The sequence below is a fragment of the Rana temporaria genome, chromosome 4 (genome assembly GCF_905171775.1).
Source record: "Rana temporaria chromosome 4, aRanTem1.1, whole genome shotgun sequence".
In the NCBI taxonomy this organism is placed as follows: domain Eukaryota; kingdom Metazoa; phylum Chordata; class Amphibia; order Anura; family Ranidae; genus Rana; species Rana temporaria.
The window spans coordinates 214,602,946-214,747,124 of NC_053492.1; the positions used below are offsets into that span (position 1 = coordinate 214,602,946).

Genomic DNA, 144,179 nt, shown 5'->3' on the forward strand with positions numbered 1-144,179 from the left:
ATGGAAAAATAATAAAAACTTTCCACAGCCCCCTGCATATAACACGCAGGCAAAAGTTTACCCTCTATTTTTAGGGTAAAAAAGTGAGTGTTATACGCCAATAAATACAGTACTTTTCCAATTACTTTGTTGCAAGATATTGAACAGTTTTGGAGCAAAAACTGCTGATTCCTGCTTTTCATGTTTTATTTATATTTAGGGCATATAGCTAGAATGGATATTTATACTGCCAGCATTTGGATGTACTTTTTAGCCATTCCAGTATGAAATAAACTGCAGAATACCACCTGATTTGGTTCAATATACTCAAACTGTTGAATAAAAGGACCAATACCATGACATTAGCATTTTATGTTTTTAATATATTAACAGACATTACTGTATAAATGACTTTGCCAGTGGTGGACGTTAGGCAACTAAAGGAGATAAAACATACAAACATGTTCATACAACTTCCTTGGCATCATTATTACTAACTTGCTCACTGCAGGGAATATCACAACAAATGGGTTGGCATCCCTTATTGCATTGAATTAAAAGAGAAACAATAAAACAGGATTTAAAGACACTGCCACTATAAAAAGACAAACCATCAATGGTAATTCAGCAGCAGACCATATGGGAATTACAAGTGCACCTGTCACGTACACAGGGGAGGTCTAGCCATTTTCTAAGTGGAACCAGCCTTTTTAAGGACATAAACTAAGCCTTTGCAGCACTAAAAAATGATGTTATGTGCTGGTGTTTGTCATGTCCGTTTAATGTAGTTCTCTCATGGTAGAGTTCCACAAAATGTCTACCACTTGTATGTGCAGGACACAAATACTCTACAAGCAAACTGAGCAGAACATAAGATATTATGCAGTGCCTTCAAAAGCCTACAGGAGGCAGCAGTGCTATGGATTCAATTGCTTTACATTAGGCCAAAGTCAGGCAGCAATCTTCTGTATTTTATTTTTAAACAAGTCCGTCCATGTACATGTCAATTTTAACAACTCTAGTTTAGGTACCTATTCCACTGTGGCCCGAATTATTCGAGCACCTCAGTTTTAGGCCATAGGCTTCCCTTAAGTGCAATATCGTTACACAAGTTACAAACAAGTAACTTAAAAAAAAATTAAACACCACACAACCATGTGATAGAATAAAAAAAAAGGCATAAAGCTTTTTCTTCAGGGACGTTGACACACTCCACAGATGGATTTAAATAACAGAAAACTAAAGTTTACTTTACTTTGCAGTCATCTTTCATTTATTAAAGTGTACCTGTCACTAACTAATATGGAGGCAGCCATTTTGATTGCCAAACCAATTTTAAAAGGAACTTGCTGTGTTTTAGACAACATTTGTTCACACTACAAAATGGCTGCTTCCAATGTGCGTGTGAGGAGAGGGTTACATTTTAAATAATTGTAAAATACACTGTCTAAAAAAAAAACAACAAAAAAAAAAAAATGCTAAAATTATGCATGTGTATATCTAAACTGTAGGAAGCTAAAGGCCCTGTTAACTAAATGCTGTTTTGTTAAGGCATGTTTATTCAAACTACACAATACAAATGACACCTACAAATACAAGGGTATCCTGTCATAGAAAATGAATTTGAATTCTTGGTAACTGAATATTGCTAGTCAGCACCTATTATATGAAACTAGTAAGGCAACAGCAGTGGTATATTCTAAAGTAATACTTTGTGTATCCATGGTCTCTAACAAGGTCACATGAGATAACTGAATCTCTGCCCTCCTTTGCTTTCAGAGCACTGAAGAGGCACTACAGCAGTTACTGTTCAGGGCTCTCTCTGCAAACAACATACATAAAGACATTAGGAAGTAAATGATATGGAGGATTTCCAATGTATTTCTCTATGAACAGTGTGTACACACACTTGTGTTGATCATAGATGGCAATTATCTCTATGGTAAACATGTGGGTATAGGAGCTGGGAAATTCAGCCACACTCAGATGAAGGAGATTGCATCATAAGAGTTATGAGTAGGAGCCCTTACTGATGCCTTGTTCCATTACATAAAAAGCATTTTCACACATATTCACAAATCTGTAATATTCTACCTAGAAAATGGGAGTCACAATATCATCTATGGCCTGAAAAGTGTACTAAAATTGTGAAATAACTACAAGGGTGCTTTGGGACAAATATACAGCTCTGATATCTAAGGCAAAGTAGCCAATATTTGTGAGTGCACCAACACATTAGAGAAATAAACCCTTTGGGTAATCGAATGGAGACCGAGCAGTGGCTGCAGCTTACAGGTCTGTGATTAAGATAAATATTAATATATGGGACTTTGGATACGTGTGGTACATGTGCAGAGGAGCCTATTCCAGCACACTGTTACACTTAGGCCCACCAGCTGTTCTGAGAAAAATATAGCTGCCAGATTTCTAATCAGGGTCGGGCTCTATTGCTATTGGTAAAGCTACCTATCTAAACTGGAAGAACATTGTTCAAGCCATTTAGTCTAGAGTGAACAGAATGTGCCTATAGTTCTCCAGCAGCCCATTCTCACTATCAAAGTTGTCTGAAGTTAAAACTGTTCCCATTAACTAAAGCTGCCAATCAAGGACTATGTCCAATGTCCCCAAATGCTCCATACGGGGAAAGAATCTGGTTGGAATAGGCAGACATTTCAGATAAGAATACCCAGTATTACCTACCAGAGGTTTGCAGAAACAGCTGGGAAGTCAATGCTCACAGAGGAACATCTACAACATAAACAGCTGGTTGGGTGTGAATGAAAACCGCAGGAAAATCACTAGCTGTAGAAAGCTAAGAGGGCAGGACTAAACATTAACTGCTGCTAGTTTTGTGAGCGATTTCCATGTCTTCTACAGCATAGTTAAGATGGCTGAAATTTGTTAAGACCTACGTTAATCACATTATATTGACTAGGAATCGTTACAGTAGCTGTAAGGGTGTCACTGCACAGAATCTGCTGTGCTTTCAATCTGATGTTGTATCTTCTGGCATATCGAAATGGCCGTTGGGTTTACTGTTCAATCCCTTCTTTGTTTACGCTGCTTGACATTGTCCTCCAGCGATGAAAAGCCATTTGTGTGACCATTTACTGCACTCACAGATCCGTTCTGGTAATCTTTCCTCTTAGAAGAGGCTTTCTTGCTGTAAGTCTGGGAAGAAAACAACAAAACTTTATTTCACTTATCTTGGTGGTTTTCCGGTCTGTTAATAAATAGACCGTGTTATTCGGAAAAATACAAAATAATGAAAACACACATTTACCCAAGCACTTTAAAGAATGTACATTTAATAGGTGAGATCTACTTGTATCTATTTATTTTACAAAAGTATACTTTGAATTGCAATAAAACTGTATTCTTAGAATACTGTATTTAAAATGTGGGACAAATTATAAAATCCCCAGCCAAAAGAATACAGGAACATGTATATAATATTGCTTTAAGTTTCAGGAAACATAATCTCTCCAAGCACTAGGGAACTGAAAATGTAGCAGCCCCACTAAAAATCGCAGATCACCGCCATTACTAGTAAAAAAAAAAAAAAAAAAAAAAAAATGAATCTAGAGGAAAAAATATTTCATCTCCAAATACAGAAAGGTTTCTACAGTAAGAGCTGTGAAAATGTGGAACAGACTCCCTCCAGAGGTTGGTTCTGGCAAGCTCAGTAGATTGCTTTAAAAAAGGCCTGGATTCTTTATAATATAACTGGGTACTAACATTTATTATAGGTAAAGTTGTTTCAGGGAAAATCCGTTTGCCTCTCGGGGGATCAGGAAGGAATTTTTTCCCCTGCTGTAGCAAATTGGATCATGCTTTACTGTTTTTTTTTTTGCCTTCCTCTGGATCATCTGTGGGTATAGGTTTGTGTATATGGGATTGTATTTTTTTTTTCTAAGTTGAACTTGATGGATAATTTTTTGCGCAAACCATTCAATATACATCTATTGCAGTTTTTTTTTTTTACCAAAAATATGTAGAAGAATATATATTGGCCTAAACTGATGAATAAATGTGTTTTTTTATATATTTTTTTGGATGTGTATTATAGCAGGGGTACCCAACCAGTGGCCCGGGGGCCACATATGGCCCGCGGAGCCTTCTGATGTGGCCCTCGACCTCCTGCTTTGGGATAGCAGGTTCTCAAGCCATCCCAGAGCATCAGTGTTTTGAATGAAGCCAGCGGCTGCGGAGGGAGCAGAAAAAAAAAATATGCTGATGCTTCCTGTATAGCGCCGGCTCCTGTCACAAGCGGAGTGATATCAAATGCATTCTGCCTGGGACAGTAACAGCCGGCGATACCTGAATAGAAGACTGTTATTAAAGGAATGTTTATTACTAAAAGCAGTGTATATATGAGCATATCTGTTCTGCAGTGGTTACTGGGCTGCTTTTAAACTGATCCGCAGGTGCAGCGCAGTGCACCTTCGGGTTATCTGCACTGATTCATAGACTTCTGTTATTATTTGCGGGTTTGGTGCGCTTTCAGAACGTGCGCCACACCTGCAGGATATAATAGACATCGATGGCAAAGTGCAGCTAACCTGCAGGAAAGCCACAGGTGCAATGCGCTGCACCCGCAGTGCAGGTAAACTGCTGCACATCAGTGTCAAAGCAGCCTTAGGCCCCTTTTACATGATCGGTTCAACCCACACGGACCCTCTATTTACCTCTATGGATTGGCAGATGTAAACGAACTTATGTCCATTTGCACCCACCTACCTCCAATCCGATCCACAAAAAAAAAAAAAAAAACAGAGCGGACACGGATCTGTTTTCCCAGCCGCTCCTCTTATTGTGGCCCACGACCAGTTACCAAGTCGCTTAAGTGGCCCTCGCTCTTCAAAAGGTTGGGCATCCCTGTACCCCTGAGCTATGACTAAGCACCAGTTTCTGTGCAAAACGCGTCAGCAGCCAGGTTATTTTCATTTTTGCTGTGACTTATAGTGTCCTTCTTTTAACCACTTAAGGACCCCTTCACGCCGATTTACGTCGGCAGAATAGCACGAGTATATGTAAGTTGCCCTTTAAGCCCAGCGGTGGGGTCGCGGGCGCGCGACCCCGTCTGAAGCTCCGTGACCATGGCCGTGGGACTCGCGGACCCGATCGCCGCTGGAGTCCCACGATCGGTCCCCAGAGCTGAAGAACGGGGAGAGCTGTGTGTAAACACAGCTTCCCCGTTCTTCACTGTGGCGCCGTGATCGATCGTGTGTTCCCTTATATAGGGAATCACAATCGATGACATCACACCTACAGCCACACCCCCCTACAAGTAGAAACAGACATGAGGTCACACATAACCCCATCAGCGCCCCCTTGTGGTTAACTCCCAAACTGCAATTGTAATTTTCACAGTAAACAATGCATCTTAAATGCATTTTTTGCTGTGAAAATGACAATGGTCCCAAAAATGTGTCAAAATTGTCTGAAGTGTCCGCCATAATGTCGCAGTCACGAATTTTTTTTTTTAACAAAAATAGGTAGAAGAATACGTATCGGCCTAAACTGAGGATTTTTTTTTTTATATAGATTTTTGGGGGATATTTATTATAGCAAAAAGCAAAAAATATTGCACTTTTTTCAAAATTGGCCAAAAACTTGTCTGACACATAGAAAAACAGATTCTTTCAGTCATAGATACTTAGGCCTCTTACACACGATCCAATTGTAGGCCAACCGAGCGCCCGATTCTTGCCCAAAGGGCGTGTGCCTGGATCTTGTCTTGCATACTAACGGTACACATTTGTCAGCCAACAAACACGAACATAGTGACATACTACAATAAATGTTAGCGCTTGAACGCCACCGTTTGAGCCCCTTCTGCTAATTTCGTGTTTGGTGAGCATTGATTTCGAGCATGCGTGTTTGTACTTTTGTGTGACGGACTTGTGTACTGACGATATGAAAAACAGACCGTTGTCCGCCAAGAATTTACAAGCTGGCCATCCAGCCATCCAGCCGAAAGTAGGAAAACAATTGTCAGAAGGAGCGTGCTAAAGGACAGAATTTAGGACAACAGTCTGTCAACAGACAATCCCCTGCCAACAATCGGATCGTGTGTACGAGGCTTTAATCTCACCACTCAGAAGAATCTGCTCCCCAGTCCTATGCAGGAATCTGGTTCCAGGGTGGAGCACCTTGTAGAAGCAACCTGGGAGTTTTATAGAGCCCTGAGGGCTTTATCTGGTACTCTTGAGCTTGTTAACCCTCATTGAACCCCAAACAGGCTTACTACCCAGCATAAACCCAAAAGCAATCAGTGTACAGCATAAACCTAGGACAAATATATCTCCCATCTTGGACATCCTGCCTGTCACAATATTTATATAATATTTTTATAGCATTGTTTATGGACATGTTGGGGTTGAAGGGGTAAATATCACTGTATGTAAATGCGGGTCCATCTCAAGATTTGTCAGCCAAATTCTGTAAAGATCTCAGACAATATGACCCTTGGTAACTTACTGTAACGTTGAGGCTACAAAAAAAGTGACTCAATGGCCATCCCCTGATGAAGTCATGTGGTTAGTGATGTCAACCTGCTGGACTGGAGGTTTGCGAGGTGCCATTTTGTGAGTGACCAAGGAGTATATGTATGGATTATTCTTTCCAGAAACATCTCTGCACCGGTTCACACATTTGAGCAGCATACGGTAATTTTTAGCAGCCACTGTTTATTTACTGTGCTACCCCCACCTCCAGAACTGCCTGATACATCCTAGGATTGGGGGTGCATCTGACAGTTCCCTTCCTTCCCACAATTTAGTTGCATGTGTAACCAATCTCCAGGTCCAAGCATTGTCATATGGCAGAAAGGAATTACGCAATTTTTGATTTTCACAAACTTGAAACTGGCACAGGAATTCAAGGACGCTCTGGCAGACGTATTATTGGGAACAAGGCAAGTGTAGGTACCTGCTTGCTAATAATACTGCTGCTTACATAGTAAAGTCTACAGCACATGATTATGGGTATGAGATTAGTGCTAGCAGCTGGTCCGTAATACTTTTGATTAGTTTTACTAATTGGTGAACACACTAATAGCTCGCAAGATTTCTCTTAGGAATACCTTAATATATTTTTGTTTGCAAACTGACCATTTTAAAAATAAAAGTGTAATTCTAAGGTAGAATACAAAACAGAGTTAGAAATGGCTTAACAGTGAAATGACTTTACTGTCATATAATAGCTCTGTACATTATTGCAGCACTAGGTTTACCTGAATGTAGAAGTTGCCGAAGAGGATGATCAGAGAGATCATATAACAGTTCTGGAAATATAGCCAACCCATTGGGAAATCACAGCGCCAAATCATCGCACAACTGGTCTGAGTCATTGTCAGGACAAATTGAGTCTGCAGAAAAATGACAAAATTGCAGGGGGTCACATATAAAAAAAACACTGGTCTTCCATGGGACTGTGGGCAAAGAAGAACTAAAAATAATAATAATATCAAAGGTGTATGCAACCTATATTTCCAAACCGGAACTCTGTACCTTATTGCAAAGTGAATGCTGGTGAACACGGTAAAACTGTGTTCACAATAAATACCCAATCATGAGCAAGGGATTAACAAAATACATGTTTTTGCTAGCACATGTTTGGGTATGGAAACACAGCTTTATCTTATTTACCAAAATCAACTTTGCCAGTTGGACAGCCCACCATAGTAAATCAACCCCACAACCTAAACCTATTAGTGATTTGTATCTTGTCTGTGAAGCAAAACTTTTTTTTCCCATTTTAGATACAGGTTATAACACATGTCAATTTTTTTTCTATCTGTGCCCCATATAGGAGATTTCCCTTCATTTCCTGTCCCACAGCCAAACAGGAAGTCAGAAGAAATCCCTCCAAAGTGAGGGAATCTTGGTGTATCACCAGAACTAGTGTTCCCATTAGAAGATTCCTCCTCTAATACTGTTCTGGTATCAACCCAAATGTTTGGATTTCCTTTTACTTTCAATGATAATGGTAAACTAGACAAAAAAAGAGGGTACATTTCCAAAATGGGGGCATAGACAGCAATAAAAACTGACAGGTGTTCTAATCCCTCTCCATTCTAGCCAAAACTAAAAGAAAAACATTTTTTTTTTAACTTTTAGTTGCACTTAAGTTATATAAATTATTGCCAATACAGAAAAATTAAATGCTGTGAGAATTACTAAAAACAAATTTTTCAAAATGTCAACTGATGATAATTCTATGTAGGGGTAGAATTTGTGATGTTAATAAGATGATATAGGACTATGAAAATGTAATTTGTCAGTGGAGAGACACAGGTAGGTGGTGTTTTCCCAGACAGCCAGGACACGGGAAGAAAAACACAGAAGACAAGTAACAGCTTACCAACTGGCACTGAGTAATGTACTTCTTCCACCACAGATATGGGCGCATGGCTGGAATAGCAGACAGTCCATAGTAGGAATACATGAGAACATGAATAAAGCTGTTAAGCGTAGCACCAAAGTAAGCTGTAAAAGAGAAATATAGCTGTGAGTGATATAAATGTAAGACTATCCACAGTATAAGCCTTTCATTTTTACCCCAAAATTCTGAATTTTGTCATTGCTCGCAACTCAAAATGCATATGGTTGGGTATTCTTCTCAAGTTCGAAATTTTTAAATTTTAACCACTTCAATACTGGGCATTTTCACCCCCTTCCTGCCCAGACCAATTTTTAGTTTTCAGCGCTGCCGCACTTTGAATGACAATTGCGCGGTCATGCATGTACCCAAATGAAATCTATGTTTTTTTCCCCCCAAAAATAGAGCTTTCGTTTGGTGGTATTTGATCACCTCTGCGGTTTTTATTTTTTGCGCTATAAACAAAAGAAGAGCGATGATTTTGAAAAAAAAAACACAATATTTTTTACTGTTTGATTTAATAAATATCACATTTTTCCTCAGTCTATGTATTCTTATACATATATTTGGTTAAAAAAAATAAAATCGCAATAAGCGTGTATTAATTGGTTTGTGCAAAAGTTATAGCATCTACAAAATAGGGGATAGATTTATAGCATTTTTTTTTTTTTTTTTTACTAGTAATGACGGTGATCTTTTTATTGTGACCGTGACATTGCAACGGACATATCGGCCATCTTTGACACGTTTTTGGGACCATTCACATTTATACAGCGATTAGTGCTATAAAACTGCACTGATTACTGTGTAAATGTGACTGGCAGGGAAGGGGTTAACCCTAAGGGGCGATCAAGGGGTTAACTATGTTCCCTAGGGAGTGATTCTAACTGTAGGTGGAGGGGACTCACAAGGGGAGGAGACCGATCTGTGTTCCTCTGTACTGGGAACACACATCGGTCTCCTCTCCTCTGACAGGACGTGGATCTGTGTCTTTACACACACAGATCCACGATCCTGCTGTGATCGCGGGTGCCCGGCGGTCATCAAGGCCGCCGGGCACACGCACCGGGTCCTGTGTGATGCAGTGGGCGCGCCCCCTAGATGGCCGGAAAACCCAGGAAGTCATATGACGTCCACCTGGAGGGAGAGAGGGTTCCTGCCGACATCATTTTACAATGACTCAGTAAGGAAGTGGTTAAATAAACTATGATTAAATAGACTATGATGAGTAAGTATGATATTAATGGCAGTAACACGTCTCAAAAAAAGAGGTGACAGGGCAACAAAAAGCTAGCAGAGTAAGTTGTACTAACAAGGAAGAGCTGGAAGAACATCTTGCAACTAATCAGGTTAATGTGCAACAGGTCAGTAACATGATTGGGTATTAAAAGAGCATCTTAGGGAGTCAGAGTGTCTCAGAAGCAAGATGGACAGAGGTTCACCAATCTGTGAAAAGCTGCATCTAAAAATTGGCCAAAATTTCAGAATAATGTTTCTCAACGTAAACTTGAAAAGACTGTAAATATATCATCTATCATAAAATTCCAAGAATCAGGAGACTCTCAGGTTGCTGTGGGGGCACTCTGAGAACATAAGGAGCCAAGATCGCCAGCAGGGGACCCCATAAGAGGAGGTTCAGTGTCATTCTGTGCAAAACCATTGCACAGAGCAAGTAGGTATAGCATGTTTATTATTTTCAGAAAAAAGTAAGCTTTACAACTGCTTTAAAGAGTTAGTTAACCTTTACTTACTTTTTCCAGAAACCTCCCTATACATTACAGGGTCCTTAATACATTAACATGCTGTGCTCTGTTTTACAAATAAATGCTTAATTGCTCATAAAATTGTCCTCTCCTCTCCCTCCTGCAGATGGCAGGACATATCCAGAATGTGCAGTCCTGGAAACTGATGAACAAGCACTGTTGGCACTCCCAAACGAATGCCTTAAGGCTAATGACTATTTGTAATGCTTGAGTCCATTTAATATCTTAAGCGAAGCGGTTAGAGCACTATTTCTCAACCAGTGTTCTGTGGAACCCTATGGCTCCTCCTGAGGTTGCTAGGGCTTCCTTGAGTTTTGCTGGATTGATCTCCCACCTTCACTGATCACCAATGCAAGGAGGTAATTTTACGCTACTTCTAAATTGACTAGAGTGGACATTAAGTACACCACATTACTTATTCTTATAGTTAAAGTGGTAGTAAACTAGTTTACAGGTAAGCTTTAACCACTTCCCGACGGCCGTACAACTATTGACGGCCGCAGGGTGGTTCTACTTCTCTGAGGCGCCGTCAATTGACGTCTGCCCCTTTCCGCGTTCCCCGCACGCTCTCCCGAGCGCGCAGCGGGGAACTTCTGTGCTGGCCGTGTCCCTTGGACACAGCCAATCACAGATCGCCGTGAACGGCCAATCGGAGTGGCCGTTTGCTAGGCGATCTGTGCGGCCAATGAGAGATTATCTCATATGTTTACATATGAGATAATTTCTCATTGCCGGCTCTCGCAGACAGCGGTGCTGTCAGGGGAGAGAGGAGACCGATCTGTGTCTCTTGTACATAGGGACACAGATCGGTCACCTCCCCCAGTCACCCCCCTTCCCCCACAGTTAGAACACTATATAGGGAATACATTTAACCCCTTCCTCACCCCTAGTGTTAACCCCTTCCCTGCCAGTCACATTTATACAGTAATTAGTGCATATTTATAGCACTGATTGCAGTATAAATGTGAATGGTGCCAAAAATGTGTCAAAAGTGTCCGATGTGTCCGCCATAATGTCGCAGTCGCAATAAAAATCGCAGATCGCCGCCATTACTAGTAAAAAAAATAAAAATTGCAGTAAAAAGTAAAACATAATAATTCTGTCCCTTATTTTGTAGGCGCTATTACTTTTGCGCAAACCAGTCGCTTATTGCGATTTTTTTTTTTTTACTAAAAATATGTAGAATACGTATCGGCCTAGACTGAGGATAAAAAAAAACAAAAAAAAATTGAGCTATTTATTATAGCAACAAGTAACATTTTTTTTTTTTTTTTTCAAAATTGTCGCTCTATTTTTGTTTATAGCGCAAAAAATAAAAACCGCAGAGGTGATCAAATACCACCAAAAGAAAGCTCTATTTGTGGGGAAAAAAAGGACGTCAATTTTGTTTGGGAGCCACGTCGCACGACCGCGCAATTGTCAGTTAAAGCGACGCAGTGCCGAATCGCAAAAAGTCCTCTGGGCAGGAAGGGGGTTTAAGTGCCCAGTAAGGAAGTGGTTAAAGGGGTTGTAAAGGTAATTTATTTTTTTCCTAAATAGCTTCCTTTACCTTAGTGCAGTCCTCCTTCAATTACCTCATCCTTCCATTTTGCTTTTAAATGTCCTTACTACTTCAGAGAAATCCTCACTTCCTGTTCTTCTGTCTGTAACTACACACAGTAATGCAAGGCTTTCTCCCTGGTGTGGAGTGTCGTGCTTGCCCCCTCCCTTGGACTACAGAAGTGTCAGGACACTCTTTAACACACAGCTCCTTTCTCTATCTGCAATGTAGAGAGCGTCCTGACTCTCCTGTAGTCCAAGGGAAGGGGGGAGCATGACACTCCACACCAGGGAGAAAGCCTTGAATTACTGTGTGGAGTTACAGACAGAAGAACAGGAAGTGAGCATTTCTCAGAAGAAATTAGGACATTTTAAAGCAAAATGGATGGATGAGGTAAGTGAAGGAGGACTGCACTAAGGTAAAGGAAGCTATTTAGGATTTTTTTTTTTACCTTTACAACCCCTTTAATATAAGCTTAAAATGAATAACCCCTAAATCATGCAATGTTTAGAAGATACAGTGCCTTGAAAAAGTATTCATATCTTTTGAAACTTTTAACATTTATTCATGTTATAACCAAAAATGTAAATGTATTTTATTGGGATTTTACGTGACAGACCAACACAAAGTGGCACATAACTGTGAATTAGAAGGAAAATGATAAAACGGTTTTCAAAATCTTTCATAAAATAAATAAGTGAAAAGTGTGGCATGCATTTGTATTCAACCCCCCTGATTCAATACTTTCTACCATCTTTCTCTACAATTACAGCTGCAATATTTTTGGGGATGTCTCTACCAGCTTTGCACATCTAGACAGTGACATTTTTACCCCATTCTTCTTTGCAAAATAGATCAAGCTCTGTTATATTGAATGGAGAGCGTTTGTGAACGGCAGGTCTTGCCACAGATTCTGAATTGGATTGAAGTCTGGACTTGACTGGGCCATTCTAACACACAAATGTGCTTTGATGTAAACCATTACATTGTAACTCTGGCTGTATGTTTAGGGTTGCTTTTGTCCCGCTGGAAGGTGAACCTCTGCCCCAGTCTCAAGTCTTTTGCAGACTCTAAGGCCCCGTACAGACGAGCGGACAGTCCGATGAAAACGGTCCGCCGGACCGTTTTCATCGGACATGTCCGCTGGGAGATTTCGGTCTGATGGCTGTACACACCATCAAACCGAAATCCGTGCGGACAGAGAACGCGGTGACGTAGACGACACCGACGTTCTCTATCGTGCGAGTTCAATGCTTCCACGCATGCGTCGAATCAATTTGACGCATGCGCGGGATTTCTGTCCGCTGGTTAGACGTACTAACCAGCGGACATGTCCGCCGGACAGCTTCCCAGAGGACATGTTTCTTAGCATGCTAAGAAACATTTGTCCGCTGGAAATCTGTCCGCTAGCCTGTACACACGATCGAATCTGTCCGCTGACACTGGTCGGCGGACCAGTTTCAGCGGACATGTCCGGTCTTGTGTACGAGGCCTAACAGGTTTTCTTCTAAGACTGCCCTGAATTTGGCTCCATCCATCTTCTCATTGACTGACCAGCTTCACTGTCCCTGCTGAAGAAAACCATCCCCACAACATGATGCTGCCACCACTATGTTTCACAGTGGGAATGGTGTGTTCAAAGTGATGTGCAGTGTTAGTTTTCCACCACACATAGAGCTTTGGTTTTAGGCCAAAAAGTTAAATTTGTGTCTCATCTGACCAGAGCACCTTCTTCCATGTTTGTAACAAGTGAAATATTTGCGCTGTAAAGTGTTATACAAATTAATGTGTGTGTGCATATAACCACATACATATACAAGTACAAAAAATGGGTGGGGAAAGTCCAAAAAAGGGGGAGTGACACTAATATACCAGTAAACAATATTGTTGAATAGTCATTAATCGAGGGCACAGTGCTGAAGAGGTCCAGGTACAACAAAATCCAACCATGTAGGGGTGCAGTTCATCAATACTTTATCCAATCAATAACGTTGTGAAGTGAAAAATGTTGAAAAACACAACAATAAAAATAAAATATAAAAATAGAAATAAAAATAAATATAAAAATAAAAATAAAAATAAGAATAAGGGTCAAAGTATTTCAGAAGAAGGAGGCCTTGTATCCAAAAAGGGTGAAAGATAGAGAGTGAGCCGTAACCAAGATCTCATATATGCACCTCTAGTGATCCCAGCAGCTCACCTCTAATCTGGCAAGCTGGATTAAAACAGCCTGATCCTGATGGGTGTGGTCCGTTGTTGAATATCACATATGGGTCTCCATAAAGTGTATTACATGAAAAAGTAAAAGGGGTAGAAACCAAATGGTGTGATAACGTCACAGAGAGGGATAGCAATGTCTTCTGATTTAAACCAGTGGAGATGCACTCACATGTGGGTGAAAAAACTGGGGCTCTTATCCACGAACGCCGAGCTCGTCAGTCCCTCCTTCCTCTCCCTTACTGATTCTCCAGGGTTAGGAGTCCCGTGTCCCCAATGGTTCACGAGTCGGCTCTTGTTATGTATGAGGATCTCGGTGGTGTATGTGGGGTAAGAGAGAAGGACAAGCCTGATCGTGTGATATCATCAACAATAAACAAAAAACCCCCCAGGAATGCCCAGGTAGTAATGCACTCACATGAACAATATAACATAAAAGACCTTCCTCCACGAGTGCGGACTCGCAATAAATCTGTGCCTCCAACACTTCCCCTCTATCTGTGGCTCAGTCCGGACACTCAGATGTGGCAGTCATACATGGGGGGAAGTGGAATAAACAACCACAGCGTAGCCCAGTCAGACGTGAAAAGTTTATTTTAAAAGCACTTAAAAACTCACATTTAAAATCGAAATTGCTGCATCAATCCGACGAGTGGCGGGGGCTTGACACACTCCAGCATCCGACCACTGGATATACGAGTTCGCCACTCGTCGGATTGATGCAGCAATTTCGTGTGAGTTTTTAAGTGCTTTTAAAATAAACTTTTCACGTCTGACTGGGCTACGCTGTGGTTGTTTATTCCACTTCCCCCCATGTATGACTGCCACATCTGAGTGTCCGGACTGAGCCACAGATAGAGGGGAAGTGTTGGAGGCACAGATTTATTGCGAGTCCGCACTCGTGGAGGAAGGTCTTTTATGTTATATTGTTCATGTGAGTGCATTACTACCTGGGCATTCCTGGGGGTTTTTTTGTTTATTGTTGATGATATCACACGATCAGGCTTGTCCTTCTCTCTTACCCCCACATACACCACCGAGATCCTCATACATAACAAGAGCCGATTCGTGAACCATTGGGGACACGGGACTCCTAACCCTGGAGAATCAGTAAGGGAGAGGAAGGAGGGACTGACGAGCTCGGCGTTCGTGGATAAGAGCCCCAGTTTTTTCACCCACATGTGAGTGCATCTCCACTGGTTTAAATCAGAAGACATTGCTATCCCTCTCTGTGACGTTATCACACCATTTGGTTTCTACTCCTTTTACTTTTTCATGTAATACACTCTATGGAGACCCATATGTGATATTCAACAACGGACCACACCCATCAGGATCAGGCTGTTTTAATCCAGCTTGCCAGATTAGAGGTGAGCTGCTGGGATCACTAGAGGTGCATATATGAGATCTTGGTTACGGCTCACTCTCTATCTTTCACCCTTTTTGGATACAAGGCCTCCTTCTTCTGAAATACTTTGACCCTTATTCTTATTTTTATATTTATTTTTATTTCTATTTTTATATTTTATTTTTATTGTTGTGTTTTTCAACATTTTTCACTTCACAACGTTATTGATTGGATAAAGTATTGATGAACTGCACCCCTACATGGTTGGATTTTGTTGTACCTGGACCTCTTCAGCACTGTGCCCTCGATTAGTGACTATTCAACAATATTGTTTACTGGTATATTAGTGTCACTCCCCCTTTTTTGGACTTTCCCCACCCATTTTTTGTACTTGTATATGTATGTGGTTATATGCACACACACATTAATTTGTATAACACTTTACAGCGCAAATATTTCACTTGTTACAATTATCACTTTTTGTCTATCGAGGTAGACCTCTTTTTTATTTGCAGCAGTATCCCCACTTTTCACTTGTCCCCTCACTCTAGACAGCGCAGGAGTTCACTTCACTTATTATTCTTCCATGTTTGCTGTGTCTCTCACATGGCTTATTGCAAACTGCAAACTGTACGTCTTATGGCTTTCCTTTAACTGCTCCACACAAATCGTCATACCTGTACGCCGGTACTTTGACGCTAAATAATGTTGTTATGGCAGCAGCTAGCTGCCATAACCCCCGGTATTTTCGGGAACGTTGCGCGTTTCTCTTTAAGATAGAAGTGGTCTCTGCTGCGGATTTGCCACCAGATCACTTTTATCGTGGCGGGAGAGGTGCCTACCCCCTTCCCGCAGCGCTCCGGTCGTTACCAAAGCCGTCGGTAACGGCAGAGAAAATTGCGTCCTGTCACCTCACTGCCTGGATGCCGATTAAAAAGGGAAGATGGCCCCCGCTCTGCTTCATAGCATTGGAGGGCGAAAGAGACGTCAAACATCACTTCCGCCCAATGCATTTAAGTGTAAATATGAGATCTGAGGTCTTTTTGAGAGGTTCTGCCATGCTTTTTTTTCTATTACAAGGGATGTTTACATTCTTTGTAATAGGAATAAACGTGACCAAATTTTTTTTTTAAAAGGCAGTGTCAAAATCAAAAAATAAAAAGTAAAATAAATAAGAATATATATATATATATATATATTTAAAGTGCCCCGTCCCAATAAGCTCACGTGCAGAAGCACCCGCATATGAAAATGGTGTTCAAACCACACATGCAAGGTATCGCTGCGATCGTTAGAGCAAGAGCAATCATTCTAACCCTAGGCCTTCCCTGTAACTCAAAACTGGTAACTTGTCGAAATTTTTAAACGTGGCCTATGGAGATTTTTAAGGGTGAGAGTTTGTTGCCATTCCATGAGCAGGCGCAATTTTGAAGCGTACCATGTTGGGTATAAATTTACCCAATTTTTCCCAAAAAAAATGCACTTGCAAGAGCGCTGCACAAATACGGTGTGACAGAGAGTATTGCAATGACCGCCATTTTATTTTCTAGGATGTTAGAAATATATATATATATATATATATATATATATATATATATATATATATATATATATATATAATGTTTGGGGGTTCTAAGTAATTTTCTAGCAAAAAAATTAATAAATGATTTTAACACCAAGTCTGAAAAAGAGGCTCAGTCCTTAGGTTGTTAACAAAGGTCTGTGGACAGATTCTCCCACCTGAGCTGTGGATGGATCACTGCAGCTCCTCCAGAGTTACCATGGGCCTCTTGGCTGCTTCTCTGATTAATGCTCTCCTTGCCCGGCCTGTCAGTTTAGGTGGACGGCCATGTCTTGGTTGATTTGCAGTTGTGTCATACTCTTTCCATTTTTGGATGATGGATTGAACAGTGCTCAGTGAGATGTTTAAAGCTTGGGATATTTTTTAGACCCCCAACCCTGCTTTAAACTTCTCCAAAACTTTATCCCTGACCTGTCTGGTGTGTTCCTTGCCTTTATAGTGCTGTTTGTTCAATAAGGTTCTCTAACAAACCTCCTGAGGGCTTCACAGAACAGCTGTATTTATACTGAGACTAAATTACACACAGGTGGACTCTATTTACTAATTAGGTGACTTCTGAAGGCAACTGGTTCCACTAGATCAGGGATCCCCAAACTACGGCCCTCCAGCTGTTGTAGAACTACACATCTAATGAGGCATTGTAACACACTGACATTCACAGACATTACTAGGCATGATGGGAATTGTAGTTCCTGAACAACTGGAGGGCTGTAGTTTGAAGACCCCTGCACTAGATGTTAGGGATATCAGAGTAAAGGGGGCCGAATAACAAATGCACACCACATTTTATAGACATTTATAGATATTTATAAAATTGAAAACCATTTATCATTTTCCTTTCACTTCACAATGTCATAACATGAAAAAAGGTGGAAAATTTCAAGGGGTGTGAATACTTTTTAAAGGCACTGTATTTTAGCTGTGTGGTTATTGATTTGTCTGAAGCTCAGCTTTACACGTCTATAACTTTCTAGTGTGATCTAAACAAGTCTAGAAAAGACCAGAATCATATCAGGTTATTAAACAAGTCTAGAAAAGACCAGAATCATATCAGGTTATTAAGGCATATTTTATGACTAACAGCAGCTAATCTTTTATTGTAAGTAGCTAGATGATAATGTAGAACGATGTATTTTAGAAATGTTTTTAAAAGCAAATGAGATGGCTTTTATGATGTAGGTGGTGTTTCCAGTTTAGCTAGTGGCCATGTTCCTCCTACAAGAGATTATTTTTATGATAAGGGAAATTTGTAGAAAATCAAGAAAGAGTATTTTTGTAAAAAGTAAAGCCTACACTTTAACATTGCACATTAGCTTTATAATCCTGTAAAAAACTGAAGTAGTAGAGGGTCACCACGATAGACTATAATATTCAGCAGATAAAACGTAGAGCTATACTTTAATATTAAAATACTGCGAGCAGGCAGACACATTATTACAGAAGAGACATGCCACATCTTCTCTGCAATAAAATAAAACTACCTACTCACAGTCTTCTGTAGAATGTACACTGAGCTGTGCATGTGCAGCTCAGTGTACATTTCAGCATAGTGCCCCTGTGCACCGAGATGACTGCACTCCTGCGTATGTGTGGGAGTGATGTCATCCTGCACTGGCCAATCATTATGGCTGAAGACAGGCAACCAGAAGAAGTATCACTGGGGTAGATTCAGGTAGCAATTGTGTCTGCGTAACCATAGTTACGCAGCGCAATTGCTTACTTGCGCCGGCGTAACGACTTCTCCTGATTCAGAGAGCTCGTTACGCTGACTGCAGCCTAAGATATGCGTGGCATAAGGCTCTTATGCCCTCATATCTTAGGCTGCATTCTTACGCAGGCCGCTAGGTGGCGTTACCGTAGTGGTCAGCGTAGTGTATGCAAATTGCATACTAACGCCGATTCACTACCGTACGCGCGCCCTGCGTACGCAGTTTACGTTGTTTGCGTACGTCGTGTTTAGCGTAAGGCTGCTCCTGCTAATAGCAGGCGCAGCCAATGCTAAGGATACCAGTCGTTCCCGCGTCGCGAGGTTTACATTTTACGTAGTTCGCGTAAGTAAATCGTGAATGGCGCTGGACGCCATTCACGTTCACTTTGAAGCAAATGACGTCCTTGCGACGTCATTTACCGCAATGCACGTCGGGAAAGTTTCCCCTCTGCGTGGGAACGCGCCTAATTTAAATGATTCCCGCCCCCTACGGGATCATTTACATTAGGCGCCCTTACGCAGGGCATTTTTGAGGAGCGTCCACGCAAATTACGTGGCTACTGCTTCATGAATGAAGCGTAGCGCAAATAATTTGCGTAGGCGCAGGGTAAAAAGGGTACACTGCGCCTCCATAAGGAGCGCGCAGCTGTACCTGAATCTACCCCAGTGAGTTTAGTTCCGCTTTAATACTATTGCTAATGCAGCATGTGCAGTTTATCTCAGAGAAATGGGAAACCTGCTGGATTTTCTTTCGAATGAACATAGGTAGTACGATGGCATGTCAGTTGGCATAGTTACCTTCTGCAATATACCATTACTGTGTATTTATGTTTAGGCAAACCTTTTTTTATAATTTTGTTGGGATAGAGCAGTGTAGGGTTAAAACCCCACGTTTTTATTCTCTACCGTGTACAGTAGGGGAGATTTTCTTCCACTTCCTGTTCCAGACGCAAATGGAAGTGAAAGGAAATCTCTAGAAAATTAGGAGAACAGTTGTCAGGCAGGAGATCCATCTCAGATGCCATGGGACTAAGCTTGGTTAAAGTGGTTATAAACCTCAGACATGAAATATGAACAAAGCATCTTCCTCTGTACAACTGTTTATTCATAAAAAAGACATGCATCAAGGGCTTGTGCTCACTATTATTTTAGAAGATAGTATTTGCCATCTCAATGACAATGCCTGGAGCTGAAAACTGAAGCAAAGAAAACAAGGATAGACCTTAGTCTTTACTGCCACCTCCTGACAACTTTGCTTCCTTTTCTCAGTTATAAAACAAAAATACCTAACCAAGTTTCTTACCAGAAAAAAAGCACATTTAGGTTGAAACTTTTTTATATAGGACAGCGCTGATCTTGCACTGTCATATTTTGTGGAGAAAGGATCTATTTGTACTACAATCACGTTGGGCCAACACTGGATGTGCATAAATTGATACGGCAAAGCTTTTAGTACATATTAATTATGAGGAAACTTGAGGCAAATAGTTGGACGACATAAAGCAAGTAGTGTACAGTACTGCAACACTAATGTCAAGGTACTTACAGTGTCCGCAAGGTACCCAGTTCATGACAAACCACCAAATGCTCAGCATAGAGGCGTGATGGTAAACATGCAGGACGGTAATTTGGTGGTTATTTTTGCGGAGGATAAAGAAAAAAGTATCCATAAATTCAATGAGTTTGGAGAAGTAGTACCACCACAGGACTCGGATTATCTGTGAAAAAAACAAGTGTATTGGTGTTTATATAATAATTAAATTACAGTAGAATGTGACAACATAGCAAATAAATACATGAAACCTACAGAGCTAAGCAAGAGTAAAAGGGTGTGCTTAAAGAGGAACTACAGTCTGCTCACATAATTTGTAATAAAAACATATTTGCCATTCTGAAGCTTCCCTCCAACCACATTGCATATTATTTTATATATACTGCGTTTCTGTACTTTCCAAATATGCGGCAGAAATCTCCCTCCACTAAGTCTTGCTGCAGTCATTGTAACTGTGGGCAGCTGAAGCTGCTGCCTGTTCACTTCCTGGATTTACACAGACACACACCTCCAGCTCTGCAGCTCTCATTGACCCTCCTATGACGCATCCCCCTCCCTTCCTGGCAAACTCTCAAGAGTAAGAGAGAGCTCTGCATGATGTCATAAGCCTAGGCGTTTTACAAGACAAGAAACAGGAAGTGGGCTGTAGAAGGTATTTAAATAAGTGGGTGATAACTATAACAATTATATAAGATTATATAAGATGGTCCATCTGAACCAACAATAGCATAAAAATAAACATAAAAAAATAGCAAAAATGACACAATATAAAGTGAATGCGTAAATAAATAAATACATGAATAAATATAGTCCGGGAAGCTGGTGTGCGTTCCAAGCCGGAGAACCAGCGGGACCAGAAGTGCGTCATTTGTACATACGTAACCAGGCGCCTCGACGTACGTTTCGTAATTGACACGCTTCCTGGCGACGTGTCAATCACGTTGAGGCGCCTGGTTATGTACGTACAAACGACGCACTTCTGGTCCCGCTGGTTCTCCGGCTTGGAACGCACGCCAGCTCCCCAGCGAGGAACTCTCTCCACAACTCTATCTGCTACGCTGACTAGCCTCAGTGCCAGGTCTAAGGCACCACCCAAGTAAGAGGCCATTTGGCGATGCTGTATTTATGTTATATTTTATTAAATAGTACTTCACTATGGTGGTTTCCCTCTCTCTCGGTTTAACATTATGAGAGTGTTTGGACTAAGGAAACGTAGAGCCGCACAGTTGAATCCTGGACACTCGTTTAGTGACTAATGCTTTATTTGACCTTTTCTAACAAATTAGGTCAACACCTTGTGGTAAGAAGCCATCCATTAGTGCACTTTTGGGGGATCTTCTTGGTGGAGGTGGACATCTCTTACATGGAATTTCCAGCACTGTACTATTCAGTTTCAATTTAACACGGACACTTATGAATGGACTATATTTATTCATTTATTTATTTATTTTATGCATTCACTTTATATTGTGTCATTTTTGCTTGTTTTTTTATGTTTATTTTTATGCTATTGTTGGTTCAGATGGACCATCTTATATAATCTTATATAATTGTTATAGTTATCACCCACTTATTTATTATGCAGTTTTAGCGCCCCCTTTATACACTATCACCAATTAAATTTTTGACTTAGGTCTTAATTTCAGGGGAGCTGCTTATCATTTATTATTTATGTGTTGTTTATCACATTAATACATAATAGGAATCTTTGGCGCAAGATATTACATTCCTCATTGTAGAAGGTATTTACTGGCAGAAAAAAAATACACTATTCACATTTAAAACAACAAGGGCAGGGGATTTAATAGATGGAAAGATGAAAAAATGACTGAAGTTCCGCTTTAAATTTTCATGCTCAGGTTGACAATACAGCTTTATTGTCACTTTATTTTCACCTACATTGCTGTTTAAAGAGCAATTTGAGGTGGATCGCTTTTCACAGAGCCATGCAGGCATGGCAGACAAGCGATATTGCCACCTCATGTTCTTTTTTTGACAAAGGGCTTTTTAAATGGGAATACTGGGGGTTATTTACTAAAGGTAGATTCACTTTGCACTACAAGTGAAAAGTACACTTGGAAGTGCAGTCTCTGTAGATCTGAGGGGGACATGCAAGGAAAATAAAAAACAGCATTTTAGCTTGCACACGATTGGATAATAAAATCAGCAGAGCTTCCCCTCATTTCAGATCTATCCCTCAGATCTACAGCGACTGCACTTCCAAGTGCACTTTCAGTGCAATTTCAAGTGAACTTTGCACTTGTAGTGCAAAGTGGATTTACCTTTCGTAAATAACCCCAACTGTTTCACAACTGCCAGACTAGCATTTGGCTCGAGGCTGTGCATTGGCATTATTCACTTGAATGGGTTGCATCTGGTGGCCGTACTGCTTGCTGAATGTGATGGGGGGGGGGCGGGGTTCATTTTTGTCTCTGCAGCTTAGGGGACAGTACAAACACAGCTTAACCACCTATTTTGAACCGCAAGTGTAGAATCAGGGCCGGTCCTATGATGGGACCGGGTGGTACCATGGGTACCAGGCAGCACTTTTAGGGGGGCAGCATACTGATGCCCGCCAGCCTGTTCCGCCAGCTCCGCTACCCAAATAAAATTGATGTCCTTTTTTCCCCACAAATAAAGCTTTCTTTTGGTGATATTTGATCACCTCTGCGGTTTTTATTTTTTGTGCTATAAATATATATATTTAACTTTTTGCTATAATAAATATCCCCAAAATTTAGAAAAATTAACTATTTTCTTCAGTTTAGGCCAATTTGTATTCTTCTACATATTTTTGGTACCAAAATAAAAACACAATTAGCGTACATTGATTAGTTTGCGCAAAAGACATTATGGCCGCCGGCAATTCACAGGTCCCTTTATACTCCTGGATAAATGTATAGAGCCATGGCAGGTCCTTTTATATGCCTATATGCATGTATAGAGCCATGACAGGCCCTCTTTATACATGTATAGAGCCATGACAGGCCCTCGTTATACTTCTTTATACATGTATAGAGCCATGACAGGCCCTCATTATACTCCTATATACATTTATAGAGCCATGACAGGTCCTCTTTATACTTCTTTATACATGTATAGAGCCATGACAGGTTCTCTTTATACATGTATAGAGCCACGACAGGCCCTCGTTATACTCCTTTATATGTGTATAGAGCCATGTCAAATACTCTTTATAGTCCTATATACATTTATAGAGCCATGACGGGTCCTCTTGATATCCCTTTACATGTAAAGAGTAATGACAGGTCCTCTATCTATATACATGTATAGAGCAATGACAGGTCCTCTTTATACTCCTTTATACATGTATAGAGCCATGATGGGTCCCCTTTAGTTATCATGATATAACATAATGAAGCATTTCATTCTTGGTCCCAGGCAGCACAATGTCTTGGGCCGGCACTGTGTAGAATCAAATTCGCACATATGTATTACCACAATTTCTGCATACAATCTCATGGGCCTGTACATATCTGTACACAGTAGAGGCCGGATCCAGGTTAAACCTGTCATTTTGACATGTGGTTTTCATGCATGCATTTTTCATCATATGCTCAGTTTAAACTACCCAAGTTTGTGATGGTTCACAAAGTGCTGCTCAACTAAGGCCCGAAAATCAAGGGTACTTTAACTACATGCCGACCAGCCGCCGCAGTTCTACGGAGGCAGGTCGGCTCTCCTGCGCGAGAGCCCGTAGCTCTACGTCGGCTCTCGAAGCGGCCACTAGGGGCGTGCCCCCGCTCGCTCCTGACTCCCGCGCGTGTGCCCGGTGGTCGCGATCACCGCCGGGCACCCGCGATCGCTCGTTACACACACAGCTCCCGGTCCTGTCAGGGGAGAAATGCCTGACCATCTGTTAATACAATGTATGAACAGCGATCAGTCTTTTCCCCTAGTGAGTCCACCCCCCCCCTTCAGTTAGAACACACCCAGGGAACATACTTAACCCCTTCCCCGTCCCTTAGTGTTAACCCCTTCCCTGCCAGTGGCATTTTTATAGCAATCAATGCATTTTTATAGCACTGATCGCTATAAAAATGCCAATGGTCCCAAAAATGTGTCAAAAGTGTCCGAAGTGTCCGCCTTAATGTCGCAGTACCGATAAGAAAATCGCTGATCGCCGCCATTACTAGTAAAAAAAAAAATATTAATAAAAATGCCATAAAACTATCCCCTATTTTGTAAACGCTATAACTTTTGCGCAAACCAATCAATAAACGCTTATTGCGAATTTTTTTTTACAAAAAATATGTAGAAGAATACGTATCGGCCTAAACTGAGGAACATTTTTTTTTAATATATATTTTTGGGGGATATTTATTATAGTAAAAAGTAAAAAATATAATTTTTTTTCAAAATTGTCGCTCTATTTTTGTTTATAGCGCAAAAACTAAAAACCGCAGAGGTGATCAATTACCACCAAAAGAAAGCTCTATTTGTGGGAAAAAAAGGACGCCAATTTTGTTTGGGAGCCACCTCGCACGACCGCACAATTGTCAGTAAAAGCGACGCAGTGCCGAATCGCAAAAAGTGGCCTGGTCTTTGACCAGCAATATGGTCCGGGGCTTAAGTGGTTAAACCCTAGCTTGTAAATGATATGAGGAACTTTAGAATTAGTAAGCATTTACCAAAGTAAAACTAAATGCAAATCTTGTTTTCATTTTGAGTAAGGGAGGGTTATAACCCCTTTCAGTTTTTGGGGGGGATTTCTCATCACTTCCTGTTCCATAGCTAAAGCAGGAAATGAGAGGAATCCCTTGAAGTCCCCTGGTCATCAGAACTAGTGTGTCAATTGGAAGATTACCCTTCTATTACTGCACAGGGGTTCTAATCCCTCTCCACTCAATCCAAAACGAAAAAAATATATTTTACCTTTAGTTATACGTAAAGTAGTGTTTCGGCCAAAAAATAAATAAAAGCCAGCAGCTACACATAATGCAGCTGCTGGCTTTTAATAATAGGACACTTACCTGTCCTGGAGTCCAGCTATGTCGGCACTGCAGCTGATGTTTCCATCAGCTGTCGAGTGCTGCCAATACCATATCGGGTAAGGCTTCACGCCGGGAACCCTATTGCGCATGTGCTGTGCGAGGCCCCACTCCTCTCTCCTATTGGCCCGGCAGACAGGGGAAGAGGAGGGAGGCCCGCGGTGATGTCACGGACCGCTGCCCGGACTCCCGGGAATGGGAAAGGATACCTCTCAGAGACTGCAACCCCCCCTCCCCCCCAAGAGGTGCCAATTGTGGCACCAGAGGGGAAAGAATCAGACGAGTGGAAGTTCCACTTTAGGGTGGAACTCCACTTTAAACTTTAACCACTTGAGAGCCACGCTATAGACGAAAGATGTCCACATCGCGGCTCTCAAGTGCCGGGTGGACGTCCCTGGACGTCCTTTTATGTGCATTACCCGCGCGCGCCGCTTGGGGCGCGCAGCGGGTAAACACTGTGCCTGGCGGCCGCGATGTCCGTCAACTAGCCACGATCAGCGGTGACAGCAGGGACGTGGAGCTCTGTGTGTAAACACAGAGCTCCACGTCCTGTCAGGGAGAGAGGAGACCGATCTGTGTCCCTTGTACATAGGGACACAGCATCGGTCACCTCCCCCAGTCAGTCCCCTCCCCCCACACACCAAGGGAATACATTTAACCCCTTCCTCACCCCCTAGTGTTAACCCCTTCCTTGCCAGTCCCATTTATACAGTAAGTAGTGCAAATTTTTAGCACTGATCGCTGTATAAATATGAATGGTCCCAAAATTGTGTCAAAAGTGTCCGATATGTCCGTCGCAATATCGCAGGCTTGACAAAAAAAAACTCAGATCGCCGCCATTACTAGTAAAAAATAAATCATAAATCTATCCCCTATTTTGTAGGCGCTATAACTTTTGCGCAAACCAATCAATATACGCTTATTGCGATTTTTTTTAACAAAAATATGTAGAAGAATACGTATCGGCCTAAACCGAGGAAAAAAATATAAAAAAAAAAAATTTGGGGAATTATTATAACAAAAAGTAAAACATATTGTGTTTTTTTTTTCAAAATTTTCTGTCTTTTTTTGTTTATAGCGCAAAAAATAAAAATCGATCAGGGATGATCAAATACCACCAAAATTAAGCTCTCTTTGTGGGAAAAAAATGATAAAAATATAATTTGAGTACAGTGTTGCATGACCGCGCAATTGTCATTCAAAATGCGTCAGCGCTGAAAGCTGAAAATTGGTCTGGGCACGAAGGGGGTTTAAGTGCCCAGTAATGAAGTGGTTAAAGAAACTCTGTCACTCTAAATAAAATAAAGCTGATAGAAAGTATAACGTGAAGGCACATAGAGGTAGATACTTGCAGCAGCTTCACTGTCCTCTCTACACCACCCGAATGCCAGGACAGTCCCAATGAGCAAGCATTACCCATTTACAATTGCCTGCTATTCTGGTGTGATGTAAGTTGCAAAAGGTATTAGCCTGTCGGTGTCTGCACTTTATACCTTCCAGTAGCCCTTTTTTTTATAGTAACCAATCAGCTTATGACTTCAGCTTGTTCAATTAAGCTTTTCCAATAAAATCTAGAAGCTGATTGGTTACTATGCACAGATGTACTAGATTCTGTGTACACCAGTTTTAGTAAATCACCCCCTTAGTATCCTCTCTTTGTAGACTTTTTAATGTCATTATTCAGCATGTGGTGCTTAAACATACTGATCTCTCTGTTTACTAGATATCTTAAAAAATAACGGATTTCCCCAGAGACCCTTTCTACACTGCGGACAACCCTGATGGAGTACTTTTCCATCAACTGCGAGTCGGTGGACAATCCGTTGGTAGTATGGGAGGCACACAAGCTGGTTGTGCGGGATGCACTAACCAGGATCGGTGGTCGCATCAAACGGGAACGCACCCATCGCACGGAGGAACTTTTTGCAGAGTTGCGCAGATTGGAATGTTCCCACAAATCAACTCTTGCACGCACCACTTACCAGGATCTTAAAGTGCGCAAGGAGTTGCGTTCTCTTCTATACTATAAGACGAAGCAAAAACCAGCTTGGGCGCATCGTACCATGTATGAATTTTCCAATAAGCCAGGTACGTTACTAGCTAGGGCCCTACATGGTCCACGCACCAAAACCTTTATTCCATACATTCAGGACCCCTTTGGACAGAAACTGGCCACCTCTAGGGCAATGGCGTACGCCTTTAAAACTTTTTATCAAAACTTGTATAATCTTGGTTGTTGTTCCCGATCGGCTTCCCCCTCGGTGAAGCCTCCAGGATACAGTCCTACCTGAGGAATTCGGGAGGAATTGGAGGAGCCAATCACAATGGAAGAGTTGGGGATTGCTTTGGCTCACTCTAAACCCAAGAAAGAACCAGGTCCGGATGGCCTTACTCCAGCGTATTACAAAGCTCTCTTTGAGGTACTGTCCCCCCATCTGCGCTCAACTCTATAACAGATGGGAAGCGCATGCCCCTGGACAGCCTGTGAGCTTACATCACATTGATCCCTAAGGAGGGTAAAAACCTCTCCCGTTGTGAGAATTACCACCTGATCGCCCTTCTAAATTCAGATCTGAAATTGTTTCGCCAAAATCCTGGCCAATCGGTTACTCCATGTCCCACTTCTTATCCACAGGGACCAGGCGGGCTTTGTACCTCTCCACAAACCCAGGGATAACACAATCCGAGTTCTTAATTTGATCCACGCTGCCAGGACCTTCCGTCATTCCCTTCTTTTGCTGTCTACAGACGCGGAGAAGGCTTTTGACAGGGTTCCTGGGTTTTATCTGATTCTGGCCCTGGGCGGGCGACCCTGCTACTTTATCTCTCTGACCATACGTCTTTTTCATTGGACACTGGTTAAAAAAAAAGACAAAAAGTCCTTTCTCAAGCATAACCCCTCCCCTGTGGGAAAGGCTTCAGTTTTGTAGCAAGCCATAAATGACAACACAGAGGGGAGGGATCTCTGTGTCCTGTGATGTGCTCCAAGAAATGGATTTTCCAATTTTTCTTTTTATACAGAGCAGCTTTATTAGTCCTTTTGAACAGGGATGTCCTAATGCACTGCTGGCTTGGGGGTCCAGGACTTCTTATGGAACTGGGACTGTGGTTTTGGCCTAGAAGTTGAGGCCTGAGAGCAACAAAATAAATGTATTGAGGAAGAAGTGATGGAATAAACACCTTGTCTGGTCCGCATACCAATCATCCTAAGCTGAGGATGTATAGGAAACGATTGAAGATCTTGTGATTGACAACCATCTCCCTGGGAGAAAAGACCTGCTGGCTGGAGGAGCCCGGCAATAGAGCGAGGCAAAGCAGTGAACACAAGAAAACAAACTAGAACCCACAGTATAGACTGCTACAGTACAGCTGTTCCCAACTATAAAGTAAACAACTCTAATGCCTCGTACACACGGCCGAGGAACTCGACGTGCCAAACACATCGAGTTCCTCGGCCAGTTCAGCCCTGAAGCCGCCGAGGAGCTCGGCGGGACGAGAGCTCCCATAGAACAACGAGGAAATAGAGAACATGTTCTCTATTTCCTCGCCGAGCTCCTCGTCGGCTTCCTCGGCCGAAAGTGTACACACGGCCGGGTTTCTCGGCAGAATTCAGCCAGAAACTCGGTCGGAAGCTGAATTCTGCCGAGGAAACTGGTCGTGTGTACGGGGCCTGACAGAGTAATTTTCCCTAATCAAACTGCCCAAGTGAGGGGGGGCGGTTGGGGGCAAGAGGTGAGCCTGATACTCTCTGTCCAGTGTGGGGTCCAAATACCATTCTTATCAGCGATGACAGCTGAAGAATTAAATCCAGATAGAATCTGTTTCCTGAATCCTGATGGAGCCGTTGAGAATCTGGTAGAGAATCTGGTAAAGTTGATCATCACTTTCAAATGCTACAAGAAAAGTAAGGTGCCGATGGGGGTGCAGCCCATTTTCCTAAAGCTATCAGGTGGAGAAGGCATACTTCGTTAAGTTTTGACTACTTTATTGTAACTCAAAACCAAGAGTATTTTGCCAGTAGTCATTTTTCCCATAAAGCCAACAACTTATACCCCCTGATTTTTATTGCCCATTGTGCCAACATGCATTCTGGCAGAAAATCTGTTCTTATACTCGCCTAGCAAACCCTCTAGGTTCCTTCTGATTGAAAATTCTGGCTCTTTGCCGAACCAACCTACGCAGTGACTCCTCCTGTCAGGAATTGTGACAGCAGACACATGAACCTCATAGACCTGATACCTGCAGCTTGAGGGAGTTATGAGATTTAGGTTTGCTTTAACAGACTTCATTTCATTATTCTCAGCCTAAGCAGCTAATAGCATGTCTCTGCCTGAGCTGAAACATGCAGAAGGAAGGAGCCTTGAGCAGTTAGGTGAGGATACAAAATGTTTTATTGTAAAAATGCAGGTTAATACGGCAAGGTGGATGCAAAACATCAAAGCTGTTTTTTTCTTATGCTTTAACAGATCTATCAATTCCATCTCCTACTTTGCCGTTTCTTGATCACTGCATATATTTTTCTTGCAATCTTATCTGATGATTAAAAGAATGGCAGTTGCTAAACAACAAGGTACCGGTAATTTGATTTTGGCAGGGTTTCTGCTTCATCTGTCCTGAAGGAAGCTGCATGCTGACAGATGATTAATTGAATTCAGTTGGCTCAATTTGCCTTTTACCGTAATATGCGGTCTGTAAATATATACAGTCAGTCCCTTAGTTACAAACATCCGACTTACAAACAGGAGACAACAGGAAGTGAGAGCAAATCTACCCGTAGGGAGGGAAATTCACTCCTGTGAGGCCCCGTACACACGGCCGAGGAACTCGACGTGCCAAACACATCGAGTTCCTCGGCCAGTTCAGCCCTGAAGCCGCCGAGGAGCTCGGCGGGCCGAAAGCTCCCATAGAACAACGAGGAAATAGAGAACATGTTCTCTATTTCCTCGCCGAGGTCCTCGTCGGCTTCCTCGGCGAAATTGTACACACGGCCGGGTTTCTCGGCAGAATTCAGCCAGAAACTCGGTCGGAAGCTGAATTCTGCCGAGGAAACTGGTCGTGTGTACGGGGCCTAAGAGTTATCATGGGAAAAAGGTTTCTCCACCGAGGCTTTATCGCCAATCCTTGTTTCCACACAAAATTTTCAAAATACAATTGTTACAGGTACAGAAAGTGAGGTGAAATCTTCTGAACAGGGGCACAGACAGCAAAACAAATGTTACAGGGGTGCTAACCCTTCCCTATGCTATCCAAAAAACATAAGAATGGCCAGATTCACTCTAAAACTCTAAAAATTTACCTGTTCCGACTTACAAACACATTCAACTGAAAGCGGAGCTCCACCCAAAGGGGAAGCTCCACTTTTCTGTCCCCCCCCTTCCGGTGCCACATTTGGCACCTTTTTAATTTTTTCTGAAGGAGCCTGGACCACTTTAAGAACAAACCTACAGAATCTATGTTGTTTGTAACCCGGGTAATGCCTGTATTCCTGAATGACTCCATGGCAGCATACATTTGGGTAGACCCTTGTCTTGCTCCTACCCTATAGCACCCCATTCCCATACATTTTTAGGCGGATCCAGTACATTTTTGTACTCCTCCGTGAGCCTATCAGATTAATTCTGTGAGATAATTTCCTTAGAGTGCTTTCACACTCACAGCGCCTGGGCGGTAAAACGCTCCTTGTTTTAGCTAGCAGCTGAAAAAGGCTAGCGACCAAAAAAAACACCCGCAAAGAGCCGCTGCAGCAGCGTTTTTTTAGGAGCAGTGTATTTACACTGGAGTGAATGGAGCCGCTTTTTCAGGGCGCTTTGCAGGCGCTATTTTTAGCGCTATAGCGCCTGCAAAGCACCTCACAGTGAAAGGGGTCTTACATGCATTGGTTTACTAATGAAGTGGAGACAGGTTACCCCCAGCTATCAATGGGTCTATTCCCAGAGGTCTATTACAATATTTCCAGCTATAACATGTGAGCTCTGAATCTACTTTTCACTGGCTAATACTTCTATGGATCTTTTGTGGTAATTAACCCTTTAGGGTTTCTCATCAAACAAACTAAATTCCTATTGCACTGATTTTTTCTTTTTTACAGCTTAGAAAACTTAAAGTGGATGTAAACCCGATTCATGGAATTTGAGCTGGCCACATATATCTGCAGTATCTTGTTATCTCTTTTCAATGAGCTAAGTCTGAGGTCTCGTACACACGACCGGGTTTCTCGGCAAAAACCAGCAAGAAAACTGATTCTTGCCGAGATTCCCGTTCGTGTGTACGAGGCATTCAGGTTTCTCGTCTGGAAATCTGGCCAGAATCTCAACGAAAAAAAAAAAAGAACCTGCTCTCTTTTTTCTCATCGAGATTCTTGTCGGCCTGTTTCCTGACGAGAAACCCGAGAGTGTGTATACTTACCTGGCGCCGTGGAAACCCACGCATGCTCGAAATGACTTTGACGCATTCGCTGTAGCTTCCACGGCATAGGTAGGGTGAAGCAAGATGGCGGCGACGGCATCGAATGTGGCGAGCGCATGCTCGTCATACGCAATGACGTCACTGCGTTCTTTCCTTTCAAGAGAACTGCGGTTCTTTTGAAATGAAAGTCTCTACACTCCAGCGGCAAGAGTTTCTTGCCAAGAATCTCGTCAGGGAAAACAGTTTTTTCCTGACGAGATTCTCGGACGTGTGTACGAGGCCTTATAGCTCTCTTCTGAACGGTTCCTCTGTTATCAGCCTGAGATCTCCTGACATATTTTTTTACTTTTTAGACAAAAGCAGCCAGAATCTTTTGTCAAAGGAGGTTGCTAAAATAGATTAGCAGAGAGCAGCTCCTATTACAAAACAGATCTGAGAGTCTCTGCCTATGGTGGGGGGGTTGTGTGCCTTTCCTCCAATCAGCAGCTTTAGCCATCTTGGCTGTATGCCCAAACATCACACTCTGTTTACCAGGAAGAGAAAATCTCCTGGGGGGCGTGTCCGGATGGCAGAGGGAACAGACGTGTGAGACTTCAGCTCTGTCTTCCGAGTGGCATCCTACAGGCATCCTATATGCGGTTTGTACCAGACCAACTTCTAAATACTCCCCACGGTAGTGGGAACATTCCGGGCTTGCATCCATGGTGAAATACGGGCCACCTGCGGCAGCATTCGCGGCGGGAACAGCAGGCCCGATTCAGATGGCAAGATGGCTCCAGGACACAGGCAGAGCAGCATGGCATGATGCTGCAGCCACCCATCTCCACTCCTCACAAGAAATCACAGGCTCTGATGAGTGAATCTGCCCCTGCTCCCCACTGTGCACAGCCAGACCCCTGCAGGCTCAGGACTTCCCCATAGGCAGTGAGGATGGCTCAGGCCCTGATTCCCCTCCTGCTGAGCCCACCCTGGCCACCATCATGCATGCTATACAGGACTGCAAGGCCTCGCTCACTGCACAGATTGCATCAGTTCGCATGGACTTTTCTCTCCTGAAGCAAGATGTGCAAAATGTAAGGGACAGAGCTGGGGAGGCTGAAGAACGTATCTGCTCCCTTGAGGATGTTGTCCACCCCTTAGCTGTTACAGTGAGGGACCTAACAGGGAAAATGGCAGCCCTCCGCGCCAAAATCTACAATTTGGAAAACCGCTTGAGGAGGAACAACCTCCGCTTTGTTGGTTTCCCTGAAAGGGCGGAGGGCTCCCACCCAGAAAAATTCTTATATAATTGGCTGAGGGACATTTTTGGGACTGACGCACCATCCTTTTCACATGTCATTGAGCGTGCCCACCGCACCCCCCACCTTCTGGAGCACCCCCACGATCCATTATAGCAAGGATCCTCAACTTCCAAGACAAAGTTGCTATTCTGCGCCTGGCCCGGGAGAATGGTCCACTTAAATACAATGGCAACACCATCTCAGTGGAATAAAGTGTTGTCATTAGTTAAAGTGAAACTTCAGTAATTTTTCATCCTTCAATCTATTAAATCCTCTGCCCTTGCTGTTTTAACTGTGGATAGTAAAACATTTTTCTTCTTCCAGTAAATACCTTATACAGCCCACTTCATGTTTCTTGTCTGGTAAAAATCCTTATGACACCATGCACCTCTCTCTTACTGACTCTCGTGAGTTTGCCAGGAAGGGAGGGGATGAGTCATAAGAGGGCTAATGAGAGCTGCAGAGCTGGAGGTGTGTTTATGTAAATCCAAGTGAACAGGCAGCAGCTTCAGCCAGACTCAGTGGAGGGAGATTTCTGCAGCATATTTGACAAGTACAGAATCACAGTATATATAAAATAATATGCAAAGTGGTTAGAGGGAAGCTCAGAATGGCAAAGATGTTCTTATTACAAACTATGTGAGCATAATGCAGCTCCTCTTTAACCTCCCTGGCGGTATGATTCTGTCTGGAATTACATACCAAAAGCGGTACATTTATTTTGCAAGGAAATTGGCGTTTTATACTGTAGGCCTGTAATTTTTAGAAATAACTCACTTAAATCTGACCAAGCAAGAGTCTTGTAGGCATCCCGGGTATGATTTTTTTTAAAACAAAATTATAAATTATAATATAATAAATAATTATAACAAATAATAATATAATTATAATAAAAAATATTCAATAATGTAATCAACTCAAAATCACTGAAATTTGCAGTTGCAGAATTGTCGCTGTCATTACTATTTTTTTTTTTATGACGAATTTCCCCGCAAATCGCTATCGCACAATTCTGCAAGTGATTATAATTTATTATCGCTGTTTTCTAGCTGATCTAAAACCATTTTTGACATAAAGGGACACTTTTGGACAATATACAGTTTTTAGGCAGAAATTACATTTTTTATTATATAAAAGTACATGCAGGGCACTGGGCAGACCACTAGGGACAAGGGGGGGGGGTGTATTTTTTACATACAGTACTGTAATCTATAAGATTACAGTATACTGTATGTAAAGTGTTTGTTTACTTTTTTGAATTTGGCGCCGTTCTCCGCCCCCGTGCGTCGTAACGTCGCAGGGAACGGAGATCGGCGGCACACGGGGACTGTGAATCGAGCGAGGAGGTCCCGCTCGCTCACACAGCGGGGTGGCATCGCTGGATCCAGGGACAAGGTGAGTAACTTGCCTGTGGATCCAGCGAAAGGTAAGCCGCGCCGCTGCACGTCCACCCCGAGCGTGACTCGGGGTTACCGATCTTAGCATTGAAAACCAACCCCGAGTCACGCTCGGGTTTACCGTCAGGGGGGTTAAAGTAATTAATCATCCAACATATGGTAACTGGAAATTAAGACTTTTCTAAAATCTCCTGCATGGGTAGCTATAATAAACCTGAGTGAAACCTAGTAGGACAAGTGAGCATGCATGCAAACCGCACATGTATGTCGGGTAAGTGGCTCCAAATGAACTGTTCTGTGCTGTAAAATGGGATACAGTTGCTAAAGCCCACCTCCAGGATTTTAACCACCCCCTCCTACAACCCTCTAACTAACCACACGTATGGAGAGAAAATAAAAACCTCTCCAAATACCCATTTTATGTAACTGAAGCCACCATCATACAATGACCTATGAAGATCTTTCTTCTTGTTTACTTCCTGGGCTCCTTCTTCAGGTATTCACATCGCTGCCTGAATGATTTGACACCTCCTATTGGTGGAGGTGACACTTCTGTGGCAAGGCCCTCTCTCATAGGCTCCAGAGGCAGGAGAACTCACGGGGGCAGTGAGGGGACCAGTAACCAAGAAAATAACCCGTTGGAGAAAATGTCTGGTTACCAGGGAAGGACATTAGCTTTGCTCATACAGGAAACTATGAATGTGATCCATTACACTGCAGGATGGCTTAAAGTACATAGGGCCAGATTCTGATACATTTACGTTGCTCCACGGCAGCGTAACGTATCCCATTTACGTTACACCGCCGCAGGTTTACAGCGCAAGTGCCTGATTCACAAAGCTCTTACCTGTAAACTTGCGGCGGTGTAACGTAAATCCGCTCGGCGCAAGCCCGCCTAATTCAAATGGGGCGGGCACCATTTAAATTAGGCGCATTCCCGCACCGAACGTACTGCGCATGCTCCGTCGGGAAAATTACCCGACGTGCATTGCGCTAAATGACGTCGCATGGACGTCATTTGTTTAGACGTTAACGTAAATGGCGTCCAGCGCCATTCACGGACGACTTACACAAACGACGTGATTTTTTAAATTTCGACGCGGGAACGACGGCCATACTTAACATGGCTTAGAACACCTAGGGCTCAGCCCTAATTTTACGACGCGTATCTCGACGGAAACAACGTAAAGTTAGAGCGATGAGTAACGTGGGCGTTCGTGGATCGCCGTAACTAGTCATTTGCATATTCTACGCCGACCGCAATGGCCTCGCCACCTAACGGCCGGCATAGAATTGCATCCTAAGATCCGACAGTGTAAGTCAATTACACCTGTCGGATCTTAGGGCTAGCTATGCGTAACTGATTCTATGAATCAGCCGCATAGTTAGGACGGGCGGATCACAGAGATACGACGGTGTATCAGGAGATACGCCATCGTATCTCTTTTGTGAATCTGGCCCATAGTTCTTAGGCTTCATACACTGGCAGCTCCTAAACTTGAGTTTAGAGGCTTTTGGTGTTTTTTTCCAAAGCTACTAAACTCAACTTCATAAAAGCCTTTGTTTCAATGTACACATAGGCTATTAGCAGAGTTTAGGAGCTGTGGCGTTTAGGTGAGCTTCAACCTCCCTCTCCTGAACACAGAAGAATCACTGTGCCGCAATTTTGCAGCGTTATGAGTTTTCCTGCGGCCACGGTAAATGTAGGAGAGTGTACATGAAGCCTCACACATGGTAGTCAGCACAGATGTTAGGAGAAGGAAGGGAGAATTTTATGGACTAGTTAGGTTTGGCCTGGAATTCTACTTTAGAAAAAGGTGCTTTGGAATCAACACTGAGATGCACGGTAATTGATGCACAATGCACTTTAAATTTAAATTTAAATTATTTTTTTTTCCTTGAGTTGGGTTTTAATGTATTGCTTTTAGTGATTTTAACTGCTCCTCATTTTAATATACTTAATCAGCCCGGCCTCCTTTTAGTCTTCTGAAAAATGATAAACCTGATCCTACCTTCATGTCTGCTTCTCCTCCACTCCGAGTGTCTTGACAGAAGAAGTTGTATCCTCCTTGCCATACTCCCGTTACAAGCTACAAAAGAAAAGCACATTTCAATTAGAAGAATACAGACATATACTGTATGTAGTGCCCTTAGGAAACACTGTATATCTTCTACATAAAGATTCATAAAGATTCCCATTTATTGCATCGATAGAAGATAATAAATAGTATGTATCGAATATGAGAAAGGTATATTAAAGGAGAGCAGCATCAGTCCCAGCAAGTAATTATCACCTTTATTATACAGAATTATGGAAATGAGTATGTGATTGCTAGCAACTTTATAGGCAACGCATACTGTATAATTGACTGTTACAAGGAAGTTTCAAAAACAGCCACGATTTCACAATATGCGTGTGGCTTAATACAACAATGTCTATATAAGTGCAACAGAGATGTATGTAATGGCATATGACCTGGAATTATGCAATATGTACATTAAGATCACTAGTATATGTAAAAAGAAAAAAAAAATCTGACCACAAGAACAATTCTTTAGTTACTAACAATTCACTCAATTTTGTGTAATCTCCTGTATCCAGGCCGTGGTAAAGCTACTCCCAGAGTAAGTACAAGGCAGCAGGATTGTACTTTCTGTAGCGTGCGCTGAATGAACCTCTCTTTCATCAATAACATTTACATTTACAAGGCTGGTTTGGATTTGATTGGTGGCTGTTAGAAACATCTTAGCACTGACATTTTTTTACATGAGACAAGGAACCTCCAGTGTTTGTTCCCACACCACTTGCAAGCAAGAAAACCTAAAAAATGGTGAGTGAGGTGGATTTGTGCAATACCACTACGCCTGGATAAATAAGCTAGGCCATGCCCTGACAACCTTACTGCATATAAGTTCTAAATAGCAGACCTTCGTTTTTAAATATTAGGTCCACCTGTACTGAGCCATGCAACATTTACTTTTCTTTCAGAATATGAAAAGTTATACTGCCAGCCTTCTGCACACAAATTTACTTCCACCGACAAACTGCTATACCGCACTTAATGGCTGGGTGCTTCTGCTAACTCAACACAATGAGATTCAGAGGTCAGCTAGCTTTTGTGCCAAGTAGGCTAAAGTACTACATTCATTTAAGATCAACTTCACCTGTTTTTTACACTTGTAGGGTCAGTTTATCTAATAAAATCCATAACTGACCTGCAAAGTGTAAATGTTCTCTTGATAAAGAGGAGAATACCAATCACATACAAATCCCAAACCTTACCATATCACTGCAAGAGATGGCTTGTCATCATAAAAGTAATTCCAGTATTAAAAACAAAGTGTACTGGCCCTGTCAGCTTGGATTCCGATCTCAAGTACAACTTTAATGTTGATGCTGGAAGCTATTAGTATTACATCTGATGGATGCCTTTTCTTTAATTACAAATCCATAAGGGGAGATTTACTAAAACGAATGCATTCCGAATCTGGTGCAGCTCTGCATGGTGACCAATCAACTTCTAACCTCAGCTTGTTCAATTAAGCTTTGACAATAAATCCTGGAAGCTGATTGGTTGCTATGCAGAGCTGAGCCAAATTCTGTGTGCACCAGTTTTACCCCCCATAGCGTGCTAATCTCAAACCACAAAAAAAAAAAAAAAAAGTCTTCTACAGTTCTAAGATGTAATAACAATGCCCGAAGCATGGTACTTGTCACAAGAAAAAACATCTAATCATGAGTATATTGTGCAGAACAGGTAACACATTTAGTTACATGTTTAACCACTTAAAGCGGAGCTCCGCTGAAAAAAAAATATTAAAAGCCAGCAGCTGCAAATACAGCAGCTGCTGACTTTTAATATTAGGACACTTACCTGTCCTGGAGTCCAGCGGCGTCCGCAGCAGAGGACGAGCGATCGATCATCACTCTGCTGCCCCCTGCCATCCTCGGTGAGGAAACCAGGAAGTGAAGCACTCCGTCTTCACTGCCCGGTTCCCTACGGCGCATGCGCGAGTCGCGCTACGCCTGCTGATTGGCTCCCGCTGTGTACTGGGAGCCGAGTGTTCCCAGAACACAACGGGGGACGGGACGGGAGGTGACGTCATGCCCGCAGTCTGCCCGAGACTGTGTGGCTGGAAGTGGGTGCAAATACCTGTCTTTAGACAGGTATCTGCACCCCCCTCCCCCTAAAAGGTGTCAAATGTGACACCGGAGGGGGGAGGGTTCCAATCAGCGGGAGTTCCACCTTAGGGTGGAGCTCCGCTTTAAGCTCTTGCTTAACAATGGATTGCCAGCTCCTGTGAATAATTATTTGTAAAAAACTGAGACTGGTATGATTTTTTTTCTCCAAAAAGGTTACTGTGGAATGTAAGTATAGGTGGGTTGGCGAATAGACTAGTAACATGGTCACTGTGCCCTGAATGGAGTTTAAACAACAAGCAGTGAGTGGCTTATGTGCTTGTACCCCCATCTGCCACCTGCATACCACCAACTACCCTCTCCCATACTAACCAAATGCAGCCTGTACCTGTGTACTGGGTTATTTAATGATGGAAGTGCCATGAACTTTACATTTGCTGACTGGATATTGCAGGTGTTGGCCAAGCTGTTTACTGGGTCAAATTGGGTGCTGTAGTTCCATGTAGGAACCTTAGTGCAGAGCAGAAGGGCTAGATTCTAAATTAAGTCAATCGAGAAGGAGCCATGCTAAAAAAATCAAAAAGTTTTTATTCTCAGACTAACTAGACTGAGGGCAGTAGGGCTAAAACTAACTATCCCAGAACTTGTATGGAGTCAAAGTCACTAAATTCCAGCTTCTGTCTGAGGCTTCTCACACTGGCAGTTTGCTTGATAAAAGATTCCCTTTAATTTGATTGCGTATAGTTTTGTAAATTAATAATTGGCAACTTACCGGTACAAAGGATAAAGCAAGATATATGGAATTAGGTATGGAATGAGTTTAAAGGTTATTATATAGCAGAGTTCTTTTCTGGACAAAGAAACTAAAGAGATGAAAGTGTTATAAGCTTAATCTAATGCCAAATCTACTCTGAAAGCCTGCATTGAGTTCTACCCTGCACAACTGATTCATCCTAACAAGTGCAATTTGTATAATTTCTATTTCTAAAAGGGAAATCTATTCTGTCAAAGTCCCTTAAAGATAAAAATGACTTGACTCCTAAGGGAAAAACCACACAGCATACAAAATTCACAGAAAATGATGATCTGAGCAGACCAAATACATTTTTTTTATTCTGTACCGTAAGAGGATAGGTACAAGGAACATTCCATTATACATTAGTCTTGGAATGCATAGCTTACATTTGCTGTAGGCGTTGGCAGCATGGATTAATTGCCTTTGGATACAAGCATACTATACTGTATGTAGCTCAAGCATATTAACTTTTTACATTAGCTTTGAGGCAGTATTTAAAAACCTGCAGGACCAGATATCACAGCTTCCCTCATTCTTGTCCAAATATTAAAAATAAAATTAATAATAAAAACTGGTGTTTTAAACTAACTCTAAATATGTATCCTTCTAGTATAATTTTATTTTTCAGTACCGGTAGTTGTATATGTTTGTATCAATAATTATGCAGAAATCATTGCAAAAAATCTTGTTAGATGCAAAAACAAAACCCAAGACTAATGAACCAAAGTGAGAAGAGTGGTGGCTCATCAGTGTGCTGCTGCTGCTGCTCTTGCATTGCCCAATGAACAGGCTTCAAGTGTGTTCTTTAACCACTTCAGCCCGGACCATTTCATTGGTCAAAGACCAGGCCACTTTTTGCAATTCGGCACTGCGTCGTTTTAACTGACAATTGCGCTGTGGTGCGACGTGGCTCTCAAACAAAATTGACGTCCTTTTTTTCCACAAATAGAGCTTTCTTTTGGTGGTATTTGATCACCTCTGCGGTTGTAATTTTTTGCGCTATAAACAAAAATAGAGCGTCAATTTAAAAAAAAATCTATATTTTTTACTTTTTGCTATAATAAATATACCCAAAAATATATATATAAAAAAACATGTTTTCCCTTAGTTTAGGCCGGTACGTATTCTTCTACCTATTTTTAGTAAAAAAAAAACGCAATAAGCGTTTATTGATTGGTTTGCGCAAAAGTTATAGCGTCTACAAAACAGGGGATAGTTTTATGGCATTTTTATTTTAATGCTCGGCAGGAGCGATTCCCCAATCGATACTGTCTGTGTTGATGGGGGAATTGTGCATATTTATTGCCTGCCAGGAGAGAAATTCGCACTGCCTATGATCAGCCTTAAAACAAACCACACTGGCCTCGGTAGCGGCAGGCTACATGGAGCAAAATGTAAATTCAGTTTCCTTTTAGTAACTTGGCTCCTTCTGCTACCCTTGCCCTCCAGTAGTGACATGACAGCCTGCCAGGCATTTAATCCCACATGTAAACACAGCAGGTACATCAGAAGAAAGGAGAACATGAAATACCAAGAACTGACGTGAACAAACTAAGACCCCAATTACACAGGTACTGAGGCTCATACAGCATAAATGAGGTGTTTGTTTACAAGTTTGGAGAAGCCTAGAACTGTGTCCAGGCAGTCTATACTATTGAATAGAGATGCAGCGGCTGTACAGACACATCCAAGTTAGTGCAGGGATGGGTACGGTGTCCAGAACACAGACAGTGTGTGTTCAGGGCTGGGCAACCTCCCTTAGGCCCCATGCACACGAGACGCAGATGCAAACTCATCTACACACGTTTTCAAAAGCAAAAAACGGCGTTTAAAACGCCCGTTTTGTCACGAATTTCACGGCGTTTGCGTTTATAAGCGTTTAGTTAAGAAACATCATAAGACCCCCCCTAAGCTCAAAAAACAGTATTATTTAACCATTTCAGCCATTTTGTGAGACCAGAGTAAGTAGCAACTGAAAGAGCAGCAGTGTACTTGTATTTAGCGTGTCACTTGCCACATCACCTGCCACAAGCTGCGGATTGTCCACTTGCCACGTCACCTGCCACAAGTTGTGAATTGTCCACTTGCCATGTCATCTGGCCACGCCACCTGCCACAAGTTGTGGATTGTCCACGGGCCACGTCACCTGGCAACGTCACCTGCCACAAGTTGTGGATTGTCCACTGTCCACGTCACCTGCCACGTCAACTGGCCACGTCACCTGCCACAAGTTGTGGATTGTCCACTTGCCACGTCACCTGACCACGACACCTGCCACAAGTTGTGGATTGTCCACTTGCCACGTCACCTGCCACAAGTGGATTATCCACTTGCCAAATCACCTGGCCACGTCACCTGTCACAAGTTGTGGATTGTCCACTGGCCACGTCACCTGGCCACGTCACCTGCCACAAGTTGTGGATTCTCCATTAGCCACATCACCTGGCCACGTCACCTGCCACAAGTTGTGGATTGTCCACTGGCCACGTCACCTGCCACGTCAACTGGCCACGTGACCTGCCACAAGTTGTGGATTGTCCACTTGCCACGTCACCTGCCACAAGTTGTGGATTGTCCACTTGCCACGTCACCTGCCACAAGTGGATTATCCACTTGCCAAATCAACTGGCCACGTCACCTGCCACAAGTTGTGGATTGTCCACTTGCCACGTCACCTGACCACGACACCTGCCACAAGTTGTGGATTGTCCACTTGCCACATCACCTGGCCATGTCACCTGCCACAAGTTGTGGATTGTCCACTGGCCACCTCACCTGGCCACATCACCTGCCACAAGTTGTGGATTGTCCACAATGCAATGCAAGCAATTACAGTTTTTTTATGTTTTTTTAATGGTTTTTCACCATTTGTCATCATTTTTTAGATTTCTAAGATGTAAGATGTTTTAGATGTAAAAAAATAGGTCACCTTTAAAAACGCCTATAAATGAAATCGCGGCAAAACGCGGTACCGGCTTTTTGCCGCGTTTAGCGTCTGAAACGCGAAAACTTTTGCGTCTGAACCCATTTTTTTGCTTCTGAAAAAACGAGCATAAACGCAACTGCCGAAAAACGCAGAAAAACTTGACTGTGTGCATGGACACATAGGATAACATTGAATGTGTTCAGGGGCAGTTGAAAAAGCTGTCCAAATGCCTCTGAACACGCGTTTACCAGCGTCTCGTGTGCATGGGGCCTTAAATGCACGTCAAACTCAGATGTATGGCTTTGTCCGTCTATACAGCTGCTGTATCTCCAATACCTGAGGCCAGCCATAGACTGAGCGATTGATTCACCCATCAGCACAGTTAGTGTTGATAGGGGAATGCATCCCGCAAAGCTATTGTGTTCTCCTGGCAGGGGCGGGGAAAGCCGTCACTGCCAGAACACAGTGATTACTGTTAGCGGCTATAGCAATAATCGCATCTGCAACAGTGTCTGCAGGTACAGGGGTCAGTGAGGACTTGAGAACTACTGTAAAGTCACAATACTTACCTCTCTCCAGTGGTCTAACAACCATGAGGGGTCCCTTCTCCCTTGTCTTTTTAGGTGCTGCTTTTTGGTTGTCTTGAATGGCTGGTTCTGGATGATGTAACTCATATGCATATGCAGGAGTCTGTCAGTGACCACGCTGGCAATGTATACTGACCTACACATGGGCAGCTCAGTTTACATGCCATAGAAGACTGCAAGCAAGTATGTCTCTTCTGTGATAACAGGCAGCCCGCATGTTTGTAAATTTTGTCATGTTGCGTTTAAAGATTATTTAGTCCTGATTCACCCCAATGCAATTTGTTATGCAATTTGACATTTCAAAACTGCGGCAATAAAAACATTCAAATTGTCGTCGCTGTGACTTTGAAAAAGATCTCAGAGATCCAAATCGTACTGATCGGGCAGCTTTGAAATCATGCTGAAGTAGCACAATTTTAAAGCCACAGTGGTTGTGAACCAAAGCTTAGTGCTTGCTAAGAATATATAAATATTAATTGTAAGTACCATCCTAGTGCTGATGTAAAAGAGAAAATCACTAAAAATAGTAAAATCATGTACAATCTGGTAAAATGTAATATAAATTTCATTATGCATTTTCTTTTGCTTCTTCGATGTATGTAGGGTTGCTTCCACTTCCTTATTCCCTGATGAAGACTTTATATAAGTTGAAACGCGTTGGATTAACTTGGTGGATAGGCAATTTATTTTAAAAAAAATCACGTATCCCTGCAGTATATGTATATTGTAGGAATGGTATATGATTTTAAATCAATTTTAAATCTGTTGTTCAATAAAAGTTTTTTTTCACTTTTTATACACCAATTTGTAATTGTGTGATTTCTATTGCTGCAACAAAGTCCCATGGGAGATATATTTTGTCTATTAGTGTATTAGGTTGATGGTGCAGCCTTCTTCCCATGATATAATTGCTACTCTCTGCTTTTAAAGTGGTTGTTAAGCCACTTTCACATCTTCATACTATCCGCGCATTGTCCTAATCCTGTGTCCCTGAGTGAGTGATTAATAAAGAAAGAGCCGATTATACCTCATTTCAGAGCACCTCTCAGCGAACACGTGACCGGCTCTAGCTCTCTTATTTCCCCGTCTGACAGCTGCAGGGGGCGGGGCTGAGATTCCCCACTGACCTCACCCGGGAGGGGAAAAGGAGAGGAGAGGAGAGAGAGAGAGAGAGAGAGAGAGAGAGAGACGGCCGGTCACATGATCGCTGAGAGGCACTGTGAAATTAAGTATAATCAGCTTTTTTTAATATATAAACAACTCACACAGGATTAGGACACAGTGCTGATAGTATGACAATATAAGTGTTATCTGAGCAGCAGAAGTTGTGGGGGCGGGCACTGTCACAAGCTGACAGACAGGGAGGGGGGAGAAAACAGAGGAGGACAGGGGAGAGCAGAGCTGCGGATGACGGAGGCATGTAAACTGACCACAGTGTCAGGGCTCAGCAGTCATGAACTGTGGTCAGTTTACAAAGGGGAGGGCAGAAACTGGCAGGATCAGCCAGGTATTTCAGGTGTTACATGGGGCCAAATGACACAGCACAAGCATTGTACTGTATAACATGCTTTAAAAGAAACAGGATCTTTTTATTTATGGGCTAACAAACGCTTTAAGCTTTAACCACTTGCCGACCAGCCACAGTACATATCCTGCGGCAGGTTGGCTCTATTGTGCAAAACGACATACCTGTATGTCGTTTCATCTAATATATACTGTGGGCGCGCCACCCGCAATCGCTCCACAGAGAGGCAGAACGGGGATCTGCCTATGTAAACAAGGCGGATCCCCATTCTGACAGGGGACAACATGGAGATCTGCTGTTCCTAGTGATCAGGAACAGCGATCTCTGTGTTTTCTTACTGAGCCTCTTTGATCGTCCCTTAGGCCTTGTACACACGACCGAACATGTCTGCTGAAACTGGTCCGCCATTACCAGTAAAAACATAGAAAACAAAATAAAAGTCCATAAATCTATCCTCTATTTTGTAGACGCTTTAACTTTTGTGCAAACCAATTAACATACGTTTAAATATGTAGAAGAATACATATTGGCCTAAACTGATGAATTAATTTGTTTTTATATATTTTTTTTTGGATATGTATTATAGCAGATGTATTTTTAGTTTATAGCGCAAAAAATAAAAACCGCAGAGGTGATCAAATACCACCAATAGAAAGCTCTAATTGTGGGGGGAAAAAATACATAAATTTTGTTTGGGTACAACGTTGCACGACCGCGCAATTGTCAGTTAAAGCGACGCAGTGCCGTATTGCAAAAAATTACCTGCTAATTAAGGGGGTAAATTATTCCAGGGGTGAAGTGGTTAAAGTCTATTTCAGCCTGTTTAAAAATGTAATCTCGTGATTTTAATCAACAAGAGGATAATTGGAGCATTTCCTGGCTTAAGTGTTAAGTGTTCAACTACTTGAACTTGTAGCACTCTTCTAGAAACATAAATGCCAGAGCCAGATAAAAATGTATAAAGATATTCCTTTGTGTAAATGTGCTAAATGGAGGGGGCTGGTTAGACAGCAGCTATAATACAACATAAATATGACCACCCTAGCAATAAAAAAACTATTTAAAGGTATACAGTTGAAACTTGAAAAATTTGAATATTGCGCAAAAGTTCATTTATTTCACTATTGCAACTTAAAAGGTGAAACTAGTATATGAGATAGACTCATTACATGCAAAGCAAGATAGTTCAAGCCGTGATTTGTCATAATTGTGATGATTATGGCTTACAGCTCATGAAAACCCCAAATCCACAATCTCAGAAAATTAGAATATTACATGCAATCAATAAAACAAGGATTGTACATAGAACAATATCGGACCTCTGAAAAGTATAAGCATGCATATGTACTCAGTACTTGGTTTGGACCCCTTTTGCAGCAATTACTGCCTCAATGCCATGTGGCATGGAAGCTATCAGCCTGTGGCATTGCTCCCTGCCCATAGATGTTTACAGAAAACACAACTTAGGCCCCATGTACACAGGACGCTGCTAAGGCCCCATGTACACGGGACGCTGCTAAGGCCCCATGTACATGGGACGCTGCTAAACATATGTTCAGAGGCAGTTGGATGCTTTTTTCAACTGCTCCTGAACTCATTCAATGTTATCCTATGTGACCATGAACACAGTCTCGTTTATTGCCGTTTTTAGGCAGTTGCATTTAACAGCGTTTCTTTAAAAGCACAAAAATGGGTTCAGACGCAGAAGATTTCCAAGTTTCAGACACCAAACGCAGCTAAACGTTGCTAAACGCGGTAACCCGCATTTAGCAGCATTTCATTTATAGGCGTTTTTCGTTTTTGGCCATTTAAATATATATATTTTTTTAAACGCTTCTAAGCGCGGCATGTAAATCCGACAAAATGGACGTTTTAAACGTGGGTTACTATCTGTCAAGTTTAATCATTTAGGAGCAGTACATGAAGCCTAGGAGATATTTACACTACCTATAGGTCAGCCTTATTAAAGGCTTGCCTATAGGTAAAATTCAGTGATGGAAGTTTACTTCCACTTTAACATGTATTACATCTACACAAACATTTGTGAGTTTGCCCATTTAGGAACATAAATGAATGCAGACAACTGCTTTACAACCTTACAGATATTAAATACTATGGGCCAGATTCAGATACATTTACGTTGCTCCACGGCAGCGTAACGTATCCCATTTACGTTACACCCCCGCAGGTTTACAGCGTAAGTGCCTGATTCACAAAGCTCTTACCTGCGGCGGTGTAACGTAAATCCGCTCGGCGCAAGCCCGCCTAATTCAAATGGGGCGGGCACCATTTAAATTAGGCGCGTTCCCGCGCCGAACGTACTGCACATGCTCCGTCGGGAAAATTACCCGACGTGCATTGCGCTAAATGACGTCGCACGGACGTCATTTGTTTAGAAGTTAACGTAAATGGCGTCCAGCGCCATTCACGGACGACTTACGCAAACGACGTGATGTTTTAAATTTCGACGCGGGAACGACGGCCATACTTAACATTGCTTAGAATACCTAGGAGGTAGCCCTAATTTTACGACGCGTATCTCGACGGAAACAACGTAAATTTAGATCGACGGGCATCGCGGACGTTCGTGGATCGCCGTAACTAGTAATTTGCATATTCTACGCCAACCGCAATGGCCTCGCCACCTAGCGGCCGGCATAGAATTGCATCCTAAGATCCGACAGTGTAATTCAATTACACCTGTCGGATCTTAGGGCTATCTATGCGTAACTGATTCTATGAATCAGCCGCATAGTTAGGATGGGCGGATCACAGAGATACGACGGCGTATCAGGAGATACGCCGTCGTATCTCTTTTGTGAATCTGGCCCTATGTTAGCCGAAATAGGGGCTGATGGATGTCTTCATAAGCAAGTCAAATAACAAACGCAATGTTGTGGTAACAAGCTTTATATGCTGATTGCAACAGGAAATACTGCATGGCTTTCAAAGCACAACAAGGCCTCTTTATAACCTGACAGACAGTAGTGCTTCAAAAGAGAACTTGCAAGGATAAAAACATGGCAGCCTCCACTACCCGTCTTTAATAGTACAGGCTTCAGGGCTGTTCCTGATCTTGTTTTCAGTATCTAGCAAGTCACTGGCCAAAACATGTATGCAGGACTGGGATCAGACGTTCAGTATTTCCTGGTTGACTTCAGTGACTCACTGGGTGGTGAGGACAGGAACAGATTTACAGTGTAAGTCCAAAGAATGTTTTTGTTTTGTTTAGGATTCCATTAGAGAGTTCTTCTCAGCTTTCCATCTGTTTTGAAATTGATCTCTTTCTGCCAAGTCCCTACTCTACCAGCCAAATGGTAAATGACTTACTAGTACACAGAGCATTTAAGGGGTCGTTCATATGGGAGTACTATAGCATATGCCCTGCCAGGGCTGTTCTTGTCCACACAGTGATGCACAGGTGTTCCATTGCACAGAAAGTCCTACTCATGTCAATCGGGACATAATGGCTGCACATACACAGCTGCTGCTCCCAATCTGTCAGCTGTGCGGGTGCATGGCCCTGAACGCACACAGTCTACAATCAGGGCAAGGCAAACAGATGACCAATAGGGAGCACCAATTCTGTCCATGTAGCTGTGCGTTCCAATTGACATGAATGGGACTGCATGGAATACCTGTGCATCCACATGTGGGAAAACATGGGCATACGCTGCACTATGCCCACCTGAATGAGACCTAATGCCAATTCAATGTGCTTTGTGTTAAAGGGGTTATTTTTTTTAAATAAACCCTTACAACAAACATGTTATACTTACCTCCACTGTGCAGTTTGTTTTGCACAGAGTAGCCCCGATCCTGGTGTTCTGGGGTCCCACGGCAGCTCTCGCGGCTCCTCCCCACAAGAGCTAACCCCCTCTGGGAAGCTCTATCTCAAGGGGGTTAGCTTGCTGGCACGCTCCCGTGTCATACACTCGGCGTCCATAGACATTGGATTTGATTGACAGGAGCGGGAGCCAATGGCTATGCTGCTATCAATCTATCCAATCAATGCAAGACTCCGTGGAGAAGAGGACACCGGGGGATGCGCAGAGCAGGTGAAGTGGCTCAGGTAAGTAAAATGGGGGGGCTGGGGGGTCCGTGACAGCCAGGTGTTTTTTCACCTTAATGCATAGGATGCATGTCATTGTGTACACCAACACTTGTCAAAGCTCTACATGGTGCATTCATTCTTTTTTTAAATCAGAAAAGGTGTTTATTGAAAAAAGAACCATACAAGATTGCAAACATACACATTACATTGTGCAGCAGAAAGAATACCGGGTACAGGCTTTATCCTAACACATTTCTCTTCTCGCACAAAAGGTTACTGAATGAGGTATACTGTACCCAAACACAATTATTGACATTGCCATTCATAGTGCTGTACCATATCACAACCAATTCTTTCTCCCCCTTTCCTCAACTCAGGGAAACTTATTGAGAAGAAACAAAGTAAAAAAAAATCCAAAACAGAAAGTCGGAATATATCAAGCCTCGTACACACGACTGAGGAACTCGATGGGCGAAACACATAATTTTCCTCGTCGAGTTCCTTGTTAGGCTGTCGAGGAACTCGACAAGGCAAGTTTCTCCATTCCCGTCAAGGAAATAGAGAACTTGCTCTCTTTTTGGCTCGTCGAGTTTCTCCACAGTTTCCTCGACGAAAATGTACACACGACCGGTTTCCTCGGCAAAAAAATATCTCCCAGCAAGTTTCTTGCTGGTTTTTGCCGAGAAACTCGGTCGTGTGTACGAGGCTTAAGAAATAAAAAAAGAGAGAGAAAAAAAAAAACTGATATCGCAGGAAAAATTAAAAAGGGGGAAAAGTTTCACAGCTCCTATACCAGTCACACATACAGTCAGTCAACGCAATCTGCATTGCAAGAGGAACAGGTGGCAGTACTGCTAGCACCCATCACCACGTAGAAAACAAAAAGACAGGTCTCACTTTCTCCGGGGATATTCATTGTATAAGCCTGCATCACAATAAGTCACGTACTCCACAAGAAGGTAACCTTATCCGCTCACATCACTCACCCACCCTCTACCTCAACAGTCGAGGTGCATTCATTCTTAAAGAGAAACTCCACTTTTGTTGAGAAAAAAAAAACACTTCTCTTTGGGTGATCTACAGTATGTACATTACAAGGATTTTAAAAAACTTTGTTGCAGATTCCTACCTCTTGTTATTCCGAAATATCCCTGTGTGTTTGTGTCCATGTGGAAAAGTGAATCTAAAAAGGGAGTGGTTTCATAATTATCAATTAGCTGCAGCACCTGCAGGGCACTAATGAGGAACGTTGCTGGGCCTGCATCTCTTTAGACGTGATTTCCTATTGGGAGTATCTCACAAAAAATAAAAAAAAATTTGACTTATCTTAGGCCCCCGTACACACGACCGAGGAACTCGACGTGCCAAACACGTCGAGTTCAGTGTGGAACCCGCCGAGGAACTCGGCGGGCCGACTTTTCCCATTGACTAACGAGAAAATAGAGAACATGTTCTCTTTTCGGCCCGACGAGTTCCTCGTCGGCTTCCTCGCTGAAAAGTGTACACACGACCGGGTTTCTCGGCAGAATACGGCTCCGACCGAGTTTCTGGCTGAATTCTGCCGAGAAACTCGGTCGTGTGTACGGGGCCTAAGGGCACCTTCACACTGAAGCAGTGGGAACGTCGGCGTTAAGAGCGGCCAAGGAAGGGGTTAATAGCGCACACAAAGCGCCGGGAATCCCGGCCGCGTGTATGCTCCACCGCAGTGTTTCCCATAGGGAAACTGCCCGGGAAAAGACCACTGGGAATTGCGGCAGCAAAAAAGAGAACATGTTCTCATTTTTCTTGCTGCAATTCCCGGCGGTTTTCCTGTCCGGAAAACTGCTATGGCCAGTTTTCCCGGCCAAAAGCTGTCATGGCAGTTTTCCCGACGGGAAAACTGGTCGTTTGTACGAGGTTTTAGTGTAGACTTCTGGAAAAATCGGAAAGCTGATCACACAAGCAGGAAATTATGTTTCCACGAAAGTGGAGTTACCCTTTAACCACTTGCCGGCAAGCAGTTAAACATATATATGCACAAACAAGGTTCATAAAGACATGAATGAGTGAGATAGAGAGACCAGCTTTGTAATGAATTAGAGCGCTGACTGCAAGCCAGGCCTTTTCATCCACATCAGTGCCTGATCTCACAATTGCACTTCTGGAAGAATTGTCAAACATTCCCATAGACACACTCCTAAACCTTTTGGACAGCCTTCCCAGAAGAGGTGAAGCTGTTATAGCTGCAAAGGGTGGGCCAACTCAATATTGAACCCTACACACTAAGACTGCCAATAAAGTTCATGTGAGTGTAAAGGCAGGTGTTCCAATACTTTTGGTAATAATGGTGGAGGAAAATTTGACTACACACCATTGAACTCTGTCACGTTTTCACATTGATCTGTATTGAACTGAGTGTGGTCTGCTATTGATTTATACTGTATTTTTTGTGTGATTTGGACAATATTCATTATCCTATTGATATTTGGGGGTTTCAAGGTTTTTTGGGGTAAATGTATAAATTTTCAGCGCTGTACAACATTTTTGCAGTTGAAAGAAGCACTTTGTGTTGGGAATTTTATTTAGGGTTTGTTGTAACCATAGAGCAAAAGGGTATAATCATAAGTTCGATTTTGTATGACAGTTAGCTGTGATTAGGTCCATTCATGGCTGAAGCTTCATAGTGTATGGTTTTCTATTGGTTTGATAAAGGTTGAGGACTCGGAGCCTTGTCCAACACTTTCATTACTAATTGCACTGTGTATGGTTTGACAGGAACTTTAACTGGGCACTGGCATTTCCTTATGGCTGAAGTGGATTAAGGAGGTTGAGCAGCTATACTTGGGTATATTTATATATTTAGAATGAAAGGCATGGCACTGCACCAATGTGTGTTAGGCTGAATTCACACCTTTGCGTAGGTGATTTGCGGCGACATAAAATAGGCGCTTTGTCCCGCGATTTGCGGCGACAAAACGCGTCGTTTTTTGTCTTGTTTTTTGCTGGAGGGGTGATTTTAACATTGTCGGCTATGCCCGAACGCCAAAGCCGCCCAAAAAAAAGGGTCCGGGACTTGTTTTGAGCTTCAGGCGTTTCGGCGTGAACCATCTCCATAGCCGACAATGTAAAATCACCCCTCCAGCGTATTGCAGGCTGTAATAGCGGCGGTCGTCTGGCGTGAAAACGCCTAGGTGTGAATGCAGCCTTACTGTGCATTGCGGTAATGCCCACGTTATCACACTGCAACATTGTGAATACTGTAATGTTAGTGAAGAATTTAGTGGTGCAAATCAGATACTACCTATGCAGCCCTGGCCTGAAGATTATATCAACTGCAACTGAGCCACTCCTGCAGTGTGCAAGAGTAAACACGTCACTTCTCTGCCTGAAGCAGTAAAAAAATCTAAATCAAAATAAAGATAGTGCAGGAGTCTGGAATGACTGGTAATAAATTACTGGGGGCCGCTTCACCCCAGGGTCGCGTGCGATGCATTTTGACAGCCCATTCATTTTCACTGGACAGTGGAAAAAGTACAACAAACTGCATGGCACTGCGGTACCATGCAACTTGGTTCCTGCAAACACACTGCGTTTGCAATGTGCGTTTGGGGTGCCAATAACAATACATTGGCACTTGCATGCAGATCACAATGCCAGCTCCTTCACCTGCATTCTGGTGTGAACCGGCCCTGTAATGATTTCACAGCCTTGGGATATTCATGTGAAAGGCAAGATAACATTTTAAATTTGACTATGGAAACAGTTCTACATTTACATTTTCCAAACTATAAAAAAAAAAAAAAATTCTTCCATGTTTTTATGACATTCCTGACAACTATATCAAACTAAAATGAACTTTTGTTCACACAGTTAACTTTCTCCTCTTTTCTGTAGCCATCAGTTTATGGACAAAACACGCAACTTTCCTAAATATACCTTTTCTTCATTAGCATGCTGGAGCTATATATTCATTTTTTTTTTTTTTTTAACTCACCAACCATTCTGCTAATCTGCAAAGCTGTATTTATCTGAACATAAGGTACTACATGCTGCACCTTTAATTACAGTGTCGTTATGTCATAATTACAGTCTACTCATACAAAGCAAATCATAGTAATTTTACAATACTTGCAATTTGATGCAAGAATAGAGTATAAGATGCAAATATTCCTGACCCTATCACACATATTGCCAAATGGCAAAACGAGCCAGGGAAAGTACATTAAAGTTATATTAAAAGGTAGATAAAAAAAATAAAAAAAAATAACAAATATGTTATCTTTAGCTGCTCTGTGTAATGGTTTTGCACAGGGCAGCCCCAATCCTCCTCTTCTTGGGTCCCACACCGGCACCTGCTCTTCTCTGTGTGCCCCCATAGCAAGCCACCCAGCACAATATTGGCAGAGCTGGGTGACGTCACTTCCAGTGTGGGTACTAACCCAGAAGTGTGAAAAAAAAAAATGGAGAGTCGCAGTTCCTAGTGATGTTTTATTATGACATACATCTGTATTTATGCAAGTGCAATATATTTTAATAAAGAAGATTGCCTCTAAAGGTATCACACTACTGCCAGTCATTTTCTTCCTATGATGCCTCTTACACACGATCGGTTTTCCCGGCGGTCAAAAGTCAGCCGGGAAAACCGAGAACCTGCTTGGTTGCTTTTCCTTGTCTACACACGGTCGGTTTTCCTGACATGAAAACTGCCATGACAGCTTTGGTCGGGAAAACCGTGTGTATGCTCCCTCGCAGTGTTTCCCATAGGAAAACTGGCGAGCAAAAAAAACAATAGAATCGCGGCGGGAAAAAAAAAAATCGAGTTCTCATTTTTTTTGCTCACAGTTTCTGTCGGGAAAACTGCTATGGAGCATACACACTGCCCATATTTCCCGACCGAATGCAAACATGGCAGTTTTCCCGCTGGGAAAACCGGTCGTGTGTTTGAGGCATGAGCCTCACTCCCGATCCATGATGGTGTGCCTCCAAGCCCCTAAAGGGACCTATACATATTGTCCTGGATTGAATGATTGGAGCCTTGTGGAAGACCTACCAGATCCATTGGTCATCCCTGGCAGGAACTAGCACATGTGACCCAAGAGAGTTGGGAGAGCTGAGGCAACTAGCAGAGTCCAGGGGACTGAAGGAATGTGTAAATCTCTGAGGAGTGAGAGGCCATGAGTGGGCCGGTACAGCCGTGAGCTGTAACTAAAGGGCTGGGTGAGTCAGGAGAGTTGGTGAGATGGCCTGGGAGACAGATGAGTGCAAGAGCAGAAGTGCTGCTAAAGATGGAGCCAGGTAGCTCTGCATTTTTTTGTTACCTGTTTTCCTGTGTGAAACTGAAGCCCCTGTGTGGGAAAACCTGATGATTTTACTTTATTTACTTGATTTTACTTTCCTCTTATTCCAATAAATTTGGCCTGCCAAGCCCAAATACCACAGTTTGGACTGGCGTCCAAACTTAAGAAAGCATCTACCACACAAGCTAAACATTCCCTATATCAAAGCTAATAGATGAAAACTACCAGTGATGGACTCCCATGCCTTAGGCCTCGTACACACGACCGGATCTGTCCAATGAAAACGGTCCGCGGACCGTTTTCATCTGACATGTCCGCTCGGAGATTTTGGTCTGATGGTTGTACACACCATCAAACCAAAATCCGCGCGGACAGAATACGCGGTGACGTGACGACGACGTGATGACGACGATGACGCGGCGACGTGCGCGAACACGGAAGTTAAATGCTTCCACGCATGCGTCGAATCACTTAAACGTCATGCGCGGGTTCTCGGGCCAGAGGACATGTCCGATTGGTCATACTGACCATCGGACATGTCCGGCGGACATCGTTCCAGCGGACAAGTTTCTTAGCATGCTAAGAAATTTTTGTCCGCCGGAAGACGGTCGGCTGGACAAATGTCCGCTGGAAAACGGTCCGGTCGGCAGTACAGACGACCGAACATGTTTCAGCGGACATGTTCGGTCGTGTGTACGAGGCCTAAATGTATCATCGATTCACTGTAGGTTTCATACTAAATAAAGAAAAAAGTTATGTGTTCTATATATATCTAGTCTCATCACATGTACTTTTTAAATGACACAATGCACCATGTCTACTTTCAGTAAGACCGCTTTCACACTGCAGCGCCCGGTCGTTAGCAAGGTAAAAAGTCCAGTTTTGCAGCGCTTTCAAGACCATGACCTCTTACAAAGATGCTGCTTGCAGGACTTTTCCTGCAATGAATGGGAGGCAGTATTCAGGTGCTTTAAGAGCGTTAACATGCCTGAAAACCGCCTCAGTGTGAAAGGGGTCTAATGCTTGTATGGCTGTTGAGAAATGTGCTCAAAATATCCTTTTGATATTTCCTATTTTGTGCATTATTGCAGCTTACTATTATTATATTATTTCTAATATTATACAGGATTTATATAGAGCCAGTTTGTGCAATTCTTTACAATATAAAGAGCAACAGTACAGTTACACTACAATTCAAGACAAGAGGATTAGGAGGGCCCTGCTCATGTGACCTTATAATCGAATAAGGTGGGGCAAGGAGGAAATAACTGTGTGGGAACGAGTTGAAGGAAAAAGTAAAAGTTTAGTTGTTGGATAAAAGCTTGATTGAAGCTACAGAGGAAGGGATAGGCCTGAAAGGAGCAAAAAACATGGCATGGGTGATATTTTGAGATGAGGTTGGTAATTTAGATGTAGATGAGGGCAGTTGTGGATGGCTTTGTATGATGTTTTTAGAATTGTGAATTTTATTCACTGTGCGAGCAGAAGACAGTGTAGGAATGGGCAGAGAGAGGTGGAAATGGAAAACACTGAGCTCAGTTATAATGTATCATTTTTAATGTAAGCTTGATGTATCCTTGTGTATTTGTTGACAAAGCTGTTTTTTTTAGACTGATCCTGTTCATATTTGCTCAGACTGATCAAGTGTACTTTAGTCAGTAGTCACATCATGATGATAATAGCTCAGCCAAGTGCACTTTTGTCCTCATCCAAAGACCTGATTCCAGAATTACAGCAGCAAAGGGCAACTTCAACAGTACACTCTCCATGGATACATGTATGGCTCAAAGACATGTCTGTTTTGTAATAATTTATCTCCAATTTGGAGCTGTATCTAATCAACTGATTATTGTGAAATATTAGAAATAATGTATGAGGTGGGGAAGCCATAGGGTTGTCCACCTCTATTGGTATGCGGTCATCTTATGATATCTTTGGTCTTTTGCAAAGCTTGAAATATTTCAGATTTAGCCTGGGTTCACACTCATGCAGTGTGGAAATCGCAACACATTCCTGTGCAAAATTAGATTGGGACCAATTTATGGGGTGTCGTTAGCTTAAAGCGGAGTTCCACCCAAAAGTGAAAGCTCTGCTTATCTGCCCCCCACCCCTCCAGTGCAAATTGCATACTAACACCGATTCACAACGTTGCGCGAGCCCTGCGTACGCAATTTACGTTGTTTACGTACGGCGGTTTTCGCGCAAGGCTGCCCCTGCTATTAGCAGGGGCAGCCCATGTTACGTATACCCGTCGTTCCCGCGTCGCAAAATTTGAATTTTACGTAGTTTGCGTAAGTGAATCGTGAATGGCGCTGGACGCCATTCACGTTCACTTTGAAGCAAATGACATCCTTGCGACATCATTTGCCGCAATGCACGTCGGGAAACTTTCCCGACGGAGCATGCGCTCTACGCGGGAACGTGCCCAATTTAAATGATTCCCGCCCCCTACGGGATCATTTAAATTGCGTGCTCTTGCGCCGGGCATTTTGCCGGCGCGCCCGCGCAATTTACGGAGCTTATGCTCCGTTAATCGAGGGCAGCACAAAAAAATTGCGGGGGCGCAGGACAAAATCGTTGCCCTGCGCCTCCGTAATAAATGCGCAAATCTCTTTGAATCCGGCCCAATGTATTTATTATGCTAATTTATATCTATATAGATATATATACACATATTTTTAGTCATGTAAATATGAAAAACTGTATATTCATATTTTGCATTATCCTTCTGAACCAGTAGGTGGCCCTTCAGGATCTCTTTCTTTCTTCCTTTTTTTCCCTCCTTTGATGTACAACCTTTTACTTAGAAGACTCAATATCTAAAGTGGAGATCCAAATTTAGTCAGAGCAGTAACTTATCATAGAAATGTTCAGGAGTGCATTCTCATGGAATCTTGAGCACCTAGGAGCACTGAGGCACCATGCCATCATCAGTGCCACTAGGAAGTGAGGTCCAAGGTGACTGCAGTAAAACCTTGGATTGCGAGTAACTTGGTCTGCAAGTGTTTTACAAGAAAAAAAATGTCATATATTTTAACTTGATAAACAAGCAAATTCTTGCAATACACGTAGCGTCACATCATAACTGAGTATAAGGCTCGGTTCACACTGCTGCAACTTGGGATCCAACTTGTAAGACTCCAAATCGCATGATAGTGATATCCCACTTTAGTGAATGAGAGACGTTTTAATTAGCACTATTAGTACTACTTCAAGCCGACTTCTATTCGACTTGCGCCCATAGACTTTAATGGATGTTGCCACCAAGTTGGATCCTTTTTTAAATTGAAGTGATTTGGATCCGACATCACAGGAAGATTACCCAGGAATTCTCTGAAGTTGCCTGGCAAAGTCGTGCCGACTTTCAGGTCATGGCAGTGTGAACCGTCTCTCTTCTGAAGTGCAGGTTAATTTGTTTTTACAGTACACTTTATACTGTATTTTTGTATTACTGTAATAATTTTTATATGAATAAATGGTTGTGGAACAAATCATCCAAGTTTTCATTATTTCTTATTGCTTTAATATACAAGTGCTTTGGATTACAAGCACGTTTCCAGAACTAATTATGCTTGCAATCCAAGGTTTTACTTGTATTTTTAAATGTTTTCTTAAAAAAACTATTTTATATATAATATGTATATATATTGTAAAGGGGGGTTTGTTAAGTGGTCCTTGCATGTTTATTGCAAGGTCTGCTTTAAAGGGGTTGTAAAGGCCGATTTTTTTTTCTTAATGCACTCTATGCATTAAGATAAAAAGCCCTTTGTATGCAGCAGCCCCTCTCGTCCCCCTAGTACTTACCTGAGCCCTATCTCTGTCCAGCAATGTCCACGAGTGTCTCAGTCGTCTGGGACTCTCCGTCCTGATTGGCTGAGACACAACAGTGGCGCCATTGGCTTCTGCTGCTGTCAAAGTCAGTTAGCCAATCAGGAGAGAGGGGGGGGGGGGCCTAACCACAGCTCTGTGTCTGAATGGACTCAAGGTCCTGTCCTCCCCTCCCTCCTCCTCTCATTGCAGAGCGGCGATCTCCCTGTGTCAGGGAGCTTATTTGTCTGGGCCGTAGTAACAATGTCCTGCCACCTGTGATAGATGGCACACTGATCAAATCACGTGATCCCAGGAGGCTGGATATTGTTATTGTAATTCAAATCCAGCTCTGTGACACAACAGGAGATCACCACTTTTATCCGGCATTGGTGAGGGGATGCATCTGATGGGCACTGGTGAGAGGCTGCATCTGACTGGCACAGACAGGCCGCATCTAACGGGCACAGGCAGGCTTCATCTGACAGACACAGGCAGGCTTCATCTGACAGACACAGGCAGGCTTCATCTGACAGGCACAGGCAGGCTTCATCTGACGGGCACAGGCAGGCTTCATCTGACGGGCACAGGCAGGCTGCATCTGACGGGCACAGGCAGGCTGCATCTGACGGGCACAGGCAGGCTGCATCTGACGGGCACAGGCAGGCTGCATCTGACGAGCACTGGCGAGGCTGCATCTGACAGACACTGGCGGGGTCGCACCTGACAGACACTGGCAGGGCTGCATTTATCTCTTGTATCATGTCTGCAGTCTCTGACCATCTCCTGTATCATGTCTGCTAGAGGTGCACCAAATGAAAATGTTGCTAATACTATTAGCAGTGTGTTTAAGTAAGTGATTGCAGACATGATACAAGATTTGGTTAGAGACTGTGGACATGATACAAGAGATGGTCAGAGACTGTGGACATAATACAAGAGATGGTTAGAGACTGAGGACTGGTACAAGAGATGGTCAGAGACTGAGGACATGATACAAGAGATGGTCAGAGACTGCAGACTATATTTTTGTTCAGCTTTTCTTGCACTAAAGGTGACAATAATGGCCAACAATAAATTAATACTAATTTAAATTGATGATATTACAGTAATTAAAAAGTCGAATATAATACAATTATATATATATATATATATATATATATATATATATATATATATATATATATATATATATATATATATATATATATATATAAAATTGAACTGTCAATTTCGTTTTCCTGGCAAAGTGCATCCTGCATTTTCAGTTTCGGCACCAAAATTTCCATTCGTTGCACCCCTATGTAAAATATGTCGGTAAAATGATGCTTGTATAAAATCAGATATAAAGACATGACAATATAAATTTGATTCAACTATTGAAATCGGATTGTTATAATATATTTAGGAGTGCATTTCCCAGTACAATAACACCAACTACCAATCATAAATCATCTCACAACATATACCAATACTAAAGTACCTAACATTTATAAACAGCTTTCTTTTGTCAGGATAGAAAAGGGGAGCTCCCGCTGCAGAAATGTCTTTGAAGGTTAAAGCTACATGGCTGTTATCCTTTTTATTCCTTCACTACTGGATAACTTACTTGGTTGAAACAAGCACATGCAATTCAAGTGTTAAAACACCAGACATACAAACACTTGTATCAGGTAAGTGACTAAGCAGTAAAGAATGAACAAACATGACAACCAAGGCTCATGCACATTTTAAAAGAAGACCACATCAGCAGTTTCCATATAATTCCTGTCTTGATAGATTCAATGTAAACAAACCTACTAGTGTTCTGCTAGTAATCTGCCACTGGAAAATGACATAATCCAGACTAGCTCATTACAATACAAGGACTGCTGCACAAATGTAATGCCAGCCTAGGACATACAAGCATGTTTCAGATCTGTTGTACTCTGCAAGCACAGAGCTGTTTCTACAGCTAAATGTAAAAGCGTGTGTATCTTTTTGAGGTAGATTAGAGAGCACACACTGTACAGCTAAGGAGATTAAGTAATGTGGTCCTCAGTAGTCTGGCAACAAAGAACACTGTGTTTCCAAATCACAAATTCCACATATATTTGTTTATCTGGAGTGCATGCATTCTGCTGGCACTTGGGGGAATGGTTTCCTATGATAAAGTAAAATAGTGTGAAAAGCTTCACTGAAGCACAGAGGAATTCAATGTATGATAACCACTTGCTAAGGCAATAAAATTCAACCTATGCTCAATCACTTACTGGTCAATACACTGGCAACAAAACACACATGTGTATGGTTTAGCCACCTCAATCAATAAAGCACACCCGACTGTCCTTTTATAAACACATCTAAAAGCACTGTCCATTCACCCCACTGCAGTAGTTTTAGTCTACGTTATCACTGAATGCGGCTTTAAAATCGCAGGACTTCACTTAAAATCGCACAATTTCAAAGCTGCATGTCAGTGTGACTTCAGGTATGGCATGACAAGTAAACAGGAGGTGGGGGGGGGTATGGGGGCTAAGTGTGCTAAGTATAGAGGACAATTGCAGGGATTTTATGTAGTGTGATATAAAATGTAATTTCCCTGACACACAGGCCAGAGGTAATGACCTAGGCTGAGCAAACCCTTGCAGTCTATGGAGATATAGAATGAAAGCAAAGATTGACCAGTACAGGAACTTAGCAGCTGTCTTCATTATTACAGCTGCAATAAGATACATGTAAATAGCTATCAATATTCAGGCTACACCCCCTTTTAAATGATATGATGAGAGCTGAAAATGCCAGACAAGGTGGGTCCAAAGTATGGAATGTGACTTTAAACAAGAGCCACATAATCGATTAAAGGGTTGTAAAGGTTCGTCTTTTATTTTCTAAATAGGTTACTTTAATCTAGTGCATCGTTGGTTCACTTAGCTTTTCCTTCCATCTCCCTTCTAAATGTTTTTTTTCTTTGTTTTCTTTGTCTGAATTTCTCACTTCCTGTTCCTCCTCAGTAAACTGTTTTGGCTGACTAACCCCCAGCCAGAACGGCTCGGATGATGGGGGCAAGTTTACTGAGGAGAAACAGGAAGTGAGAGATAGATAGACAAAGAAAAAAACATTTAGAAGGGAAATCGAAGGAAAAGGTAAGTGAACCAACAATGCATTAGCTTAAAGGAACCGATTTAGAAAATAAAAAATTAACCTTTACAGCCCCTTTAAGCAGAGGTGTGGAACACATTAATGGACTACTGTCCACAGAGGAAAAACAGCCACAGAGGAAAGACAGCCACAGGTCAAAAGGTCAATTAACATGATGAAAATTACTTTCATTTGGAAACAGTAGAATTGTATGTCTATGGGCAGTAAGCAATCTTGGCAAAACTCACAGGTCATGTCCAAAATGCATTTTTCTCAATCGCATTGATCACCTGAGCTAGGACCATCAGTGCAGGAACCTGAACGAAACTAACTTCCATGTTTAGGCTGCAGTCATTGCAAAGAATATAATCTAGCGTCTATGGACTGTGTTAGCTTGGACTGCAGAAGAAAGTTCTTCAAAGTTGTAATCAAAAGTTTTCTAAAAAGACTACATATTGGGGTTGATTTACTAAAACTGGAGAGTGCAAAATCTGGTGCAACTGTGCATTGTAAATCAGCTTCTAACTTCAGCTCGTTCAATTAACCACTTAAGAACCTGAAGGGCATTTTTTGTGATACGGCACTGCATCGCTTTAACTGACAATTGCACGGTCGTGCGACATTGTACCCAAACAAAATTGACGTCCTTTTTCTCCCACAAATAGAGCTTTGTTTTAGCAGTATAATGCACTCACTGTATTAATGTCATTGGCAGGGAAGGGGTTAACACCAGGGGCGATCAAAGGGTTAAATGTGTTCCATGGGAGGCGTTTCTAACTGTATGGGGGCTGGGCTGACTGGAGGAGGAGAGAGATCGCTGTTCCTAATCACTAGGAACAGACGATCACTCTCAGCTTTCCTGTCAGGACAGGGATCTGCCATGTCTACATTGGCAGATCCCCGTTCTGCCTCTGTGTGGAGCGGTCGCGGGTGGCCGACAGACATTGCGCCCGCTTGCCACGAGCACAGGCTCCAGGGGCGTGCCTGCTATCTATTACACTAAGTGATGAAGAATGACCGATTTGCGTAATAGAGCCAACCTGCCACAGTACAACTGGTTAAGCGTTGATAAAAACCTAGAAGCTGATTGGTTACTATGTATAGCTGCACCACATTTTGCACACTTCAGTTTTAGTAAATCAAACCCATAGTTTCTCGCAAATTAGTAAACAAGGCAATAAAGCCTCTTTCAGATGGACGGCCTCCGCCTGCTCAGCGGGGATGACAGGTCTGTGTCTGCTCTGCTTATGCAGAGTGGCATGAACATAGCCCGCTGTCCTTTACGGGTTATTGGATGGAAACAGACTGCCTGTCCATTTCCATCCAACTGTCATCCGATCTAATATGTCAGATTGATGGGGAATTTGCGTTTTATGGATAGGATCGAGGACAAAAGTGTCTGATCAGGTCCAAACTAAAAATCCATCTTTGTAAGACTGAGATTTGAGTAAAGGTCCACTTCAATAACATTAATTAGCATACAATTCACAGTAAAGGTTGTCCAGTAGTTATGAATGTTTAAAGATCTTACCTCATAAAACATATACAGGGAGAGCAGAGTCAGTCCAAGGTTATAAACCAGTAAAATTCCTCTACATGAAATGGGCTGTCTGTTTTGCATGTACTTTGGTCCTATCCATACAATAAATAAATACAGGACAGTGCATATAAAGGTGGGAACATAATTGTCCAACATGAACCATCCTTTCACCCGTGGGTCTGAAACATAATCAAAAACACCAAATTAGAAAAGCACTATAATGAACTTGCGGTTAGTTCTGTAAAAAAAAAAAAAAAAAAAATATGACATGGCTAGAAACATGCATGTGCAAGAGGCCTAACATTTTATTTTAAATTTAGTAGCCATGCTCCAGTGAAAATAAACAATAAAGCTACAAAATATAATTTCTCTGTCACTCTTCCTCCCACACTCACTCCTCTTCTGGATTCAATGACATACAGCAGCATTCAACCCATTTCCTGTGAGTGCCAAGTGTCATGGCCATGCCCCCTTATGTGCAAAAATGTATTACTGTTTGAAAAATGCTGTAAAGTGGGGAATAGTTTCTATTTGTCAATTTCTATTTCTACCCTTAAAATGTATAAACAGAAAAAAATCCTAACTAAAATCAATATTTGGTGTAGCTACCTTTTCCCTTTAAAACTGCATCAATTCTCCTAGGTACCTATGCACATCATTTTTTTGTGAACTCAGCATTAGGTTGACTAACCAAAGTTCTTGTGTGGACTTAGGTCGTCTCAGTTACTTCCATCTTTTTAGGTAATCCCAGACAGACCAAGTGATGCTGAGAACAGGGCTCTGTAGGTCCATACTATTTCTTTCAGGACTCCGTGTTCTCCGTTTTGCATTTTCTACCCTAAAAGTTGCCTACTTTTCTTGCTTCTGAAGGAGTACTAGGACAGCACATCAGAAAACACCCAAGTTCCTTGGAATTTCTACCTGACACTTTTTTTTCTTTAATTCAGAAAGACCACCCTGTGTCGTGTTGGTCTGCACAGTCTTGTAATTCTGTAAGAGTCTTGAGACAGTTAGTTTTGTTAGTTACCCAATGGGAAGATGGAGATGAAGAGGGGTTAAAGTGGTTCTAAAGACAGAAGGTTTTTGACCTTAATGCATATAATGCATTAAGGTAAATAAATCTTTTGGATGCAGCTCCCCACCCCACCTTATACATACTTGAGCCCCATCTCTAGCCAGCGATGTGCATGAGATCAGCGTCTCTCCTGGGTTTCTCTCTGCTCTTTGGCTCACACAGTTGAGGGACCCAAAAAGAACAGGATTGAAGCTGCTCTGTGCAAAACCACTGCACAGAGCAGTAAATATGACAGGTATGTTTTTTTTTAATGAATACCTTTTTAATTCAAAAGTCAGATCTGAGACAGTATGGGGCTAAGAAATGGAGGAATGGGGGGGGAATGACAGTGGATTTGTATTATTATTGGTGCAGTACTGGATTTGACTGGTACTGGCTGGTGGTCAAGAGGGGTCTCTCTTATCTGTGTGTGACAGCAAACTGTGCTTTCTGATCATTGGCCAGAAAGTGACACATGCCTGCTAGCTACTTCTGGTTTGTCACAGTGATCATGTGGTACAGAGCCGCTCCCATTGGCTCTGTACCTTTTGCCTGTGATCCACTGTGTCCAATCACAGTACAATCACAGGAGCTTAGCTCCCGGAAGATGTACTAGTACATCCTCCCGGAATAATAGGGGAACGACCAGCCAAATATGTATAGTAGCCAGTCCGAAAGAGGTTAAAGCATTCTAAAGCTCCAGCCTGGAAATAAACAGAGGTTAACATAATCTTAACATAATAGGACTGCTGGTTGGGTCTTTTAACAAGCAGCTGGAAGGTTCCAACTGGCTTTCCACAATATGTGGAAAGTAATAAAACCTACCAAACCTTGGTAACAGCTTGGGTAAAGGGACAACCAGCTCTCCAATTAAGATCTCTGTATAATATTCCCAAACTGGAGATGAAGATTGCCTTGGGAGTATATGGGCTAGCATTGCTGACCCACTCCTGAACATGCTAGTTGCATGTCAGTCTCTGATGTCTAGAGGATCAGCACAACAGTGAGGCAACTAGCTGTAGGAGATCTGCAATGGTAGCCTACATATCATCTCACAACAGGTTTCAAGTCCAATTTTGGGAGAATAAAAATAACTTTCATGTGGGCAGTGAAAAGTACACATACAGGTTGCTGACCCACTCACTGTCCAGGACCCAAGAATCCCAAAGCTAAAGGTGCTACAGCAGCACAAAAAAAATTAAAAAAAATAAAATAAATCACTTCGGAATAGTCGAAGTTGAATGTAAGACAAAATATCTGTATTCACAAACTGAAAATATGTGACAAATGCGAGGCACCTTTTACCCACATCCTTTGTATTTTTTTTTTTTTTAATTAAATGATTTTATGACTTGAGGAAAGTCCAAGAGACATCGTAATGTCACCCAGTCCAGACATTAGCTCAGCTCTTGGCAGTGCATACATGCAAATCTTTGTTTGGGTTTCCGGTGTACACATGTTTTGTAATAATAAAATAATAAAACATACCTATTTGATTATGCATCATGCGTTTGTCTAAGTCATTTGAATAATTCTGCCATTAATCAATCTTAAGGCGGCCATACACGGTTCGAATTTCAAAAGAATTTTCTTTTGAAAATCGTATCAAAGAATTTTCGTACGAATTTCGCACCGTTAGTGGGCTGCAGCAACAGCCGATTTTCGTGCGGCAATCAAATTTGAGGAATCCGACATGTTGGAAATTTTTTGAAAAACAAACGATTTTCTGATCAATGATGGAAGAATTGTGCGAGAAACGTAATAGAAAAAAAAAATGCGCATGTGCAAGAAAAGAATATTCCCGGCAACATGAAGGTTTGGTCGGCCGAATTTCGAAAATCAATGGTGGGATCATCGGATCACCAAAAAAACGAACTTTCTGATTTTGAAAAGAAAATTTGTTAGAAATTCGACCGTGTATGGCCTGCTTCAGCCCAATTCTCTGTGAACACATTCTAACACAATAATCTCAAAAAAGAAACCTGGGCTGAGAGAAATACACAGACATCAATACTGGCTATTTCTCTGAAAATGTTAGTTGCTGACTAATAGTTGATCCAATGACTTCTAAGTCACAGACCCAGAACAAACATGCGTACATGTTCTTGCTACATGCTTGGAAAGAGTCAGAAATCTGCATGTACTCCAGGAAGTTAGCATTTTCAGAAGGAGGTCATCAATGACAGTCTCTGTATTTCTTTCAAGATAAATTTCCTTTAACGGGTAAGTGTATCTTTACCAAAAGCACACTAAGCTGCCCCATATAGGTATAGCAGCATAGTATGTGAAACCTGCTTTCCAGCCAGGGCTCCCTTTCTGTTCAATGAATATACTGTAGGCCAAAATTGCATTAGAAGAGAAGTTCGGGAATAAAAAAAATAGAAAATAAAAAACTATTATATTTACCTAGGTGAATGAAGCATCGGTTAGATGCTGCATCCGTCCCCCACCACCTTTATGACTGAGAACCAAGTGATCAAACACCACTGATCGCTCAGTTCTCCCCCCTCCACTCTCAGCAGAGCCATGACTGACTGTTAACGGCTCTCTGCTCTCCCCCCAAGCGGTCACTGGAGCTCTGGGCTGTAGCGGTCAGCTCAGGCTCTCAGCAGCTTGCTGCCAGCCCAGGGATCTGGATGGATCCCCACATTAAAGTTGGGTTTAATCCAGAGTCTGGACCAGCTGAGTGAAGTCAGCTGACAGCAAGCTTTAGCCAGTGTCGGCTAAAAACAGGTTACAGGAGAGCAGAACTAAGTGCACAACTTAGTTGCAATTTGAAAAATACTATTTGCCAGCATGATAGCTCTACGATCGCAGTAGTGGGTCAATGAATCAAAGTTCTGCATAGCAGCAGACTTAGGCCCTGTACACACGATCAGTCCAAACTGATGAAAACGGACTGAAGTTCAGTTTCATCGGTTAACCGATGAAGCTGACTGATGGTCCGTCGCGCCTACACACCATCAGTTCAAAAACCGATCGAGTCCAACGCGGTGACGTAAAACACAACGACGTGCTGAAAAAAACAAAGTTCAATGCTTCCAAGCATGCGTCGACTTGATTCTGAGCATACGCGGGTTTTGAACCGATGCTTTTGCATACTAACTGTCGGTTTTGACCTATCGGTTACCAGTCCATCAGTTCAATTTTACAGCAAGTTCTAAATTTTTGGACCGAAGGATAACGGACTGATGGGGCCCACACACGGTCAGTTTTGGACCGATGAAACTGAACTTTAGTCCGTTCTCATCGGTTTAGACTGATCGTGTGTACAGGGCCTAAGAGAAGAAAAAGCAATGGGGCTTGATGAAGTTCAAGCTGAGCAGATGCTTCTATGTGGAAAGCATGATCGTCTCTTGAACTCCTGGGGACATACGTATTATCAGCACACTATGAGAACTCTTCCTATCATTTAGCAGTTTGTGTGATTATGCAGAGAAGGAACATAAACTGTGAGACCAAGAAGAAATGTTAAAAGCCAGCTGCAAATCTGATCTGGAATTCTGTGGATGTCATTACCTGCACATTGATAACATTCATGACATTACTAGACTTGCCATATTTTGATTAAGGCTGCATTCACACCTGAGCGTTTTGTCGCCTGAAGCGCGACGCTCAAAAACGCTGGAGGGGAAAAAATACATTATTCCCTATGGAGATGGTTCACATCTCCACTCCAAAACGCCTGACGCCCAACGCCTGAAGCTAAAACAAGTTCCGGACCCTTTTTTGTCGCGCGAATCGGGCGGTTTGGGCATTTTTGAGCGTTTCTATTTTCCATAGAAAGTAATGGAAGCGCTCGATTCAAGCGATTAGCGCGACAACGAGCGTTTGCTACGGGCGTTTTGTCGCTTTAATCAATAGAACATTTCACCCAGGCAGAAGATAAAAAAAATCTACCAACATGTTCAGGACAGCCTGAACATGGATGCATGGAACACCTCTGCATTCCACGCAGGAAATCGTATCGGTGGATGCTTCAAATGATAGTTCATCTTTACAAAAAAACTGCCTATGCAGGTAAGGGATGTTTGTAGATTAAAACAAGCTGTGCAGCTCTGACTAAATATGAATAATACCCTTTCTATAGGTGTAGGCCATTTACATACCTCATGAAGCCTGACTGGAATACTCCCAGGACGTTGCTTAGTGCTTCCAGAACATTGCTAAGTTCTTCCAGGACATTGCTAAGCGAGGCATAGTTGTCACTGCTCACCTCCACCATCACAGGAGTAAGCTCTTATGCCATGTACACACAAGCAGTTTTCCCTTCGGAAAAAAAACAATGGTTTTCCTGAGGGAATTCCTCTCAAGCCTGCCTTGCATACACGCGGTCACACAAAAGTCCGGTGAACTTTTGACTGCCAAGAACTCGGTGATGTAAAACACTACGACGAGCCGACAAAATTAAGTTCCATGCTTCCGAGCATGCATCGAATTGTTTCCAAGCATGTGTGTTTTTTTTCCAGTCGGAAAAGCATACAGACAAACGGTTTTCCTGCTAGGATTTTTTCCTTGCGGGAAAAAAGAGATCCTGCTCTCTTTTTTTTCTGGCAGTTTTCCTATGGGAAACAGTCAGGTGGAACATACACACGGTCGGGGATTCCCGACGAAATGCTCTCATCGCAGTTTTTCCAACAGGAAAACAGGTCTTCTGTATGGGGCATTTCTCGGATTTAAACCCCCTCACATACTCTCTTTCCCCTAATGCAGTAGCTCTGAGCTCAGCATTTGAGAGCTCACTCCTGTGATGGAGGAGGTGAGCAATGATGACTAGGCCTCACTTAACAATGTCCTGGGAGTATTCCAGTCAGGCTTCATAAGGTATGTAAATGACTTACACCTATAGCAAGGATGCTATTCAACTTTAGTCAGAGCTGCACAATTTGTTTTTATCTACGGATGCCCCTTATCTGCATAGGCAGTTTTGTGGTTATGGTTAACGATCACTTTAAATATGAATATGAAGTGAACAAGATTTTAAATGTCACATTATTTCCTAAAACAAAATGCAATAAACAAATTCCATAAATCAACACTGCAGATGATATGCTGATTCACAACAGCCAACATCAACTAATTAAAAGCTAAAGAGTACTTTGTATTAAAGCGGTATTAAACCCAAAGGCAAACATGTATTCTATTGCAGATTAACAATTCTTATGCCCTGTACACACGATCAGATTTTCCGACAGGAAAACCATGTTTTTTTTTCAGCAGGAAAACAGCTCAAACTTTTCTTGCATACACACGGTCACACAAATCTTGTCTGAAATTCTGAACGTCAAGAACGCGGTGACGTACAACACGTACAATGAGACGAGATCAATGAAGTTCAATAGGCAGTACGGCTCTTCGGCTTGATTCTGAGCTTAAGCGTTTTGTTTTTTGCGTCGTAATTGCATACAGACGACCGCGATCCCCGATATAAATATTTCCTGTTACGAAAATTTAAATGCTGCTCTAAATCTTTTCTTGGCAGGAAAAAAAACAAAGCTCACATCACACTTTTCTTTTCCGGAAAACTGTGTGTATGAGGCATTAGATGTGGTGGCTGCATTTGTTTTGTTTGTTTTTTTTCCATTTTCCTTGGATGATCCAGCTAGAAAGTATGTTGTTTTTCAACAGAACAAGCTTTCAACAGATTGTACAGAGATGAGACAAACCATTTAACACTAGCGTGGCGCTGACAATGAACAATTTTGATTCAATTTGTTAGTGTATTTAACTCTGCTAGTACATCTAGTATACTAGCCGATACAACACTCCTCCCTCCCACCCACACAATGCTGCTGTCTGCTGTGACTCCCGTTCTCATTCCTCCAGGATTGTGTCTCACCAATACAGGAGGTGTATTACTGGTCAGATCACCAGGTGACAACACAAGGGAAAAAAGCCTAAAAAAAGAAAACTGATGCAGTCCCCACATCTAATAATTAGGAAGCTTCATTTTTCATTTTTGTTTTGGATTTAATGTTACTTTAATCCTCTGTATTAACTACTTGCCGACCAGCCGCCGCAGTTCTACGACGGCAGGTCGGCTCCCCTGCGCGAGAGCCCATACAATAACGATGGCTCTCTAAGCAGCCACTAGGGGCTCGTCCCTGACTCCCACACACGTGCCCGGCTGGCGCGATCGCCGCCGGGCACCCACGATTGCTCGTTACAGAGCGAGGACTGGGAGCTGTGTGTGTAAACACACAGCTCCCGGTCCTGTCAGGGGAGAAATGCCTGACCGTCTGTTCATACAATGTATGAACACCGATCAGTCATTTCCCCTAGTGAGTCCACCCCCCCTACAGTTAGAACACACCCAGGGAACATACTTAACCCCTTCCCCGCCCCCGAGTGTTAACCCCTTCCCTGCCAGTGGCATTTTTATAGTAATCCAATGCATTTTTATAGCACTGATCGCTATAAAAATGCCAATGGTCCCAAAAATGTGTCAAAAGTGTCCGCCATAATGTCGCAGTACCGGAAAAAAAAAAACGCTGATCGCCGCAATTACTAGTAAAAAAAAATATTAATAAAAATGCCATAAAACTACCCCCTATTTTGTAAACGCTATAACTTTTGCGCAAACCAATCAATAAACGTTTATTGCGAATTTTTTTACGAAAAATATGTAGAATACGTATCGGCCTAAACTGAGGAAAAACATTTTTTTTTATATATATTTTTGGGGGATATTTATTATAGCAAAAAGTAAAAAATATTCATTTTTTTTAAATTGTCGCTCTATTTTTGTTTATAGCGCAAAAACTAAAAACCGCAGAAGTGATCAAATACCACCAAAAGAAATCTCTGTTTGTGGGAAAAAAAGGACGCCAATTTTGTTTGGGAGCTACGTCGCACGACCGCGCAATTGTCAGTTAAAGCGACGCAGTGCCGAATCGCAAAAAGTGCTCTGGTCTTTGACCATCAATATGGTCCGGGGGTTAAGTGGTTAAAACATACAAAACTAAAACGTACTTCTCCCTGAAGATTAACCACTTCCATACCGGGCACTTACGCCCCTTCCTGCCCAAGCCAATTTTCAGCTTTCAGCACTGTCGCACTTTGAATGACAATTGCGCGGTCGTGCTACACTGTACCCAAACAATTTTTTTATCATTTTGTTCCCACAAATAGAGCTTTCTTTTGGTGGTATTTGATCACCTCTGCGGTTTTTATTTTTTGCGCTATAAACAAAAGAAGAGTGACAATTTAAAAAAAAAACACTATTTTTTACTTTTTTATTTAATAAATATCACAATTTTTTTTAAAAAAAACGTTTTTTTTCCTCAGTTTAGGCCGATATGTATTCTTCTACATATTTTTGGTAAAAAAAATCGCAATGATCATATATTGATTGGTTTGCGCAAAAGTTATAGCGTTTACAAAATAGCTGATAGATTTATGGCATTTTTATTTTATTAATTTTTTTACTAGTATTGGCGGCGATTTGCGATTTTTTTACTGTCACCGTGACATTGCGGCGAACACATCGGACACTTTTGACACGTTTTTGGCGCCATTCACATTTATACAGCGATTAATGCGATAAATATGCACTAATTACTGTATAAATGTGACTGGCATTCAAGGGGTTAACACTAGGGGGTGAGGGAGGGGTTAATATGTATACCTGAATTGTGTTCTAACTGTGGGGGAAGGGGGGTGACTGGGGGAGGTGACCGATCTATGTCCCTATGTACAAGGGACACAGATCGGTCTCCTCTCTCCCCTGACAGGACGTGGAGCTCTGTGTTTACACACAGAGCTCCACGTCTTGTCCCTGTAGCCGCCGATTCCGAGTGCCTGGCGGACATCGCGACCGCCAGGCACGCGCATCGGCATCTCGGGGACGCGTCGGGCGCGCGCGCGCCGCCATCGGCGTGCTCGCGCGCCCCCGTCGGCGCGCTCGCGCGCCCCCCAGTGGCCGCAAGAATACAGGATGTCAAATGACGTCCTGTTGAATATTCAGAGTCACCGTGGAGCCGTCATTTGACGATGGCCCGGTACTCTAGTGGTTAAGTCAGAAAAGGGTCCTGTCTGGAAAAAAAAAAATCCCTTTACACCAGCAACATGAAGCTCAAGCCCAGCATTGCTATTACCAGACTACTCACTGGGGTTGAGTTACTAAAGGCACACACTGTAGGTTGTGCACATTGCAATGGAATTGAATGCAGTAAAGTTTTACTGTGCAAAGAATACCCAATCACGTGCAAGGTAAATAAAAATAGCATTTGTACTTGCACATGATTGGGTGGTGGAAGTTAGTGGAGCTTTACCTCATTCACTAAGTTCTGGGGCAAATCCCCCTGCAAAGGGTAACTTCCCTGCAAAGTGAACAGCCTATTAGTCTTTATTAAAGGAGTTCTCTGACCTAAAACTTTTAACCCCCGCTGTGCCCGGGCTGTAAAACTATACAAAATAAACTCTCACTTACCTGCCTACAATCCCCCGTTGTTCCGATATCGCCGTCCCGTTCTCCGGTCCTGGTCTCTTCCGCTTCCTGTGTGTCGGTGACGGTGTCGGTGACGGCAATGTCCCGTCGCGGCCGCTGATAGGCTGAGCGCACTGTGAGTCACCGACACGCAGGAAGCGGAAGAGACCGGGACCGGAGAACGGGACGGCGATATCGGAACAACGGGGGATCGTAGGCAGGTAAGTGAAAGTTTATTTTGTATAGTTTTACAGCCCGGGCACAGCGGGGGTTAAAAGTTTTAGGTCAGAGAACTCCTTTAAGTCAACCCCACTGCTTTCCCTGGGACTGACACAGTTTTGACAGGCAGCAGTAGTGCAAGTAGTGAGAGAAGGTGGCAATAAGAAGGACCTTGCCGGCAAAGAAGTCTCCCGCGCGCATACGCGTGCGTGACGACATTGCGGCTCCAGCCACTCACAGCTCTGGAGCGGCGATACCCGGAAGACACGCCGAGGGAAAATGTCATCTCCCTCAGTGTAGACCGGCGGACATACCGGCGATATCTAAATTACTGCAGCACCTAAGGCACAGGTGTCAAACACAAGGCCCGCGGGCCGAATCCGGCCCTCCAGGCTATTTCATGTGGCCCTCGCACCTCTCCTCTGGTCCTCCTCCAGACCCTTACTTTCTGCTTTCAAGCAATGCAACCAGTTTCTTCCCAGCAGCAGCATAAGGAAAGGGGGGTGAACTGTGATGTAAGGGAGAGTGTGGGACTCAGCTTCTGATGGTGGGGTGGCTCTTGACATCTAATGTAAGGGAAGGGGATGCCCTGGACATCTAGTCTTACAGATACAACCGGCCCTTTTGAGGGCAATGCTAATGCTGATGCGGCCCACAATGAAATTGAGTTTGACACTCCTGATCTAAGGACTGGTAAGCGGAAATAATGACATTCTTGTTCTTGGTTTCAGCACACATCTAATGTGATCACACATGACATTTTGAAATACTGTACACTTCTCACCTCTTGGTCCCAGTAAATTATCTATATATCCATTTACAGCTTTGTCCAAGGTCTCCATGATTGCAATCTAAAAATTAAAAGAAAAAAAAAGAAATGTTGAAATCAATGCAAAAAAATTAATATACCTGCAGACTCTATTTCAAAAGATAAAGATATACCTGAATAGCTTATTTCATCAATGTATTTACTAAATTGGGGGTATTTATCAATACATGATGTACTGGGAACACCACGTTATCTAAGAGTTGCTGTTTTAAGCAATTCTGTTCACACAAGTAGCTGGAGGAAGATGGCTTAAGTTGAAACCTTTGCTAATACCAGTGTACACTTTAGTAGCTTGTGAAATAGATGGCACAACCTTACAAAACCAGGAGTCTATTGTAAGCAGAAGTGTAGACAGATATAAAATACTCCCATTACACCTAGTCATGTAGTCATTAAAGGAGAAGTACAAGCAAAGCTCGTTTGGCTGGACTTCTTCTGTGGATCACAGGAGTGCAGTTCATTCTGCACTCCTGTGACCCGTTTTCAGCAGAGAGCAGACTGAAGGACACTGACGTCACAAAGCCAGTCCAGGCTCAGGCAAAATTGTGACAATGGAGTCGGGATCTGCCCACATGCCTGGACCGGCACCCAGCTCAGCGAGCCACTGAGAGGCTGCTCCTCACTGGAGCGAGGGGGGGCAGAGCAGAGAGCTGCTGACTAATAGCCAAGTGGTGGCGCTGTGCTACTGTCCCTGACCTATGGTGGTAGGTTAGGGGTGGCTGTGCAAATCCACTTGGTGTAATGGTAACCTGGAAGGTTAGTATCGGTGGGAACCGAACCCAGACTGCTCAATGCTAACTGAGGGCTGGCATTAGGTTCCCCCCAAGAAAGCTGGAAGGGTTACCTCCTGGTAGGGATAGAGAAGCACTGGTCTGGCCAAAGGCCGGGTCCTGAAAGAAGCCTGTGGTGTATGTGCCCCTGGAGTGGCATCTCAGGGGTGCAGTGATTCTCACCGTGAGTGGGGGCTCACTTTGAGATTTGCTGGCACCTAGGTCACTGCACCATCACACTTTTTTCATACCTGCCTCCTGGGCCGGGCCTTTTGGACAGGACCAGAGGAATTTTTATTCCTGGCCAGAAGGCTGGTCATTGTATTACACAATGGCACCTTGCACCCTCTCCACTTCCCTTTTCCCCACCTTTATGTTGTTTGTTCTGTCCTTCACTTTATATATTTTTTTTGTTGTTGAGTTTGTACACGTTTCACGATTGATTAGTAGTGTGTAGGTCCTCGGGCCTGCCCTGAACGTCTTGGGAGGGGGTGGACATGGTCTTCTGGTTTGGTTCACTCTCTCTCATGGGGTCTCCCTTAGGGGGAGCCCCAGCTAGTACTTGGGGTGGTCTGTTTCGGCAGACCACCCAGAGAACGGGGTATGTCTGGTTTCAGCCAGATGGACCATGTGAAGTACCCTAGTCCATGTCTGGAGCCTAATGCCCCGGGGGATCAGGGCAAAGGACCCTTCTCTTGGGAGGAGGACCCTATGTACACCCTAAGTGCACTTTTTGTGTTTCACTATTTGATGTGCATTTTTTTTTTTACCGGTTGTAGTTTTTGGAGTGTGTTCACACACCACAGGTTTTAAAGAAAAAACTCTCTGCTAGGGGAGCTGTGAGAACCGAGCGATCAGCAGTAATCGATCGGTTCTCAATCTTTAGCGTCGTACACATAATCCAATTGTTGGCCAACCAAGCGTCTGATTTTTGTCCAAAGGGCGTGTGCCAGGAACTTGTCTTGCATAATAACGATACACAACTGTCGGCCAAGAAACACGAACGTAGTGACATACTATGAGGAATTTCAGTTCTTGAGCGCCACCCTTTGGGCCCCTTCTGCTAATTTCGTGTTTGGTGAGCACTGATTCCGAGCATGCGTGTTTGTACTGACGGATTTTAGAGCTGCACGATTAATCTTAAACTAATCGCTATCTCGATTCACACAGCCCCCCGCACGATCTCCGGCCTGGATTACCTAGATTATTATTTTTTTCTCGGGATGTACGTCAGCAGCTGGAACTGACGTCATTCAGCAGAGAGTGTGTCTCCCTCAGGCAGCCCAATCCCTCCTGTGCAGTAAGCGAGTGACCTCAATCACTGGGCGTGTCCTCCCCTCAGGCCACCCTATCACTTGTGTACAGTGGAGGGGTGGGCGCCCATGTGCAGTTGTCCCGTAATGATGATGTCATCCCTGGCAGGGCACTCAGGGATTGCTCGGACTGTATTGTTATGCCCGTAAGCCGTAGCGGAGAGCCCAACCGGCCGTAAGGATGAGAAGAGGTGTCGGCCTGTGTGTGGAAGGGAGCTCGGTCTAGCAGATGTGTGGTGAGCAGACAGCTGACATTCAGGATGATCCAGAACAGAGTCCATAAGATTGACATGTACCTGAACGCGGCTCTGGACCTGCTGGGGAGTGATATTATATATATATAGTATATGTGTGTGTATATATATATATATATATATATATATATATATATACACACACACACACATACAGTGAGGAAAATAAGTATTTGAACACCCTGCTATTTTGCAAGTTCTCCCACTTGGAAATCATGGAGGGGTCTGAAATTGTCATCGTAGGTGCATGTCCACTGTGAGAGACATAATCCCCCAAAAAAATCCAGAAATCACAATTTATGATTTTTTAACTATTTATTTGTATGATACAGCTGCAAATAAGTATTTGAACACCTGTCTATCAGCTAGAATTCTGACCCTCAAAGACATGTTAGTCTGCCTTTAAAATGTCCACCTCCACTCCATTTATTATCCTAAATTAGATGCACCTGTTTGAGGTCATTAGCTGCATAAAGACACCTGTCCACCCCATACAATCAGTAAGAATCCAACTACTAACATGGCCAAGACCAAAGAGCTGTCCAAAGACACTAGAGACAAAATTGTACACCTCCACAAGGCTGGAAAGGGCTACGGGGAAATTGCCAAGCAGCTTGGTGAAAAAAGGTCCACTGTTGGAGCAATCATTAGAAAATGGAAGAAGCTAAACATGACTGTCAATCTCCCTCGGACTGGGGCTCCATGCAAAATGATCCTAAGAAAGGTGAGAAATCAGCCCAGGACTACACGGGAGGAGCTGGTCAATGACCTGAAAAGAGCTGGGACCACCGTTTCCAAGGTTACTGTTGGTAATACACTAAGACGTCATGGTTTGAAATCATGCATGGCACGGAAGGTTCCCCTGCTTAAACCAGCACATGTCAAGGCCCGTCTTAAGTTTGCCAATGACCATTTGGATGATCCAGAGGAGTCATGGGAGAAAGTCATGTGGTCAGATGAGACCAAAATAGAACTTTTTGGTCATAATTCCACTAATCGTGTTTGGAGGAAGAAGAATGATGAGTACCATCCCAAGAACACCATCCCTACTGTGAAGCATGGGGGTGGTAGCATCATGCATTGGGGGTGTTTTTCTGCACATGGGACAGGGCGACTGCACTGTATTAAGGAGAGGATGACCGGGGCCATGTATTGCGAGATTTTGGGCAACAACCTCCTTCCCTCAGTTAGAGCTTTGAAGATGGGTCGAGGCTGGGTCTTCCAACATGACAATGACCCGAAGCACACAGCCAGGATAACCAAGGAGTGGCTCTGTAAGAAGCATATCAAGGTTCTGGCGTGGCCTAGCCAGTTTCCAGACCTAAACCCAATAGAGAATCTTTGGAGGGAGCTCAAACTCCGTGTTTCTCAGCGACAGCCCAGAAACCTGACTGATCTAGAGAAGATCTGTGTGGAGGAGTGGGCCAAAATCCCTCCTCCAGTGTGTGCAAACCTGGTGAAAAACTACAAGAAACGTTTGACCTCTGTAATTGCAAACAAAGGCTACTGTACCAAATATTAACATTGATTTTCTCAGGTGTTCAAATACTTATTTGCAGCTGTATCATACAAATAAATAGTTAAAAAAATCATACATTGTGATTTCTGGATTTTTTTTTTTGATTATGTCTCTCACAGTGGACATGCACCTACGATAACAATTTCAGACCCCTCCATGATTTCCAAGTGGGAGAACTTGCAAAATAGCAGGGTGTTCAAATACTTATTTTCATCACTGTACAATATATATACCTACATATGAGTTTAACTATGGTGACAGGGAGGACTGAGAGATTTTTTGAGAATCGTGAGAGAATCGCGATCTGTATTCTAAGCAAAAGAATCGCGATTTTCAATTTTCCCAGAATCGTGAAGCTCTAATGGACTTGTATACTGACGATACACAAATTAGACAACAGACCGTTTGTGTGCCAAAAATTTACTAGACTGCCATCCAACATTGCCTTCTTAAAAGCAGTCCAATGCAGATCCCTTTTCTGAGGGGAAGCATGGGCCTGACGCAAATGTGAACAAGCCCTAAGGATCACACAAGCATTTTCTGTACACTGTGATTTTCTTAAACCTAAACTCTGGGCAAAAAAAAAGTTTCCCCTTGCAGTGGGGCTGTGCCCGCACTGCAAGGTTTAAGGGCCAGTTTTTGTCTAGGGGAGATCTGAAGGCAAGATATACTTACCTGATCCTACCCAGAGAAGATCGGTCCCTGTAGCTCCTGCACCCCCACGCTCTAGCAGTCTGAAGTCCTGACATCATTAGGCCCACAGTAGGCTCCATAGACCTGCTATGGATGTGGGGATTTCAGGAACAGTCCTCCACTGGATTGTGGGGAGCGCCGTTTCTCCTACTTTCTACCCTCTAGACCAGGGGTCTCCATACTTTTCAAGCAAAGGGCCAGTTTACTGTCTTTGAGACTTCAGGGGGGCCGGATTCTGACCAATGGGGGTAGAAAATGCCCCAGGGCCGAGCATCAGTGAGAATAAACATGGCCCCAGTGTTGGTGGGCAGTAGGAGGAGGAATAGTGCTCCATCATTGCTATTAGTGGAAGAAATAGAGCCCCATTGTTGGTGTCATTGGGAGGACTAGTGCCTCATATCATTGGGAGCAATACTAAGCCAAGGGCCGGATAAAGGCTAGCATAGGGCCACATGCGGCACTTGGGCCGCAGTTTGGAGACCCCTGCTCTAGACCAATGGTTTCCAAACTGTGGCCCTTTGCTTGCCTTTATCCGGCCCTTGGGGCACCATGCTATTCAATGACACCAATGAGGGGGCACCATTCTACCTTGAATACCAACAATGGGGCACCGTTCCTCTCACTGATGCCAACAATAGTGCACTATTCCCTACACTAAAACCAATAATAGAGCACTGTTTACTCTCAGTGCACTTTCTAATCCTACTGGCCACTGTCTGGCCCACCTAAAGCCTCAATGAGAGTAAACTGGCCCTTTGTTCAGAAAGTTCAGAGACCCCTGCTCTAGACAAAAGGAGCAACTAACCCTTGCAGTGCGGGCACAGCCACACTGCAAGGAAAAACCCGCTTTTTGCCCGCTGTTGGGCTTTAATTGAAATCCTGCAGAACAGATTTTCTTTGTCAAGCTGATTAAGTCAATACCAGCTCCAGCATAGTCTTCTGTGTAAATGACTCTCCTGTGACATGAGCTGGAAAGGGGGCAGTTCAAAGAGTGCTTTCAGATCTGGAATCAAAGGGAGAGCACTTATCCACTTCATCACGATGATTCAGAAGACCTCACTGATTGTCGGCAAGTGCTTTACATTTGCTAGTTTTTATATACCATAGGATGCATTAAGGTGAAAAAACATGAACCTTTACAACCACTTTAACCCTGGCTGCTGCCTGTTTGCTAAGAGTTCAGCTTTATATATATAGTTCTATAACATCGTATGGCAAACATTGTGTGTAAAAGTAACATTAAAGCAGTATTAGGTTCCTTTCACACTTGTGGGACAACAAAGTCGTGTGACTTGCATTGTAACTTTACAGTGCAGCTTTGATCTGACTTAAATTCTCTGGATCAAAGTTACATCACAAGTCAGACCAAAGTAGTGCAGGAACCTTTTCTGAAGTCACAGCGACTTCTGTAGTGTCAGTAGGAACGGCCCTCATAGAAATACATTGAATTTCACATGTCATGTGACTTGGGGGGTTATTTACTAAAGGCAAATCCACTTTGCACTACAAGTGCACTTGGAAGTGCAGTCGCTGTAGATCTAAAAGGAAGATCTGAAATTAGGGGAAGCCCTGCTGATTTTATCATCCAATCATGTGCAAGCTAAAATGTTTTTATTTTTATTTTCCTTGCATGTCCCCCTCAGATCTACAGTCACTGCACTTTCAAGTGCACTTGCAGTGCAAAGTGGATTTGCCTTTCGTAAATAACCCCCATTGAGTCTAACACGTCAGATACCAAGTCACACAAGTGTGAAAGGAGTCTCAAAAGAAAACATTTATTATATTGCAGTCCTCTGCTTTAGCTTTCTTCTATAGACTTTCCTTCCCTTATTTTCTCCTGGTGTTCCTGCCAGTAAGTCTGTTGTTTTCCAACAGAATAAGCTCTCCTGTAGACATAGCAGTTAGAGGGATGAGACAAACCATTACCACTGACAGGGGTGTTTATAATGATCAGCTTTAATTTATTCATGTAAAACCTTTATCCCAAAAGGAACAAAAACTGTTTGCTGTAACTACCTATAAATTGTTAAGCGTGGTTCACATTTATGTGGGTGCGGGATTGTGAGTAAATCATATGCATTCCCACACCCGCTATTGATGTGTGGAGATGTTATTCATTCCTAATTGCACGCCCACGCAATTGATTTAATCACCACTGTTTTTTTTTGTAGCTAAAATAAGCACTGGCAGCACTGGTGGGCAATGAGAGGCAGCCCTGTTGGGACTGCACTAATAATCAGGACACTGAGAATCAGTACCCTAATTATCAGTATAGATGCCCTTTTCACACAAGCTGCTGTCAGCGTGAGGAAAGAAATGGCAATAACTGGCTTGTGTTTACACTGTGATCTGCTGTAATTGGACACAGCTTATCATGTGTTAAAGGGGCGCTGTGATTGGCCCTTTACCCCGATTTGTGAACAGCTGTGTCCTAGGGACACAGAGATCACAGAGCATGCCGCAGTGGGCACGATCACGGGAGGATGTCCTAGGACGCCCTCCCAGAACTGGACGACCGCACTGTAGCTATCATCCGACTATAGTGCGGTTGACAAGTGTTTAAACCCAAATCCAAAAATGTAATATATTGCAGATTACCAATCATTAAATGTGAAGGCTGCATCCGTTTTCTTTTTTTTAGGGTTTTTTCCTTCCGTTTTCACACAGTGATGTAGCCAGTAACACACCTCCTGTATTAGAGTGCCTCCACTCTGGATGAAGGAGCACAGGGGGGAACATTTGGACAGCAGCATTGTCAGTCTGGGGGAGGGGAGTGTTAGATGTAGATACACTAACAAACGCAAGCCAAACGCCAGCTCACAATGCAGTTACAGCAAATAGTTTGTTTCCTCTTGGAATAAAGATTTTACATAAATACATAATAATAGAAAAATAATACATAAAAGCTGATCATTGTACGCACCGGTCAGTGGTAAATGGTTTGTCTCAACACTGACTGCAACATTTGTAGGATAGCTTGTTCTTTTGAAAAACAACAGACTCACTGGCTGGATCACCAGGTGAAAATAAAAGAAAGAAAGCCTAAAAAAAAAAAATGCAGCCATCACATCTTAGAATTGGTATTCTGAAATATAATGAATGTTTGTTTCTGGGTTTAATACCGCTTTGAGGCCTAGTTCACACCCATGCAGTTTGATTTGATCCGTTCTGCAGTGCTTTTACATTTTTGCACACAATTCTTTTACACGTTTTTTGATGCGTCTTGAATCTTTTATGCCTTTGTGGTTTTTTTTGACCAATTTGTTGTTGGGCAGATTAAAAAACACAATTTGCGGTAAGATCGCACTACATGCTTTTCTGCAGCTTCTCCATTGAGGTCTGTTGAACCAAAAACGCATTGTTTTGCATTTAAAAAAAAAGTCCCTGACCTTTCCAAAAACACAGCAGCAGAAAAAAGTATAGATGTGAATGTGTCCCACAGGAAACCATAAGGAAATGTTTGCCAGCACACCATCGATCAACAAGGAAATGTCCAAGCAAATTGTTTAATGCATGATCACATCAAAAGAGTAGTGAAACGTTTCGTGGTCACGTAGGACCCCTTCGTCAGGCATGTAACACCGTTCCCAGCTGTTTGTTGCTATAGCACCCAATCCCATGAGAGCTTTACCAGGAACGTGTGCGATGGGAATATGAAGTACTCCATAGGAAACCATTTTACATGGACTGTAGTGCGTTTCTGCAAAAAACGCATAGGTGTGAACCAGGCCTCAGGGGTGTTTGGAATGTGTTCTTTCGTATAGTGTGGGGGTCGGCAACCCATCGATTGCGGTCCACCTGTCGACCGCCTGCAGGTAACAGGTGGACCGTGAACAGGTTCCTGCGCCGCCGACCCCACCTTCTAAGTGCCTTTCCTCCAAGCCAGCTCCACTACGCCGTCCCATCCAGGTCTCTCTCTCCCTCCTCCGCACTTTCTATGTCCCGGTCGCTCTCTCTCCCTCCCGCCCTCAACCTGCTCCGCCAGTGTTATCAGTAAACAGCATAGACCAGGAGAAAGCACAGCTCAGGGCTGATGGCAGGGGGTGGAGCCAGACAAATTAACTTTTTAAGTTAAACTGCTAGTGATTTGTTGCTAGCACCAGCTTGCTAATATGAAAATTGACTCTGCCAGCTCCCACCCTCTGTGCTGCTTCCCGGTCTCCGCTGTAGAAAAAAAAGGTAAGACGTGTCCTCTACCACCCTTCACGTCACCCCCACCCCTCTGATCCCTGCATTCTGAGTCTAATACACTCCTGATCCCTGCATTCTGAGCATATTAACTCTGCATTCTGGGCACACCGCACTCCTGATCCCTGCATTCTGAGCATATTGCACTCATTAACTCTGCATTCTGGGCACACCGCACTCCTGATCCCTGCATTCTGAGCATATTGCACTCATTAACCCTGCATTCTGAGCGCAACGCACTCCTGATCCCTGCATTCTGAGCATATTGCACTCATTAACCCTGCATTCTGAGCGCAAACGCACTCCTGATCCCTGCATTCTGAGTCTAATACACTCCTGATCCCTGCATTCTGAGCATATTGCACTCATTAACTCTGCATTCTGAGCACACCGCACTCCTGATCCCTGCATTCTGAGCGCAACGCACTCCTGATCCCTGCATTCTGAGCGCAACGCACTCCTGATCCCTGCATTCTGAGCACAACGCACTCCTGATCCCTGCATTCTGAGCACAACGCACTCCTGATCCCTGCATTCTGAGCACAACGCACTCCTGATCCCTGCATTTTGAGCATATTGCACTCATTAACTCTGCATTCTGAGCATATTGCACTCATTTAGGCAGATTCACAAAGACTTACGACGGCGTATCAGTAGATACGCCGTCGTAAGTCCGAATCCGCGCCGTCGTATCTTTAAACGTATGCTCAAATTGAGATACGCTTCTCTGTTGCTAAGATACGACTGGCGTAAGTCTCCTACGCCGTCGTACCTTAGCTGCATATTTACGCTGGCCGCTAGGGGCGTGTACGTCGATTTACGGCGAGAATATGTAAATAAGCAAGATACGCCTATTTACGAACGTACATACACCCGTTGCAGTAAGCTACGCCGTTTACGTAAGGCGTTTTGCAAGCGTAAAGATAAATCACCAAAAAGATGGCACAGCCAATGTTAAGTATGGACGTCGGAACAGCCATCGAATTTCACGTTGTTTACGTCGTTTGCGTAAGCCGATTCAGAATGGGGCTGGTCGTAGGTTACGTTTACGTCGAAAGCATTGACTATTTGCGACGTGATTTTGAGCATACGCCGTTCGTTAGGCGCGTCATTTATGTGGGGTCACGATTCATTACCATACAACACGCCCACTACAGCCTACTTTGAATTACGCGTGATTACGCCAGCCCATTTACACTACGCCGCCGTAATTTAGGACGCAAGTTATTTGTGAATACAGTACTTGCCTCTCTAACTGACGGCGGCGTAGCGTATATGAGATGCGCTACGCCCGCCTAAAGTTAGGCACATCTACCTGAATCTGGCTAATTAACTCTGCATTCTGACCACAACGTACTCCTGATCCCTGCATTCTGAGCATAATGCACTGGTGAACCTAGCATTCTCTGCATAACGCACTCCTAAAGCCTGCACTCTCTTGTAATACTTATTTTATTTTAGTTCTAAAAAAAATTGGGGGGGGGGGGGGGGGAGAGCAGTGAACTTTGACTTCATTAGTGTTGTTCTAATCCAGTAGATCTCCATCTTTCGAAGGTTGCCGACCCCTGATAAAGTGTCTGGGAACAAAAAGATGGATGGCAGAGAAAGCTAACAGCTGTGATAGATAGGCAATGATGGTACATATCAGGAGGAGAGGGTATGACAGTGATTAGTAGTTTGGACGGGAAATGAAGGCAGGCTCGCGATAGCTGCTTCCACTTTTAAAGAATTATCCTGTGGAGATGCAAGTTTGCATGGAAGGGACTGTTACAATTATGGGAATATAGGTAAGGCCCCATTCACACCTGAGTATAACAGGAACAAGCGTTTCCATGTACGCTATTTTGTGCGCATTCTTCACGTGCTACTGCATGTCGCGTCTAGGGCAGAAAATGTGCTGCTCTATGCGCAACAAATGCCCCAAAGTAGCTCCAGAAGCTTTTTGGTCACAAAGTTGGGTTTTCAGTTGCCACTTTGGTGCGTTTGTAGTGCGCAAAGTGCACACCTGCTACCAGCGCTCAGGGTGCCATTAACAGTGCATTTGCAAAATGCAAAATACCCACCTTTAGGTGTGAATGCAGCCTAACACCTGCCAAAGCTTCCTGTGATGGGTATCCTGATAACTCAGAACCCATACACACTATAGGGGGTTATTTACGAAAGGCAAATCCACTTCGCCTTACAAGTGCACTTGGAAGTGCAGTCACTGTAGATCTGGGGGGGACATGCAAAGAAAACAAAAAAAACAGCATTTTTACATGCACATGATTGGATGATAAAATCAGCAGAGCGTCCCCTAATTTCAGAGCTTCCCCTCAGATCTACAGCGACTGCAGTTACAAGTGCATTTTCAGTGAAAAGTGGATTTGCCTTTAGTAAATCAACCCCAATATGCATTGGGCTGTACTGGGCAGCCTTGCCCAACAGTCTAAACGCATAGACAAGGCAATTCTGCTCATGTCCTATGCTATCCTATTAAAAAAAAAAAAAAATGAAGACAGGCTGCATTTTTACACAGCACAGCCTGCTGTGATGTACTATGATGCACTGTGACGTACTGCAAAGCATACAGATGAAGGAAATGTCTTTTTGTGTCATTTCAAGTTGCATTAAAAAATGTAAGTAGTACAATGTGTTCTAACCAACGCATGGCACCTTCACAGAGCACACCAGCAGCTGGCGGTAATTTGTGCTTCTGGTGTGACTGGGCATTATACTCCTAAGTAATCCTAGAAACACTATGAAGAAAAAAAATTGAAAAGAAAGATAAAGACTGCTTTCACAGAACTAAAAAGAGGAAGTAAACCTAACCCTCTTCAGAAAGCAGGCAGTACACATAGCAATGGTTAGGAAATGTAAGCCACAAAAATGATTCAACCTGTCACCAAACGTTCTAGTGAAAAGTGTCGGGTTGGTGGAGGGCTGCCTGAAAATTGCCATGTGTATGGACACCATACAAGGCTTCTGTCTATAAATGGAAGGAGGACACCACGCCAGCACTACTTGTATGGAGAGCAGTCATTCCCCCATAGCTATGGAGAAGTAGAAATGTACTCCTGTTTATTCATGTCCTGCAGGGATGACACATGACCCATCTTATAGAGAATGGCTGCTCGCTATGCATTCTGATGGAGATCTGATATGACACTATGGGCACACACATTATACCCCATACAGATTACACATCCTACTGGATGCATTGTTTAATGATATAGCTTAAAGGGCAACTCCAAACTTTACACTTTCCAATCTGGATGGAGCTAGGAAAGGGTACCACCAGGGGCGTACCTAGAGCATTTGGCACTCTGGGCGGATCCTATATCTGCCACCACCTTAAAATGTAAAAACACCCCACTGTGCTCCCTGCATACCTCTGCATCCTTCAATTTCTCTTTGTCACTGCTGTGTACCCCCCTCTCCACAACTGCACCACTGGACCCCTTTACATTACACAGCACCCTGCATCACTGGACCCCTTTACATTACACAGCACCCTGTACCACTGGACCCCTTTACATTACACAGCACCCTGCACCTCTGGGCCCCTTTACATTACACAGCACCCTGCACCTCTGGACCCATTTACATTACACAGCACCCTGCACCTCTGGACCCCTTTACATTACACAGCACCCTGCACCTCTGGATCCCTTTACATTACACAGCACCCTGCACCTCTGGACCCCTTTACATTACACAGCACCCTGCACCTCTGGATCCCTTTACATTACACAGCACCCTGCACCTCTGGACCCCTTTACATTACACAGCACCCTGCATCACTGGACCCCTTTACATTACACAGCACCCTGCATCACTGGACCCCTTTACATTGCACAGCACCGCACCTCTGGACCCCTTTACATTGCACAGCACTCTGCACCTCTGGACCCCTTTACATTACACAGCACCCTGCACCTCTGGACCCCTTTACATTACACAGCACCCTGCATCACTGGACCCCTTTACACTACACAGCACCCTGCATCTCTGGGCCCCTTCAATGATTCCGAGCATGCGTAGGATTTTTGTGCGTCGGAATTGCATACAAACAATCCGAATTTCCGACAAGAACTTTTATTGTCTGAAAAATTGAGAACCAGCTCTCAAACGATTGAGCACTTAATGCTGGAAAATAAGCATTCACTGCATCCAGGAAATAGGTGCTTGTGGGCTTCACTTGCCCACAAGCAAAATGGAAACGGCCTTCTGCAATTTTTAAAACGTATCCTTGCGACCAATATCGGACAGCGGATGTTTTTGAAAACCTAAACAGTGAGTATTCATGTGTAATGGGGTAAATTATTTAATGGACAAAAAAAAATATGAATTGTCGCAGGACCTCCGCTTTAAGATTGTTTTTTTTTTAAACCTTTCACTCCTTCCTCTCCTGTATATCTCATTGCTTTGCTGTCTCTCTGTGTGACCTGTGTATAAATGTCCTCACCTCCCATATCCTGGCATTAACCCCTTCATCTTCATCCTCCCACTGTATGACCTGGACCCCCTGTAGGTTAATGTCATAATGTACTAGCACTTTATGACAGACTAACTTATTAAACAGATCCCTTCAGTGGTGCAATGTCACCACTGACAGGTATTCCATCTCCACACAGGGAGTTATTTACGAAAGGCAAATCCACTTTGCACTACAAGTGCATTTGGAAGTGCAGTCGCTGTAAATCTGAGGGGGACATGCAAGGAAAATTGCTTGCTTGCACATAATTGGATGATAAAATCAGCAGAGGTTCCCCTCATTTCAGATCTTCCCCTCAGATCTACAGCGACAGCACTTCCAAGTGCATTTGCAGTGCGCTAGTAGTGCAAAGTGGATTTGCCTTTCATAAATAACCCCCACAGTCTTCCTTCTGGGTTTGCAGGCTCTGGCCATTTGAATGGGGGTGATGTGATTATGTCACCCCTGCACATCCACGCTGGAATCATGGTGGTGGCACAGCACCCTCAATGGACAGCACGCTCGAGTTAGCCACCCATTCAGAGTGCAGTGTGCATGCGCTGGTGACATCTGAAAACCTCCTAAACGGTGCACATTTAGGAGATATTCACTGTGACTACAGGTGAGGCTTATTATTGGCTTACCTGTAGGTACAAGTTCAAAAGAGGAGTTTACTACCGCTTTAATGATGTTCTGTATTTAGTGCACAATTACGCTCCATGTTTTAACCCTCTCAGTACCAAAATGGTATCTGTTTTCTAAAGAGGGTTTTTATTATTCCAGCATTTCTATGTGATATTTTTATAGGATGCAAACGAAACAGGTTGTTTTTCAAAAGTTTCAATCCTTTTTCCTTTGTATAAGGGTATAAAAGATGCTGCATTTTTATTTGTTTACTGTTTTTTCTTTATTGATCTGAACGCAGCTGTATAGCTTTTATCACTATAAGATTTGACTGAAAACCAGACAAAAGCATACAGCATGAGCCTGGGAGCTCTGGATGGAGTCACACTGCATTAAACCAGAATACATATACTGTAAGCTTGTAAATACTAATGAAATGTCATGAGGAGGAATGTGTAATCATTGAACACAATGCCCTGAGACATAAGAGGTGAGGTGCTGTCATTAGAGAAGCCCCATGAACACACCAATGAGCTCTAGATTCAGTTTGAAGATACATGCCACAAAATAGTTGTAGCTGTCTAGTATTCTATGTGCCCAATTACACAGCTTTATAAACTTGTGCTGTGCTCATACCTATGAGACCCCCCCCCCCCCCCCCCGAAAATTCATTGTCTTTGGTCCTACATAAGAACCATAACCACGTCCCAACCTCCCCATTGCAAATTTACTGCTACAGGACAGCCATTCTGTGCAGAATCCTGTATATACATATTTATATATATATGTGATCATACACTCCCGCCTAGGGGAGTGCGCGTGGCTAATCACAGCAGATGCCGATCAGCGGGCGCCAGCCAAAGGAGGTCCGCTGATAGGCGAGGAGAGACACACGAAGGAGCTCTGCATATGTAAACAATGCAGAGCTTCGTCCTGTCAGCAGGGATATGAGGGATTTTCTTTCCCTTAGTAAAAGCAGCACACTGTGTACACATAAACACTGGTTAGGCACCCTTTGATCGCCCTAGACATTTAACCCCTTCCCAGCCAGTGTCATTAGTACAGTAACAGAGCATATTTTTAGCACTAATCACTGTATTAATGTCACTGCTTCCCACAAACTGTCAAAAGTTTCAGTCAATGTCAGATTTGCCACTTACTAGTATAAAAAAATAAATACAAAATAATTCCAATATATATATCCCATAGTTGGTAGATGATATAACTTTTGCGCAAACCAATTAATATACTCTTATTGGGATATATTTTTTTCTTTAACAAAAGTATGTAGCAGAATACATATTTACCTAACTGAATGAATACATTCGATTTTTTTATTGGGTATATTTTAAAGCAGAAAGTAAAAAAAAAAAAAAATTAATTTTCCTAAATTTTCTTTTTTTTTTGTTTATAGCGCAAAAAATAAAAACTGCAGTGGTGATCAAGTAGCACCAAAAGAAAGCTCTGTTTGTGGGAAAAAAATTGAGGGGGGTAAATCTTCCGGAGGTCAAGTGGATATTTTAGGCTCCACACATGTAAACATCTGTAATGACGTGTACGGCGTGAATGCACTTTATTGGGGTCACCTGCGTTCTAACAACAAAAGGCCACTCATGTGGTACACATGTAAACATATGTAGAGTGTACAAACCCCTTTTTTGCATGTTCTTGCTACCAACCAGATCTTTTATGAACCCATATAACATAAAAAATAAAACAAAATGATATTTGGGTACACTGTTGTAAGACAAACAGCAGAGTTTGAAGAAACTGAGCAAACTTGGTACTTTGACCTGTTGTTCGCCACGCTCTGATCAGTGGACAGATCCCCTGCTGACCAAACGAAGTCCACCCCGTGTGAAAGGGGCCTTAGAGTGGAGCTTGCCCCTCCATATCTTTATAGCCAAGGAAGTTGCCATCATAGCCTCTAATCTGTGGTTGCCATGGTGCTGCCCATATGATCAGTTATCAGATCAAACACTTGGTTAAAAGCACAAGCAACTGTGACACTCATCATGGCTTTACTAAAACAGTTTTGTGAAACAGTTATAGTGGAACTAAACCCAGGGGTGCATCTACAGCAAGGCAAACAGGGCATTTACTTTGGGCTGTATCTACCCCCCCCCCCCCCCAGGCAGAAGAGACAATAGCGAGGACTGCAGGGAACAGTGGTGGACTGGGCCGCCGATCTGATGCTAGGGCCTGGCATCTAGCAACCAGTGATGTCATGTCCCCGCCCTAATGCAGAGCGAAACTGAGGCTCAAGCATTTAAAATGGAGGAGAGTTTAGCTTCCTCCTCTTCCGCTGCTCTGTGCCTAGTGCTTTGGCTCCACCCACCTCCTCTATCATCTCTGGCGCTACAACATGCTCAGAGGGAAGGGAAACTGCCAGTTGGGAGCAACTGTAAAAACTCTGAGGTGAGGCCGAGCGCCAGGGATGGATTGAGACCGTGTGTGTCATGAGGGAGCTGGGCACTGCAGAGACTCTACAAAGAGGAGGCGTTCATGCTGCCCCCCCCCCCAAAGTGAAGCACTACAGGCCCTAGCATGAGCCCCGCAGAGCTGAGGATGTGACATGCCCCCACAACTTGTGAGGGACTACAGGTCCCAGCATAAACCCCTCAGAGCTGAGGATGTGACATGCCCCCCCCAACTAGTGAGGGACTACAGGTCACAGCTGAGAATGTGACATGCCCCCCCCCCACCCAACTAGTGAAGGACTAAAGGTCTCAGCATAAACCCCTTAGAGCATGCCCCCCCAACTAGTGAGGGACTACAGGTCCCAGCATGAGCCGCTCAGAGCTCAGGATGTGACATGCCCCCCCCCCAAATAGTGTAGGACTACAGGTCCCAGCATGAGCCCCTCTAAACTGGGGATGTGACATCCCCCCCACCCAACTAGTGAAGGACTACAGGTCTCAGCATGAGCCCCTCAGAGCTGAGAATTTGACATACCCCCCCCTCCCACCCAACTAGTGAAGGACTGCAGGTCTCAGCATGAGCCGCTCAGAGCTCAGGATGTGACATGCACCCCCACACAACTAGTGAAGGACTACAGGTCTCAGCATGAGCCCCTCAGAGCTGAGAATTTGACATACCCCCCCTCCCACCCAACTAGTGAAGGACTACAGGTCTCAGCATGAGCCGCTCAGAGCTCAGGATGTGACATGCACCCCCACACAACTAGTGAAGGACTACAGGTCTCAGCATGAGCCCCTCAGAGCTGAGAATTTGACATGCCCCCCCCCCACCCAACTAGTGAAGGACTACAGGTCTCAGCATGAGCCCCTCAGAGCTGAGGATGTGACATGCAGCCCCAACTAGTAAAAGACTACAGGTCTCAGCATAAACCCCTCAGAGCTGAGAATGTGACATGCCCCCCCCAACTTGTGAGGGACTACAGGTCCCAGCATGCACCTGTGAGATCTAATGGGTCACATGCTTAGATCTCAGGGGTTCATGTTGGAACTTGTAGTCATTAAGTTTTTGAGGGAGTCGCATTCTTTGATCTAAGCCAGGGTTAATGCTGGGACTTGTAGCTGTTCACTTTTGAAGGGGGCACATCCTTAGATCTCAGGGGTTCATGATAGGACCCTCCCAAAAGTGAGGGACTGCAAGTCCCAGCATGAGCCCCTTAGAGCTTAGAATGTGAAATTCCCCCAACTATTGAAGGACTACAGGTCCCAGCGTGAGCCCCACATAGCTGAGGATGACCCCCCCCCCCCCAACTAGTGAAGGACATCTAAGGGGTCACATCCATAGATCTCAGGGGTTCATGCTGGAACTTGTAGTCCTTACATTTTGGAGGGAGTCACATCCTTAGATCTAAGGGGTTAATGCTGGGACTTGTTGTCCTTCACTTTTTTTGGGGGGGGGGCACATCCTTAGATCTCAGGGGGTTCATGCTGGGACCCTCCTAAAAGTGAAGGACTACAAGTCCCAGCATGAGCCCCTCAGAGCTGAGAATGTGACACCCCCCAACTAGTGAAGGACTACAGGTCCCAGCATGCACTCATGAGATCTAAGGGGTCACATGCTTAGATCTCAGAGCTTCATGCTGGGATCCTCCCAACTAGTGAAGGACTACAGGTCCCAGCATGCACTCATGGGATCTAAGGGGTCACATCCTTAGATCTCAGGGCTTCATGCTGGGACCCTCCCAACTAGTGAAGGACTACAGGTCCCAGCATGCACTCATGAGATCTAAGGGGTCACATCCTTAGATCTCAGGGCTTCATGCTGGGACCCTCCCAACTAGTGAAGGACTACAGGTCCCAGCATGCACTCATGAGATCTAAGGGGTCACATCCTAAGATCTCAGAGCTTCATGCTGGGATCCTCCCAACTAGTGAAGGTCTAACAAGTCCTAAAATGTAATGTAAGGGTGTCACCGGAGACCCCGCACAGCATAGTGATCAGATGAAGGTGCGGATCTTAAACAGGAAGGGGTGGGGCACATTTGGAATTTTAGTTTTGCTTGGGGCAGCACAAACCCAAAATACACGGTGACTTAACCCCCCTGCCCTGTACAGACAAGGGAGCGCTCATGGTTTTGTTCTGCAGTTGCCATGGTGCTGCACATGTGCTCAGTGATGACAGCAGACACATGACGGATCAAGTGAAAGCAGAAGAAACTGTGAGAGGTCTCATGGTGAGCACCCCTTACATGGAAGTGTCTGAGGAAGAAGTGTATACATGTGTGAGTGGTGGGATGATGAGTAGTGCTGGGGAAGTGATGGGGGTTGTAGTCCCTTCTTAGAAGCTGGGTTCCCCTTTAGGTGTGATAGTATGGTCATACAGGGGGTGTACAGACACATGTAGAATGTTCCAGAAGTCAGTGAAGAGGAAGAAGTGTATAAATGTGTGAGTGGTGGGATGATGAGTAGTGCTGGGGAAGTGATGGGGGTTGTAGTCCCTTCTTAGAAGCAGGGTTCCCCTTTAGGTGTGATAGTATGGTCATACAGGGGTGTACAGACACATGTAGAATGTTCCAGAAGTCAGTGAAGAGGAAGAAGTGTATAAATGTGTGAGTGGTGGGATGATGAGTAGTGGAAGGGAAGTGATGGGGGTTGTAGTCCCTTCTTAGAAGCAGGGTTCCCCTTTAGGTGTGATAGTATGGTCATACAGGGGGTGTACAGACACATGTAGAATGTTCCAGAAGTCAGTGAAGAGGAAGAAGTGTATAAATGTGTGAGTGGTGGGATGATGAGTAGTGGAAGGGAAGTGATGGGGGTTGTAGTCCCTTCTTAGAAGCAGGGTTCCCCTTTAGGTGTGATAGTATGGTCATACAGGGGGGTGTACAGACACCTGTAGAATGTTCCAGAAGTCAGTCCCCTGAAGAGGAAGAAGGGTTGTGCCCCAGGAAATGGGTGGAGGGAGGACCCCGAAAAGGCTCAGCACTCTCTCTCTCACCCCGACCATATATAGTCTCCATCCCCCGCCACGTGCCTGCCAGCACCCCCCCACTCTGTGACTTTCTACAACTTCCCCCGCACCCACCCGCCAGTCCCCATAGAGTAGTACGGGTACCGTTATGTGTGGCCCGATGTCAGCTCCCCTGTCCGATGTGTGAGCTCCGCTCCGTCCTCTTCTCCTCCCCGGCCCAGCCTGGCAGTGTGTTCCCCGCCAGCCCCGCCCCTGGGTGGAGCCCGGCCTCTCCCAGCCACACACAGCCGGGGACAGGGGACGCGTGAGGAGGCTCGCCTGATGAGGAGGAGGAGGATGGAGGATGGTGGGGGACCACGAGAGAACGGGAGGGAGGAGCACCGCCATCATCATCATCACCGCCCGGGACTTACACTCCGACCTTGGGAAGACACTTGTCACCAAACTCACCTCCAATACAGGAGCGACACCTTCACCTACTCCTACACGTCACAGTACGAACCGGACATGGTCCCCCCACACACAGTGTACTGCTTGTTACCATGGAGAGGAGAATGCTCCTCAATTCTACTGATTGGTCAGGCTAGTTACCCTCCACCCAATCAGCTGCTCTGTTTATCCTCTTTCCCCTGGGCTATCATCAAAGGGGCTCAGAAAGTCACATTATAACCCTCCAACAAAAATCTATACACACCCACTACACCTGGGGTCTCAAACTGGTGGCCCTCCAGCTGTTGCAAAACTACAAGTCCCATGAGGCATTGCAAGGCTGACAGTTACAGCTGGAGTTTGAAGCCCCTGCACTACACCCACATTCATTTCCAATATTCAAAGCAAACTCCCCCATCCGGGGCGCAGAGCACTTCGACCTGAGCCCACCCAGTTGTGTGACAATAGCGAATTAATATTCGCTATTGTCTTCCTGATTCTCCTCCCGGCCAATCGGGAAGAGTCTTAGAACTCCATGGCCAATCGGGTCTCAGGACACACTTTCTGTTAAGCTGGGAGGAGAAGCAACACCCAGGCTTTTCCTTCCCCCTGCCTCCTAAGATAAGGTCCATCTCACGGGGGGGGGGAGGAGGTCCTTGCAGTGATCCCTGCCTTTCCTGCCACCGTCCATTTCCCGCTGTGCTTGCGGCGATCCCTGCCTTCTCTTCCACCATCTATCTCCTGTTGTGCTTGCGGCAATCCCTGCCTTTCCTGCCACCATCCATTTCCCGCTGTGCTTGCGGCGATCCCTGCCTTCTCTTTCACCATCTATCTCCTGCTGTGCTTGCGGCGATCCCTGCCTTCTCTTCCACCATCTATCTCCTGCTGTGCTTGCGGCGATCCCTGCCTTCTCTTCCACCATCTATCTCCCGCTGTGCTTGCGGCGATCCCTGCCTTCTCTTCCACCATCTATCTCCTGCTGTGCTTGCGGCGATCCCTGCCTTCTCTTCCACCATCTATCTCCCGCTGTGCTTGCGGCGATCCCTGCCTTCTCTTTCACCATCTATCTCCTGCTGTGCTTGCGGCGATCCCTGCCTGCTCTTTCACCATCTATCTCCTGCTGTGCTTGCGGCGATCCCTGCCTTCTCTTCCACCATCTATCTCCTGCTGTGCTTGCGGCGATCCCTGCCTTCTCTTTCACCATCTATCTCCTGCTGTGCTTGCGGCGATCCCTGCCTTCTCTTTCACCATCTATCTCCTGCTGTGCTTGCGGCGATCCCTGCCTTCTCTTCCACCATCTATCTCCTGCTGTGCTTGCGGCGATCCCTGCCTTCTCTTCCACCATCTATCTCCTGCTGTGCTTGCGGCGATCCCTGCCTTTCCTGCCACCGTCCATTTCCCGCTGTGCTTGCGGCGATCCCTGCCTTCTCTTTCACCATCTATCTCCTGCTGTGCTTGCGGCGATCCCTGCCTTCTCTTTCACCATCTATCTCCTGCTGTGCTTGCGGCGATCCCTGCCTTCTCTTCCACCATCTATCTCCTGCTGTGCTTGCGGCGATCCCTGCCTTCTCTTCCACCATCTATCTCCTGCTGTGCTTGCGGTGATCCCTGCCTTCTCTTCCACCATCTATCTCCTGCTGTGCTTGCAGCGATCCCTGCCTTCTCTTTCACCATCTATCTCCCGCTGTGCTTGTGGCGATCCCTGCCTTCTCTTCCACCATCTATCTCCTGCTGTGCTTGCGGCGATCCCTGCCTTCTCTTTCACCATCTATCTCCTGCTGTGCTTGCGGCGATCCCTGCCTTCTCTTCCACCATCTATCTCCTGCTGTGCTTGCGGCGATCCCTGCCTTCTCTTCCACCATCTATCTCCCGCTGTGCTTGCGGCGATCCCTGCCTTCTCTTCCACCATCTATCTCCTGCTGTGCTTGCGGCGATCCCTGCCTTCTCTTCCACCATCTATCTCCCGTTGTGCTTGCGGCGATCCCTGCCTTCTCTTTCACCATCTATCTCCTGCTGTGCTTGCGGCGATCCCTGCCTGCTCTTTCACCATCTATCTCCTGCTGTGCTTGCGGCGATCCCTGCCTTCTCTTCCACCATCTATCTCCTGCTGTGCTTGCGGCGATCCCTGCCTTCTCTTTCACCATCTATCTCCTGCTGTGCTTGCGGCGATCCCTGCCTTCTCTTTCACCATCTATCTCCTGCTGTGCTTGCGGCGATCCCTGCCTTCTCTTCCACCATCTATCTCCTGCTGTGCTTGCGGCGATCCCTGCCTTCTCTTCCACCATCTATCTCCTGCTGTGCTTGCGGCGATCCCTGCCTTTCCTGCCACCGTCCATTTCCCGCTGTGCTTGCGGCGATCCCTGCCTTCTCTTTCACCATCTATCTCCTGCTGTGCTTGCGGCGATCCCTGCCTTCTCTTTCACCATCTATCTCCTGCTGTGCTTGCGGCGATCCCTGCCTTCTCTTCCACCATCTATCTCCTGCTGTGCTTGCGGCGATCCCTGCCTTCTCTTCCACCATCTATCTCCTGCTGTGCTTGCGGTGATCCCTGCCTTCTCTTCCACCATCTATCTCCTGCTGTGCTTGCAGCGATCCCTGCCTTCTCTTTCACCATCTATCTCCCGCTGTGCTTGTGGCGATCCCTGCCTTCTCTTCCACCATCTATCTCCTGCTGTGCTTGCGGCGATCCCTGCCTTCTCTTTCACCATCTATCTCCCGCTGTGCTTGCGGCGATCCCTGCCTTCTCTTTCACCATCTATCTCCCGCTGTGCTTGTGGCGATCCCTGCCTTCTCTTCCACCATCTATCTCCTGCTGTGCTTGCGGCGATCCCTGCCTTCTCTTTCACCATCTATCTCCTGTTGTGCTTGCGGCGATCCCTGCCTTCTCTTTCACCATCTATCTCCTGCTGTGCTTGCGGCGATCCCTGCCTTCTCTTCCACCATCCATCTCCCGCTGTGCTTGCGGCGATCCCTGCCTTCTCTTCCACCATCTATCTCCTGCTGTGCTTGCGGCGATCCCTGCCTTCTCTTCCACCATCCATCTCCCGCTGTGCTTGTGACGATCCCTGCCTTCTCTTCCACCATCTATCTCCTGCTGTGCTTGCGGCGATCCCTGCCTTCTCTTTCACCATCTATCTCCTGCTGTGCTTGCGGCGATCCCTGCCTTCTCTTCCACCATCCATCTCCCGCTGTGCTTGTGACGATCCCTGCCTTCTCTTCCACCATCTATCTCCTGTTGTGCTTGCGGCGATCCCTGCCTTCTCTTTCACCATCTATCTCCTGTTGTGCTTGCGGCGATCCCTGCCTTCTCTTCCACCATCCATCTCCCGCTGTGCTTGTGACGATCCCTGCCTTCTCTTCCACCATCTATCTCCTGCTGTGCTTGCGGCGATCCCTGCCTTCTCTTTCACCATCTATCTCCTGCTGTGCTTGCGGCGATCCCTGCCTTCTCTTCCACTATCCATCTCCCGCTGTGCTTGTGACGATCCCTGCCTTCTCTTTCACCATCTATCTCCTGCTGTGCTTGCGGCGATCCCTGCCTTTCATTCTGCCATCCATCCCCCGCTGTGCTTGTGGCGATCCCTGCCTTCTCTTCCACCATCTATCTCCTGCTGTGCTTGCGGCGATCCCTGCCTTCTCTTTCACCATCTATCTCCTGCTGTGCTTGCGACGATCCCTGCCTCCCCTTCTGCCATCCATCTCCCGCTGTGCTTGTGGCAATCGTCACCGACCGTCTCCCGCTGTGCTTGTAGCGATCACCGCCTTCCCCCCATTTGCCCCGCCCCCTTAAATATTTAGCACCAGCAGCCACTGTCAAGGCCAGAAACCAGGAAGTAACTGAAGAAGTTAAAAAAAAAAAAGCTGAAAACAAATAAATATGATATACTTTTCTATGTACAGCTGTGGCCAAAAGTTTTGAGAATGACACAAATTAAAATGTCCACAAGGTCTGCTGCTTCAGTGTTTTTAGATCTTTTTGTCAGATGTTACTATAGTGACGTGTAATTACAAGCATTTCATAAGTGTCAAAGGCTTTTATTGACAATTACATGAAGTTGATGTAAAGAGTCAATATTTGCAACGTTGACCCTTCTTTTTCAAGACCTCTGTCTTTATGGACCTTGCTAAGTGCACTGGTGCAGAGTCATGTTGGAACAGGAAGGGGCCATCCCCAAACTGATCCCACAAAGTTGGTAGTATGAAATTGACCAACATGTCTTGGTATGCTGATGCCTTAAGAGTTCCCTTCACTGGAACTAAGGGGCCAAGCCCAACCCCTGAAGAACAACCCCACACCATAATCCCCCCTCCACCAAATTACTTTTTGATTTAAGAATACATGCTTGAGTAGAATTTTATTTTTTTAAACCTGAATTTAATGTCACTTTAAAGGCTAATAGGTAGATTTAGTAAGAGTTAGGCCGACTTATCAGTAGATAAGTCGACCTAACTCAGAATCTACGCCGACTTATGTTTAAGCGTATGCTCAAACAGAGATACGCTTAAACATATCTAAGATACGACGGCTTGCGCCGTCCTATCTTAGATTGCAATATTTTGGATGGCCGCTAGGTGGCGCTTCCATTGCAGTCGGCGTAGAATATGTAAATGAGGAGATACGCCGATTCACGATTGTACGCCCGGCCGACGCAGTACTTTTACACCGTTTGCGTAAGAGATAGGCCGCGTAAAGTTAGAGCTAGGCCCTATTGGAATAGTAATGTCAAGTATGGCCGCCGTTCCCGCGTCGAAATTAAAAATGTTTACGTCGTTTGCGTAAGTCGTCCATTAATCGGGATTTACGTCCACGTCAAAATCAATAGGCCCGTGCGGCGTACTTAGCCGCAATGCACACTGGGAAATGTAGGCGCCCGGCGCATGCGCAGTTAAAAATAAAATAAAAAACGTGAGGTCAAGCCTCACTTAACATAAAACACGCCCCCTCAAACACATTTGAATTAGGCGCCCTTACGCCCGCCAATTCAGGCTACGCCGACGTAACTTAGCAGGCAAGTACATTGTGAATCATGTACTTGCCTCGCTTACTTACGGCGGCGTAGCTTAAATTCCTTGAGCTACGCCGCCTCAAAGTAACGCGAACGTACCTGAATCTACCTATATGTTCCCATTTTTCCAGAAAATAGGCAATGCAGTGAAAATTATGTAAAATCATTTTTAAAGCATGTGGGCTATTTGGGAATTGTTTCTAAAAGAGCTGCGCTAAGGTTACTTTCACACTGAGGCGCTTTACAGGCGTTTTAGCGCTAAAAATAGTGCCTGTAAAGTGCCTCTTTTGTCACCACAGTGTGAAAGCCCGAGTGCTTTCACACTGGATCGGTGCACTTGCAGGATGTTAAAAAAAATCCTGCAAGCTGCATCTTTGGGGCCATGTATACATCACTCCTAAAGCGCCCCTGCCCATTGAAATCAATGGGCAGCGCCACCGAAGCAACCTTTTTTTGTGTATGTGTGCACTATTCCTTGTGGTTCAATTAGTATATTGGTCTTTATAGAAGCACCAACCTTAAAAATGTATATTTAGGGTGTGCCTGCCAACCCTTTGTTTGCATGTTAGATTAAGGACACCCCGAAACAGATTGCAAAATGCATTGCAATTTCCAGAATCGCATCGCAAGGGTGCAAAGACCCAATGCGATTCAGGTGCCAAAAAAGGTTTTGGTGCAGATGCAATGTGATTTGAGCCATGCAAAAGGAATTCCTGTGCAAATCACATGCAGTGTCTGTAACGCACAAGTGTGAACCCAGGTGTAAATCCAATCCTCTAAGAAAGTGCAAAATAAAGTACCGTAAATCACATACTAATAAAGTACACAACTATAAAAGTGCTTCACAATAGTGCATGTAAAACAATTCTCAGTTAGCAATTCCCACATCCTCCCTTGTTGCTAGAAAATAAAGACATTTGATGTTGACGTTCACCCAACAAATAAAATTCAAATTACTAGTGACAACATTCAAACCTATCAACAACCCCTCCCCAAGCTACATCAGCAACTTCATCTCAAAATACTATCAAACCATCCTTTCATGACCGCATGCTCTCCAGTGCCTCCTATGCGTGCCTTCAGGACTTCTCTTGAGCCTCTCCCATTCTCTGGAACTCCCCACTCCAATCTGTCTGGCTATCTCCTACTCCGTTCACGCTGAAAACAAATTTCATACATCTCAACTTTTGAACTTGACAATAAGGGATACCCCAGGGGCAGAGCGTGCAGTGGCCAAAAAAATGTACGTGGCTAAACTGTTACCAGTCGGATGAGCTTAAACGGTCACTAAAGGATTTTTTTTTTTTTATCTAAATAGCTTCCTTTACCTTACTGCAGTCCTGGTTTCTTGCCCTCATTGTTCGTTTTTGCTTTGATGTTGCTGTAATTCCTCTCTGTTCTGGACACTTCCTGGTTGTCTGTTTCCTGATCACCACAGTACTGGGAGATTTCTCACTGTGGTGACTAATCAAGGAGGTGTGATTACTGTGTGTCAGCACCAATCCAGTTTCGTTTTACAATCCATCACTGCCCTCTATTGGCTCTCTGGCTCTGTACATCAGAGAACCAGGAAACAACAGCAAAAACTAAACTGCAGGTACATTATATGATTGTTTTTTTTATCTATTTTTAATCATTTTTAAAAGGAATCAGTTAACTATTATGTCTCTAAACAGTCATTTCAGCTAAAATTTTTTTTTTCCTTTAGTGACCCTTTAACCCCTTCCATACAGGGCATTTTCACCCCCTTCCTGCCCAGACCAATTTTTCGTTTTCAGCGCTGTTGCATTTTGAATGACAATTACGTGGTCATGCAACACTGTACCCAAACTAAATCTTTATGTTTTTTTCTCCCCACAAATAGAGCTTTCGTTTGGTGGTATTTGATCACCTCTGTGGTTTTTATTTTTTGCGCTATAAACAAAAGAAGAGCGAGTATTAAAAAAAAAACACAATATTTTTTACTTTTTTATTTAATAAATATGACAATTTAAAAAAAAAAAACATTTTTTTTTCCTCAGTTTAGGCCGATACGTATTCTTCTACATATTTTTGGTAAAAAAGTTATAGCGTCTACAAAATAGGTGATAGATTTATGGCATTTTTATTTTATAAATTTTTTTACTAGTATTGGCGGCGATTAGCGATTTTTTACTGTGACCGTGACATTGCGGCGAACACATCGGACACTTTTGACACGTTTTTGGGACCATTCACATTTATACAGCGATTAATGCTATAAATATGCATTGATTACTGTGTAAATGTGACTGGCAGGGAAGGGGTTAACCACTAGGGGGCGTTGAAGGGATTAATATGTTCCCTAAGGTGTGTTCTAACTGTAGGGGGGAGGGGACTCTCAAGGAGAGGAGACCGATGTGTGTTCCTCTGTACTGGGAACACACATTGGTCTCCTCACCGCTGACAGGAGGTGGATCTGTTTGTTTACACACACAGATCCACACTCCTGCCGTGATTACCGGCAATCGCGGGCACCCGGCGGCAATCGCGGCCGCCAGGCACCCGCGCCTAGATCGCCGGGAACACAGGACGTCATATGACGTCCACCCGGATCGGCGAGGGGTTCCTGCCACCGTCATTTCCCTATGGCGCGGTATGGAAGTGGTTAAGGGGGTATGGTTAAACATAACCAGGTTTCCTTGTTCATATAAAATATGCTTTGATTCCTGTGCCACAAGCAAGAGTCTCACAGACAGGGCAGGACTTAGGGTGGTGGGGGCCCCTGGGCTTGAGTGTTGAAGGGGCCCCCTGGAGCCGAGAATTGGGGGGGATCGAAGTTGTTGAGCGGGGGGGGGGCGAATTGAAGTTGTTGAGCGGGGGGGGAGCGCATTAAAGTTGTTGAGCGGGGGGGGATTTTGCAGTTGTTGAGGGGGGGAGTGCCTCTCACCTGTGCCAACAGCCGGGGCCACAGACTGTCATTAGCCCGGCTGTCGGCTTTCTTCCCTTCAGCAGCCACAGTCCTCCACACACCACTCCGGTTCCTCCTGCTTCCGTGCTGCCTCCTCTTGCAGTGCGGGAAAATTAACCCTTTTGCGGGACTGCGGGAAGAAGCTGTCTGTGCGGGAAAGTCCCACAGAATCCGTGCGTGTTGGGAGGTATGCGCAGGGCCGCCATCAGGAATTTTGGGGCCCCTTGCACAGCTTAACTACTAGCCGACCGCGCACCGTCATTATACGGCGGCAGGTCGGCTCTCCTGGGCGAGAGCCCGTAGCTATACGTCCTATCGTATAGCCGCCGCGATCGCCGCCGGGCACACGCGATCGCTCGGTACAGAGCGGGGAACGGGAGCTGTGTGTGTAAACACACAGCTCTCGTTCCTGTCAGCAGTGGAAATGCTGATTTTCTGTTCATACAATGTATGAACAGAAAATCAGTGTTTCCCCTAGTGAGGCCACCCCCCCCCCCACAGTAAGAACACACCCAGGCATACTTAACCCCTTCCCCGCCCCCTAGTGTTAACCCCTTCACTGCCAGTGGCATTTTTATAGTAATCTAATGCATTTTTATAGCACTGATCGCTATAAAAATGCCAATGGTCCCAAAAATGTGTCAAAAATGTCCGAAGTGTCCGCCATAATGTCGCAATACCGAAAAAAAAATCGCTGATCGCCGCCATTACTAGTAAAAAAAATATTAATAAAAATGCCATAAAAATACCCCCCTATTTTGTAAACGCTATAACTTTTGCGCAAACCAATCAATAAACGCTTATTGCGATTTTTTTTACGAAAAATATGTAGAAGAATACGTATCGGCCTAAACTGAGGAAAAAAAATGTTTTTTTATATATTTTTGGGGGATATTTATTACAGCAAAAAGTAAAAAATATTCATTTTTTTCAAAATTGTCGCTCTATTTTTGTTTATAGCGCAAAAAATAAAAAACGCAGAGGTGATCAAATACCACCAAAAGAAAGCTCTATTTGTGGGAAAAAAAGGACGCCAATTTTGTTTGGGAGCCACGTCGCACGACCGCGCAATTGTCTGTTAAAGCGACGCAGTCCCGAATCGCAAAAAGTACTCTGGTCTTTAGGCAGCAATATGGTCCGGGGGGTAAGTGGTTAAGGCATGGGCCCCCTGAAGCAGAGAACCTAGGGGGGTGGGGGTGCTGCCGCCTGAAATTGAGAAGCGTGGGGGCTGCCGCAAATTGAGAAGCGGGGGGGCCTTTACAAAAAAAAGAAGAAATAAAGAAGAAAACAAATATATATAAATATATGTAGCCATCCGGGGCCCTGGGGACCTCTGGGCCTTTTAATAAAAAGAAAAAATAAACCTCTGGGCCCTTTAATAATAAAAAAAAAAACATTTATAAAAAATACATAAAAAAAGGGAGGTTGCCAAACCCGGGGGCCCTGGGGACCTCTGGGCCCCTGGGAACCTCTGGGCCTTTTAATAAAAATAAAAAAATAAACAAAAATAAAAAAATAAACATTTATAAAAAAAATAAAAAAGGGGGGGTTGCCACATGGGGCCCTGGGGACCTCTGAGCCCTTTAATAAAAAAAAATATATATATATATAAAAAAAATGTAATTTTTTTTATAAAACAATAAAAAAGGTGGGTTGCCATCCGGGGGCCCTGGAGACCCCTGGGCCCTTTAATAATAATAATTATATATATATATATATATATATATATATATATATATATATATATACACATATATATATATTATATATATAAAAATAAAAAATATATAAAATAAAAAAAACATTTTTTTACAAAAAATAAATAAAAAAAAGGGGGGTTGCCATCCGGGGCCCTGGAGACCCCTGGGCCCTTTAATAATAATAATAAAATATATATATATATATATATATATATATATATATATATATATATATATATATATATATATATATATATATATATATATAAAATATTATATATATAAAAATAAAAAATAAATAAAAAAAAAGGGGGGTTGCCGTCCGGGGCCCTGGGGGCCTCCGGACCCCTAAAAAAAAAAAAAAAAATTTTTTTTTTTTTTTTTTTTTTAAAGGGGGCCCCCTATTGGGTGGGGCCCCTGGGCTTGAGCCCAGTCAAGGCCAATGGTAAGTCCGGCCCTGCTCACAGATACATATAAACCTCAGCATAATTTTTTTTAGCAAAAAAAAAAAACTTCTATTAGCACAGCAACCAACATTAAACAGAAGAATGTAATTTACATTCTTCTGTTTAATGTTGGTTGCTATGCTAATAGAATAATGTATAGTATAGCGTATACATACCTCCCAGCTTTTGAACTTAGGAATGAGAGACATCTACAGAATACAGGAAACAAACCTTGCTAGCATTCCCTCCACTGTACAGCAGCAGTAGAGCCGTGCTTCAAACATCATTTCCTCTTACTGCGCAGAGCTTCAAAGCCCGTCCGGTCCTAGCAACAATTGACTGCAGCGGGGAGATGATTGGGGTGAGAAGCTAGAGGCAGGACCGGCTGACAATAATCCCCACTGGGTGCAGTGTGTGAGAGCACACATTTCATCCATTTAATATACACTACTTAGTGGAGCCCAGTGCCACACTGTGCCTGGGACTCTAGCCCTGACCTGCTGGGTACCAGGATTTACTTGAAATCCTGGGAAAGTCCTGCAAAATTCAGGACATTTGGGAGGTATGTCATTTCTTCAGGAAGGCCTATCCCACCTCCACCTAAATACTGTCTTTCTCCATCGGCTCATCCCCCACAGTCATCACCTTTTGTACTACTTTCCTGTCCCTTTTAGAAGCACATCCTTTTTGGTACTGCTTTGCTGCACAGATTCTCATCTTTTTTTAATAGGAGGCCAGGGGCGGACTGACCATTGAGTCACTCTGGCACTGCCCGAGGGCCCCATGCCACTAGGGGGCCCCATCAGGGTTGCCAGGCTCAGTAAAACCAAGGACAGTTTGTAAAAATCTGTGTTTTTTCTAGATCTGTCCCTGATATGTTCGAAAATGACATGCTTTTAATGTGAATATCCCAAGATTTTAGCTGCCCGCCTCTGCACTGCCTCCTGGCGTGGTGGCCATCTGTAAGCCAGAGGGGCCCCATAATCTTCTATTGCCCGGGGGCCCCATGAGTTGTCAGTCCGCCCCTGTAGGAGGCAATTTCAAAAGCAGAAAGTAGGCATATTTCAGACAGAAAGACAATTACACTGAAATTGGTCGCAGCTGTAACGCCAGCAATTTTACTAAGCTGGCACTGAGACACTGGGTATGGGAGTGGCTGGGGGCATACTTTTTTGTTTTGTTCCAGCAGCAGGAGCAGAGAAACCTGCCTGTTCAAAGCTGGAGGTGGCAGAATAGGATTGACAGAATCATCACATGGTTGCAGCTTACCCTTGCCCCTACTTTGTGTGTGTCGCTTTGAAGATCCTCTTCCCCGCTAGAAGTGCCATAAAGTGAACTTGTGACACCCCTTTTCTTTGAAATACTTTAAAGTGGATGTAAACCCACTCTCATCCTTTCTAAACTACTGCCATAGTGCTGATCTATAAGGATATACATGCCTCCTGCATGTATCCTTACCTGTCAAATGTCTCCCCTCTGTCTGTTATAAGAACTAAAAAACTGCAGATTCTGTGGGTGGGTCTGTTGTCTGGAACTCGGTGGGTGGAGTCATGATGTCAGTAGACTCCCCGCCCACCTATACACTCCTCCTTATACTAAATGCTGCTATGATTACTAACATCTAGTCAAAATCCAGAAAAGTAACCACATGACTTCAGAAAATAAGTGGGGGTGGGAATTAAAAAATAATTCCTGTCTCAGGCTAGTGCATGATATATGTAAATAACCTGTCATTCACAGCAAGGGGGAAGAACGGACAAAAGTTTTCTCCTGTTTGTCCGTTTATCTCGGTGAAAAAAGAAAAGAGGATTGCTCAGAGCTGGATTAACTCTTTGTGGCAAGACTGGACACAGATGATAGGAAATCTTATACTCTACATTGTGACAGCAAAACAAATGGGTTCACATCCACTTTAATCCCTATTGCTTGGGGCTACTGATAGGGAATCTTGTGAGGGGAAAGGTGTAAATAAATGTTGCTGCCTAACACTATCCTTCAGGTGCTGCTCCCTGCAGGCTGCATTCTGAACACCTGTGTCTCCCCCTTATACTGTACATGGGGTACCCAAATTACTGATGTTATTGCTACACTTGAGATGCTGCTGAGATAGACTGCCAAGGACTATGATGCTGTCTGCAGCACGTGTTAAAGTCCCATACAATAGCTAGTGCCTGGAAAAAAATATTCTGTCCCTTTCCAGGCAATCAAGGATTGTATGATCATAATGCTGACTGATCAATGAAAAAGATGATCTGTTCTCTCAAAAATGCCCAACTTAAATGTATTAAAACATGGGAAACAGCTTCATTATCACCTTACCAACCTTGAATCCCTCAAGTCTGACCTATCTTTAGATCTTCTATCTGATCTGTGACATGAGCCTGTGGGGATCATACCCCATGTCCCTATCCTCTCCCGCTCTTGTTCCTTCCTCCCTCACTCTCTCACTCTCTTTTTTTCCCCTCCCTCCCCTTGCTTTGCCAATATTAGTTTTTTTTGGGTAGTGCACCCCCTAAGGAGCTGCAGATGAAATGGGATCCCCCCCATCCTGCACAGCCAGGCACACTGAATTTTCACAGTCTCTCAGGTCCCGTACACACGTCCAAGGAACTCGACGTGCCAAACACATCGAGTTCCTCGTCGAGTTCAGTGTGGAAGCCGCCGAGGAACTCGGCGGGCCGACTTTTCCCATTGACTAACGAGAAAATAGAGAACATGTTCTCTTTTCTGCCCGACGAGTTCCTCATCGGCTTCCTCGCTGAAAAGTGTACACACGACCGAGTTTCTCGCCAGAATCCAGCTCCGACCGAGTTTCTGGCTGAATTCTGCCGAGAAACTCGGTCGTGTGTACGGGGCCTCAGAGTCAGAAAACAATCCAGAACGTTGTATTGTTATTTTATTGAGGGAAATAAGACTTGGATGAGGAGTAGGGGTATTTTGGGATGCCCACTTGACTTCGATAACTTCAGGGACAACTTTTCCCATATAGTCTCTATACACTTCTCTGCTTCCTCCAGCACACTTGCTTGCAGAACTCCACTGGCGCACTGATAAAAAATGATCTGACACAGCAAAAGCCTGTTTCAGAAACCCAAGGCCCCTTTAGGTGTGTAGCAAAGGTCAGTGTCCAGCTTACATCCCTGTGGCCACTGATCCCAGCACCACCTCTTCAGGCTTCAGCTGCCCCTTTCACTAGCCCACCTGAATATTTCTCCACAGTCCTCCGAGACTGACACTCTCTCTCTCCACAGCCCTCCCAGACTGTTCACTCACCAGCCCACCTGGCTGACTTCTCAGGCGTGCTGACCTGCTCCTGCTGTCCTCTCCTTGCTCCCTTGCATCCAGGAAGGATTCCTCTGTGTGTTGTAGAGAGTCCCTCCAGCACCTGAGCCCCAGGTCTGAGGTCACCCCCACACCCAGACTAGGGTGCACCCTCAAGGGCCACCAACGGCCTTCTCAGCACTCCTTCTACATCTTGCACCCGACTGCCCCTGCTGGCATGACCTATGAGTATTTATGAGGTGGCCTGCCCCCTGCCAGCCCATTTTGCTGGGGATCGGCTGAGGCCCTCATCAATACTCCAAGCAGCTCCTCCTAGACTCCCCCCTCTACTTCTGAAAGCTTCTCCAAGGTTCCAGAAGGAAGGGGGAGTCACCAGAGTTGCTGCTTGCTGAGTCATCCAGCCTCCCTGAGTCACTCAGCCCTGACCCATATTCAACCCATGTCTGGCTCTCAACCAGGCTCTCTCAGCCAGCCCAAATACTACAGCTATATACACTAGCACACTAGAGTGAGCTGCCTACACTTGCTTGTAAACTTGCCAGTTTCACCCCAGAAAATTTACATATGCTGTTTCTGATGTTATTGCCCCTGTGTGGGTTTATAGGTTTCTTAAAACTAATAAAATAATTTAAACGAAAAAGACCAACACAGCTCTGGGAAGTGGACTGGGGATAATATAGTGGTCTGCGCATGTGGAAATCTGCCACCCAGTGGAATGGTCAGCTGCTTCCTCCACCCCTCTGTGAGCTGCTGCTGGTTGACATTCTCACCCACAACAGAGCATAGGAGCTCGCGCAGTCCCTGGCTGTCTGGACTGTCCCACATGGTGTTTATAGTGGAGGCTCAGGCTGAAAAAAAAGAAGAGAAGGTACAGACTCCAGTGTTACATACAGTGTGTATGTAATAACAGACAGTGTGGCCTGTAATAATTGCTGCCTGGCTCAAGCTGTAGACAAACAGTATATGCACAGCAGTCCTATTTTGAATTCCCTGTGTACTGTGTACAATATTATGGCGTCATGTACATATTTATTATAGTATGGTCATTGAGAAATACTGAATACTGGATGATGATCTAGCTCATTATGCCATTTTCTTGCAGGGATATTCTTTACAGGAAATTTTTTTGGGGGTTTACTTCCTCTTTAAAGTAAAAAAAAAAAAAGGCACGCAGAGTGAAATTTTGATGTGTCTGAAATTGAACTGACGGTAAGAGAAATCTTTTTCTTTTTTTTTTTTTTCGGGAGGGGTGTGGGCGCAAGGAGTTGGTCTTGCCTAGGATGCAAAATAGTCTGGTAGCCATGAAATATGGCAAGGTATACTAACAAATATCTTGAGTCCCAGGTTGAATCCTGCCAGTTCCATGGTTATAATAGTACAAGTGAACTGCTGCAGCCCTTTCTCCTTAAGCCTCATACACACAATCGGATTTTCTGCGGACAAAGCATAGGACTTTTGTCCAAAGGGCGTTGGCCAGGAACTTGTCTTGCATACAAACGGCAAACACGAAACTACGTGGTTTTTCAGCTCTTTAGCGCCACCCTTTGGGCAACTTCTGCTAATGTTGTGTTGTGGTGAGCATTGCCTCTGAGCATGCGTGTTTGTACTTTGGAGTTTTTTTCCGACTTAGTTGTGTACACACGATCAGAAAATCCGACAACACACAATTGTTGGCACAAAATTTTAAAGCATGCTATCCCACATTTGTCTGTGGAAAGTCCGACAACAATTGTCCGATGGAGCGTACAAAAGGTCGGATTTTCTGACAACAGCCTGTCATCACACAATTCCCGTTGGATAATCCGATCGTGTGTACGAGGCTTTATTCATCCAAGTGCGGTCATAGTACGGATTCCTTTTTAAAAGATGCTCATAACCATGAAATGAGAAGAGACCTGATCTGGCATGTCAAATAATAATTTAAGATTGGATAGGTTATCCTTAAATAAAGCCAACTGTGACTGGTTCTCTTGAAGCACAGTTAGTAAATACTACTCGCTGGGGAAATGAGGATTAAAATGTTTGGCTCAAACACTGAGGAATGAGGAAGAAGAAATGTCTTTGTAGCTTTGTAAATAGTAAAAACAAAACATGCTATTGGTATGGCTGCTCTCCAAAACTCAATAACTTTATTCTTTATGGCTTTATTCAATATATATATATATATATATATATATATATATATATATATATATATATATATATATATATATATAAGACAATATGCCAGCGCTAATGTTGTGTTACATAAACAAAAGATAACCTATTTTGCTTGAACACACAATTGAGGTTTAACTTAAAAAAAAAAAACACAACAGGCACTTGTCCAATTAGTGAGCCGGAAAAATGAAAATGAGAACTGCACACCCACGTAGGTGTTATTAGTTTCTCTCTATTTGCAGACATACAGTGAATGAGGAAGCCGTTAAAACTGAAGTGAATGTGATTGCCGTTTATAATGATATAAATACATAACAGAAGTCAGATCCACATAGATACATCTCTTTGCAATAACAAACACCTCCAAGTGACTGCACCTCTATTTACCCTTCTCAGTGGGCACACCTGGAGCCCTTAGGCCGGGTTCACACTGGTCCGACAAACGCTCTGACATTGGGAGCTCATGTCGCATGACGTGTGAAAATCAATGTTTCCCTATGGGAGCCGTCTTGACTGGTCCCGTCACATGTCGGACCGACTTTGAAAATGCTCACTGTACTACTTTGGTCCGACTTTGATCCTACTTTACTCCATTGAATATCATTGAAGTCGGATCAAAGTCGGAACGCTGTCTTGCATGTTCCGACTTTGGCATGCGACTTGTGCTCTGCTGATCTTGAGGGGGAACTCCACTCCAAATTTTAAACAAAAAACGGCATGGGTTCCCCCTCCAAGAGAATACCAGGCCCTGGGTCTGGTACGGATTTAAAGGGGAACCCCTACGCCCAAAAAACGGCGTGGGGGTGCCCCCAAAATCCACACCAGACCCTTATCCAAACACGCAGCCCGGCCAGTCAGGAAAGGGGGTGGGAACGAGCTAGCGCCCCCCCTCCTGAAGCCGCATGCCCTCAACATGGGGGCCGGTCTTCTCCGCCGTCTTCTTCCCTCTTTCTCCTGTCCCGATGTTGACTCGACCATCTCTCCCGCTGTAATGCTATTTACATAGGCATGGGGCGTGGTCACCACGTGATGTCACCAGGTGACCCCGCCCATATGACGTCACAGTCCCGGGCATGATGGAACTGTGACATCATATGGGCGGGGTCACCTGGTGACATCACCCGGTAACCACGCCCCATGCCTATATAAATGGTCGTGGACCGTGCACACGGCATTACAGTGGGAGAGATCATCGAGTCAACATCAGGACAGGATAAAGAGGGAAGAAGACACTCGCTCGTCCTCACCCCCTTTCCTGACCGGCCGGGCTGCGTGCTCGGATAGGTGTCTGGTGTGGATTTTGGGGGGAACACCATGCCGTTTTTTGGGCATAGGGGTTCCCCTTTAAATCTGTACCAGACCCAAGGGCCTGGTATGCACCTGGGGGGGGGGAAACCAATGCCGTTTTTTATTTAAAATTTGGCGTGGAGTTCCCCCTCAAGGTTCATATCAAACACAGTGCCTGGTATTGGCAGGGATCCAAGTCCAAGATTCTGAAAGTCGGACATTTGTCGGCTTCAAGTCGCAGGGCAAAGTCGGATCCAAAGCAGTACTTGTGTCGTGTTGCACCAGTGTGAACCCGGCCCCATTCACACCTGAGCTTTTTGTAGCTCGTAGCTCCATTCCCACTTGAACGACTTGTCATGCAACTTTGGACATGACAAGTACCAGCCCATTGTTTGCAATGTAAAAACAAAAAAAGGAAAAAACAAAAAAAGGAATGCAGCGCTAATAAATGATGAATCAACAATATGAGTGAATAATTGATGATGTTGGCATAAAAAATGAAAAAAATATATATTATCTTCCCAAAGAGTAAACAAATTGAGAAGTAAAAAAGAGAAAATCACCAAGCTGTAAAAAATCCAAAAATTAGTGAATGATTGCACTTGATTTTCTCATAAATATCCCACAAGTGAAAAGTGTGAAAAAACTAAAAAAAGAAAAAAATGACACAGAAAGTCCAAAAAAAGTTCCATAAAGGTTTCCAAGACGGTGAAGATAGAGTGATGAGAGATGAAATTTCCACACTACACCCGTGCCTGTAAGAATGCCTGCTTACCGCAATTAAAGACTGTATCTCACCAGTCTCATAAAGCCTCTGGGAATTGAGGTATCCCACAACCCATCCACCTGAATGATCAGAAGGCTCAGCATAGAATCCAAACGGAACCGTGGATAATGAAAGAGAAAAGGATTCTCATAGCGTATAACGTTTTAAAATCACAATACGTATTTATTAAAGGTTGCACTTACAATTAAGTAGTGTATATTGAGCAGTAACAAGCAATCACAAAAAGAAATCCTCCTCCGTTGCTTCAGTACTGCGATGCTTCCTCGCTACCAGGACTCACACACCGCTGGCGTTCCGGCCAAACCCCCGTAGATGTCCTATTGAGACGAAACGATCGTCGGGTTGCTGTGACGTCATCGCGCTTTCGCTCTGAACGCCAGCGGTGTGTGAGTCCTGGTAGCGAGGAAGCATCGCAGTACTGAAGCAACGGAGGAGGATTTCTTTTTGTGATTGCTTGTTACTGCTCAATATACACTACTTAATTGTAAGTGCAACCTTTAATAAATACGTATTGTGATTTTAAAACGTTATACGCTATGAGAATCCTTTTCTCTTTCATTATCCACGGTTCCGTTTGGATTCTATGCTGAGCCTTCTGATCATTCAGGTGGATGGGTTGTGGGATACCTCAATTCCCAGAGGCTTTATGAGACTGGTGAGATACAGTCTTTAATTGCGGTAAGCAGGCATTCTTACAGGCACGGGTGTAGTGTGGAAATTTCATCTCTCATCACTCTATCTTCACCGTCTTGGAAACCTTTATGGAACTTTTTTTGGACTTTCTGTGTCATTTTTTTCTTTTTTTAGTTTTTTCACACTTTTCACTTGTGGGATATTTATGAGAAAATCAAGTGCAATCATTCACTAATTTTTGGATTTTTTACAGCTTGGTGATTTTCTCTTTTTTACTTCTCAATTTGTTTACTCTTTGGGAAGATAATATATATTTTTTTCATTTTTTATGCCAACATCATCAATTATTCACTCATATTGTTGATTCATCATTTATTAGCGCTGCATTCCTTTTTTTGTTTTTATGTTTGTAAGATTGTGGTACACAATTTAATGCTAGCTGCTCTTCACTAACACAATTATTAATTTTTTGTTATACTTTCAATCACTTAATTAATTCAGCGCAGCGCCAACCTTAGGGTTTTTTGCTTTGTTTTTCATTGTTTGCAATGGCACCCGTTCAGATCATTGCGACTTTTAAAAAGGTACCTGCACTACTTTGATGGGACTTTTGATGTAGTCACACCAAAAGATGCATTGGAAATCGTGTGACTTTGGAGGCGCACTAATGTGAATGGAGCCTTAACATCCAAGACCCAGCTTTAACCCCTTAACGCCGGCACCAATTCCCGGGAAGTGAAGAGGGGTTTATGATCATGTGACCGCGTCATGGCGGTCACATGATCAGAAAGCAAGTAGCGATCAGGAGTTTTCCAGTAGGAGCTGGTAACTGTGTCGGAAGCACACAAGGTGCATATGCGGACGCTTGGCACCAAGACCCACCTGCTGAAAGACGGCATATTTGAGTTCTGTAGGCTTGAAGAGGTTAACATCCAAAATCCTATGTTTTTAAATAGGAATTGTTCACATATGAGTGCTCATATAGCTTGACTCCTGATGCTCCAAAACCCACATGAGCTGTTTTAGAGGCAGACATGTTTTGTTTCATACAGTGTGCCATTATCATGCCAGTTGAGTGTTTTTGCACACTTTTAAGATTCAGTGTTTTTAGGCAGTTTTTACATGTAAGAATTTGTCTTCTCTCCCTGGTGCTTTCCGTTGGCTGAAACAAAAATGCTTAAATACACATGTACAGTGCCTTGCAAAAGTATTCACCCTCCTTTGCTTTTTACCTATTTTGTTACATTACAGCCTTTAGTTCAATGTTTGTTTTTTTCTGAATTATATGTAATGGATCAGAACACAATAGTCTAAGTTGGTGAAGTAAGATTAGAAAAATATACATAAAACTATCTTTCAGAAATAAAAAAATGATAATTGTCATGTGCGTCACACACCAAAACTCACGGACTGGGCAAGGGTATTAATCAGAGAGGCAGCACAGAGACCTAAGGTAACCCTGGAGGAGCTGCAGAGTTCCACAGCAGAGACTGGAGTATCTATACATAGGACGACAATAAGTTGTATGCTCCATAGAATTGGGCTTTATAGCCAGAAGAAAGCCATTACTTTAAGCAAAAAACAAAATGGCACGTTTTGAGTTTGCAAAAAGGTATGTTTGAGACTCCCAAAATGTATGGAGGAAGGTACTCTGGTCTGATGAGACTAAAATTGAACTTTTTGGCCATCAAAGAAAACAATATGTCTGGCGGAAACCCAGCACATCACATCACCCAAAGAACACCAACTGGTCAGATTTGAGGGAAAGATGGATGGTGCTAAATACAGGGATATTCTTGAGCAAAACCTGTACCACTCTGTGTGTGATTTGAGGCTAGGATGGAGGTTCACCTTCCAGCAGGACAATGACCCCAAACACACTGCTAAAGCAACACTTGAGTGGTTTAAGGGGAAACATGTAAACGTGTTGGAATGGCCTAGTCAAAGCCCAGACCTCAATCCAATAGAAAATCTGTGGTCAGACTTAAAGATTGCTGTTGACAAGAACAAACCATCCAACTTGAAGGAGCTGGAGCAGTTTTGCAAGGAGGAATGGGCAAAAATCCCAGTGGTAAGATGTGGCAAGCTCATAGAGACTTATCCAAAGCGACTCTGAGCTGTGATAGCCGCAAAAAGGTAGCTCTACAAAGTATTGACTTTAGGGGGGTGCATGTTCTGCACATTAAAGGAGTGGTTCCCCCTAAAACAAATTTTTAACAATACATTCGGAAGACTGCTTACACTGCGGTTAGGCTGGCTTTTTTTTTTTTTCGTACATACCTCGATCATATCGCATATCGCCGTTTCATCCCTCGGCTTCCGGATACGAGTCTTGCTGGACCTAGTTGATTGACGTTCCTCCGACCGGCGCATACTGCGCGTCACGACTTTCCGACAGAAGGCGAACGTCATTGCGCAGGCGCCGTATAGAGTCGGCTCTATACGGCGCCTGCGCAGCGACGTTCGGCTTCTTTTGGAAAGTCGTGACGTCAAGTATGCGTCGGTCGGAGGAACGTCAATCAACTAGGAACGCCCACCGCCACAAGACTCATACCCGGAAGTTGAGGGATGAAACGGCGATATCGAGGTATGTACGAAAAAAAAAAAAAGCCAGCCTACCCGCAGTGTAAGCAGTCTTCCGAATGTATTGTTAGAAATGTGTTTTAAGGGGGAACCACCGCTTTAACTTCTTCTGTTATTTTTGTGCTATTTGTTGTTTGCTTCACAATGAAACAAAAATAATCTTCAAAGTTGTGGGCATGTTCTGTAAATTAAACAATGCAAATCCTCAAACAATCCATGTTAATTCCAGGTTGTGAGGCAACAAAACACGAAAAATGCCAAAGGGGGGAATATTTTTGCCAGGCACTGTAAAAGGCTTAAAATACACTTCTAAAATGCTTGCATATGGATGTAAAACATTAAAAAAGTATGCGATGCATAATGCACTATGTATCAGTGGATATTTGTCATAAAAAAATTCTGATTTACAATTTTATATATTTGAATTTGTCTTGTAGCTCTGATGAAGTGGGAGCATGTTTTGCCCCTGAAGAGTGTTGGGTGTTTTGTGAATCATTACATTTGTTTTAAACTCTTATGAGTTTGGTCTGGCACTCCTTTTGGTTGTTTAAAGTGTATCTAAACCCAAAAGCAAACATTTAGGGGCAGATCCACATACATCTGAGCCGGGCGCAGCGTATCTAAGATACGCTACACCGCCGTAGCTTATCTTTTTTATTTTGAATCCTGAAAGAATCCGCGCCGTAAGTTACGGCGGCGTAGTGTATCTCTCGCGGCGTAAGGGCACGGAATTCAAATGGCTGTGATGGGGGCGTGTTTTATGTCATATAACAAATGTTTGAGAGCTGGTTCTCAATTTATCCAAAAAACAAAAGTTCTTGATGGAAATTCCGATCGTCTGTAAGCAATTCCGACGCACAAATATCCTACGCATGTTTGGAATCAATTTGACGTATGCTCGGAATCATTGAACTTCATTTTTCTCGGCTAGTGTTGTACGTGACCGCATTCTTGACAGTTAGAACACACCTAGGGAACACAGTTATCCCCTTGATCGCCCCTAGTGTTAACCCCTTCCCTGCCAGTGACATTTATACAGTAGGCAGTGCATTTTTATAGCACTGATCGCTGTATAATTGTCACTGGTCCCAAAAACGTGTCAAAAGTGTCCGATCTGTCCGCCGTAATATCGCAGTCCCGATAAAAATCGCTGATCATCGCCATTACTAGTAAAAAAATTATAATAGTAAAAATGACATAAATCTATCCCCTATTTTGTAGACGCTATAACCTTTGTGCAAACCAATCAATATACGCTTATTTCATTTTTTTTACCAAAAATATGTATAAGAATACATATCGGCCTAAACTGAGGAAAAAAATGAGTTTTTGAAAAAAAAAATCAAGTCCGACTTGAATTTGACTTAAATAAGTTACAAGAATTGAATTACAGCGCAACAGTCCGAAAAGTTATAAAATTATTACAAAAATATGAAAAGGTAACATACTCATGGACGTGAAATAACATAATAATAAAACAAATTATGGGGATATTTATTATAGCAAAAAGTAAGCTCTATTTGTGGGGGAAAAAGGGTGTCAATTCTGTTTGGCTACAGTGTCACCCGACCGCACAGTTGTCAGTTAAAGCCACGCAGTGCCGTATCGCAAAAAATGGCCTGGTCATTGAGCAGCCAAATCTTCCGTGGCTGAAGTGGTTAAACAACTATATAGATCAGACCACAATGAAGGACAAATGAGGAGGGAAGAGGGACAGTCCCTTGAAATTAGGGACAGTTGGGAGCTATGGGTTTACTGACCAGCATTTATGTTTTATAAATGTATTCTTTTCCTCAGTATTCACAAGGGAATCGGGGGGCTGCAGTAACCAAAACTGCTGTGTTTATCCTCATTACACATCACAGGAAGCACCCTCATGGCTAACAGAGAATAGAATTAGAAATAGAGTTGGAAATCTTAACATTAATAAGTCACCGGGACCAGATGGCTTGCACCCGAGGGTCCTTAAGGAACTCAGTCAAGTAATTGCCAACGAATTTTTGCACACTTTCTTGAGCTGAATATTTAGGCTCCTTGTTTTAGTTGCAGCACCATCATTTATAATTTTTGTTCATACATTTTTGAATATATATATTGTCAGGTCACCTGTGGCCAGATGACAAGTGCACCCCGTTGGGGTCAGGGATGCACAACAGGGTAGTGAACCCTATGGCCGATTGCTGCGATTAGAGAGGAAGCGTGAACCCAAGATCGCCCAGGGCGCGGAGTCTAAGACGCAGCTTTGTGTTCACCAGAGCCTCTAGTGGTGAGGATGGCCTTCGCCGCAGCTGGATCCAGGTCGCAACCCCTGGGATCCCCTAGGTCACGCTCCGCAGGGAGAAAAAAGAAGTAGCAAGCAGGACAAGCGGTAGTGATGGGTAAGCTGAGGTCAGGGTAACAGGCAGACAAGGGTAACCTAGGGACAGGCAAAAGGTCAGGATCACAGGCAAATGGGAGAAGTCAGGGACGAGCCAAAAACAGTACACAGGAAGATAATCGTAGCACACTGCAGACAGGAACTAAAGCTAACAACGCGGTTGAACAGCAAAGCAGACTAGCAGTGCAATGGTTAATATAGGCTTCCTGGGATGGCCTAGGGTGGAGCAATACAGGGAGGAAGGTGATAAAAGACAGTCAGAAGGAGGGTCAGGCCTCTAATGTACACATGGAGATCAGGTAAGCTGCCAGACTTTATTGCATATCCATGACATATATATATATATATATATATATATATATATATATATATATATATATATATATATATATATATATATACATTGATATATATATATACTTTTTGTCATGGGGTTAGCGCAAATTTAACACTTTTAACAAGTAATTGCCAGACCATTGTTCCTAATTTAAATTAATGCATTTGGGTGGCAAAAATATGAATGCAATCTACTCACGGGGGAGAAGCTCTGGGGGAATCAAGGATGGAAAAGGACCTGGGGGTCCTAGTAGATGATAGGCTCAGCAAGCTGATTCTAACAAAGCAAACAGAATATTGGCATGCATTAAAAAGGGGATCAACTCAAGAGATAAAGTGATAATTCTCCCACTCTTAAAGACTCCGGTATGGCCTCACCTGGAGTATGCCATCCAGTTCTGTGCACCAGTTCTCAGGAAGAATGTGCTGGAAATGGAGAGAGTACATAGAAGGGCAAAAAAGCTAATAAAGGGACTGGAGGATTGAAGAAAGCGAGCACTGAACTTATTCTCTATGGAGAAGAGATGCTTGGGAGGGGATATGATTTCAATTTACAAATACCATACTGGTGACCCCACAATAGGGATAAAACATGAAAAAAGATGCTGAAAGCGGTACAATTATTTGCAAGGAAATTTGGTGTTTTATACTGTAGGCCTGTGATTTTTAGGAATAACTCACTTAAATCTGACCAAACAAGAATCTAATAGGCATCCCGGGTATGACATTTTTTTAAAAACAAAATTTTAAATTATAATATAATAAATAATTATAAATAATTATAGCAAGTAATAATATAATAAAAATAAAAATTATTCAATAATGTAATCAAATCAAAATCACTGAAATTTTCTCAGTTGCAGAATTGTTGCTGTCATTATTTTTTTTTTTTTATGACGAATTTCCCCGCAAATCGCTATCGCACAATTCTGCAAGTGATTATAATTTATTATCGCTGTTTTCTAGCTGATCTAAAACCATTTTTGACATAAAAAGACACTTTTGGTTGCTATGGACAATCTACAGTTTGCAGGCAGAAAGAAAGGTTTTTATTATATAAAAGAACATGTAGGACACTGGGCAGACCACTAGGGACAAGGGGTGTGTGTTTTTTTTACATACAGTACTGTAATCTATAAGATTACAGTATACTGTATGTATAGTGTTTGTTTACTTTTTTGAATTTGGTGCCGATCTCCGCTCCCGTGCGTCGTAACGTCGCAGGGAACGGAGATCGGCGGCACAGGAGGACGCTGTGTGAATCGAGCGAGGTCTCGCTCGCTCACACAGCGTGGTGACATCGCTGGATCCAGGACAAGGTAAGCCAGCGCACGCTGCAGGCTCTGCATATCTACCCCGAGCGTGACTCGGGGTTACCGATCGTAACATGAAAAACCCACCCCGAGTCACGCTCGGGGATACCGCCAGGGGGGTTAATAAGACACGTGGCCACTCATTAAGATTAGAAGAAAAGAGGTTTAACCTTAAACTGCGTAGAGGGTTCTTTATTGTAAGAGCGGTAAGGATGTGGAATTCCCTTCCACAGGCGGTGGTTTCAGTGGGGAGCATGGATAGTTTCAAAAAAATATTAGATAAGAACCTGAACGACTGCAACATACAGGGATATACAATGTAATACTGACATATAATCACACACATAGATTGGACTTGTGTCGTTTTCCAACCTACACTACTATGTAACTATGTTGATAGTGAACTCCTCAGTTAAACCCTTAAATCCTTACAATTTACAGAAGGGAGTGCATTATTTCATGTATTAATCATCATTATGTGAGTAATATGGATTTAAATGGTGTTTACACAATGCAGTCATTATTGCTGGTGACTGCAAAGGTAGGACAAGGCCATTACTGTTTTGAAAGATTAAACAGGATTAATAACTGCCAGATAAATGTTTGGGAAGACATACTCAGCAAGGTCACGTTATGATTTTTATTATATTGTTGCAGTGAGTTACAACCGCATACATCTTTTGTGGAGCATATACTAGGACAAAATGAATGTTTTAGGTTTTAAAGAAGAATTCCAGTAACATGCCAAAGCGAGATCCAAGTTGAATAGAAATGAGCGCACTTAGAAAGTTCCAGTTTGGTTGAGTTTTTCTTCTCATTGTATTTTCATTAAAAAAAATGTTCAGCTAGAGCCTGCTGATTACTTCCATATGCCCTGGGTCCTGCCCCCACCTTCAAACTTTATGCACACTGGTCCTTTGGTTCATCACCTGCTTGACCACAATCCATATCCCACATCCATGCCCTTGGGTTGATTTAGGCCATGGGTGCTCAACCTGTGGCTCTCCAGCTGTTGCGGAACTACAATTCCCATGAGGCATTGCAAGCCGCTGACAGGTACAAGCATGTCTCCCAAAGGCTGAGGCATTATGGGAATTGTAGTTTTGCAACAGCTGGAGAGCCACAGGTTGAGCACCCATGATTTAGGCTTTGGCCCCTACTAGAGCCGGCAGGACCTTGCTGGGTCTACAACTTTTTTTTTATGCCAGGAAATTAATTATACTGAGATGGAAATCAACTGCTGCCCCTACATTGGGTTTCTTGAAATCATTGGTAAAATAATGTCACCCCCCCCCCCCATACAAGGAGACCTATCGCTTTGCAGTTGCCCCAATGAATTCAACAAGGTTTGGGACATCTGGCTCAAATTAGTTGCCACTATAATGGATCAATCTGACTCCGTGGCCACTACAGCTCATTATTAATCTTAGTTAACTTGTGTTTGGGTACCAGATTCTCCTATATTGCCCTCCACCCCCTAGTATGGGTTAACTACATTCTGTTATATTATCCAATATCTTTTAAAGTGGATGTAAAGGTTCGTTTTTTCCTTGTCTAAATAGGTTTCTTTAAGCTAGTGCATTGTTGGTTTACTTACCTTTTCCTTCTATTTCCCTTCTTAATGTTTTTTTTTTCTGAATTTCTCACTTCCTGTACCTCCTCAGTAAGCTAGCCCCCATCATCCGGCTGTCTCTGGTCCTCCCCACACGAACTACACACGTTCATGCGAGAGAGCTCGCATTGTGTGTAGTCCTTGCGGGCGGGCTCCTGTGATAGAGAGAGCGGCCATAGCTGCTCACTGTATCAATCGGCCCCGCCTCTCGGCGTGCTGTGTCACTGGATGTAATTGACAGCAGCGCCAGCCAATGGCTGCGCTGCTTTCAATCCATCCGCTCTAGCCAATCAGCGGCAAGGCTGAGCGGCAAAGAGGATTTTGGGACCGAGCGCGGGACTTTCGAGGGGTCAGGTAAGTATAACGGGGGGCCTATATACTCTGAAGTTTTTTCACCTTAACGTATAGAATGCATTAAGGAGAAAAAACGTTTTCATTTACAACTCCTTTAACCACTTGAATACCGGCCGCATGTAAAATGACGGCTTCACAGTGGCTCTGGAAACTCAACAGGACGTCAATTGACGTCCTCGATTCCTCCGGCCACTGGGGGGCGCGCGCGCCCGGCGCGTCCCCGAGATGCCCATGCGCGTGCCTGGCGGTCGCGATGTCCGCCACGGACAGCAGTGACAGAGCAGGGACGTGGAGCTCTGTGTGTAAACACAGAGCTCCACGTCCTGTCAGGGGACAGAGAAGACCGATCTGTGTCTCTTGTACATAGGGACACAGATCGGTCACCTCCCCCAGTCACCCCCCTTCCCCCACAGTTAGAACACACCTAGGCTACGCATTTAACCCCTTCCTCACCCCCTAGTGTTAACCCCTTCAATGCCAGTTACATTTATACAGTAATTAGTGCATATTTATAGCACTGATCGCAGTATAAATGTGAATGGCGCCAAAAATGTGTCAAAAGTGTCCGATGTGTCCGCCATAACGTCGCAGTCCCAATAAAAAAAACGCAGATCGCCGCCATTACTAGTAAAAAAAATAAAAATAAAAAAAATAATAATAATAATAAATGAATATATGGTACTACAGCGCTACTACTACTAATTAATCAAGAAAAATATATAGAAATAAAAAACTAAATAATACCGCTGCAGACACAAAAAAGTGTACAGAACCAATAATAGTGATAAAATAGGTGTGTTGCGCTGATAATAACTTATTTCTACGTACAAAAATTACATAAGAAAGAGACCCCCTAGTAAACTCAATACAAAAGGGATCACAAGTGCAAAATAGACAATATAACAAATCATCCAGTGAAGTGCCAGTGAAGTGCTGGGAAAAAAATCCCTATTGAAACCAGCATGCAATCTTCATGGGCAACTGCAGCAAGTCAGTACAACCCCTGTCACATGGGAAAAAAAGGCACACCACAGTCCGATAATCATGAGATGGTTCAAAGTATACAGACTTCACTTCTATATAGCTTTTCACTTCAGGGCAGTGCCGCTCATGTAAAAAAGAAAACACAGATATGGTGCAAATAACGTATGAATAAGGAAGAAAACCAATGCAATGCAGCGATTGCACTCACGGAAGCCTCGATCTCATTAGGCTCTGCTGTAAAGTAATACGAACGCCGCTCAGTGCTTAGACGATCTCCTCAGGTGGATGGTCGCGTCACTCGGCTCCTCCCCCACGCGTATCGTCACTAGACACGCGACTTATTCATGGGTGAATAAGTCGCGTGTCTAGTGACGATACGCGTGGGGGAGGAGCCGAGTGACGCGACCATCCACCTGAGGAGATCGTCTAAGCACTGAGCGGCGTTCGTATTACTTTACAGCAGAGCCTAATGAGATCGAGGCTTCCGTGAGTGCAATCGCTGCATTGCATTGGTTTTCTTCCTTATTCATACGTTATTTGCACCATATCTGTGTTTTCTTTTTTACATGAGCGGCACTGCCCTGAAGTGAAAAGCTATATAGAAGTGAAGTCTGTATACTTTGAACCATCTCATGATTATCGGACTGTGGTGTGCCTTTTTTTCCCATGTGACAGGGGTTGTACTGACTTGCTGCAGTTGCCCATGAAGATTGCATGCTGGTTTCAATAGGGATTTTTTTCCCAGCACTTCACTGGCACTTCACTGGATGATTTGTTATATTGTCTATTTTGCACTTGTGATCCCTTTTGTATTGAGTTTACTAGGGGGTCTCTTTCTTATGTAATTTTTGTACGTAGAAATAAGTTATTATCAGCGCAACACACCTATTTTATCAATAATAATAATAATAATTCTGTCCCATATTTTGTAAGCGCTTATTGCGATTTTTATTTTTTTTTTATTATTTTTATTTTTTTACCAAAAATATGTAGAAAAATACGTATCGACCTAAACTGAGAAAAAAAATGTTGGAAAAAAAAAAATTGGCTATTTATTATAGCAACAAGTAAAAAATATTGAATTTTTTTTCAAAATTGTTGCTTTTTTTGTTTTATAGCGCAAAAAAAAAAAAAAAAAACGCAGAGGTGATCAAATACCACCAAAAGAAAGCTCTATTTGTGGGGAAAAAATTACGCCAATTTTGTTTGGGAGCCACGTCGCACGACCGCGCAATTGTCAGTTAAAGCGATGCAGTGCCGGAAGCTGAAATTTCACCTGGTCAGGAGGGGGGTATATGTGCCCGGTATGGAAGTCGTTAAAGGAACCTATTTAGAAAATTCAAAAATAACCTTTACAAGCCCTTCAAGTCGAGTTTGATTTATTGTGGTGGAGTTTGAGAGAGGGAGCGAATGTGGAGTTTTAACGCCTTCTACCTCAGCCTTGGTGGTTTTGGGTTACATCCTATATTTTATGTGAGCAAGTAAGGAATTGACTGATGCTTTTTATTTTTTTTGTATATTCTATATGTTTTGATATACCTTGTTGTACTACCTTGAGCTGGGGCATGTCCAGAGGTTCTGTTTTGTTTGTCTATCTTTTTATCGAAATAATAAAAACAAGTAAAAAAAAAAGTTCAGATGAAAATATATATAAAAAGTGTTTTTTTTTTGGGGGGGGGGGGGGGGGCACAGCTCGTCATACATCATAAGTGGTGCCAATCATATTTCCTTTATCAAAAAAGTATTTATATGACTGTCCGATCAAAAAAAAAAAATTTTTCCATCTGAAGGAGCAGTATAGGAGACAAATCATAGCTTGAAGTAAAAAATCTAAAGTAATGTCACAGCAGGTCACTGTCATAAATAAAGCAAGGTTAAACGAGAAATCTACAGACAAAACACATCGACTGACATTTCTACTCTGTCTGGTTTAATAAACTTGAGCTGTCTGGTTTTAACATATATTTACAGAAAACAAGAACATGCATAAATCACCTGTGACATTTCTGCAATAGGTAAATTATATCTCTTTTCTGTAAAGCCTATTTTATGTGACAGTAAAATGAACCTGCTACTATTAATTAATATTAATTCAAATCAACAGCGCATGGTAGTAAGTAACCTGTTACATTTTTAACCAAACACCTCCTGATTTCTATCTGTTCATCTCAGATATCCTTTTCATATGTACATATATATCTACCTTGGTCTTTCTCAACCTTTTTAACACAGAGAAAACTTTGAAATCATTTTCAGGTCTCGGGAACAGGATTAGTCCAGGATTAGTCCATCAGGGGGTCATTGGGAAAATGCCCCTTACACTGGCGGTGGTCAGAGGGAAGAATGGCTCCCCCTTACAGAGGTGGTCAGAATGCCCCCCTTACAGTCATGCCACCGGCTCTGCAAAGTGGTATTGGACTTAAAACATTGCAGGCACCAGCAGATGAAAGGTCATTGAGCCACAGTGCAAGGAACCCCTAGCCACCTCTGGAGTAATAGTAGCATTCAATGGAACCCTGGTTGAGAATAGCTGATCTACCTAAAGGGGATCTAAAGCCAAAGCTTAAAGTGGAACTTTGGAAGTCCTGCTAGATCACTTAAAGGAGTTCTCTAAGCTAAAACTTTTAACCCCCGCTGTGCCCGGGCTGTAAAACTATACAAAATAAACTTTCACTTACCTGCCTACGATCCCCCGTTGTTTCCGATATCGCCGTCCCGTTCTCCGGTCCCGGTCTCTTCCACTTCCTGCGGGTCGGTGACTCACAGTGCGCTCAGCCTATCAGCGGCCGCGACGGGACATTGCTGCGGCCGCTGATAGGCTGAGCGCACTGTGAGTCACCGACCCGCAGGAAGTGGAAGAGACCGGGACCGGAGAACGGGACGGCGATATCGGAACAACGGGGGATCTTAGGCAGGTAAGTGAAAGTTTATTTTGTATAGTTTTACAGCCCGGGCACAGCGGGGGTTAAAAGTTTTAGCTCAGAGAACTCCTTTAAGCCTGGACCGTTCTGCACCCTAAAGACAAGTGCCTATACTGTTTTAAATCCAATGTATCACCCTGCTCTGCACATGCTCAGTTGCTCTCTATTGTTCAGCTGTGATAAAAATGTAGAGAATGATCTACAGATAGCCTAAAGATTCAGGGCTGTTTAGGGACTCTGGGCTTCAGCAAAATGGCAGCTTCCAGCAAGAAGAAGCAGGATGTGGAATGTATGTTCCTTGCTAAAACGGAAAGTTGTATCAAATACCGTAATTTTCCTTTCCTGACGCCAAACCATGGCAGCTTACTAGTGAAAAGAGCACTGCCTCTTGACCACTCCCTCAGGACCAGTGAATAGCATAAATTAAAGACCACCACATTCTCTGTAATTAGCTACATACCGAAACGTACAAGGGTGGGACCGTATGCTGCCATGGTTTGGCGTCCAGAAAGTACATTTTTTGTAAGTATTTGATAAAAATTAAATCTTTCCTGACACTACTGAGGAAGCATACTAGTGAAAAAATAACTAGCTGACAGGGTGGGATCTACTTGTCCAACCAATCTTCTAATTAGGATGAGACAGAGGACGAATAGTCCTTCCTACAAAGTCCCCTGATGGCAAGGCCTCCGGGTCTATTCCATCAAGTTTGAGTGGGAATATTGGGACGACCATGATACCCCTCTACAGATGGACACCATAGATGCTTTTGATAGACAGGGGGATGTAGTGGCGCTTGCAAATACTAAAAACCGACAATAATTTAAAACAATAAATTATTCTAAACAATGATTCCTAAAGTATGAGAGTGAGTCCGTCCTCTACTGGGGTAAAGTTGTGTTCCACTCGAGGTCTATGCCCAAGATGCTTTTGAATGTGCTGCCTATGAGCCTTCAAACGCTCTAGTAGAGTGCTCCGCCGCCACTGACGAAGGCTTGTGACCCCTAGTCCTATATGCACAACCAAGTCTGCTAGGGTCCAGGCAGTAACCTCTTTTCCTTGATGATTCCCAGATGGAATGACAAAAAGTTTATTTAGAATGGGGTGGGGCCTAACTAGGTCTTTAATTTATGCTATTCACTGTTCCTGAGGGAGTGGTCAAGAGGCGGAGCTCTATCACTAGTAAGCTGCCATGGTGGTGCCAAGAAAGAACATTATTTCTTAGTTTCACCATCATTTTAGTTTTGGATAGAGTGGTGAGTTGTTAGGTCGCTTCGCAGGTTTTTATTACTGTCCATGTCCCCATTAAAGAGATACACTCTTGACTTGTCCTAGCAAACACTGTCACTGGAACTGAAAATGGGGGAGAAATCAAATTTTTTGATGCCACTAGAATGGGTGAGGGTAAAGTCTGGTACACATGGTAAGTTTTTTTTCACAGTAAGAAAAACAAACTAAGGAGTTCACAAGGAGGTTCTGTACTAACGATGCAATGTCCTCCTTTGCTTGGCAGTTTTCCTATGGGAAACACTGCAGTGGAGCATACACATGGCCGGTTTTCCCGACCAAAGCTCTCATGGCAGTTTTCCTGTCGGGAAAACCGGCCGTGTGTACACAGGGAAAAGCAACCGAGCAGGTTCTTGGTTTTCCCGGCGGACTTTTGACCCCCGGGTAAACCGATTGTGTGTATGAGGCATCACTGGCTGCAATGTTGCCTCAGGCAAGTGCTGAGAGTCGGGTACAGGCACTACAAAGCAAAGCAGCTCTACTTACTAGCTGCGTTGTTGGGCAGCCATGCGCTGAGAGGGGTTGCTCTGTCTTACATTGCTGCTAGCATTACAGTGCACCGAGCAGGATGGGACAAACTACTACATGTACTTTGTCCTATTGGGAATGAACTACTGTGAAAAATATGTGTAACTTCTTCTTTAAAGTAAAGTTCCCCATAGAGATCTATTGTTAAAAAAAAATCAAAAAAAAAAAATCCCCATAGTGGGCTTGAATTTCAGCTGATTCCTGTGTAGCGCCCATGTACTTTATAGCACTGGTGCTAGTCAAATTTAAGAATAGATAAGAGTGTAGTTAAACTCTGATCCAGATTGTTAGTAGCAAATTGCGGTCTCTGTCTCAGCTTGGCTGTGCTGTGAGCCCATTCTGCTGTGCTGGGGTGTTCTTCCAGCCCCGGTACTGCAGGTGGCAGCAGTGGAGTCGAGGTTTGGGTGCTCTTCCCAGCAGCCAATCATGGGGGTTTGTCCTCGCTGTGCATGCTGGGGAGGGGTATTTATGGGACAGACGCCATTGGTTCTGGGTCTTCTTCGTCGAGTGCACCCACCTTTGGCCTACCTGGCCAGGGCATGCGTGCCACGTGGTGTTCCTGGTTCTGGGACCATGTTGACCCGGAACATCTGAACCAGCGATGGGGATCCAGTGAGTGACTGGGTACCCTCTTTTGAAGATCCCAAGCTGGGTGCTGTTCAGTGGGGAGTCCATCTGAGGAGCACCATTGAGAGGCTGGGGGTCCAATAGGGCTTGGACGAAACCACCGGGGAACACAGGTAGCCAGACACTGCGGGACTGATCACCTGTCAGTCGGTACCTGGGCGACAAGTTGAAGGAGATCCAGACGTAACTCAACCAAGGAGGCATATCTCCGAGAATTCTACCCAGAAGGGGACCTGTGGCAGAGGTAACTTCTGAGGCTCTTTGAGAGGGGTCTGTGACAGAGACGTTCTCCCAAGTTAAAGTTCACCAAAAAGGGTCTGTGGCAGAGACTTATTCCTATAATTGTCCAAGTGATACTCTGGCTGCCAGGTCAGTGAGAGAGGCCTGTCCGGGTACACTAAACCCACTCCGGCGGGAGTGGTGAAGAGAAGTGTTACATTTGGGAGCAGGACTGTTTCCTATCATTACGCCTGAATCTGCTATTCTCCTATCTTCTTCAGCTTTACTTTCCTCACCACAAGTTTTATTGTTTTTACCCGGCTGGGTAATAAAGAGCACAGCAAAAGAGCACCTGTCGTGGACATTCCTTCACTTCTGTTTATGCACATACGCATCATTCACCCCTAGAAAATTTGGAGGAGCCACGAGGTAACACGCCACCCAAAAGTCCAGCAGCTCCAATGAGGGTAATGCTACACCTGAAAATTCAGTTTAGGGGAGTCAGGTGGAAAATTATAAACCAAACTGTAACTACAACCTATCAGATGCAGTCCCTTGTTGGCAGCACCAATGTTTTCAGGCAGTTGTGGGGGCCTTGTGAAGCTGCATTGGGGTACAATTCAGTGAATGGCACTGCAGCACACCAACACACAGAAAGTTTGTGTTACCACAGTACAGTGGTGTAATTGGGCCCTACGAAAAAACATAATTGTTAGCTTGAGGTGAGCTTAAAGCCGAACTAATGTCACAATATTTATCTCCTCTGCTAGAGTCCAACATTTTGAAGGTGTCCCTCACTGGTACCAACATCTTCTCCCTGGCTTCTTCCAGATGGTAGTCTTTGGCCATGGTCTGAGGTTATCACAGATTGCGAATGGTGTTGGAACTCACTTGGCCTTCATCTGTAACGAGAAGTGTGGGAATACACAGTATTATTTACTGTATAAAGTAAGAAATTACCATGGGAATCATTACCAACTTCAATTGCAGCGTGTTAGTGGTGCTGGAACCCACTTATTGATATACGGAATAACATATGCACACAATTTCACAGGACTTGGCAGCATATTGACTATCTTCACATATGTATTATGGTTTTCATACTTATTGGTCTTATTGTATTGGTTTAATTACACAAGATTTCTCATATTTTTGAGGGTATTTTTAAATATTTCACAGTTTACTAATTAGAAATCAGGGGGCCCCATACAGACCTCCTGAAGGGCCCCTCCAACCCTGCCTACACCCCACCTACCCCCTCCTGGGCTCCTCTGTTAACCTGATGGGGCCAGAGGAAATGTAATTTAAGCTCTAGTAAGCGAGTATCAGTGAGGGTGTGGTCTAGTAAAATCCATTTCTTCATTTAGGCAGAAATAAACAATAAAGCTGCCCTTGGCCCCCTGTTTAGCTGATGGGGCTTGGGCCCAGTACTACAGGACCAGTTGTACTGCCTTATCAGCAGCCTAGTGTGAGCAGCCACTTTTAACACATAGGGGCTTGATTTACTAAAACTAGAAAGTGCAAAATCTGGTGCAGCTCTGTACAGAAACCAATCAGCTTCTATGTTTTTTGTCAAAGCTTAACTGAACAAGCTGAAGTTAGAAGCTGATTGGCTACCATGAACAGCTGCACCAGATTCATCTTTCTCCAGTTTTAGTAAATCAAGCCCAAAGTTTTACTTTTGGTTCTATTTTTTTGTGGTTTTAACGCATATTGTGTTGCGCAGAGATTGTTACTGGTTGATTTTGTAACAGGCTGTGTGGGAACAGGGGAAGAACAGAATAAAGCTGATTATTATTTCTGGGTGAAGGATCTTTTATATTTAGTCTACATTATGTACTGTTTATTAAATCCACTTATTGTTTTTAGTGCCAGCCACCTGTGCTATGATTCTATTTTATGTATTATCTAGCATTTCCCAGACCTTGCACCTGTTAACCTAAAATATAAACTCTTGTTCAGCAACTTCTCTTTCTTTTAAATTCACCTTTCCCATCAGCAACAAAAGCAATTTGTAGGCAGAACTCTCTTATTTGCAACATTTTATTATAATATTTTTGTGACAATATTTCAGCTTGGCACAGATTGAACTTTTAAGAAAAACAAATTGAGCTGGCCTAAAAGGTTTTCAAGATAACATGGTTGCTGAAGTCCAGGCATCACATAACTGTGTTCGGCTTCAGACACGGGATTCCTCGCCCAGACTGTGCATGGGACCTTATCTCCTGCCAAAGCTAAGATTAAAGCAGTATTAAAGGGGTTGTAAAAGTTCATTTGTTATTTTCTAACTAGGTTCCTTTAAGCTAGTGCATTGTTGGTTCACTTACCTTTTCCTTCCATTTCCCTTCTAAATGTTTATTTTCTTTGTCTGAATTTCTCACTTCCTGTTTCTCCTCAGTAAACTTCACACCATCATCCGAGCGATCGTTAGTCAGCCAGAACAGCTTACTGAGGAGGAACAGGAAGTGAGAAATTCAGACAAAGAAAACAAACATTTAGAAGGGAAATCGAAGGAAAAGGTAAGTAAACCAACAAGGCACTAGCTTAAAGGAACCTATTTAGAAAATAAAAAACAAACCTTTACAACCTCTTTAACCTCTTGGCGCTGGCTTAGGATGCTGGGAGGCAGGGCAGCGTTTGTGATCATGTGACCACTGTGATTGGCTTTCCTTTAGTCATCGATAACTTAGTAGTAGTTGTAACAAGTGAAATATTTGCGCTGTAAAGTGTTATACAAATTAATGTGTGTGTGTGCATATAACCACATACATATACAAGTACAAAAAATGGGTGGGGAAAGTCCAAAAAAGGGGAGTGACACTAATATACCAGTAAACAATATTGTTGAATAGTCCTTAATCGAGGGCACAGTGCTAAAGAGGTCCAGGTACAACAAAATCCAACCATGTAGGGGTGCAGTTCATCAATACTTAATCCAATCAATAACGTTGTGAAGTGAAAAATGTTGAAAAACACAACAAAAAAATTAAATATAAAAATAGAAATAAAAATAAATATAAAAATAAAAATAAGGGTCAAAGTATTTAAGAAGAAGGAGGCCTTGTATCCAAAAAGGGTGAAAGATAGAGAGTGAGCCGTAACCAAGATCTCATATATGCACCTCTAGTGATCCCAGCAGCTCACCTCTAATCTGGCAAGCTGGATTAAATCAGCCTGATCCTGATGGGTGTGGTCCGTTGTTGAATATCACATACGGGTCTCCATAAAGTGTATTACATGAAAAAGTAAAAGGGGTAGAAACCAAATGGTGTGATAACGTCACAGAGAGGGATAGCAATGTCTTCTGATTTAAACCAGTGGAGATGCACTCACATGTAGGTGCAAAAACTGGGGCTCTTATCCACGAACGCCGAGCTCGTCAGTCCCTCCTTCCTCTCCCTTACTGATTCCCCAGGGTTAGGAGTCCCGTGTCCCCAATGGTTCACGAATCGGCTCTTGTTATGTATGAGGATCTCGGTGGTGTATGTGGGGTAAGAGAGAAGGACAAGCCTGATCGTGTGATATCATCAACAATAAACAAAAACCCCCCAGGAATGCCCAGGTAGTAATGCACTCACATGAACAATATAACATAAAAGACCTTCCTCAACGAGTGCGGACTCGCAATAAATCTGTGCCTCCCACACTTCCCCTCTATCTGTGGCTCAGTCCGGACACTCAGATGTGGCAGTCATACATGGGGGGAAGTGGAATAGACAACCACAGCGTAGCCCAGTCAGACGTGAAAAGTTTATTTTAAAAGCACTTAAAAACTCACATTTAAAATCGAAATTACTGCATCAATCCGACGAGTGGCTGTATTTACAAAAGATCTTGCAAATATGCGGCCTCTTGGCACCAAGGCTCACCCACCAAGAGGCCCCATATTTGCGTGCAGCTGGCGCCATGGTGTTAAACTGAAAAGCAGAAAATTTAATCAATTCAATATAACTTTGAAGTCCATAAATGTGATTTTCTTTGTTTGTTCTTTTTTCATTTGTTTTTTATTTTTTATTTATTAGGATGTTTTTCTTTATTTTCACCTGGTGATCCAACCAGTAAAACATCTCCTGTCTTAGGCCGCGTACACACGATAGGTTAACCAGAGGACAACGGTCTGATGGATCGTTTGCATCGGTGAAAACCGATCGTGTGTGGGCCCCATAGGTTATTTAACCATCGGTTAAAAAAAAGCCAACTTGCTTTAAATTTAACCGATGGATTCCTAACCGATAGGTCAAAACCGATCGTTAGTAGGCACAACCATCGGTTAAAAATCCAGACATGCTCAGAATCAAGTCGACGCATGCTTGGAAGCATTGAACTTCGTTTTTTTCAGCACGTCGTTATGTTTTACGTCACCACGTTCTGACACGATCGGTTATTTAACCGATGGTGTGTGGGCGCGACGGACCATCAGTCAGCTTCATCGGTTAACCGATGACAACGGTCCTTCAGACCGTTTTCATCGGATGGACTGATCGTGTGTACGAGGCTTTAGGGTGCCTCCACTTTGGATGGAGGATTAGCCAGATCCACCATTGGACAGCAGCATTATCAGTCTGGGGAGAGGGTAGTGTTAGATGCACTAGCACAGGCGTCTCCAAACTACGGCCCTCCAGTTGGTCAGGAACAACAACTCCCATCATGCCTAGTCATGTCTGTGAATGTCAGAGTTTTACAATGCCTCATGGGACATGCAGTTCCACAACAGCTGAGGGTCGTAGTTTTGACATCCTTGAGTGACTAGCAGATCAATGTGTATTTAAAGTGGTTGTAAACCCTTACATATACCCAGTGAAGTGACTGGCTTCAAGTGATACCCAGGGATTAAACAAATCCTCCTACAAAAGTTGTTTATTTGCAGTATTCTCTTCTCTACATCTGTTCAAAGTTCAGAATGTATGAAGCTTGATTGAGCTGTCAAAAAAAAACTCTGCAGAGCTCAGTGGGGAGAGCTCTGGGAGCTGATTGGAGGGAAGGGACACACCCCCTTTCACACAGCAGAGGATCAAAGCATCAGACAGATATGACATTTAGTGCTCTTAATTGAGACACATATACACTCAGGGCCGGACTTACCATTGGGCTTGACTGGGCTCAAGCCCATGGGCCCCGCCTAATAGGAGGCCCCCTTTTTTTATTTATTTTTTATTTAAAAAAAATGTTTTTTTTTTATATATTTTTTATATATTGTAGTAGTATGGTACCCCAGGGGTGTGGTGACCCAGGATTCTCAACCAGACAGGTTGAGGGGCTCCAGGGTATTTGCTGGTTTAAGAGGAAACTGGCTTTTCAGTTTCCTCTGTATTTACTAAAATCCACTTTGGGACCTGGAGCCCGGGGATTTCATAGAGATCCGGGTGGGATGAAATCCCCAGTCCTGGGTTCAGGCTTTAGAGGTGATCAGCACACTGATTGTGCAGGTGTGTGTGGGCCTGATAGGAGACTCAGGACCAGCATTCTGGGCTCCACCCTCCCCAGGAGTCCAGGCTTGCAAGGGAGAACTCAGAGAGTGCAGGTGTGCACTGTGAAGTGGCTAGAGAAGCTGGAGAGTGCAGGCTGCACTGTGAAACCCCAGAGACCTGAGTCTAAGGTTGCTGACAGGAGTCAGGAGAGCTCCATGCTGGAGCCTGAGCAGTTGTGCTACTGCTGACAAGAGCCAGATGGCTTGGTATTTTCTTTGGCACGTATAAGCCAGGAGGCTGAAGGTACTGTTCTGTGTGGACAGTGAAAACCCCCTGCGTGGGAAACCTATGTTTGGATTTTGTTTATTTTTGCCTTTTCAATAAAAGTGGGCCAACAAGCCCTTAAACATAGTTCCGGACTGGCGTGAATCGCTTAAAATCGCATATCCCACTTGAGCTAAACACCCCCAATATTACAATATATATATTAAAAAATATATTATTAAAGGGCCCAGAGGTCTCCAATGCCCCTGGATTTGCCATCCAGGGGCATTGGAGACCTCTGGGCCCTTTAATAATAATAATAATAATAATTTTTTTATTTATTTTTTATAAAAAAAAAAAAAAATTATATATTATATACATATATATATATTTTGTTATATTTTATTATTATTAAAGGGCCCAGAGGTCTCCAGGGCCCCCAGATTGCAACCCCCTTTTTTTTTTATACATATATATATATTTTTTACAGAGGTCCCCAGGGCCCCATGTGGCAACCCCCCCCTTTTTTATTTATTTTTATGAATGTTTATTTTTTTATTTTTGTTTATATTTTTTTATTTTTTATTAAAAGGCCCCAGGGCCCCAGATGGCAACTTCTCTTTTTTTATGTATTTTTTATAAATGTTTATTTTTTTTTATTAAAGGGCCCAGAGGTTTCTTTTTTATTTTTATTAACTACTTAACCCCCGGACCATATTGCTGGTCAAAGACCAGAGCACTTTTTGCGATTCGGGACTGCGACGCTTTAACTGACAATTGCGCTGTCGTGCGACGTGGCTCCCAAACAAAATTGGCGTCCTTTTTTTCCCACAAATAGAGCTTTCTTTTGGTGGTATTTGATCACCTCTGCGGTTTTTATTTTTTGCGCCATAAACAAAAATAGAGCGACAATTTTGAAAAAAAATAATATTTTTTACATTTTGCTGTAATAAATATCCCCCCAAAAATATATAAAAAAAAATTTTTTTCCTTAGTTTAGGCCGATACGTATTCTTCTACATATTTTTCGTAAAAAAAAATCGCAATAAGCGTTTATTGATTGGTTTGCGCAAAAGTTATAGTGTTTACAAAATAGGGGGTATTTTTATGGCATTTTTATAAATATATTTTTTTTACTAGTAATGGCGGTGATCAGCGATTTTTTTTCGTTACTGCGACATTATGGCGGACACTTCGGACACTTTTGACAAATTTTTGGGACCATTGGCATTTTTATAGCGATCAGTGCTATAAAAATGCATTGGATTACTATAAAAATGCCACTGGCAGTGAAGGGGTTAACACTAGGGGGCGGGGAAGGGGTTAAGTATGCCTGGGTGTGTTCTTACTGTGGGGGGGGGGTGGCCTCACTAGGGCAAACACTGATCTTCTGTTCATACATTGTATGAACAGAAAATCAGCATTTCCTCCGCTGACAGGACCGAGAGCTGTGTGTTTACACACACAGCTCCCGGTCCCCGCTCTGTAGCGAGCGATCGCGTGTGCCCGGCGGCGATCGCGCCTGCCGGGCACACGCACGGGAGTCGGGGGCGAGCGGGGGGCGCGCGCGCGCGCCTCCGGCGGCGCGCACGCGCGCGCGCCTCCGGCGGCGCGCACGCGCCCCCTAGTGGCCGCTCGAACAGCGGACGTATAGCTACGGGCTTTCGCCCAGGAGAGCCGACCTGCCGCCGTATAATGACGGTGCGCGGTCGGCTAGTGGTTAAAGGGCCCAGAGGTACCCAGGGCCCCAGATGGCTACCCCCCTTTTATATATACAGTACAGACCAAAAGTTTGGACACACCTTCTCATTTAAAGAGTTTTCTTTATTTTCATGACTATGAAAATTGTAGATTCACACTGAAGGCATCAAAACTATGAAGTAACACATGTGGAATTATACATAACAAAAAAGTGTGAAACAACTGAAAATATATTTCATATTCTAGGTTCTTCAAAGTCGCCACCTTTTGCTTTGATTACTGCTTGGCACACTCTTGGCGTTCTCTTGATGAGCTTCAAGAGGTAGTCACCTGGCGCAGCACCCCATCACTCTCCTTCTTGGTCAAATAGCCCTTACACAGCCTGGAGGTGTGTTTGGGGTCATTGTCCTGTTGGAAAATAAATAATGGTCCAACTAAACGCAAACCGGATGGAATAGCATGCCGCTGCAAGATCCTGTGGTAGGATCTGGTTCAGTATGCCTTCAATTTTGAATAAATCCCCAACAGTGTCACCAGCAAAGCACCCCCACACCATCACACCTCCTCCTCCATGCTTCACGGTGGGAACCAGGCATGTAGAGTCCATCCATTCACATTTTCTGCGTCGCACAAAGACACGGGGGTTGGAACTAAAGATCTCAAGTTTGGACTCATCAGACCAAAGCACAGATTTCCACTGGTCTAATTCATAGTTTTGAAGCCTTCAGTGTGAATCTACAATTTTCATAGTCATGAAAATAAAGAAAACTCTTTGAATGAGAAGGTGTGTCCAAACTTTTGTCTGTACTGTATATATATTTTTCTTTATTTCTTCTTTTTTTTGTAAAGGCCCCCCCCGCCTCTCAAATTCAGGCGGCAGCACCCCCCCCCCCCCGGTTCTCTGCTCCAGGGGGCCCATGCCTTAAGCTGTGTAAGGGGTAGAGTTGCCACCTTTTCTTCAAGCCAAACCCGAACACTTTAGCGGCACAGGGCACATTTTTTTCATAGTATACACAATAGAATTATAAAAGACCTGGGGCACCTTTGGGTGCCTCAAGGAGAGTGGTAATGCAGCGCGCTGTGGCAAACAGTGGGTGTGGCCAAACTGCTCTTGCTGACATCATGGCTCCCCCTCAGTGATGCCAAACCTGCCCCCAGACAGCGGCCCGCATCTCCCGAATGGCAACAGATTTTTGTGTGACTACCTCAGTTACTTGGAGAGCCACAGTCCAGTCTAAATAATGTGTCCGGGTTTCAGGCAGACTGAAACCCAGACACAAGATCCCAAACCCGAACTGTCCGGGTGATTCCTGGACAGGTGGCAACACTAGTAAGGGGCCCCAAAATTCCTGATGGCGGCCCTGCGCATACCTCCCAACACGCACGGATTCTGCGGGACTTTCCCGCACAGACAGCTTCTTCCCGCAGTCCCGCGAAAGGGTTAATTTTCCCGCACTGCAAGAGGAGGCAGCACGGAAGCAGAAGGAACCGGAGCGGTGTGTGGAAGACTGTGGCTGCTGAAGGGAAGAAAGCCGACAGCCAGGCTAATGACAGCCTGTGGCCCCGGCTGTCGGCACAGGTGAGAGGCACTCCCCCCGCTCAACAACTGCAAAAGAAAAAAACCCTAGGAGCGGTGTGTGGATGTCTTCTTAAGAGAAGAGAGCCGACACATTCTGTGCACAGGTGAGTGAGAGGCACCCCCCCCGCTCAACAAATTTTATGCGCCCCCCCCCCCCCGCTCAACAACTTCAATTCGCGCCCCCCCCGCTCAACAGCGCCCCCCCGCTCAACAACTATAATCCCCCCTCGCTCAACTAACTTCTTCGACCCCCCCCCCCAATTCTCGGCTCCAGGGGGCCCCTTCAACACTCAAGCCCAGGGGCCCCCACCACCCTAAGTCCTGCCCTGTATACACTATAGAGGGATATGTTTTGTTCATGTTTCATGTCTGAGGTGTACAACCACTTTAGCTAACAAATAAAAGCCAAACACAAACTTATACATTTTAAGCAGTTACAGTAAACATTTTTTTTTCCTTTTGGGATAAATGAATAAAAAAAAAAAAATCAAATCATTGTAAACACCCCTGTCAGTGTTAAATTGTTTGTCTCAACGTTCTAACTGCCACTTTTGCTGGACAACTTAGTCTGTTAGGCCCCTGTCACACTGGGGAGGGAGGTGCGTCGGTGGTAAAGCGCCGATTATTTTAGCGGTGCTTTACCGCCAATTTCGCAGCGCTATTGGGCCACTAGCGGGGCGGTTTTACCCCCTGCTAGTGGCCAAAAAAAGGTTAAAAACCGCCGCAAAGCGCCTTTGCAGAAGCACATTGCCTCCGGTATAGCTGCGGTGTCCCATTGATTTCAATGGGCGGCTAGCAGGACTTTTTTTTACCGTCTTTCTGGGCTTTCACACTGGAGACACAGCAGTGGCTATTTAGGGTTGGTTTGCAGGCGCTATTTTTAGCGCAATGGCGCCTGCAAAACGACCCAGTGTGAAAGGGGTCCTACAGGTGAAAAATAAAAGACCTACTGGCAGGACCAACAGGTGAAAATAATGGGAAACAAGTCTAAAAATAAATAAATAAATGCAATCAGAAAATCTCCGCACTAGTACACTGCAATACAATACTTTTTTGTTTTGAATGAATACTGCTTTAACCTGTCCCTGCTGACTGTATGCACATATGTGGTCTCTGGATGGACACTCAGGCTGCATACACATGATTGGTTAAACCGATGAGAACGGTCTGATGGACCGCTTTCATCGGTCCAAACCGATTGTGTGTGGGCGCCATCGGTTATTTATCCATCGATTAAAAAAAAGCTAACTTGTTTTAAATTTAACCGATGAATTCCTAACCGTCAGAAAAAAAATGATCGTTAGTAGGCATGACCATCGATTAAAAATCCACGCATGCTCAGAATCAAGTAGACTCATGCTTGGAAGCATTGAACTTTGTTTTTTTCAGCACGTCGTTGTGTTTTACGTCACCGCGTTCTGACACGATCGTTTTTTTTAACTGATGGTGTGTAGGCACGACTGACCATCAGTCAGCTTCATCGGTTAACCGATGACAGCGGTCCATCAGACTGTTTTCATCGGATGGACCGATCGTGCGTACAGGGCATGAGTGGCCGTATGTATGAATCCATAGTGAACATATTTTCTGTGCTGAATACACGCTCCTTGTGTGCTCCAATTAACAGTAACTAAAATGTCACAGAAAGCTCCCGATGCATACTTGTGATCAAGAGCTTCCGATCGTGTGATTTCTGTCCACAGCCAATCACAGAGGTCACATGGTCACCTCCTGGCACACGTGGATCACATGCTCGCCTCCATGTCCTGGTATTTAGATTCCCTTAGAGAACCAGGGGGCGGCGGTGAGAAGGGGTTAAAGAGTTTATTACCCCAACACTTCATATTCCTGATATGTGCCTGATGTACCATGTACTTGTATGAAAAAGTATCCTATTGTCTTTGTATTGCTTCATTTGTGTGAAATCCCTGGTGTTCCTGCCAGTCCCTCTTTCATAATAAAAACTGACCACACCAAGCAGGAGAACACACCATGGTCAGTTCTCTAGCTGTGCTGGGAACTCAGTGATCAGACTTGTCCTGTCACACTCCCGCTGCACAGCCATTCACTGGGAAGCTCAGTGTGCTGCTGCTTCTCCTTCCATCAGCTCTTCTGCAGCTGAGGACAGAGGGAATGTGATCACTTATAAAAAAAGAAAAGGAAAAAAAACAGGTATTTATAATGTTTTTTTATATCTATACATACGTTTTGCCTTTCATTTCTATTTTAAGCTGAAGGGGTTGTTTTACAAGGTGATCGTTTACAATCACCTCCTGTGAATGATAAGCTCTGCCTGTTTGGAGTCATCTGTCAAATGCGTAGAAGACTTTGGCATTTGATAATAGAATTACAGGCATCAGTAAGGCTTAAAGTATGTGTAAAATATCATATAATATGTTACTGTCATTTCAAAAAATTATTTTCAATATTTATAAATCTGCAGTTTTCAGTAAAATAATACCTTGTGATCACGCCATGAAAGTCCTTGTTCAGGGGCTGAAACAGGGACTCCTGTTATAGGGTGATAAAGCTCAGCCCCTGATTCCCAAGTGGGCGAGAAAGAGCTGAAAGAGACAGCAGGAGATCAGCAACAGTGAGTTGCAACAAATAATGATTGAAATGATGAAACAAAATAAATAAGGCATAGTGCTTTAGTATCATTTCGTGAGTTGCGTTACCATTTATCACTGTAGAAGTTATGTTTTGATAGAAATTGCACCAACAATGCAGCAAGCTGATTTTTTGATACACAGCATTTACAACACATACACCTAAAAGTTTTTTTTTTTTTTATTTGTCTTGAGTTATGTTTTAACCTGTTTTCTGTGTCTGGTTACTATTGCAGCAAATACCTTTGTTAATACGTCAGTATCTGCTTATGGTAGGATAAATAATCGTGTGCCTGGGCTCTACAAGAAAAGTAGCTTAACTTTACCTAATATCCTTAGTGTCCTACGTGGTAGGGTTTTGATGTTTAACTGGGTGACAAACAGTAGAACAGTTACTGTGTCCTTTCAATGCCTTCCAGAACATTTATGAAGTAGGTTATATATGATAGATCAGTTTTTACTCTCATTCAACCCCAAACTACTGGATACAATTTTCTCTAATATGCTAAATATAAGAGCTTGGTTACTGTTCTTGCTCTGGGTGCTCATTTATCTATCTAACTAGCTGAATACCCGGCGTTGCCCGGTTTTCCTATCTTAACCTTTTGGGGAGGAAAATCATAGTAATAGAAATATACCCATCTTTTATATAAGGGTGTAGGTAAGGGTTAATTTAACTGTCATATGTTTTTATTTGGCATATAAGAAATATGTGTACCAGGTATTATTGAAATATCTCCAGGCGTACAGAAGTTATGTGGGAACATACATTTCCCATTGATTTGCATGGGACTTTAAACAAAAATCCCGACCCTCACAAATGGGGGTAGTTAAGGGATACATTAACTATCCTATAGTTTAAGTGGACATATAAGTAACATGTGACCAAGTGTTATCGAAATATCTACAGCCGCTTGGAAGTTATGAAGTAACATGTATTTCCCATAGAGTTGAATGGGACTTTAAAGGAAAACCCCGACCATGGCAAATGGGGGTGGGTAAGGGTTAAACCACCTATCCTATGTTTGTTGCTGACATATAAGTAACATGTGTGCCAAGTTTCATGTTAATATCTTTAGCCGTTTGGACGTGATGCTGGAACATACATACACACACACACGTTGAGTTTTATATATATAGATGTAAACCTGTCACACAGGTGAACATTTAGGGGTAGATTCAGGTATAATTGCTTATTTTTGTGCGGGTATCTCAGATACGCTACGCCGCCGTAACTTAGTGAGGCAGGTTCTGTATTCGCGCTTAATTCAAATTGTGAAGAGGTGGGCGTGTTTTATGCAAATAAAACATGACCCCACGTAAATTACGTTTTTGACTAACGCCGCATGCGCCGTCCGTGAATGTAACCCAGTGCGCATGCTCCAAATTAACCTGCAAAAAGCCAATGCTTTCGACGTGAACGTAAATTACGCAAATCCCTATTCGCAAACGACTTACGCAAACGACATAACATTTTCAAAATTCGACGCGGGAACGACGTCCATACTTAACATAGGATACGCCTCATATAGCAGGGGTAACTTTACGCCGGAAAAAGCCTAACGTAAACGACGTAAAAAAATGCGCCGGGCAAACGTACGTTTCTGAATCAGCGTATCTACCTAATTTGCATATTCAACGCGTAAATATACGGAAGTGCCACCTAGCGGCCAGCCTAAAATTGCAACTAAGATACGACGGCGTAAGAGACTTACGCAGGTCGGATCTTAGTCAAATCTATGCGTAACTGATTCTATGAATCAGGCGCATAGATACGACGCCGCACACTCAGAGATACGACGGCTTATCTGGAGATACGCCGTTGTATCTCTTACCTGAATCTACCCCTTAGGCCCCATACACACGATAGAATCCATCCACTGAAAAATCCCAGCGAATGGGTTTTAGCGGATAGATCCTATGGTGTGTAAACTCCAGCGAATCTGTTTCCGCGGATATTTATCCCCTGGGATGGATTCCAGCAGATAAATATTTGCTGACATGCTAAACAAATCTATCCGCTGGAATCCATCCCAACGGATGAATCTGCTGGTCTGTACAGACTCACCGGATCCATCCGTCCGAAGGGATCCCCCGCATGCATCGTAATGATTCGACGCATGCGTGGAATTCCTTATATGACAGCGTCGCGCACGTCGCCGGGTCATAATCGCGGCGACGGCGCGACACGTCATCGCCAGAGGATTTCGGCGCGGATTTCAATGCGATGGTGAGTACACTCCATCGCATGGAAATCCGCACAAATCCTCGAGAGGATTTATCCGCGGAAACGGTCCGCTGGACCGTATTCGCGGATAAATCCTCTCGTGTGTATGGGGCCTTACTGTGTTAGTAGAGAACTTCTAAAATATTAATTGCGCCTAGGCAATACCGTGAAAAAGTGTTCTTTCTTGGTTAATCCTTCTGAAAAATAGCAGTGCACTCCAATGCCGTGTACACACGCTCGGATTTTGCGACAACAAATGTTCGATGGGAGCTTGTTGTTGGAAATGCCGACCGTGTGTAGGCTCCATCGGACATTTGAGAGCTGGTTCTCAAATTTTCCGACAACAAAATCCGTTCTCGTAAATTCCGATCGTGTGTGGACAATCCTAACGCACAAAATTCCACACATTCTCTGAATCTAGTACGAGACAGGAGCGCTCGGTCTGGTAAAACTAGCGTTCGGACTGAAAAGCACGAGGCTGAAAAGCGCAAATCGTCTCTCACCAAACTTCTACTAACACGACTGGTATTGAACTTCCCTTTAACCTGCTTAGCGGTGTTCCCGAGCGTGACTCGGGGTGTTTTTTTCCATGCTAGTATCGGTAACCCCGAGTCACACTCGGGGTAGCTGTGCAGAGCCTGCAGCGGCGCGGCTTACCTTGTCCCTGGATCCAGCGATGCATCCCCGCTGTGTGAGCGAGCGGCGTCCTCGCTCGATTCACACAGTGCCTCTGTGTGCCGCCGATCTCCGTTCCCTGCGACGTTACGACGCACGGGGGCGGAGAACAGCGCCAAATTCAAAAAAGTAAATAAACACATTACATACAGTATACTGTAATCTTACAGATTACAGTACTGTATGTAAAAAACACACACCCCCTGTCCCTAGTGGTCTGCCCAGTGTCCTACATGTACTTTTGTATAATAAAAACTGTTCTTTCTTCCTGCAAACTGTAGATTGTCCATAGCAACAAAAAGTGTCCCTTTATGTCAAAAATGGTTTTAGAGCAGCTAGAAAACAGCGATAATAAATTATAATCACTTGCAGAATTGTTTGATAGCGATTTGTTGGGAAATTCGTCATAAAAATATAAAAGTAATGACAGCGACAATTCTGCAACTGAGCAAATTTCAGTGTTTTTGATTTGATTACATTATTGAATAATTTTTATTCTAATTACATTATCATTTGTTATAATTATTTATAGTTATTTATTATATTATAATTTATGATTTTGTGTTTCAAACTTTATCATACCCGGGATGTCTACTAGACTCTGGTTTGGACAGATTTAAGTGAGTTCTTCCTAAGAATTACAGGCCTAAAATATAAAACACCAAATTTCCATGCAAAATAATTGTACAGCTTTTGGTACAAAATTCCAGACAGAATCATACCGCCAGGGAGGTTAAAAGTGCCGTCATACGTGTTGTACATGACCGCATTCTTGGCATTCGGAATTTCTGACAACATTTGTGCGACCGTGTGTATGCAAGACAAGTTTGAGCCAACACCTGTTGGAAAAAAATTCACAGTTTTGTTGTCGGAATTTCCGATCGTCTATATACAGCATAAGGGTAAATAGGTACTCCCGTGCCTACATTTTCAAAAGAACATTCATAAATATTCGTAGCCTCGTAGGAACATTTGCACAACATTCTTTAGCCCATTCCATAACTTAACCACTTGCCGACAGGCTAACGCCGATATACGTCGGAAGAATGTCACGGCTGCGCAAAGCAACGTACCTGTACGTGGCTTTGAATGTGCCGCCATGCGGGTGCGCACCCTCAGTGCGCTCCGTGATCGTGCCAGCGGAACCCGCAGACTTAGGCCCAGATTCACAGAAATCAAGGCGCACATTACGCCGCCGTAGAGCAAACACTGTACGCTACGCCAACGCAGCACAGAGAGGCAAGCATTGCATTCAGCAAGCCAGTACTCCCAACGCTGCGCCAGCGTGGCGTGGATTTCAAAGGCGTAGGCCGGTGTAGGTGGAAGTGGGCGTGACCCCATGCAAATGATAGGCCGAGCGCCAGACAGGTACGTATCACGAACTGCGCATGTGTCATGACGTGGACGCACCCCCCTGCGCCTGCACATAACCATGCCGGCACAACTGCCTAAGCTATGCCGGATCACTGCGTACTCCGTAAACATAACGTACGCCCAGCCAGACACATGTCTAACGCACAATACGCCGGCTTGTGTTCCCTGGTGCAGACCCGAGTATGTCTGTTGCTGGGTTGCACCTCCTTTATGGGGAATAACTTTACACCGGACGTACAACTTAAGCGCATTTCGCGAAGCATGCGCCGGGCACACGCACGTTCGTGAATCGCCGTATTTCCTTTATTTGCATGTTTGAATGGCTAATCGATGGGAGCGGCACCATGCTCCTAGCCTAAATGTACGCCCACCCTACGCCGGCGTAAGCAAGATACGTCGGTGGGGTGTAGCCTGTTTTTAGGCGCATATTAGTTTGTGGGTCTGGCGCACAGATACGACGGCGCACATTTGCACTTACGTCGGTGTAACTTGTTATACATCGGCGTAAGTGCTTTATGAATCTGGGCCATAATGTCTGCCGGTGTCCCGCGATCGTGTCACGGAGTGGCAGAACGGGCAAACAAGGCATTTCCCTGTTCTGCCCAATGACAGGACAGTGATCTGCTACTCCCTGTCATCGGGGGCAGTGATCACTGTCTTGTCACTTGTAGCCCAGCCCCCCCCACAGTTAGAATCACTCCCTAGGACACAGTTAACCCCTCCCACCCCAGTGGTTAACCCCTTCCCTGCCAGTGTAATTTAAAGCACAAAAAATAAAAACCGCAGAGGTGATCAAATACCACCAAAAGAAAGCTCTATTTGTGGGGAAAAAAAGACGTAAATTTTGTTTGGGTGCAACATCGTTGTGCCGAATCGCAAAAAGTGCTCTGGTCAGGAAGGGGGTAAATTCTTCGGGGGCTGAAATGGTTAAAGTGGTTGTAAACCCTTGCATATACCCAGTGAAGCGACTGGCTGTAGGTGATACACAGAGATGAAACGAATCCTTCTACATACGTTGTACCTGTTCATCTGTAGCTTCTTTCCTCTACTTCCATTTAAAGTGTAGAATTTACACAGGATCTCTCAGCTCTGAAAAGCAGGGGGCAGGGAGCTGAAGATACATCAGTGAAGATAGCTCTGACAGCTGGTTGGAGAGAAGAGACACACATCACACAGCACGCAGGAACAGAGATGAGGCTGTAAATCACTGGAGATCCCTCCCCCGTCACCCTTTTTCTTTTTTTCCAAAATTCTTTATTTATACACAACAATGAGCGTCACCGCCCGGATCACAGTTAGAGTGCAAAACATAGTGCCAATTCTAAGTACACAACCGTCACCCTTTTTCTCTTGGTGTCAGGAAAACCTTTCAGAAGTGACTCATGCTTATAGCAGAGGAATGAAACAGCAGACAGAAATGACACACACTATAGAGGGATATGCTTTGTTTATTTTTCATGTCTGAGGTTTACAACGACTTTAATGCATGCTATTTGAAAGTACTTCAGAATCTCATTTGCTTTTAACAATCAATTTTGGTATGAATGTCAATTCCTGTCTGAATCGCATCGCCAGAGAGTCCAGAATAAGAAAAAGCAGAAAGTTCAATGGGCATGGGCTGGACTGGCATAATTGATGCAGTGGCAGACTGGGTCGGATCGCCAGGTGTAGCGACTGTCTGAATTGCATCGCCAGGCTTAGCAACTGTCTGAATCGCATCACCAGGTGTAGCGACTGTCTGAATCGCATCGTCGGGCGCCGCAACTGTCTGAATCGCATCACTAGGTGTGGCGACTGTCTGAATCCCATCACTAGGTGTGGCGACTGTCTGAATCGCATCACCAGGTGTAGCAACAATGGAACTTGCGGACAAGTTAGCCTTGTTGTGCATCCAAGGGAGTTTAGCGACAGGCAAAGGTAGGGGTAATCCAGAGGACTTGACTTCTGAGGAGTTAGAGGAAGTTTCCAAACAGGGCTCAAGGCTACGAGACAACGGATAAGCTTGGTTTCTAGGAGGAGAGGGTTCAGGCTGTGGCCATTGGCTGGAGAGGTAGCCTGTAGAGAATTCAATAGTCTTGTTAGTGTCTTTTGTTATAACAGAGTCATATAAAGGTACATGGTTATGTAAAATGTAGTCCCATTTGGAAACGTTGTCATGAATGGGATCTGAATAGGCCTTGAAAAAAGGCACGTGACTGGTACTGGCCACACAAGAGTTATACATGGGCAACTGGTCAGCGGTTTTAATGCAATTCTGGATGCAAGTCTGGGACCAGGACCCAATCTCCTCTGCAGCCCAGTCTATGTGGGGGTTGTCAGGTTCAAGCCATGGTTACCCCAAGATAAGGGGTTAAGCAGGAGAAGAGATCAGGTAGAAGATGATTGACTCTTTGTAAAATTCCCCAATGGTCAGGGTAATAGGTACAGTGCACAAGGTCACCGGACCCATAGACAAGGGTGAATTATCAACGGCTAAGATTGAGAAGAATCTGTGTACCTTAGTCACCGGAATCTGTAGACTGTGTGCTAGGTCCCTATCAATTAAATTGCTAGCAGCACCAGAATCAATGAAAGCAGAGAGGTGGTGAGAGAACTTGGCAGACCTAAGTTGTGTAGTAACAAATAAGCCATTTCTGAGGGAAACAGGCACAGCATGGTCTATAGAAGCGGACCCCATCCGCACTAGACTCTAGGTGTTTCTCGGTTTATTAAAGCGGTGGTTCACCCTAATTAACATGTTTTTAGCATAAAATTCGGCATAGTAGCGCGAGCTACAGTATGCCTGTCTTAATTTTTTTAGTCCCGTACTCACAGTGTAATCGTAGACACAAGATTTCGACTCCCCGCGGGGAATGGGCGTTCCTATGGAG

The 144,179-nt window shown here is 43.7% G+C and overlaps 1 protein-coding gene across 2 annotated transcripts; it reads right to left on the reverse strand.

The window, feature by feature from the left end:
- Positions 1-341: 341 nt before the first annotated feature.
- On the reverse strand, positions 342-92,141 carry ELOVL5 (ELOVL fatty acid elongase 5). 2 transcript variants are annotated; one of them, XM_040349827.1, is made up of 8 exons: positions 92,123-92,141; positions 72,426-72,492; positions 61,932-62,119; positions 36,181-36,258; positions 20,069-20,240; positions 8,347-8,471; positions 7,217-7,351; positions 342-3,150 (listed from the first exon to the last, which is right to left on the reverse strand). In XM_040349827.1, the coding sequence occupies exons 2-8, from the start codon at positions 72,481-72,483 to the stop codon at positions 3,019-3,021; spliced, it is 888 nt and encodes a 295-aa protein (XP_040205761.1). In that variant the 5' UTR covers positions 72,484-72,492; positions 92,123-92,141; the 3' UTR covers positions 342-3,018. The 2 variants fall into 2 exon arrangements, with proteins under 2 accessions (XP_040205761.1, XP_040205760.1); XM_040349826.1 differs by lacking the exon at positions 92,123-92,141 and adding an exon at positions 91,817-92,086.
- Positions 92,142-144,179: the final 52,038 nt, after the last annotated feature.

Coding starts and splice junctions, on each gene's coding strand:
- ELOVL5 (XM_040349826.1), bottom strand. CDS start 92,068: ATGATGATGATGGCGGTGCTCCTCCCTCCCGTTCTCTCGTGGTCCCCC. Junction 20,241..36,180: donor GAGGAGAAGCAGACATGAAG/GTAGGATCAGGT, acceptor TTTTTTTCACAG/ATAATCCGAGTCCTGTGGTG. Junction 3,151..7,216: donor TCGGCAACTTCTACATTCAG/GTAAACCTAGTG, acceptor TTTTCTTCCCAG/ACTTACAGCAAGAAAGCCTC.